At 41.9% G+C, this 141,652-nt stretch overlaps 10 protein-coding genes and 1 pseudogene across 11 annotated transcripts; 5 read left to right on the forward strand and 6 right to left on the reverse strand.

Annotated features, from left to right (window-relative positions):
* Window positions 1–7,362: 7,362 nt before the first annotated feature.
* sema3ga (sema domain, immunoglobulin domain (Ig), short basic domain, secreted, (semaphorin) 3Ga) lies at window positions 7,363–17,774 on the forward strand. Its single transcript, XM_030783799.1, has 17 exons — window positions 7,363–7,465; window positions 12,382–12,542; window positions 12,710–12,772; window positions 12,943–13,062; window positions 13,285–13,378; window positions 13,524–13,643; window positions 13,825–13,970; window positions 14,901–15,015; window positions 15,178–15,247; window positions 15,367–15,511; window positions 15,727–15,949; window positions 16,066–16,154; window positions 16,287–16,328; window positions 16,451–16,608; window positions 16,877–16,944; window positions 17,082–17,209; window positions 17,388–17,774. The coding sequence occupies exons 1-17, from the start codon at window positions 7,363–7,365 to the stop codon at window positions 17,772–17,774; spliced, it is 2,232 nt and encodes a 743-aa protein (XP_030639659.1).
* A 2,123-nt stretch (window positions 17,775–19,897) lies between these two features.
* Window positions 19,898–30,044, reverse strand: wasa (WASP actin nucleation promoting factor a). Its single transcript, XM_030785179.1, has 12 exons — window positions 29,910–30,044; window positions 24,621–24,761; window positions 24,331–24,417; window positions 23,970–24,066; window positions 23,553–23,585; window positions 22,359–22,402; window positions 21,956–22,068; window positions 21,682–21,860; window positions 21,435–21,591; window positions 20,432–21,377; window positions 20,182–20,293; window positions 19,898–19,953 (listed from the first exon to the last, which is right to left on the reverse strand). Exons 1-12 carry the CDS (start codon window positions 30,042–30,044, stop codon window positions 19,898–19,900), a joined length of 2,100 nt encoding a protein of 699 aa, XP_030641039.1.
* A 3,023-nt stretch (window positions 30,045–33,067) lies between these two features.
* On the reverse strand, window positions 33,068–43,194 carry LOC115820488 (sodium-coupled neutral amino acid transporter 5-like). Its single transcript, XM_030784093.1, has 15 exons — window positions 43,127–43,194; window positions 42,456–42,540; window positions 41,397–41,512; window positions 38,749–38,822; window positions 37,885–37,977; window positions 37,630–37,711; window positions 37,380–37,462; window positions 37,124–37,182; window positions 36,862–36,993; window positions 36,394–36,473; window positions 36,175–36,275; window positions 35,907–36,022; window positions 35,313–35,457; window positions 33,494–33,597; window positions 33,068–33,172 (listed from the first exon to the last, which is right to left on the reverse strand). The coding sequence occupies exons 1-15, from the start codon at window positions 43,192–43,194 to the stop codon at window positions 33,068–33,070; spliced, it is 1,443 nt and encodes a 480-aa protein (XP_030639953.1).
* An 8,513-nt stretch (window positions 43,195–51,707) lies between these two features.
* On the reverse strand, window positions 51,708–54,890 carry apex2 (APEX nuclease (apurinic/apyrimidinic endonuclease) 2). The gene is made up of 6 exons (XM_030785068.1): window positions 54,776–54,890; window positions 54,500–54,583; window positions 53,716–53,896; window positions 53,377–53,520; window positions 53,192–53,261; window positions 51,708–52,856 (listed from the first exon to the last, which is right to left on the reverse strand). The coding sequence occupies exons 1-6, from the start codon at window positions 54,888–54,890 to the stop codon at window positions 51,708–51,710; spliced, it is 1,743 nt and encodes a 580-aa protein (XP_030640928.1).
* Window positions 54,891–55,601: 711 nt separating this feature from the next.
* LOC115821354 (protein bicaudal D homolog 2) lies at window positions 55,602–70,788 on the forward strand. Its single transcript, XM_030785181.1, has 9 exons — window positions 55,602–55,651; window positions 57,835–58,104; window positions 60,024–60,236; window positions 60,660–60,812; window positions 61,930–62,403; window positions 63,175–64,044; window positions 64,804–64,983; window positions 66,421–66,572; window positions 69,609–70,788. Exons 2-9 carry the CDS (start codon window positions 57,886–57,888, stop codon window positions 70,786–70,788), a joined length of 3,441 nt encoding a protein of 1,146 aa, XP_030641041.1. The 5' UTR covers window positions 55,602–55,651; window positions 57,835–57,885.
* A 2,887-nt stretch (window positions 70,789–73,675) lies between these two features.
* On the forward strand, window positions 73,676–81,420 carry LOC115820382 (5'-nucleotidase domain-containing protein 2-like). The gene is made up of 14 exons (XM_030783947.1): window positions 73,676–74,122; window positions 75,127–75,311; window positions 75,694–75,768; window positions 75,912–75,967; window positions 76,164–76,257; window positions 76,850–76,978; window positions 78,049–78,109; window positions 78,522–78,624; window positions 78,893–78,994; window positions 79,191–79,272; window positions 79,355–79,441; window positions 79,559–79,699; window positions 79,969–80,033; window positions 80,267–81,420. The coding sequence occupies exons 1-14, from the start codon at window positions 73,780–73,782 to the stop codon at window positions 80,526–80,528; spliced, it is 1,785 nt and encodes a 594-aa protein (XP_030639807.1). The 5' UTR covers window positions 73,676–73,779; the 3' UTR covers window positions 80,529–81,420.
* A 1,773-nt stretch (window positions 81,421–83,193) lies between these two features.
* Window positions 83,194–85,288, forward strand: LOC115821355 (protein FAM107B). The gene is made up of 4 exons (XM_030785182.1): window positions 83,194–83,455; window positions 83,643–83,760; window positions 84,195–84,336; window positions 85,172–85,288. The coding sequence occupies exons 1-4, from the start codon at window positions 83,194–83,196 to the stop codon at window positions 85,286–85,288; spliced, it is 639 nt and encodes a 212-aa protein (XP_030641042.1).
* Window positions 85,289–87,599: 2,311 nt separating this feature from the next.
* On the forward strand, window positions 87,600–91,214 carry renbp (renin binding protein). The gene is made up of 10 exons (XM_030784953.1): window positions 87,600–87,700; window positions 88,388–88,463; window positions 88,586–88,661; window positions 89,054–89,232; window positions 89,471–89,695; window positions 89,824–89,905; window positions 90,173–90,348; window positions 90,471–90,602; window positions 90,918–91,005; window positions 91,138–91,214. Exons 1-10 carry the CDS (start codon window positions 87,600–87,602, stop codon window positions 91,212–91,214), a joined length of 1,212 nt encoding a protein of 403 aa, XP_030640813.1.
* A 1,488-nt stretch (window positions 91,215–92,702) lies between these two features.
* On the reverse strand, window positions 92,703–111,286 carry kdm5c (lysine demethylase 5C). Its single transcript, XM_030784487.1, has 29 exons — window positions 110,958–111,286; window positions 108,143–108,289; window positions 107,891–107,968; window positions 107,501–107,623; window positions 107,185–107,355; window positions 106,931–107,065; window positions 103,424–103,544; window positions 103,051–103,298; window positions 102,633–102,791; window positions 102,286–102,405; window positions 101,408–101,566; window positions 101,135–101,316; window positions 100,473–100,635; window positions 100,244–100,363; window positions 99,931–100,125; window positions 99,605–99,786; window positions 99,386–99,510; window positions 99,068–99,215; window positions 98,858–98,957; window positions 98,227–98,609; window positions 97,759–97,897; window positions 97,391–97,570; window positions 97,113–97,238; window positions 95,556–95,634; window positions 94,867–95,444; window positions 94,611–94,659; window positions 94,184–94,383; window positions 93,800–93,964; window positions 92,703–93,518 (listed from the first exon to the last, which is right to left on the reverse strand). The coding sequence occupies exons 2-29, from the start codon at window positions 108,284–108,286 to the stop codon at window positions 93,510–93,512; spliced, it is 4,581 nt and encodes a 1,526-aa protein (XP_030640347.1). The 5' UTR covers window positions 108,287–108,289; window positions 110,958–111,286; the 3' UTR covers window positions 92,703–93,509.
* Window positions 111,287–116,570: 5,284 nt separating this feature from the next.
* On the reverse strand, window positions 116,571–117,840 carry LOC115821356 (leucine-rich repeat extensin-like protein 5; annotated as a pseudogene).
* iqsec2b (IQ motif and Sec7 domain ArfGEF 2b) lies at window positions 117,758–125,199 on the reverse strand. Of its 2 annotated transcripts, XM_030784490.1 has the most exons (13): window positions 124,305–125,199; window positions 123,085–123,367; window positions 122,470–122,814; window positions 121,243–122,285; window positions 120,900–121,061; window positions 120,630–120,752; window positions 120,358–120,524; window positions 120,064–120,203; window positions 119,801–119,926; window positions 119,579–119,678; window positions 119,314–119,475; window positions 118,926–119,132; window positions 117,758–117,860 (listed from the first exon to the last, which is right to left on the reverse strand). In XM_030784490.1, exons 1-13 carry the CDS (start codon window positions 124,352–124,354, stop codon window positions 117,847–117,849), a joined length of 2,922 nt encoding a protein of 973 aa, XP_030640350.1. In that variant the 5' UTR covers window positions 124,355–125,199; the 3' UTR covers window positions 117,758–117,846. The 2 variants fall into 2 exon arrangements, with proteins under 2 accessions (XP_030640350.1, XP_030640349.1); XM_030784489.1 differs by lacking the exon at window positions 117,758–117,860 and having other exon boundaries at window positions 118,374–119,132.
* Between the last annotated feature and the right edge of the window lie 16,453 nt (window positions 125,200–141,652).

Genomic DNA, 141,652 nt, shown 5'->3' on the forward strand with positions numbered 1-141,652 from the left:
TCTCCTGGGAGCCTGTAATGTTTTCTTTGGCTGAGAGAGAACAGCACATTTATATATCTCACATCTCATCTTTTGTTCTTGCTGTTTCTTGCTAATGATGCTGATAGGCCTAAGGTAAGGAAGAATGATGGGTAAACTTAATTTGTGTGTGTGTATGTGTGTGTGTGTGTGTGTGTGTGTGTGTGTGTGTGCGTGCGTCTGTGTGTCTCTGGATGTGTGTGTCTGTCTGCGTCTGAGAGTGCTGGTGTATTAAAGAGGAACTGGGACAGTAAAAATGTGGCACACTCCTTTGGGAGATGGATATCACCTTTTTAGTGAAATTCAGATCAGCCTACCTTTAAAACACACCCATCCCATACAAGCACAAACCTGAATGAGTACTTGGTTTGCATGTCTCATGTAAATGATGTTTTTATAACTTCAAGTCCTTTGATACTTATCTAAGCGTGAGATTTATAGTTCCTCTCAGCACCTGTTGCAGGCATGCTGAATTATTCTTTACACATTACAAAAGAAAACTGCAGTTTGATGTTTAACATCAAAAGATTGTGAAATGATTTTTCGGCCCAGTTCTTTGAGCTCAAAGGAAAATTATATTATCCCTTATTTTACTGAATTCAGGCCCCTGTTTTTTTTTTTTTTTCAAAAAGGAAAGGAGACATTAATATAACAAATCTTTAATATCAAATATTAAAAACGTTTGAGAAACATTTAAATTGCTGAATGTTTACACTTATGCTTTGTACACTGTGTACTGTCCTTGTGTTTTAGAAACCGTTTGGAGATATAGCTTGCAGATGTCAACTGCAAAGACACTAAGACACTCTCTAACAAAAACCAAGTTATACGGTTACAATGACACAAGACAAGCATACTAAAATAGTAGATTTCAATTTTTAAAAAGTGAGAAATCAACAAAAACAGCAACAACAGCACAAAACGTAACTATTAGCAACGCGTCAATAGTCCAACAACGAAATGTTGGACCATTTAAGGTAAAATGTTAGCATTTGATGAGGGGGCTTTCACGTAATTTTCTATCTAATTTCATATGAATACTAAATTCGTGACGGTGTGTGGTAAATTATGGCAAGCACATCTCAGTTTTAGGAAATCCTCTTAACCAACTCATGATATCCGTCAGACGTAAAAACCACTGGGCTAGCGGTCTGTCCCCGTAATGACGCAAGAAACCCGTGTGAATGGGTGAGGGTCCGGTGCGGAGATGTTCAGTGCCATTTTGAGTGCGCACGGAAACCTGAACTGAGCTCATGCTTACATGAGTCACATCCTAGGGATGCCCCCCGCGGACCAAGTTTAAGAGCAGACACCACCTCCACATCCGCAGAATAGCTACTACAGAGAAAAAGACCAATAAAACACAAAGGAAGCTACACAAAGCGGGATGATGTTGTGTAGAAACATACATCATCAAAAAAGGGCGATGTCTGAAATGCAAGTTATATAAGGAAATTCCCCCATTCTGAATTAAAACAAGAATTAATGGTCTAAAACACATCTACGAATCTGTTAAGAGCGACCTGTTCAGGACCATATGGGTTCAATACACGTCAATAGAGGCCTCAACTTAATCTTAAAATGTACACCTAAATAATCTTCTCACATTAAATGCGTGTCACTTTAAACAACTAAAACAACTGGAAACAACAAATTAAAATAAACAGAATTGCCACGTCGTCGCATTCCGTACCGCAGCTGGGGTTGTTTTCATTGATTTCATCTTTCATTGTTTCGGGCAATGGCAGTTCGGGTCACAGAAAGGAAAGAAACCGCAGGCAGTTTTCAAAAAAACGGCACTGAATGGCCACAGTTTGGTATGAAAGCTGAAGTCCTCTCCCAGACCCTTCCCCTCAATGTTTTTTTGTCTCCGTTGTCGTGAGTCGCGGCTTCGGACAGCCAGGAATTTTCGGAATTTTCGAATACTTTCTTGTATGCCCTTTTGACTGTGCCGTTGTGACAATGCTTTGACTGCAGACAGCTCCAGCTCATTCCCCTGTCAGCTGTCACTCAGGCGAATTCAATGTTCTGTAGGCCGAGCAATGACACCTGCCCAGTTGGAGGCAAAATGCCTAGATACTTTTCCTGAAAGGATGATGGTTAGAAACGTCATAAGAAACATAAGAAACATCGTCAGTGAATAGAACATTTTGAAAGATGGCACCAGGAATAAGATAATTTGCTTGTTTTTGTGATACAGCAAGGCTTATAATTTTTATATTAATTTAATGAAACTGTTCTGAGTTAGTATGTTTTATGCAATTTCTGTAACTGTATTCTTATGTTTTTCTCTATGCAATTTCCGTAACTGTTCATCTCTACCACAATCATCATCATCATGATCATCATCATCATCATCATCATCAACAACAACAACAACCGCAACAACAAGAACAAACACCAAAAACAACAACACTAGCAAAAAGCAATGACAGCCATGATAATGTATTGGACTATGAATTAACTTCTCAAGAATGCTGATGTAAATACACCTCTTTGTGCTCTTTGTCGTTATGTCATCTGGCGTCTAATGGGTTAACCATACTTTGTCGGGAGCTTTACTGGGAGTGTGACAAGGATAGAGGAGGGTGGGAGTGTATTGAAGTACAGATCTCAGCACCTGCCACTACATGAACTCTGGAAATTTTGCTCTGCTCACGTTGTTACCTTGCCAAAGAACTGTGATTTTTCCCCCCACTTTCGACTCAAAACAGACACAAACAAGTGGAGATGCTGTCAACACAACAGGAGAAGACTACTTGCCATTTGTTGCTTTTATCTTTGTAGCTTAATCGATAACAACGAGAATTTTGCGGCACGGGAGATTACGAAGTGGTCTATTGGAGTGGAATCCACCGCTCTGAGTTCGTGATCAGGTGGTTCTCGAATTTTTGGAGCAGTTGAGACTTCAGGAGTTCAAGGAAAACTCTAGATTTTTTGAAGAATTAAAGGAGCTTTAAGGGATTTTTAAATATTGCTGTTTTTCTGTCGAGATCAAGGAAGAGAGAAGAGAACTCTGTGCTGCGTGAAGCCAAGGAATGTGGCGATAATATCTCACCTGCGTCAAAAAGTGAGTGCCGGGTCTTTTTTCTGGTACTAGACACCAGGTAGTAGCCACACACACACACACACAGAGAGAGAGAGAGAAATAGAGAGACAGAGAGGGAGCGAGAGAGACAGAGAGAGAGAGAGGGGGAGAGAGAGAGAGTGAGAGAGTGAGTTGTAAAGTGCTTGTCGGCTTTTTTTCCCCTCACAAACTATAGCCCAGTTATAATTTTAGAATCAAACTTTAGAAAAGGTGAGCAATCAATAAGTTTCATTATATTAATTCTGTTTTTGGTAATGATGTCACAGGCCGTTTATTCTGCATAGAGGCTGACTTTTCGTTGCGCGTTACATAGTCCAACACTCCGCTAACGCTGACACGGAAAATGTGCCCACGAGGTTCTCAGAACCCAAATTTTCTTCACTCTATTAACTGCCTTCATTTTACTACTTTACAAATCTCTATCTGACAAGCCCGAGGGTCGGTTACTGATTTAATTGAATAACACACGAAGAAAGAGTTTCAATGGGTCAATTTTTCAGAAACTAACATGAGTGTTTCGACGAACAAAATATTCTGTAATCATTTGGGACTTAATATTAGGGGGAAATGCAATTTATTCAGTGTTATTTCAGTGTTATTTGATTTATAGTTTGTTTTAGCAAAGTATGAGAGCTGTAACCCAAAATCTACCTTGGAGCTACCACTTAAAAACGTTTTTTTTCCTACGTACTTTTAAATTTTATTTTAAAACATAAGGGCAGAGAATTTTTTTATGAATACCCCGTGAGGAAGGCAATGCAGTGGACGTCATAGATTGGGCTTTTAGTATTCATAATTCATACACCATCCATTCTGCCAGAGTGCTAATGCATAATACATGCTTACATGAAAGTCCAACTGTTTATACCTGCCAATTCCCAATGAACAGTTTAAGCTGCAAATGGACCTCTTACCTCTAACTAAACTCTCTAATTCCCTCTTGAAAAAAAAGTCACACACACATTATACATACAGTTTACTTATTATATACAATGGCATCACTGCAACACGAACAATATTAAAACAGTTAATAGTTACTGGCTGGCATTACTTGATGTAGGTATGTGTGTGTGCGTGCATGTGTGTGTGTGTGCGTGTGTGTGTGTGCATGCGTGTGTGCATGCGTGTGCGCGCGCCCGCGCACACGACTGTTTGTGCATGTGTTTTTGTGTGTGCCTACATACGTGTGAGCAGTGAAAAGTATAAGCCGTCCAGTCAAAATGATTCACTGCAAATCTTTTGAGTAAATCACTTGTGTGGCATTTTACAACATCTCTTATTTGCTTTTTACATGTTCCTTGAGTCAACCAAGTAATAAATCAAATTTTATTTAAAGGGATAAATTCTTTTTAGATATAGATTCTCAATATAAAAAAATGAAACTGGGAGTGTTCCCCGCAGTAGATGCTGGAGTGATAAGTTGGTGTATCTCACTTGCTGCTTGTCAGTCATCCAGCCATGTCGACCAGAGATCATGGAAGGTCTTGCACTGCTTCAGGAAACTGAATTTCAATTTCTCTATTACTTTGCCAGCACACATTTGGCTCTCTGTTGGATTCAGATGTGTGTGTGTGTGTGTGTGTCTTTGCCTGTGTGTGTGTGTGTGTGTGTCTGTGTGCGTGTTGGGGGATGGGGGGGGGTTGTCTGGCCTGGTACATTTAATTGGGGGAATGTATGTCTCCCAGGAAACTTAGGCAAAAATGTTTTTCAGGAGGTAAGGCAAAAATGTTTTTTCAGGAGTTCCAAGGGAAAAGTACCCAGACCGAATCCTTTAACAAGCAGCTATTTTACATTACAAAGGAGACAAGGAACTTAGAAAGACATTGTGTATCCTACAATCGTCTCTTAGAATCATTTCATTACCATGTCATTTATAACCTTGTAAAAACATTCTAATGTTACATCAAAGCAAATTTTTTTTTTTCAGGAACAGGTTTATTTTGAATAATTATCTTTAGGTCTCTTGTTTGATTGGGCTCTTTAGAACTGGGATTTCCTGAGAACTGAGTACTGACTGTGCTGTGCTGACTTTTTGGCTCTGGAGATCAGGTGTTAGGTAAAAAGATGTGGATTGGGACTTCCCCTCAACAGGCGGAAACATGACCCTCTTTGACCTTTATAGTCTTTTTCTTTGCCTCGGGCTAACTTTTCCACACAGATATGCCAATGAGTTCTCACATCCCCAATGACAGCACTCTCTCTTCTCTGTGTGTGTGTGTGTATGTATGTGTTTGTTTGTGTGTGTGTGTGTGTGTGTGTGTGTGTGTGTATGTGTGTGTGTGTGAGTGTGTGTGTGTGTGTGTGTGCGTTTTACCTCTGTTTACCACACCTTCTTGTCAAACTTCTGCCAGGTCCAACAAGTAACAACATCTTGGTATATGGCACGTGTTTATAAATATCCAAATGAGTCATTACTAGAAAATCGTATCATACAGAGATCCTGAATTGTATCAACAAGACATAGAGCATTCGAAAGAGAGTAATTAGTGGGAGAAAGAAAAAAGAAGAAATTTGACATCTCCAGCCTACTATGAATGCATCAATGACCATAAAGAAGAGATAAAAATTAGTTACTGCTTTTTTTCTGTTCCAACCACTTGCTTTATTGGGTGCAGGCCAATAGATGCACGCTCCTGATACTTGTCAGACACTGCTTATTCCTCTACATCCTTTAAGCTCCTGCCAATTTATCTTCTCCTGCTTAAGTTTCCACCTCTCTGCTCTCTATATCCCCGGTCTTTTATATTACCTATAAAACACGTTACAATAAATGTGGGTTATATTCTCTCACCTACTCTAAACATACTCTGTCTTCAACAGTTTAATACTTCAACCAGCTTTCCTTCACTCTCTCTCCTTCACTCACAGTTTTCTTTTTGTTTTTTTTACTGTCTTCACCTGCTCTTTCTCCTCCCTAATGTCATGCAGTTTGGACATGCAGTGCATTCCTCGACAAGCCTCTAGATGTAGTCTGAATGTAAAAACCAAATCAGGTCATTTGGCAGACTTCACATCAGATCTGTACGACTTCAAAAGGATGTCATTAAACATAACTCTGCCTCAGGATCAAATCAGTTAGTTGCACCCGTAGGTTATTTAAACAGAGATCGAATTCATGTCAAATGGTCACACCTATTTAACTCCTTTGCTTAACACTCCATCACGGATATTTTCAGTTAAATAAAACACAGCTAAGAGATGGTTAGTCAAGTTACTTTGATCTGTTGCTTTTTAATACAGATGATAAATCAGTGATAACAATGATAATGGCATCCAGTTAGTGTTGTAAGATGACAAAAATACCAGTGATATGAAATGACCAAATGCTGGATTCGAACAGGTTCATGGCACAGTTAACGGGTCATTTATCTTGCACACACTGAACGAAAACTGCAGCTGTTGAAAGTGAAACCCTGTGGTCTATGTAAAGTTATGATAATCTATCTGTATGCCAGGCCATTGATGTCATAAAACAGGACAAAGAACCAGTAAGTAGATGGAAAAAGTCTAAAAGAGGACCTGTCGCCTTTTGTCTCTGGTGGATTGTGGGGATCCTCCGGTAAAAGTTATGAAGTGGGACAATGTGACAGGGATTTGCTGCAGCTCCCCTGTGATCTGGCAACCTTCTCTTTTCCAAGGCACATACCATTCTAATCTCCTTTTGCTGGGCAGCATTTTGCACAATGCCACCACTGCCCCCTTTTTACTGGCAGCAGTCAGAAAGTAAGGCAAACCGTTGGTGCATGCTCAAACTGAATGGCAATTGGCACTTCTGCTTGCGTGTAATGTGATCAGAACATGACAGAAGCATCTGTTATTCAATAAATAACATCAGGCAGCCAAATATTATGACTATCATTTGCTATGCACACACACACACACACACACACACACACACACACACACACATGCACGCACATATGGACACACGCACACAAACATATATATACAGTATGTACATTGTAAATGTTGTATATCATAGAAGTAAATCCAATTAGGGTCAGTAGTAAGTTCAGATATACACCCAAACATGGGTAACCTGCTATTTAATTGGACCTACCTCTCAGTATATCTCTCTATTCTCTATTTCTCTGTTTACTTCATGTTTCATTTTCTGCCCTGTTGTTTCTTGTCTTTCTTTATATGTCCTGGTTTTGTCATTCTTCCTCCTCCCGCCCTCTCCAATAATAATAATAAAGCCCCCCCCCCCCTCTCTTTTGTGCAGGTATCTATAGGTTGCGTGTGTCAGAATAACCATGACTGCCATGGAAACCCAACTCCTTCTGTTGTTAGGCCTGTCTGTTTGCAGGATGTCCTGCATGCTCCAGTCTGCTCCAAGGGTACACTTGTCCTTCAAAGGTAAAGAATAAACAAACGTTGTCTTTTGTGTCTCTGTTGCTCTTTTTCTCTCCCTGTCATACACAACACACACACACACACACACACACACATACACACTCCAACTGTATAATCACTCAAATGTGGGGGGGTGTATGTATGTTTGTTTAGTTCCTGTCTGCTGTTAGAAGGTTCATGGCTGAGAACAAAAGCTGGATGTTGTGCCTCTTCCACCTCAACCACATTCATACATACAAGCACACATCTGGATGATCGCACCAATACATACTCTTTTGTTTCACACTTTATGTTTACTAAAGACATACTTTTGTTTTCTGTTGTTTTTTTTTGTTTTTGTTTTGTTTTGTTTCTTCATCAAACCCTGAATCACCACCGGACTATGGAAACTCACTAGTAATTCTGTAACTTCAAACACCTGGATGGACTTTGATCAAAGTCATCCTGAGTTATTATGTTCTGTTTCTGTTATTCCCATTCATTCTCTACCTCCATGACACACACCCACACTCCCCTGGCACACACACACACACACACATATACACACACACACACACACACACACACGCACACACTCACACATGCACGTGCACACACACACACACACACACACACACACACACACACACACACACACAGAGTCACAGAGTCACAGACACTCACACTAACACTTATAGAGGCCCTTTATTTGAAAAACATGTTTAAGGATGAGTCACTGAAACACATTGAGCGTAAATAAGAATTAAGAGTCTGAATCAAGTTTGAGGAATCCTACGCACTTCTGACAGATCAAACAATATTAGGTTAGGAATGATGAGTTGTGGGAAGGGATTTGAATACTTTTGTGTCATGACAAATTCACAAAAATACACCTCTACAGCTTGCGGTTTCTCAGATAGCAGACTATGCCAGCCAAAGCAATATGGCAAATTATACGATGTAAAGTCAAGGGGGAATCCAGAATTTGAGTACAAATGCATCATACTCTTGTGGTGGTGAATAATACCTGTTTCCAGATTTACTTATTTACAATGTAGCTAACGGAGGCTTTATGAAGGAGTAGCAAGCGAAAAACAGCTCTTCCTTTAAAATACTTCAAGTTTATGAGTCTCCTTGCATATGTGTGTTGATCTTTTATGCACTTTTCACCAGAGGTATAAAACGTTTCACTCAAACAGGTCACCCTGAAGGCTCTTTCACACATTAGCTTTAGCGCTTTATTGATCCACAGGCTAAAACGGGTCCACACAGAAAAGAGGAGTGTTTGTGGTTAACACTCACTGGTTGTTGAGATTAGTGTTAAATCTTGAGTAAGCTGCTGTAAGCCTTCAGATTGCACATAAGCACAGCAGTATGCCACTTTTTCTTCCACTTTTTCTTCCAGGTCCTGAGGTTTTAAGCAGTAATTTCCCATATATCTTTCAGTGACATGTAACTGTGTTTGTGCCAGTCTGGATAGATCTATACTTGCCCTTTAGCCTCAGGAAGCTCATTTTGATCATATTTTAATCATTTTCATACCAAGAGAATAAATTCCTACTGTTTTAAGAGCATGATTATATTTCCAGCTATAGTTCTTGTTCAGTCTATAGCGTGATAGCTTTTTTCTTGGACAAACTATGGTCTTTATCTGCAATCCTGCCCTGCTACTGGTGAGCTCATTTCCACTTAATTGTGGTGTACATTGGATAACATTGTCAGAGGATGTTGAAAAATGCAATACTCCTGTTGCACTTGATATGATTTCTTAGGTTAAGCCCTAGTCCACAGTAAAGCAACTCAAAACTGAGTGGATGAAAAGTCAACTGAAAAAAACCCCCTTAAAAGTGTGATCTAACAATGAAAACAGATTTGTGGTGATTAAACTTTGTGTGTTCTGTTGGTAGCTTGTGGGAACAAGTCAGTTATCACATTAATCTACCTGCTTAAGCCTGTGTGATGAAGTGTAGTCAGGCCTCCTTCAGAGCCACACAACTGCATAGATGATTCATTGAATTGTGTAGCTACATTTCCACAAACCTGGATGTGTTCCCACACCGAGAGCTGTGTTTTTTTTTTTTTTCCCCCCCACTTCTCACACGTCATCGTAATGTGCAGTGCTCAATTTGTCTAAAACTCATGTCAAGGATCTGTTCTTTTCCTCACATTCATACTCCCCTCAGCTTGTCTGTTTACCTCCCTATGACAGATCTCAACTGATATCGACCCCCCCCCCCCCCACACACACACACAGTTGGACGGAAAATTGCAATTCACTCGGCCTTGTCTGTCTTTTCTGCCATCGTCTGAGATAGATTGTTCATTGTTTGTGACAGGGACAGCTTTTGTCTCACAGGCGCCTGTTCAGGGGGGGAGGGTCTTTTTTTGAGATTCTCGTGAATGTGGTCGATGACTGACGGCTCACCACCAAACGTAGAGCACCAAACTGTAAGAGATCAAGAGATGTGATAAGTCTCACGATAACTTATTCTCACAACTTGTGTTAACCTGAAATCAACAGACTTATCTCACGGGAGCCAGCGTTAACAGAATTAGGATAGAATTCAATGCATGTTTCGAAATCAGCGGGTTTTTCTTCCTTCAGGAATGAAGAGAGAAATCTCAGATCAAAACTTCTACGTGTGGATAGGCGTCTGTCACCTCTGTGTCTGCTTACGTAATCCGTTTGTATCTAAATTTCAATCAGCGGCTGAACTTTCGACAGCGTCCTCCCTGACCCACTTGAAGTTGGGCAGTGACCGGGTGTCCGGTGTTTACCCTAAAGGAAGAGAACGCGGTACTCTTTCCAGGAACCTTCTCCCGCGCCCTGTCCTGTCTCTGCGGGAGGGCCAGTAATGAGACTTATTTTAGTGTCACGGCTTCTGCATCCTGTAAACACATAGACTCTTTTAGAATCTTTAGAATGCTTTTAGAACAAGCGTATCATCAAAACCGGGTACAGTTCCTGAACCCAAACACTTCCAATGGAATACAGCCAACAAAAGGTAAACACTCCCAGTTACGACCTTCAAGGAAAAGCCAGGCTTCATGGATCAAGCAGGAGGTGCTGACACTTCCTTGGGAATGTACACCTAAAGGTTAATACCCGTGTAAACATTTCGCAATATGAAAGGTGTAGTAACTCCCTTTTCTTATCTCCTTATTGTAATTCTTCATTCTGATTTCTTCTTGTGTAATCTGTTCTAACCAGAAATTCAAACAGTTTTCTGTTACAGGGCACAAGGTTATTTATATTTAGATTACATGTACAGAGTATATTTATGTCATATTAAAAAAGAAAGAAAGAAAGAAAGAAAGAAAGAAAGAAAGAAAGAAAGAGAGAGAAAAAAACAGCTGTGTGTATGAGCCCTGAATATATATGTGTGCCATTTGGGAATGGTTCTCTTTTTTTGAATGCATGGGTGTGAGGCTTACTTGGCTTACTGCACATGTACAGTGAAGCATGAACAAAGATGGGCTGTGAAAATGGGTTCCAGTGCATGTGGGCAGCCGTTCTTCAGAGAAAAGCATTAGGGTTGCATTAAGCTCCACAGCATACGCTCAGCTGTAGGTCAAAGTCTGAAAAATTCAGCTCTTAAAAGCTCATCAGTAGCCTGAAAAAGGCCTAAGGTCAACTTCAACTGACTTCTGCATTTATTTCTGTTCATTGTGGAATACGTCAGACTTGAATAAAAATGCTGGTTAGACCCATCTCTGATCTGGATACTGTTCTGTTACAGTGTGGATTTCTACTACTGATTCTGTCTTGTGATTAAATGGCACCTGTAGTAGTAGTTCATTTTGGGATTTCCCGTGATTTGACTCCCATTATTGACCATTAAGACAAACACAAACAATGCATTCTAGTGTATGTCATTCAGTTAATAGTTTATTAGTGGTAGGTATTAGTTGATAGGAAGTATTACTTTGCTATTTAAATTCTTTCCCAATATGTATTTTTAGGAGTCCACTATGATATATATGGAAAAGATTCAGAAAATTCATTCTTTTCCTTTGCTCTTCTGCGTGACTGAAATTACCAGAGGTCTTATGGCCGGCACTGTGACATTTTAAATTGTTCCACGAAGATTTCTGGAGACTGTCACTTTCTAGTTCATCATCACTACCTTGGGTAAAATTTTCTAGAATTAGCTGCAAAGATCAAGGCCTTTTTATAGATGGATGACTGGAGATGTTTTTTAATAGATGGATGATTGGGTCCTATTTGTCTTTTTCAGTGCTGTCTTCCAGGACTTTGTATTATTGTTTACACAACAAGCTTGGCATTTTTTAGCCAAACCCACCTGTACTTCACCCCCACCACAGATTTTGTACATCTTACAACAGAAATTTTCAACCATTTTCGACATATGCCCCCCCCGCCACCCCCCTTTTTCATTGTACTTGCCAGCTTGCGCCTAAAAATCTCCTAATCTTGCGTCCCCTTCTTGAAAGCTGCTCATGCGCTCCTCTCAGTGGAGGGCAGGCCCCACAGGTTGAAAACCCCTGTCCTACAACATGAAGTCAAAATGTTGGTCCAGAGCAGTGGAATTTCCTGAAATGTAATCCTCAGGAGAACCGTTCTTCTTTAAGTCAGTTAATAACTTTGGTCTGTGATTGGCTGTTAAGCTCACTTCTGATTCCTAAGAGGTGAGCACAAAAAACAACAGGAATTCACATCTCCAGGAATGGTTCTGGGCATGCCTCTGATTTTAGAGTATATCAACTGAAGTAAAAGGAGGTTTTGTTACAATACAGGACCCCTAGTGGTCAATATTTAAAGATATCTTTATCATTTTTTTATTGATCATTTTTCTCAATGACCACATATTTGTTCATGGACAGTCCTTCATATTTAAGGACTGCAATATTCTTTGTAGCTTCTAATTAAAAAAAAAAAAAAAAATGACTACATTTCCCACAATCCTCCCGTCCCCTAGAGCTCATGGACACACGAACAGCCCGGCCATTCAGCTTCTCCTTCAACACCAGTGACTACCGAATCCTTCACATGGACCAGGACCAGGGACGGCTATATTTGGGCAGTCGCGAGTACCTGGTGTCTCTGGACATGCAGAATGTCAACAAAGAGCCTCTCATAGTAAGAAAACAAACAAACAAACAAACAAACAAACAAGAAAACCCCAGATACAACAGCACATCTTCTTAAACCTGCATACGCTCATTGCAGCCCTAAAAAGTCTTCTCAGTTTCTTCATACATGTATTTGCTGTCAGTGCATGTGATGGATCTCCTGCTTTCCCACAGATTCATTGGCCTGCCACTGCCCAGAGAAAAGGTGAATGCCAGATGACTGGAAAAGGCAGACATGTGAGTACACTGGAGCTGATAACAAAAGATCTCCCACTGACTTTAAGCTGAATCCCTCACTCCCTCAGAAGCCATTTTCACCATGCCAAGAAATCAAGTAAAAGAAAAGTTTTTACTGACGAGAACACAACATCTGCGTATAATACTGATCTTGATTCCGTGCTTATTAGGGCGAATGCGCCAACTTTGTTCGTCTCATTGAGCCGTGGAACCGGACACACCTTTATGCCTGCGGCACCGGGGCCTACAGACCCATCTGTACATTCATACACAGGGGGTGGAGAGCTGAGGTACAAACGCATCATCTGTCACATGATCTGAGTCAACAACTGTACACTGGGCCATGGTGTTCCAGTGTACACCCCAAAGTTACTTCTAGTTCCAAGATCACGTTCTCAATTTTGATTAGGGAAAATGTGTGAAAGTGAATTAAGTTGATCAGTGGTGAAAGGATGAAATTAATTTTTGACAAGCTATCTCCATCACAACACACTTCTCTCTTATCTTGGTAGGATTACCTGTTTAGGCTGGTTCCTGGATTTGTAGATTCTGGGAAAGGCAAATGCTCTTATGATCCAAATCAGGAGAATGTAGCTGCTCTTATCAGTGAGTCTAAATGTTTTGGAACATTTTTTCACATCTTAAACTTTCACTTTTTGACATCACTTCTGAGATCTGTCTTTGCTTTTTTGGCATGCATTTAGTCAGCTGAAAAGCCCTCGTCAAACCAAAACCTCTCTCCCTTCTATAGATGGGAATCTATATGCTGGCGTCCATGTGGACTTCATGAGCACGGATGCAGCGATCTTTAGGACCATGGGGAGCAGGCCAGCCATTAGGACTGAGCAGTATGACTCAAGGTGGCTAAATGGTGAGTTCATTCTCACAAAAAGTGTTGAAGTCCAATGCCAAATCGATGATCCCTATCAATTTAGGTCAGGGTTAGGATTTTTTTTTTTGATGGTGACTTTGAACTCTTTTTATTCTCATTATCATTTTATAGCATGATAAACTCTTCTATCCGTCTGCCTTTTGCGTCTTTGCTCTTCTAGAGCCTGTATTCATCCAGATCAGGCAGATTCCAGACAGCTCAGAAAGGAATGATGACAAGCTCTACTTCTTTTTCCGGGAGAAGACTTTGGAGGCAGGAGCGGGGGCCAGCCCTACTGTTCTGGCCAGGGTCGGACGTGTTTGTCTGGTGAGAAAAATATGGCCTGCAGATTACAGCTGTTCACTTATCTTCAAACTCTCCTTACAGGACACGTTCATCGTTAACAGAAAATATTTGTGGTGGATAACCTTTCAAACCATCATCAGAGACCGCCACAGAATGAGCATAGAACAGAATTTAGAACGTAGAACAAAGAATAGAATGCCATAATGTGGCATTCTGTCAATGAATTATGTAATTCAATTTATAGATATGGACATTTATAGAAAGGAACGAAAGTCTATTCCTATATTGAGACCGATGAGAGCGAAGACGTGAAGTGACATTGAGTTTAAAGGTCGCAGTAGCAGTATACTCAGTCCCATGGCACTGGCCGCAGTCACCGCAGAATCCAGAGAAGTGTGAAAAGAGTCTGATGGGGATGAAGTGTGATTGAATGTGTAAAAGGTGAAAAGCAGAGAGATTACTGTGTCATGGGGGTAAACTCAAACCGTCTGTGTAAATCAAACTGCTTAAGCAGCGCTATGATGACAGGTTGCACAGTTGGCATAGACTGAAATGGCAGTTCGGATGTACTTGCATAACGCATTTGACCCTCACTGAATGACAGACTGAGTGGTGATATTCTGTTTCGTATGAACACAAAATTTTATATTTCTTTTCCCCCCTAAAAAAAAAGGAAAGAAAATTATTGCCACTTGTAGAAAAGTGATTGAAAGGAGTTGAAATTGAAAAGTTCACGGAACCATAAACTAGCGACAATCACAGATAGCATTCCTTTTCGTGTTATTAATGAAACGTTCAGTCCGCTTGGTTTGTTTAATAGTTGAAACGTGACAGAGCGGAGAGACATCTAAGTTCATGGACATCAAAGACTTTGTTTTCAGAGTAATACAAAATTTTAAAATTGGCACAGTCATTTGGCTGACCACCTATTCATGTGTCTTTTTGTACCAGAATGATGAGGGAGGGCAGAAGTCCCTGGTGAATAAGTGGACGACCTTCCTTAAAGCAAGACTAGTGTGTTCTGTCATTGGGGATGATGGTGTGGAAACATTCTTTGATGAACTGAGTAAGCACTCCCTCCACTAAAACAAATCTTTTAATTTCAAGACAGTTTCAACGGATATAGTATCTGAAATAGTGCCTGTGACACGTTAATGAATTAGTTGAGTGTGTCTGTTTATAGCTCAACATATCTTTTGCTTTGAATCACCTCTTTCTTCCACTATAGGGGATGTTTTTATTCAACCCACTCAAGATGAGCGAAATCCTGTAGTGTATGCGGTTTTCTCTACAGCTGGGTGAGTAGTTTTCTGGGGGTTTTTTCTGTCAGGCCCAGTGTTGGATTAGACAGACTGAGTGGATACTGAAAGTTTAGGAGCCGAAATTTGAAATAAGCAATGCTCTGTTTCTTTTCCAGCTCAGTGTTCAAAGGTTCTGCCGTCTGTGTGTACTCCATGTCAGACATCCGTAATGTATTCAACGGGCCCTTTGCCCACAAACATGGACACAATTATCAGTGGACAACTTACACGGGCAAGATTCCCTATCCTCGACCAGGCACAGTGAGTTTCTGTTAGACAAACTGCACGAACTTCATCAACCAGTTAATTGGCACGTTAATGTGTGGTGGATTTGTATCATTGTTTGTGAGTTATTCAGCCATTTTTAGCACTCCAAACAACACTCTCTCTGTTATCTTTTCAGTTGTTTTTTTCCCTGCACACACAATTTATAGGCTGTTCAGTGAATTTTTTTTCTTGTTTTCTCACTTCCTCAGTGTCCTGGAGGAACTTTCACACCTGGAATACGCTCCACAAAGGAGTTCTCCGATGAGGCTGTAAACTTCATACGAACACACCCACTGATGTTCCACCCGGTATACCCTATACACAAGCGCCCCCTTGTGGTGCGTACTGGGGTGGATTATCGCTTCACTACTATCACCGTCGACCAAGTAGATGCTGTAGATGGCCGCTATGAGGTGCTTTTCTTGGGAACAGGTGAGTCTGTCCAAGCAGATAATCCATAGACGGGCAAGAGGTTTACTGATATGATACTGTGACATCAACTTGCATTTGGTTTTCTAAACCTCTTGGTCTCCCCTCTTGACTTCCAGACCGTGGTACAGTCCAGAAGGTGATAGTTCTTCCCAAAGATCCCAGTACTATGGAAGAACTCACTTTGGAAGAAGTAGAGGTTTTCAGGGTAAGCACACAAAAAAATATATCAAATTGCCTATGATATGAAAAGCTTCAGTACTGGTGAAAACAAACAACAACAAAAAACACAGATCAAAAATGCTGTAATAGAGATATAACACAAGATCATTTTCTGCAGATGCAAGCTCCTGTCAAAACGATGAAGATATCTGCCAAAAGGGTAAGCTGCCTTTCAATAAATAATATTAAATGCAGTAGCTGTGGAATATAACTGACAGTCAATGTTATCTTAATGATTTGTGTACAGTGTGATAACAGTCTAATTGCTTTACGTCACCATAGCAACAGCTGTACGTGTCATCGGATGCGGGACTGACACAGGTGTCCTTGCATCGCTGCGGTGTCTATGGCAAAGCCTGCTCCGACTGTTGCCTGGCCAGAGACCCGTACTGCGCCTGGGATGGAGAAAACTGCTCCCCTTTCACTCAGGCCACCAAAAGGTCAGGCTTATGATGACTATTGTGTTTCAGCGATTTTGGCAAAAAGGTTACATCTTTCAAAATAACAGAGGGTGTACGAAGTAATAGTGACTCCATTAGTGTCTGATTATACTATTATCACAAGAAAGTACATTTCACCATACATGTGTCTCTTAAATGTAAATGATTTTTAAAAATATGAAAATATGCCTTAACCAAATACACTCTAGATACGTAATTCTTGTGGAAAGTACTGTTAATTAAATTCTTGGATGCTGCTATCTTTCAGGAGAAGCAGGAGGCAGGATGTTAAACACGGTGACCCACTTCGTCAGTGCAGAGGTTTCAATGCCAAAGGTAAGACGGCGTTGACCTCATTTAGCCTCTGTCAAGAGCAAGGCTGAACTCACAGCTTTCAATCTGACTTGAATTCATCAAACACTCGTGAAAAATGAGCTCCGACGACAATTGTTTCCCTCTTGTCTCGTCTTTAGTGGAGAAGCGGCTGAAAGAGACGGTGCAGTTTGGGGTGGAGGGAAGCAGCACTTTCCTAGAGTGTCAGCCCCGCTCCCCGCAGGCTACAGTCAAATGGCTCTATCAGAAAGACGGCAGAAGGAAAATAGTACGAAAATTTCGTGATTTTTTTGTTGTTGTTGTTGTTGTTGGTGTTGTTCATTTAACTCTTTTAGTTTCATTTAATTTTGCTTTCCAAGTGTATGTTTTTACTTCTAAAACATCAAGTGCAGCACCATGGCGCTCTGTGTAACGGTAACTAACAGCTGTCTTTCTCCTCTGTGCAGCTCAATCGCGACAGAGAAGTACTGAAGACTCCGCAGGGCATACTGCTTAAGTCTCTGACTAAATCTGATGCTGGTCTCTACCACTGCCTCGCCACAGAGAACAACTTTAAACACACGCTGGCGAGGGTGGCGCTACGCATCCTCGACAGAGACATAGCTGTTGCCCTCACTTCCCCTGACGACGAAGTGGAGGAGGGACGACACCACAGCCGCCAAAAAGCAGCTCCGCCCCTCCAGACCCACGCTGCGCATCCCTCGGATCCGGAAGTGCTTCTCATCCACCAGTACTGCCAGTCTTACTGGGAGCAGCTGACCGCTCAGCAGTCCCAGCTGCCGAAGCGTACAAGTCGCAGACATATCGAGAGCCAAAACCACAGCGCGGGATGAGATTAGTGCACCACACCCACACACTTCATCCACCATTCACTCATCCATCCACCCGTGCATACATTCATTCCTCTTCTGTTTCCATGGCACAGTTGTGATCCATTCCAGCTAGGGGTTTTCAACAACCGTCCTATGATGCTTTCATGAACAGGATGTTTGAATTTAGGTTTTATGACAGCCAGGACAGGTAAAGTGTTTCAGAGCTAAATTTCATCTTTTGTGGGTATTGTTTAGTTAAGATATTTGTTACTTAAAAATATTGCAATCTTTTCTTTCGGTCTGAGTGTACTCAGACAGCAGTGGAAAAAAAAAAAAAAACACACACACACACGCTATTGTGTTCACAAACTGGAGATAAAGCACCTTAATGTTTGATTTAAAAAATGTTCTCTATCACTTTATAAGCTTTGAAACACTATCAGTAATGCACAGTTCTTGTAACAGCATAATACTACAGTTTCGGGGTCAGTGCAATCGGCAGGTTTTCTCCAATAGTGATTTTAGTACACCCCCCCCCCCCCCCCCCCCCCCCAAGTACACACAGGACTAGATGTGGATGTTGAATAAAAGCACTATTTTCTAAATGGGGGGAAATCTGTGGCACACTTTATATTATACATTCACCAATGAGATATGGCCTATGTAAGAAAATGTCACCAAAATCCATTTGGTTTTTTTTTGGAAAGAAATCTTTTTTTATGTTTATATAAACATGTATATGTCACTGTAATATTTTGTGTCTTCATATACATGATTTTCACGCTCGATTTTCGTACGGCATATTTATTTGAAGATGTATGTATTCTTGTGTGACATAATGACCCAACAGAGGCTAGAATACAAGGGTGATGGTCTTTTGTTTTGTTTTTTTTGCATGAGACTTACGTGAGCAATTAAAATATATTTATTAAAATACCGTGCTAATGACTGACGCTTTCTGAAATTAAGTAAACCTGTCTTGGGTTTTGGGACCAGCCCTTGGTTTTATTTATGTAATTATTTGTGAATAGTATGGATTCTAACAGTGAAGTGAGATTTATCATGTAAATAACTCTAGAGATAGTGAACACACAGTAAAATAAGGAGTTGATTAAAACACAAAGCAAATTTCTTTTACTCTCTGTTTTAACACTTGGTCGCGGGTCACATCCTCAAGTTTTTAATACACTTTCTTTTGTCCTTCAGATATACCACTGCAGCTACAATCAGAGATAACAAAAAAAGTGGAATTACTGTGTAATACAGTAAAAAAAAAAACAACAACTGATGCACACAACCACGATCATTTTAAATACACTGTATGCCAAATGAATGCTTTGTACATGCTATGAATACCATAGCACATAAAACAAAAAAAAAGACATCACTGCCTATATGTTGTGGGTTTCTCACAAGCAGTGAGAAGCGTATTTAAAACATGAAATAAAACAGCAGCAGCTAAGCAGAATCGGCATGCGGTACTGTGCAATATGTTCCCCCAACACTGGAGTTAACACCATTGCACTTTTATCTTGAAAAATAATTACACAGCTTTGGCAAGTGAGACTGTGGCGAACCAGTAGTATGAGGTGGTTTTATTTGACACCTACTGAGGCCAAAGTCTCAAGCATTAAGCTATTTTAAGTTTTAGAGCATTAGGGTAATTTCCTATTCCAACAATGCTAAACAAGAAAAGAAGGACATTTGCATGCTGTTACTGTATATACACTGTTACAAATTCTAATTGTAATACAATAAAACACACGTATTTACTAATGTCAAAGTTACACTGTGTTATCAATAAGTGGCATTTTATATTTTAAAATCCTGATATATTTATAATTACATTCTTGATTACAATACCTGACTCACTCAGGTCATCCATATTCAAATATACAATAATGGACCATGCTACTGAATCCATAAAATCCATATTATTATAACTATATAAAATTCCATATTGAATCACAAATAGAAAAAAAAAACAAACAGATTCCAGTCACTCATTAAAGTTTAATCTCTTCTGAGGACTGACTTGTAACAGTACCAAGTATACAGTACAGTTCTTAATGTTTGTAACAAAAAGATACGTAAGACCTTTTCAAACCTTCCTTTCTCATTCCTTTCGTTATTTTGTACACAGCTCAGTCATCCCACTCATCATCCTCATCATCCTCCACATCAAATTCCTCACCCTCATCTGAAAGAGAGAAAACGTTTCCTGTAGATTGACAGTGCTCATAGAGGCAACTCTCATAATCTCAATTGCTAATTACATTTTCAACTCAGTATCTTGTCTTTACACTCCCAAGAGCAACAATGAAAAACAAGCAATGAAACAACACCATAGCTTGTTGTAAAACAAAAAGAAGGCCAGCAAATGCACAACAATATAAAAGGTTCAAATAAAATGTAAAAGTATGTTTACCGGATGAATGAATGACTTTACTCCGTTTCTGCATGACCATCATGAGTGCTCCTACTATGCCCTCCCCTGAGTTCAGTGCGGGAGGCGGTGCAGAGTCGGGATTATTGGTCACCTAGGTAACAAATGGTTAATAACATGATATCGCTATCTAAAAGCACTTGTTATTAGATGTAATGACAAGTGTCTCCAGTAAAAACAAAATCATTTAACAAATATATTCCAAAAAAAGAAAACATTTTTGGGTCTTTACCGTTTTGAGTTTCATCCCCGATCGTATCTGGTCGAGTAAAGCCCCTCTACCCCCACCGCCAGTGGAGGCTGGAGAAGGGCGTGGTGCACCACCACTAGGAGGTGGAGGTGGGTTGACACTAGATACAGGGGCAGGGGGAGGTGGCGGACCTGGAGGTGGAGGAGGAGCAGGTCCTCCCTGGGTAGGCTTTGATGAGGCTGGAGGAGGTGGAGGCATTGCATTCTCAAAGTCGTTAGGTGGAGGAAGAGGAAAGTCACATTCAGGAGGAGGTGGAGGTAAAGATTCATTGTAGTCCTCTGGGAATGGAGGTGGGAAAGCATCAGAGGGCGGTGGAGGTAAATGTTCACTATGTCCACCTGGTGGGGGACGTGGAAAAGAGGCAGAAGGTGGTGGAGGTAAGGGTCCACTGCGACCTGCTGAAGGAGGTGCAGGATGAGATTTTGTGGGTGGTGGAGGCAGAAATCCACTCCGTCCACCTGATGATGGAGGTGGAAAAGAGGCTGATGAAGGTGGAGGCAAAGGTGCACTACGGCCACTTGGTGGTACGGGTGGAAGAGTGGCAGATGGTGGATGAGATAAGGGTCCACTACGACCTGCTGATGGAGGAGGGGGTTGAGATGAAGAAGGCTGTGGAGGCAGAGGTCCACTTCGTCCACCTGCAGGTGGTGGTGGGAAAGAAGCAGAGGGTGGTGGAGGTAGAGGTCCGCTCCGGCCACCTGATGTTGGAGGAGGATAAGATGCAGAAGGAGGTGGAGGTAAAGGTCCGCTCCGGCCACCTGATGTTGGAGGAGGATGAGACGCAGAAGGGGGTGGAGGTAAAGGTCCACTACGCCCACCTGACGTTGGAGGAGGATAAGATGCAGAAGGGGGTGGAGGTAAAGGTCCACCACGCCCACCAGGCGGTGGAGGAAGATGGGACCCAGTAGGTGGAGGCGGTAAAGGGCCACTACGTCCTCGTGAAGATGGTGTGTGGTTATCTCTTCCTGGTAACGATGTGGAAGACTTAGAGGATTGTCCCCTCTGTGGAGTTCCAGGAATAGGTGGCAGGGGTCCTAAACGACCTCGAGAGGATGGTGGAGCAGGAGCAGAAGTTGATGAGGGGTCAGGAGGCAAGGGAGGGAGTGGTCCCTGACGGCCCGCAGAGGGTCGTGGAACCGGGTCTACATTAGAAGAATTAACAGGTTTGTTTACATGTAGCACTGGAGACATCAAACAAAATCCCTCTCTAAAGGGAATAGGTCGACACTTACCCTGTCTGTTCATAGCCTCTTTAACAGCCTCCATGCCACCAGACTCTTCAATGACACCATAAATAAGTCTGGATGTCTCTTCATCCTTTAGATCAGCTTCACTGATGCCAGCACATGACAGCAGTTTCATCAGGTCTGGGTCCAGGTTGTTGGGATCCATGCCGACATGCTGCACATGCCTATGACCACAACATGTGACCATTCAGTGATGACTAAAACACCAAGACAGAGTTCACACAGAATTCACTGAGGTCATTGAGTGTGCTAAACTCACGTGAATCCACTTGGTGTGCCAATCTCTAACTTGGACAATTTTGATCCCTTTTTCTTGCTTTTCTTCTCTTTCTTTCCTCTGGAGGATGTGGGAGCAGTTTGGATTGCGGGGCTCTGTATGTCGATAGTTGCCATGGGAAGGCGCCCAGAATTTGAAACTAGTAGATAAGATATGACAAAATACATTGGATGAATGTTATTCACATATCAGCGAATACTGTACATTTTTTGTAAAATAAAATAAGTGATGTGCTGACTTCTGTATTGCACAAATGTTTCTTATATCTGGTTGTCAAGCTGTCCAGGCCTTGTGTAATCAAGGACTAAGGAAACAATAACATCTGGTAGTTGGGTGACAAGCTTCATAAATGAACGTAATCAAGTTGTAAACCTGACACACAGACTGGCCTACCATTTGGCGGAGGTATTGGTGGCAATGGTCCCTGATCTGTAACAGAATCAATGAAATTAGGCATTTAAATGAGGTAAATTAGGATTACAAACCACCTATTCTGTCCAGTCTACTGAATAACATCCATCATCAACCAAAAATGTGCCTGCATATTTTGTTATATATCAGTATCACAGTGATATTTTCTATTCTTTGATGATAACAGTTTTTTTACCATTTATCTATGGTTTATTGTTGGATTAGTGGTTCTCAGCTCCAGTCCTGGGGGGCCACTGTCCTGCACATCTTTGTTTTAACTCTTCATTATCACGGTTAATTTAGCTAATCAAGGGCTTGGACTACCCGCCTGGACTACTGCGACGTCCTACTGGCTGGCTTACCGACCTGCACCATCAGGCCGCTCCAGCTCGTGCAGAACACTGCTGCACGCCTGGTCTTCAACCTCCCTAAGCACTCTCATGTCACTCCACTGCTTACTGCGCTCCACTGGCTTCCGGTAGCTGCCCGCATCCAATTCAAGACACTGGTACTGGCCTACCAGGCCACAAGAGGCTCCGCCCCATCATACCTTCAGTTCTTAATAACTCTGTATACCACTACTAGAACCCTCCGCTCCACGACCTCTGGTCAGCTGACAGTCCCCTCACTTCGGGAACCCGGCAGCCGCTCCTCCCGACCACGTCTCTTCTCCGCCATTGCCCCTCGGTGGTGGAATGACCTCCCTCATACAGTTAGGACTGCGGAATCCCTCACCATCTTCCGCAAGAAACTGAAAACCCACCTCTTCAGAACCCACCTATCCCCCTAAGCCTAACCCCCCTTCCTTAAAAAAAAACAAAAAAAACAAAAAAAAAAACCTTGTCTTGTATCTATATTTGTCTAAGAATTCCAGGGCGCAATACGAGGGAGTAAATTGACGCTCAGTCTTTTTAGCGATGTATGCTTATGAGGTATTAGGAATCCGACTGATGCACTGATTGTAAGTCGCTTTGGCTAAAAGCGTCTGCTAAATGCTAAATTGTAAATTGTAATAGTAAATTGGCTTGATGATTAACTGATCAGTGGAATAAGGTGTGTCAGTCCTGAGCTCAGGAGAGTTAAAACAAAGACGTACAGGAGAGTGGCCTCCCAGGACCTGAGTTGAGAACCACTGGATTAGAGCATTACGTGTGTTAATAAAATTTACCTCTAAAGGATCCAGAAGACTGTTGCTTCTTCCCTGTAATTTCCAACAATGGAAGGCAGATGAAAATAGTATTATTGACCCATACTATGTTCATTTTCCCCTTTGAACTTACTCACATCAGTCAGCTGTGTAGTCTAAACTCTGTGCTAACTCTCAGTTCTTGTATTGTTCAAAAGAGTTGCTGTACTACCTACAGTAGATCAGAAGACACTCAGAGGTCATGTGTGAACAAAACTTCAGAATGAGTGTGTTTACTCACTACATTCACAAACGAAATCAAAATTTAAACTTTTGATATACAGGAATAATGATCGTCTGACAATTCTCAGAATTATTTACTAAAAACAGCTATTTGCAAAAGTTCATGCAGAAATCTTTACTTTGTACTGAGAGATGAAAACATCGCATTGATCTCACCTTGGCGACTTAGTCTTTGGTTAATTTTTTCCTCCACATTCGCATAGAAATCCTGTGCCTCCTCCTCACTGGCAAAGTTCAAGCCCACCTGACAGTCCTAAATGGTACAACATTTTTAAGCCATTCATTCTCAAAGTGGGAATCAGCAGGGAGTTCACGAATTTCATCAGTTAGATAATATAAAACAATCTACGCTTGCTTGTCATATACAAAAGTGAATGTTGGGCAGTATGTTTTGCAGCCAAATTATCACAGTCACTGTATGAGGCCAATAACTTTGGACTGTTTCTTCTCTTTCTAAAACTCAATTCACATGCCCATTAGGTGGAGGAAAAGCCCAATGAGTGAGAATGCAACTCACATCTGAAGCAAAAGTGTGGAAGAAAGGTTGAGCTCGGTGGTAAACAATCTGGTTGTACAGTTCCTGTTCCCAGACCATCTTCCCCTCCTGTGCATCAAAAACCAGTTTCAAACTCTACCCTCTTCAACCAATAAAATGGTTTCATCATAATTGAATTATAAACCTGTGTTTAATCAGCAATCAAGCTGCCTTAAAGAGCGAAAATGATGCATAAGCATTAATAAAACACAGAAAATTATGCTTCGGGGGTAAAATTTAAAAGTTAAAAGAGGGTACAAAAAAAACCCCACCTTGATGTCAAAGAGGCGAATGAAATAAGAGCGCAGAGGATTGTCCTTCACAAAGCACACCACTCCAGTGTGCTGCAGACTCCAGCTGGTTGGACTGTTAGGCAGTGCCATGTACAGCTGAACAACAGCTGTTGCTAGAGACTAAAAGCAGATGAAAACCAAAAATGTTAACCTCTTCAGACGATGCAAATGATTTATCTTTCGGTAGATACTGAAGTAGCGTTAGTACATACAAATTGTTTTGCTGAAAAAAATAAAAATATATGGAACATACATTTACTCGAGAAAATCACTGAATAATAAATCACTCTTTACTTTATTGAAAGCAGTGTTTTCATCCTCTTAACTTCTAAGCAAATGTTAGATACCAGCATTATAAAGCTACGGGCGACTTTCTTGTTAAAAGGCACAGTGGACACTAAGGAAATATGTTTACACAGAGCTCTACTCTGAACAACAGTCTCTCATCATAGACGTACAGGAAATGGCTTTTCGCCTCTTCCTGTCAGGCCAGCTCAGAATACATAGTAGGTGGGGGTAAAAAGAGTGTGTTTCACACTTCACATGACACATTCTGTCTTAGGGTTTCCAGAATTCACTCAACTGCACAATGACATGCATGACTGTTCTTTCGTAACAGACAACAAAAAAAAATTGGTAGCCAACGTAGTCCAATTCGACAGGTGATAGCATGGGACACCAATAATTATTCTCCATTGCAAACTTGATTGCACATCACAAAAACTATACAATACAGTTTGGTTTGGACTTTAAAATGTTAAAATGTCTATGCCATGGTTAAACTAAAATCAGTACCTTTTTCTGATTCAGCGCCCTGGCTGCAAAGATTAATGGTGGCTTGCTCAGTCATGGCTAAGATTCATGTCACATTAGATCACTTGAGTATTAGTTTGTTACTGAAACCAGGGCTGATACCTTTTTTTTCACGGTCTCCTCAGAGTGACAAGATATGTGAGTTACACAGTTGGTGTGTGTGTTCCACTACAAGCCGGTTTGATTAAACTTCAGTCAAAGTCATACTTAGTGGAGAATATTTACCACATAAACAAACATGAGGTTTTAGATCAACCATAGACTGATGATGGGATATAAAACCCTTACAAATAAAAAGAACATAAAGTAAATGATTCAAGTTCAAAGACTTTTAGAAATAAAATATTCGGTGGACTTCAGTGGAATCAGACCAAAATACTCCTTTCCAAAAATAACTCAGTTTCAGAAATGTGTTGTTGCCCCAAATGTTGCATGCAGAAAAACTTCAGTATTTTGTGAAGCTGTGCGTGAAAGAGAGATTGTGGTGAGTTAAAATATGAATGGGGGGTGTGATGGGGGGGGGGGGGGGGGGGGGGCGGTTCATTGTATACAATCTCCAGCCTATGGTTCATGCATATTGAGTTCCTTCTTTAATTCAAATTTTACCTGAATAATGTGAGCAGGTTGAATGGTGTAGCATAGGCGCATAGTATTTGTTACTGTTCCTGTTTCTGATAATTCTTTTGATTATTCTTCCTGTTTAAATTTTATAATGGAATGGAAATTTGCATATTGTAGAGAAGTAATAAATGCTATTTGTTTGTATTCCAGACCAGTAGATCAGCTATGTTTAACACTGGCTCTACTGAAGGTTATATTTTAGGTTATATTTTTTTGTAACTTTATCCTAACTTGTGAAGGTCATCAACAGCCTTTCCTCTCTAAGTTTCTCTGATGTGTCAACTTGGCTGTTTTAGCTTTTTTTTTTTAGAGTTCATATTGTACAAAGGCTAATGGTCTTGACAAACCATAATTAAATTAGGCTTGTTTTCTTTCTTTGCATGGCTGGCTGTATACCAATGTTTTGACAAGGCGTAGTCAGACATTACGTAGAGATTAGTTAGATCCTTGGTACAGGGATGTTCTGATCTAGGCCATGCGTCAGTCCGTCAGTTTTCCTCTGGTTGTTAGGTTCTCTGCCTTTGCTGGGCAGACCTCACAGCTGCACAATGATGCTTAATGATCAGGATGGTCCGTTTTGTCACGCTATTTCTCACAATATCTCACGCTGGTTTATATATGCACGTATTGTATGAATGGATTTCGTACATTTACATCACATGTACATTTATTCATTTCGCTAACGCTCTTATCCAAAGTGACTCACGTGTGAGGCAAAATACATTCGAAGCGTGTGACTATTAAGGGGCTGGCTGTGGTGGAAGTGCTGCAACTAAGTTCATTGCGAGTGCAAGAATAGTTGAAGGAAGCGAAAGAGTAGACGAGAGAAAAATATAGGTAGGAACAGTGATAATTAACAGGGAGCTACAAAAGTGCAAGAGAAGAGGCTATACCCCCAATGTGGGGGATGAAGCAGTGGAGATGGGTAATAGTTGGGGTGCTGTCAACCATAATCAACAAAACTATAACTATACTATAAAAACCTATAGCTATACTACCACAATGACAACAAAGAGGAGCCATTACACTACAATGTAAAGTTATAATGTGCCATTAGATATAGAGTATCTCAGAGTTGGTGCTGAGTTATACCAATAGAATGTCAATAGAGCTACATCATAAAAAGTAAATAGACACAGGTCAGCATAAGCATCGGCAGAGAGTGCTAAATAATAAACATCATAGAGAGACGAGTGATGTTTTAGAACATAGCTCATTTGAACTATCAGTTAGCCTGCAGACGTGGCGGTAAGATTTTTGCGGAAGAGATTACTCTTAAAGTGCTTCTTGAAAGTTGTGAGGACGACTGCAGATTGGACTGAACTGATTCAACTGTCAAGGAACCACGCATGAGAGGACACCATTTTGGCGTTTGGTCATTCCACCACTGTGTGGCATTTAAATGTCTTAGAAAGTTGTCACAGTTGTCTTAGAAACTTTGGATGAAAGCGTCTGACAAATGATTAAATATAAATGTAAATAACCTTCTTCGTTCAGTGGTCTCTCTCTTTCCTCGTGGAGTGTGATCACTTTCAACCTGTCTCATGTAACATCCTTGCCCGGAACCAGATTGTTGTGGATTTAAATTTGTGTGCCGAACTGTAGGTGCTGATTTAGCACGGAAGCTGAAGTTGCGCTTCCAAAGCCTCTGACCTTCATTTGATCTTCCGCTGCTGTGCTCTACAGTACAGCACTTAACCCCAACCTCCATGTATCCCTTTCTCCACTGTCCAGGCCTGACCGTAGTAAAAAAAAGAACAACTGTGTTCAATTCACTAGCCCTACTGTAGTTAGAGAGAGGTAAAAAAGCAAAAAAAAGTCATGGGAGACTATAAGAGTTCTCTCAACTTGAGAAAAAAAAAGAACTTATTAGAAGAGCATCTTAATGTAGATTCCTTGTTGTTGGATTTTTAACTTTAAAAAGGTTTTAAGAATTAGAGTAATTGTATTACATATTTTTGGAGTAAAATACACTGCTCTCTTTTTTTTACTTGGCAAGTGTTTTAGATTAAATATATTTTCTGGATTTTTGAGCATGGTTATTCGCTAAGTAGCCATGTTATTAAATACACTTCCCTGTTCACTGTGATTGATTGCCGCTACAGACAGGAAGATATGTAGTCATAGCTTATAATGTGAAGCAGACAGACAGGAGTCTGGGGATGCAGTTACTGCTTGACTGAATGTTATAATGGGCAATATAAGCAACCTAAGTGAAAGTAGTGTGACCATTGGTCCCAAGAGTGAAAGTCTTTCTGTCGCAGTAACATCTGCCCTTCTCATTTTTTTATGCATGACAGTGTCTAGGGTTCACTAAGAATGCTGCAACAACAACAACAACAACAACAACATCAAAAACGTCCAGGGAACAACAGGTATACAGGTGAAAACAGATCAGAGTGGTTGAAGCAGAATGGAAAGAATCATGCAGGTAGACCACAGCTGGGCAGATCATGCTGGAGCACCGCACATCATTCAAAACACACACAGACCGTTTGTCATTGTCAATGATGGGTTACGACAGCAGATGTCCACAATGGGTTCCATTCCTGACAGCTAAAAATGAAACAGCATCAGGTGGGGGTGCTATATTAAAACTGTAAAACTGTTGAATTAAGAAACGTTACCTGGCCCTTTTGAACACAGTTGTCTTGTTTTATGTCATGTTAATGAATTTTGAGGAAAAATATTCACAAACGATTGTATACTTATCACCAGTACAGGCTATATTTTCTCAACACACATTCCCGATTGTGTATAGCAGCACATACAGTCGTAAGCTGTAGACAGTCCTTCTGGCAATCAGCATTCTAACAGGAATTTATTACCGCCCTAACAGGACACATTTGGTTCTAATCAGTGGTCGAAAGACTACAGAGAAACTGTTCTCAAGATCTAACATGTTCAAAGTCCAATCACTCTTCTGAGCAACTACTTGAGAAAAAGTTGCAGATTTTCTTTTTTTTTAATGTAATTAAGCGAACATAACCTAATCTTCTAGATTCTAGACAACGAAAGGTAAAAAAATGATTCTGGCCCTGAAACTGAATCTGACTAAGAATCTGATTAAGAACAATATCAAATCACCCAATCAGCCTAACGTTCTACACCGTTGGTTTAACTTTCGTACTATATTGATTATTGGATTTATACGAATTTCAGTCGTTTGGGGCTGGAACACAACTCTGGAGGAGAGCAGATCTTCTAGATGATCTGGAGGTCTACGAATCTCATGGTTGTCAGTATCAGAAGTATGGCGTTGGTCTTACCTCGCATGACCTCGCTAAACAAAAAAAGTCAGTCTCTTTTTCAGTCTTTCTTCCAGTATAACTGGCTTTTTTACACCATTATTTCCCAATTCTGTGGTACTTTCAAAAGGGGTAATACACAGACTGCTTATTTTCATTTTCATGATAAAACTCCCAGGCAGTAATGGGGATCTCCAGTTTCACCAAGGCATCATACTTAGCCCAGAGGAGTTCAGCTATTTTTTAGTTGAGTTTTTCTTTTTTTTTTTTGTTTTGTTTATATTTCAATTCATTTGAGTAACGTGGTTAGACACTGTTCAACATGTGATATACCTGTTATTTGATGTGAGTACCTGTTTACCTGTGTAATAATCCAGATTATTGGGGCTCCGAATGTTTCACAGCGTACAGAGCAAAAGAGCACGTTTAGATGTGCTACTATTCAAATATACTTTAACACTTTAACAACAATGTTAAAATATGAGAACACAAAAAATACGCCAACACGTGGGTATAAACCTTTCAGAGTTTCCCAAGAGTGTCACTACGTGTAACCTCTCTTTATCACACCACTCCATGTACTTACCACACGCTTTCTCCCCAACAGATCCCCAATCTTGTCATTTTCCTTGGGAGTTAGGAGACTACTTTTAGCATTCTCCTTCTCCCTCTCCTTCTCCTTCTCCTTCTCCTTCTCCTTGGCCTTTGATGATCTTCTCATTCTGGCTGTTAATGAAACTCCTGATAACAAGAGAATTTGTGGCACACCCTGTGACTCTGTCTCTCTTTCTCTCTCTGTCTACTTATGACAAACCCCCGAGGATGCAGCAGCCCCTGAAGTTGCGCTGATAATAGTTTCTCTTCCTATTTTTGCGTCGTACGCTCACAAAGGCCGTGAACAGGAAGTGGACAACCGCACTCTCTCTTTTCTATTTTTGTTTTTTTCACTCGACACTTTTCACAGCTATGAGCATTCTCTCTGTTTTTTTCTTCTCTCTTGACCAGAAAACTGCCTGTCTTTCTGTATAATAGGCCTCCTCCATTTCCCCATTGTCACAGACATTACAATGACAGTAAATGACCCACTGTACTGTAACACAACCGACCAAATCACTGTTGGCCCCTTTACAGATGTAATGTTATATTTTGTCAGATGTGTCCTCAGCTCAGGTCAATCACAGGTGGAACTCAGAATTTCTGAATTTTGTTGGTGGCGCATTATGTTTAATGCAGAAACAATGAGGGTCATAGCACTCTTCAAAACATCTCCACAAGTAAAATTTTTAAAGCATTGCTTTTTAGGTAAGCTGAAGTAGTTGAAGTAAAATGTAAATAAGGCAATGCTTCGATCCGTAGGGGACATGTGAGGCTACGGTGATGGTTTTCAAATGATATCTTAGAACGCTACAGAACAAAGCGCTTTACAATATATAACTCCACCATCAAAACCTCTCTTTTTTTTTCTTATGCGGTTGTTATGCTAAAAGGATTTCTTGCTTTAATTTGTTTTGTTTTTTTGTTTTCATATTCATATGCTTTATTCACAGCACTACAGAGCCAGCTAAAATACAGGAAGCTGAAACAGTAGTTAGTTGGTGTCTTTCATTTTAGTATGAAGTGTTCTTCAGAGGCAGAAGGAAAGCCCACTCTACTTTGTCACCTTTGGCATCAAACTTTGTCTCTCTTCTGAGTGATTGCTTTAAAAAGCAGAAGTAACTGAATACTTCATTCAAAAGAACCAGTCAACTTCATCTGTAGTGTTAATATCACAGTGTGACACTTAGTGGTGTAAAAAAGGAAATAAGTTCATAGCTTCAGAAACTTTGTTCTCGAGTTAAACTCTAAATGCTGAAAGTTAAATGACAAAAACACAAATGCTGTAAAAATGCACTCAAATATTTAAGCATTTTACTAAATTAGGCTCTGTCACTTGCTTCTACACTTACAGGCATTAGAGATGCAGATAAGTTGATAGAAGAAACATGGTAATGTGGAGGTCGACTAGTTGATATCACTTGATAACAGATAGCAGGAGAAGGAAATTGCATTATTGCATGTTCAACTGTGACACAGTAGGGAACTGCGTAGGGTAAAATATCAACACTTTATGGTAACATTTCTCAATACCACACAGTAAAAATAAAAACACACGGTCAACGACAGGGTCAAATGAAAGCGACAGGGTCAATATTCTGTTTTAAATGTTTATTGATCATAGACAGAAACAAAACAATTTGAAATATATACACATATGAGAAACTTTAAAAATACAAAGAGGGGGTGGGGGTACATAAACGTGTACAAAACTGATCACAGAATTTATGGACGTGAAGCCAAATTAATTACTTTTTGCGGATTCTCAGGTTCAGGCACTTTGTAACTTAAATACATAAATACGGTTGGTGGGGTGAAATCAGTATTGGAATAAATTTATATACTTTTGTTCAAAAAAGTCATCTAATTCCACAAGAAGCTCGCTATCAAAAAAGATATTTAGTTTGCATCAGCCCAAAATAATTTGAATCATAGTCATTTTACACATATTTGATTGTGCCTCTACACATATATAGCATTTACTGGTATACAACAGTAACCATTATACACCAGTACATCTTGCGCTCCAGTCTAGCAAAAGAGCATTATTATGTTTATGAAACATTTACACTCAATAGAAACGAATCTCTGTACAAAATTGTACATATTTAGCATAAGAACATTTTAAAAACGTGCAGTTTTTTTCATGTTTGTTTCCATCATCCTACACTAAAGACACACAACATAGGAACAACCACTTACTATTGTGAAGTTCATTGTAACAATGTATTTGAAACGGAGTTTTTTCAAAACGCCTTTTTTACAGAGAGGAGTTGGTAATGGAGAATTTGCTGTTCTCGCCACAGTCAGAGTGAAGTAAACACATGAAAACAGGCAAACTAACCAACCAGCTTAGACTTGTTATTGTGTAGTGCTTTATAAGGATGTGGAGAAACATCAACCACAGTTTTCATTTTAAAAAATGACACTTGTTTCATCCTAATACATACTATTTCACATTTTGCAATATGAACGCCATTCTCTTTCCAGATGAGACTAGTGACAAAGAGGCAAGACAGGGAAGTGTTGGTGCATTCTGATGGCTACAATAAAATATATACTTCATCAATCAAAGATACACTTTAAGAATGGTGGAGTGTATGATACTGTATAATTTATAAAGACTTCTCAAGGAGGTAGAAACAATGAGTTGTGGTTCAGACATTTGGCAATTGCTATGGGTGATGTAAATGAATACTGCCCTGCCTCTACTTCCACAAAAGGAGATTGAGTCTTTGGTCTGTTTTTACAGCGTGTGCCTGTAATGGTTATGAAAAAAAATGAAATTGACAAACATTTCTTTTGGTGTCTGTAGTTCCCTCAAGTAAAGGCTATAACCACTCTTCCCCTCTACGAATCAGCCCCAAAGCACTGAGGCCATTAGGATTGCAGCCATTTGGCCCTGAATCAGTCAGTAACAACTTAAACACCATAGCAATGTAACTTTTTTTTTTTTTTCCGCAGCAAAGAATTGGCTGAAGTTCAGTCTTGTGTTGGGAAATGTTCCATAATGTAACAAACTTTTCTGTCAGAAGTAAGCTGCCAAATTCTAGACTGGGCTTGGAAGTGATGGGGTTGTGTATGTTTGTGGGCCATTACTATGTTTGACGTTTGTCTTTGAGTCTTTACTTTATGTCACATGTCAAGGAGTTAGTGCCCGCCTTTCATTTTTCCCTCTCCAGTTGCCCAGTCCAGGGCGATGAGTGACAGACTCATCAGCATGAAGATAAAGCCCAAACCAGCAAATGCAGCCGCCTGAAATAGAAGAAACACATTTAAAGTTAGCAAAAAAAACCAAACAAACAAAAAACAATAGAAGACAGGGCATACGGGGAAAGGCTGTAAAGACTGGAGGAGGAGGAGATAAGCAAATAACAGATGATAAGATCTGTTTACCTTTACAGTGTTCCAGTGCATTAACAGCTAAAGGTTAAAGCTAACTGTAGTTTGTTAATTGTGCAAATTTTTAGTTAAAACTTAGATAATTTAACCCAGTTTTCTTCAAACAAGCAACTGCAACTACTACTGCTACCACCACTAGTATTTCTGTACTTCTGATACATATGACTTGTTTACCTGGATCTTTGGTCGAGATTTGAGACCCTCTTGCTCCTCAGGGACAATTCGGAGGTAGAATGTTCCAGGGAGGATGAAGATGAGACTGGGAGCAGTTGTTGCACCTGAGAGATGAAAGATGTTGATGTTCAACCAAAATCACACGTGTGCTCATTTTTATCACGGTGTTCAACAATTTCTCAATCCATAGGATGTCTTCACACCAAGATTTTAATAGTTTTCCATTTTCAAATTCGTTTTTATTTTGCAAATATGTTTGTAACCAATCTGAATTTCCGTTTAGTTTTCATCAGTTTGATCAGTGGTTTCATTAGTTTCAGTTTGGTTTTTATTTCATGGACTTATTTCTATTTCATTTTAGTTTATTATAGCTTCAGTTTTAGTTTTAGTCATTTTAGTTAAAGACAAAAACTGTCAAGGATTAGTGCAACGTGAAAAATAATCTGCTTATCATTGAGGATATCAACATTTCAGGACTAAACTTAACCAACGTACGTAATACATTTGTTTTAGAATGACAGCCTGTTAATACACATAAAAGGCAAGAACACGATTAAATATTTCAACCATTTACTTCAGGCAAACAATATGACATGGGTTTTCACGGTCAACCTCGTCACTCGTGCTCTGTCTTGCTACATGTTTTTCCGTGAATAATGTCCATTCCCATCGATGGTAACTGTGAACTTTAAGATTTGTGGGATTTTTCCCTTGATTTCTATGCCATAGATGCTGTTACCTGAATTTACCATGCATTTGTTTGTACTGCTTTCACAGTTTAATTCGGAGTAGTCCCGTACAGGGCTCGCACGTTTCCTCCCTAGCATACTGTAAATTCTCAAATGGTGGCCGGGGCCTTTATTTACCTCAACTGAAGAAAGACCCCGGTCTTTATTTGAGACAGGAAATAGGAAATAACGCACAGGAAATAGTGCGTTATATACAGTCCAACAGCGACCACACTATTTAAGGTCAGGTTTGGTATTTCTGTTAGTTTAAAAACTGCTACTAATAGCAGCAGAGTGGTGAATATAATTACAGTATGCTGTTGTAGGCTTACTGATGTAAACAATGCTGTGGAAATATGATGATTTTTTTTAAACCCGGTCTGTATTTGGGACCGGCCTTTATTTGCCCAAACAGGCGGCTATAATTTGAGACCTGGACATTATTTGGCGTTTATTTGAGAATTTACGGTAACTGACTTCTTCACTGGATAATAAAGCCTATCAGTTAGTTAGCCATGGTAGGTCCTAACACGCTATATCACCATCCCATGGTTGTCAGCTATGGCCACACAGAATTTTGGGAGTGTGACACCCGCCGCCTTGAATGGATATGACGTCCACCGTCTTAAAACGATAACGACAATTATTTTTTGTTTTTTCTTAATGTTATTTTTGTTCGTTTTTTAGCCATCATTATTAGTTTCGTTTAGTTTTAGCTTTACATTTTCTTTGGGTAAATTATTTTATTTCAGTTTATGAAAATGTCTCAGAACCATTGGTTTTCGTTTTAGTTTTAGTTTTAGTATACGATAATAACCCTGCTTCACACAATACCTAACAAAGCTTAACGGTTTATTATTATGTGTATCTTAGGATTGGCCTATTTTGAAACACTCTGACCAAGAAACCTCCGAAATACACCTCAGACGCTATATAGTTCAACATTTTTCATTTCATTAAGATTGAATATCTGAGGTATAAATGGAACGTAATTAGCATTTCATATTTTGTAACGGGCCAAACCAAGCAGAGCGGCTAAAAGAACTCTCAGCATTTCACTGAAGTTTAGAGGTTAACATTATGCAGCTCACCAATGACACCGAAGATGTCTTTAATGTTGGGTACAAGGATGACAAGCACATTGACAATGATTAGCAGGCAGACAGCGATGGCGATGTGCCTTGTCCACTGGAAGGGTTTATCAGGAAACAGAAGCTGCTGGACAGCTCTGCGGATCTGAGCAGACAACACAACAAATCTCATTACAAAACTGAAGAAAGAACATTTGTGTTGGGTCAGTGCAGGAACAGTTAAACTGACCTCATGAATGGATATGAAGAGGATATATATATGAATTTGTGTGTGTGTGTGTGTATATATATATATATATATATATATATATATATATATATATATATATATGTGTGTGTGTGTGTGTGTGTGTGTGTATATATATATATATATATATATATGTGTGTGTGTGTGTGTGTGTATGTATATACACACACACACACACACATACTATTATATATATTATTTTTCAGAAACAGTTGATTTGCCATGATTATAAGGATAAAATAAGGCAACTGAAACAAGCATTACAGTCAGTTTCCTACTCAATCGAGATTAAATTCTTGGCATTAACGCTTTGTAAGATGGTGTGATTTACAAAATGGGGACCATACCGGGAAAAGGACCACAGGAACAGTGAGAGTGACAGCCACCAGAACGGCGAAGCGTACACACAAAATCAGTGTGTCAAATTTATCATACGTGTGAAGAAGCTCATCGTTCACGCTGTCTGCAAACATATACATATACATACATATATGTAAAACATAGTGTAAGCATCTGAGGATATTTTTCCACACTTTCTTACTATGTGATCCCTCCCATTCTCTCAATGATAAATACAATGCATTTCCTGCACCAAAGACGAGAATATTTTCTTACCATAAAAGGTGAGGTAGCCAAACAAAGCCGTTAGCAGGTACATGACAAACATGGCCAGAATGGAGATGTTGGCAACGGTCTGCATGCGCTTCTGTGTTGGTCTAGAGTTAAGCCAATACATCGAGAAGTTGAAAAACAGACAAAATGACATGATTTGGATTTGTTTTTAACTGTCTGGTTGTTTAGATTTTTTTTTAAAAAAATCTTAATTGTACTTACCTCCTGAGCTCTGTATAAATAGGAAGCACCTCTGGATGACACACAAAGGCAAAAGCCAGAATTGGTATGGTATACGCCGACTGTATCAAACACAAACGTCCAGTTCATGAAAGGAGCAAACATAACTGACATATTCAAAGACATAAAAAAAAACCCCAAAAAAACAAAACTGAAATGAATACAGTCACTCACCATTACAAATACACAACCATGACCAAGATGTCTACTAATTAATGGTATAGCTTCACTATCTGGGTTAATATTGTATTTTCCACTTATCTATCTATCTATCTATCTATCTATCTATCTATCTATCTATCTATCTATCCTTTCTGTTTTTTCAATTTATCTATTAACTTAGTGTATACCATGCATATTGCTCATTTATTGCACTGTATTTCAATGACTTTCAATGACAGTAAAACACACTGTTGAATTTTAAGGCTTTTAATGGAATGTATGACCCACCTTCTGATTCATGGTGAATAACTTTGCCTCACAGGTCCCATTTGTTATGTTTTCATGCATATGATCAGAATGTGTGATGGCGGAATCCATGTTTTCAAATGGACAACTGGTGACAAATTTCTTGTAGATGACCTGGTACAGCGAGAGAGAAAACAGTCCTGTGAAGTGAACCATCTGCTTGTCTCTTCAATGGACTACTGCTAGATCAGTTGATGGATCGATAGATTAAGTGATTGATTGATGAGTGGATTCAGGGACTTACAGAGATAAGAAAGAACACCATGCATGTGAGAGAGAAACTGCTGGTGTAGCCCAGATAACCTGACAATAAAAGAAAACATCCGGTAAATGTTTAAGTCTATCCAACTTAAGTCAATAAAGAAAAAAAGAAAGAAAGAATGAAACTGTTGATCAAACTTCAAGTCTTAAACATGGTTCTAAGTATGAAAGAGAGCAGAATGTGATGAAGGGAGAGAGAGAGAGAGAAAAGAAAGAGATGGGATCAGGAAGTGACATACCGAGCCGTCTCATGAGTGCGAGAGGAAGGATGATGGCGATGCTAACCATGATAATGAGGTATTCTCCTTTCATATACCACGATCTGCCAGTGACAGATCAAATACGCACTGCTTTATTTTTTAAAATTTATTTATTTCAACTTACAAACAATTAAATCTTAAAAATATAATTGAGCCTCGTTCTGACCGGTTTTGACTGCTTGTCGTGACATATAAGTTGTGTATCACAAAATTCTTGCGTTATACTTACATTGATGTGTCCCCATGTGGTAACAGGCCTTGTATAACAGTTGGCAGCTCAGTCTTCACAATGAACAGGTAGCTCGACATTGCTATTGACAGAGAAACAAAAAGCAAACTCACTTTGTCACGGTATGTCAAGGGTTAACCCCAATTTTTCATACAGATTGTATTGTCAGACGAAATATGCCAGTATTTACTGATCATGTTATACCGTTTAAAAGTGACTATGTAACCATGGTTATTTAAATTGATATCGACCCACCTCCGATGTTGTGTGTGGCTATAATGCAGGCCGCTATGATTTTTCCTGGTGTCCCAAATGCACGAAATCCCAACTGTTCATATGCTCGGATTCCTGAAAAAAAGGACAAAGAAAAAAAAAAAGGGATAAACAAAAAAACACATTTTTTTTTAAGGTCAGGTCAATAAAAGTGCATGAAGACACAAACTCTTCAGAGTCTCCAAAGTCTTCATTAAATTCTGGAGTCACGCTGTCATATATCACGACAGGCGATCTTTACCGCATTAACAACATAGCCAAAATTTCAGAGGACTACAGATATAAATTCAAGGGTTATAAGATCTCTACTCTTTGTAATAAAAGGAATTTGGATGCATCACTAACACTTTACAAGAACTATCTTTAGTGAGCAGCGAAAAACTTATTTAATATATGTAATTAGTTAGTAATGTGTAAATAATAGTTGGTAAGGTGAAGATTTCATCTCAGTGCAGAGGTAGCTGAAACACTATTCTACATTATATCCAAACAGTCAGGGGCTGCATGTATCTTCTACCTGCTGAAATTTCTACCACTGGCACCAGACTGGCTGATAAAACACATCTACAAGCTCATCTATAGCTCAGGTTGAACTGATAGAAATATGAAGTACATATGTTTCACAAATAAATAATTATATATAGTTTGTAAGACACTCAAGTAATCATTTACATGAGGTATGGGGTAAGTGTTTAACTGAAAGAATTTACTTATGATTTGCATAGATTTCATAGTACTAACTGATTTATCTATGGCTTGTAAATTATACTTATTATAAAGTATCACCCGCACTTCAAATCATTATTAACACTTTCACTGCAGTTAAGGAAAAGAAGCATTTCTTACCAACCACTCCTGCACATTTCAAGAGCAAGTGAATGGAGTAGGCTGACAAAATAGCAATGAACACCAGCAGGATTCTAGACAAAAAAAAAATCAAATTAAGTATGTTATGGTCTGCTTGCGATGTAGCTTCAAATCAAAGCTTCAAATCAAAACAGTAGTTAGGGTTACGGTACATGGTAGATGGATTACAGAAATGACATATCCTCAAATGTAACCCATGCAACAAGACTGTATAAAAGTATATATGAATTAAGAGGCTTTTGTTGCGTCTGAGGTCATGGAAGTACAGCGTGTAACCTGAGGAATATGTGCTAGTCATGGACCCTGAGGGATAGAGTCCATTAAGAGCTTCTCTCCAGCTCTGACTGCGACACAATCCCATCCCTTAATCTCATTAACAACATTAGTCATAGACTCATTCCCTTCTCTGGGTAGTACTTCACTCCCTGTCTACCATCACTGCTCTCCTCGCCAGTGTTGCATTGTCAAAGCTTGAGTCCGGTCCAGAATCAAAACTGTGACCGTGAGAAATGTTTTTGGTGGTAGTGAGAGATGTTTTTGATAGGCTCCCCTACCTCACATCATAACAGAGAAAGTCTGACTTGTCTGACCAGGCTGCTTTTGACCTGACCACAGTCTGCTATTTATATCCCCATCACGTCTGATTGGGCAAAGCATTATTAGTGTGTGTGTGTGTTTATGTGCGTGTCCGCGCGCGTGTGTGTGTGTGAGTGTGTGTGCGCGCACGTGCATTTGTGTGTGTGTGTGTGTGTGTAATGTTCCCATGGAAACATACAGATTATAATCAACGGCAAGTCCATAGAATTGCACAAATGCTTACCCCTCATTACCACCACATCTATTTAAAAGCTTGCATTTACACAGAGAAGCTTATATTTTATGTATATAACTTTATGTATTTATACCACAAATACATAAAACGTATAAACTTATATTATCACATATAAATTTAAATACAAACATGTAGTGTAAACCTATCAACAACCCAAAAAAGAGAGGACATGATGATATCCCAGCAACATCTGTTGGACATGTTTTTCTTGGCTAATCCTAGACTCAGTCAAATTTTTTAGTTTTTTTTCCCTCATTTCCTGAAAGGCACAGGCAGACATTACAGAGGTGTAGGTCTCTTATTTGCATGATTCTTTACCCACAGACCTGAGTAGACCTTTGTTTTAATAAGACTGACATTTATGTCTTAACTGTGTAAAAATGCACAGACTCTCACATTTCACTCTAACAGTCACATATTCACATATTAATACTGAAAAACACAGTGAAGAACTGACCCATGTCCACACACACACACACGCACACACACACACACACACACACACACACACACACACACACACAAATACAAACACACCTAACCAGTCAGACTCAGCTCAACATTTCCTGACATTTGCTCATGAATTGGAGGGGAACAAGGAATACCTGTATGACTCCTCTAAGCATGGCCTTCAGTGTAAATATATAAACGGCTCCCCCCCCAAAAAAAACCCCAACAACATACTTTTACACTTTTAAGAAGAGCTCCACCCTCCTTGTCTACGATGTGAATCGTGGAGAATCTGACCGATCTGGCTGTTAACATGACTGACAACATACACATAGCAGGATGTTTTAAAGTTCCAAGCTTCAAAACATTTCACTAAAGTAAACAAACTTGTGTCTGTCCTATCTATCAGGCAGGATGATATTGCTGTTTTCATGCTCCATCTTCCCTCACTTGCCTGATTTAAATGTTGAGATTACTACTTTATTTTCATCAGATATTTTGTACGCTTAAACATAATATATATAGTAATATAATAATTTATATAGTAATTTATTTGTAATATTTTCATATTTTTGGCACATTAAAAATGCCACACCATTTTGTTCAGAAAATAATTCAGTAAGTTAATGTTTTGTATCAGTTAAATTTATAACCATACTCTACTGGAACTTAGATAGGGATAGCCTTAAATTGTTCAGTGTCTTTTATTGTTTAGATGAAGTCGTATAAGCAGAACGACAATTGATAGATATGCCAGGGAGTGAACTAAAAATATAATGTAAACAGTGAAATTATAATCATACAAATACTAATTAGTCTAAACTGGACCTTCCATTTATATGAGTTTTCAACTTTATTTCTGTCTGATATGAGGTGGAGAAAAAGCCAACTGACTCCGTTCCAGTGGATGTGTGCTATAAACATTGTTTCAGGTGGTTGCGTACTTGTCTTTTTGGAATATAGTGAAACTGAAATTGTTTTGGGTTTAAGTTTCCTTTCCTGACGAGTTACTGTAATAAAAACCCTCTGCTCTGTTTGGCTCTGCGTCTGTACAAAGTCAGTGTAGGAGAACTGTATGGGAGTTTCATATATAAGAAGTCTAAATGTTATGCTTGTATTACTGTTGAGTTTTGTATTTCAAACAATCACTCTATATCCTCACACCTTCACTTGCAACATTCACCCCTGTTTGACATTCAAGTGGTTGGGTTTTAATCCCTTTTCATTTGTGAAGTGTTTAGTATGTCAGCTGAGGCTACTGCAGACATAAAACTTAGAAAGCACAGTTGGTACTTCTGTTCCCTCTTGTGTGACAACCTTTAGCATTGTGGAATGTTTGACTTACAGGAAGGTGATGATGCCAGTGTTGGCCATGGCGTACGCCAGTCCCAGAATTCCACTGCCCATGATGGCATTGCTGAGGTTAAAAACGGACATTCCAAATGACGTCTTCCCCTCAAACTGAAAGAAATGATTCATCATTATTACACAATCCTGAGAGACATACCAGTGGAGCAAACTTAGTCTGTAAAAAGAATTTTTTTTTTTTTTGCACTTTTTTTTTTTTTTTTTGCAAACTTGAATCCCTGTTGAATATGTCCATTGAAATTTCAGAATTTTCAAGTTCAAGTTTCAAGTTTAAGTTTATTTAGAGCCCAATATCACTGTTTACAGTCTCAAAGGGCTTTACATGCCCACAGGATTACAACAAAACAAAGCAGGGTGGCACCCCCTGACTTGATCCTCATAGCGGGCAAGAAAAAACTCCTCAAAAAACCCAGACGTTAGGGAAAAATAGGAGAAATCTTGAGAAGGACCACAAAGAGAGGAGACCCCTTCTAGGCCAGCCAGGCGTGCAGTAGGTGCCAGCCCAGAGGACAATTTACAAAACAACAGAGTGATAATAAATGAGAATACAACTAGTAGGTAGTATGAGGAATGACAAGACAGCATGGGGCTCAGTTGGAAAGGTTCCCCTACATCAGAACATAAACGTGCAGGAATAAATAATTCAGTATGAACATGATCAGCACGCTTATTAGATACTTGTTTCTCAGAGTTTCCTATAAAGTATTAATGGCTTTAATTGCCCCAACATTCCACCTTACTTGGTGGTGGAAGAGCTGGTGCAGCATCACAAATGTGTGCTGTAACGTTATCCCAAAATTCAGGCCACTACAGAAAAATGTTTTTAAAATCTCCCTGTCCTGCCAGAATTGCACCTCATATATTTGCCCCTTTTTTTAACCAGCAACCACTCACACTGAGTTCATATCACAGCACTGTACCCACTGACCCTTACACGTCCTTCATGTGGTGTGTGGTGATCTGATCGGGTGGTGAACCATTCATATCTTAAATTTCGCTTGCCATTTTCAACCTCCCTGTGTGTGTATATACTCACGTCCGTAAACTGGGCCTGCGTTTTTCCATCGGTCTTGTGAGGGAGGAATGTATCTCCCTCTGCCATGTTCTCCAGGGCATCAAATCTGCAAGTGAAACAGTTCATTCAGTAAGTGGACTTCAGTGTATGGTGTAAGGCTTGGTTATTTCATAGGATCTCTCTTTCTCTCAGACACAGATAATCACTTCTTCCTAACATACAGAATTTGTATGAGGTAGAGATGTACATCACGTTATTGGTGTATGCTGAGTAAGTTATTACAGCGCTCTTAAGTATATTGACTCAGCACAAAGGACATTTCGCAATGGGTTCCCACAGTGAATATCTTGCCAGCACTTTGACTGTTTCAGTTGCACTCATTTCGAAACGGAAACGAATAGAAACATATGTTTAATGAGTTCATGGCTTTTCCTTGGTACCAGTCAGAGTCATCACTTCATGTCTGTTCCCACTTACGTAAAATTGGGAGTTACATCATGCTGTTGTTGCAAGACAACTACTGGCTTTATGGCCTTTTGGTTTAACTGTCTCTATATCTTGTATTACGGGATGATTACATTATAGAGGCATTGCTGATTGAGTTTATTTTGATCTGGGTATCATTATCTTCTGTATTAAGTATTTAAGGTTTGCTTTAGTGACGCCTGGTTTTAGTAATCATCGACACTCACCCGTCTTCAAGTGCATTTTTTTCGGGGACAAGATCATGGTGACCGTTGGGAATTTTCTGGAGTTCCATTTTTGGGGGTTGTGCAGCGCTCTGCTACTGAGGTTTTCCAGGTGGTTGTGAATAGAAATGTGTTAACGCTGTCTTCACACTAGAACTTTACAAAAAAAAAAGGGGGGGGTAGGGGTTGTAAATAAAAACAATTCTGAGAAGTCTAGCAATTTTCATATTTAAGATCACACAGAGAGAATATAAGATAAATTGAAAGGCTCTGATGATAATACAGTAGCTGTCAATCATATTTAAAAGTAACTGATTGTTCATGAAATCCAGGATCAGGACCCAAGTAAATTAAAACACACCCAGAAAAGAAGGATTAAACAGCGACTATGACAACCTTACACAGGCGGAATCTGAAGAGCAATGACACAGTGTCTACAATCCCTTTGTGACAAGTTTCAGCCTGAAAGTCTGACACGCGTGAGCAGAGACCAACTCTGTTTCATCTTATATCCACGGCAATGCCATCCATACAGATTAAAATCCAACTAGGATTTCAACACACGAGCTAGTCCAGCAGCAGCACATGAACACTACGCACTCCTGAACCTCAATGCACCCACATTCAGTTTTATCTACCCAGTGAATATGAATACAGAAATGATGCCCTTAGTCAAACAAATAGAGTATGAGTATATGTGATACTGCAGGCAAACAAATCTGGATTATGAGTTGGCACACGATACAGTGCCATTTGCTCATGGATGAGTAGTCCAAAGTACGAGAGTGAAACATAGCAAAACTAGATCAAACACAAGGGTGCTGTGGGACTTACTGTAAGTATCTAGGCCTTTAAACCCATCATAGTGGTGCTATGGTACAATAGGTCAAGCAGCAGATGTCATCACAAGATTTCCAGTTTCTCTGAGCCCTTTCCCAATCAGAAATGGAGTTATGTCTTGTTCTACTCTTGTTTCAACTAAGTTGACTGTAGCACGTCAGGTGTGGCCAACTCATTCGTAAAAGCCTTTCATTTACACACAGAATAACCAATCTACCTGTTCAATTGACATCACAACCTCATTTTCACCTTGTCACAGAGAGAGTGAAAAGGAGAAGACCAGCGTCTTTGTCAGGCTTTCATATGAACCTGTACCTGACTCACGTGTGTGAATTTCATCATTTTCAGTTAACAGTATCATCTGAGTAATTCATAGTCATTTCACCTTTTAAGGTGTTCATCATTGTAGCCCAAATGGGATACAAAGCAGTTTTATTTTTGGTTTATTATGATAAATGTGTGCGTGCAGTCCATTTTCGAGTGATAATAAAAAAGCTTAAGAAGAGGTTTTGTAATTTCAATAAGTGGGTGACTTTGCAATTAAATACAAAAATTACAGGTTTCATATGGTCCACAGACAAAACTTGAACGCATACCTTAACTTGGAAGTATGTAAGTGGAGCCATAAAACTGTCTCCCACTCAGTGACATTAATAAAGTCATAACAACTTGAGAAGACAACAGGTGTCCAACCACAGCCATGTCCTGCACCTGCCTCTGTGTTATGTTTACAGAATGACTATGGGGACACAAGAGAATTACTTAAGTGACAATGAACTGTACTGGCGCAGTACACGTCACCAAAAAACAATCAGATTAAACACGATACGTTCACTTGCCAGAACATCAATAAATGAATTCACAGCTATGGCAGATTCAGACGAGTCACCGGTGTGACAGGTAGACACTTTCGTTTTTTTTCTATGATGAACATTATCGCGGAGTGTTATAATTAAGTTGCCGGAGCACACACAAACGCCGTTTTTAGCTTGTAGGTCAGGAAATACTTATAGAATGACACGTTGCTTTAATCTGCTTTTGGCAACACAAAGCCAGAATCACTGACAGGGATGGCAACATCTTTAGGGCGCCACACACTGTGGCTTTGCAGCAGAACTAGTAACCCTTTCTGTCCTGGGTAGCGGTGGGCAGGTCCTGCCATGCAGTATTGTTTTTACAGGGTTTCTGGCCCCCTCTGCCCTGCTTTTTCGCCTCAGCTCTGCACAAGCATACCCAAGTCAGCTGCGAATGATCATCAGCAAATGATCGAGAGGTGAATCACCTGAGCGCGGCGCTCTACTGAAGTGCTGAAACTGAAAGAGTGAAAGCCTGGCCGGTTGAGAGAGTCAGTTGGATTTTTCTGAAATCCCAGATTCCTAAAGATGATAAGATAAACAAACCATTGCAAATTTACAGTTAAAATCAATTTCCAGAAAGGTGTTTTTTAATTTGTTAATGAACTTTGAAGTACAATCTTTTGAGGTCATCTTTGAGTGTTTATTTTGTCAACAATAAAGCAAAATCAGTTTCAGTTTATACAGATTAACACCAAGTTACAGACCTCTGAAAGTTTATGCTTGTGAGAGATTAAAAAAAATTGTTGACCGGTTTTGTAAGCATGCCAATAATTTCACGTTGCTTTTGAGTTACTCCTAAAAGCTGAAGTACAACATTTGAGAAGTGCTGGTTCCACTTATTCCTCCGATGATTTAGACTAAAATGGGTTGTTAGTATTTGCATTATATGTCATAATTTGCTTTTTTTTTTTTTTTTACCTTCTCCAACTGTGAAGTGCAAACATCAACTCCCAAACCTTCCTCCAAAATTGCTAATTTTGGATTTAAGTATGTTTAATACTAAATACTAATACTAATACTAATACTAATACATTTGTTGACTTTTGAGTAGAACAAGATAACAATTTACAGATGACAATAACAAAAGCTACACAATTTATAACTTTTTCCTTACAAAACTCCCCAATTTTTCCTCTATATTTCAGCATTAACCACTGAATTAGTTATGCAGTAAAGTAACTGTATTTTAATTTCATCATCAAAGCCATACTGCTGATCTACCTGTTGCGCACATGGTTAAGTACCTGTCTGATGCAAGACCTGCCGTCTATTGACAGTTGCTCTTCCAGGGAACAGAGAGGAAGCAGTAAAGAAAGGATGGTGCTTGGAATCACTCACCCACATGAAATAAGAGAAGTCCTGTGTCCTTAGAGTATCGTTTAGCTGTAGTGAGGTTTATTTAGTTGAGAACTCTTAGCTAATTCCAATTCTGTCTGTACTGTCTCAGTGTTGACATTCAGACAGTATAATGCTTCCCTTTACCTGATCTCCTTAAGCAGGGAGGAGGGACGCAGACAGAGAGAGAGAGAGAGAGAGGGAGGAACAGAGTGTGTGTGTGTGTTTATGTGTAGGGAACACCCATTTTTAACCCTTTAATCTCTTGTGCATGAAGCTCCCTGCTATATTTTGTTATTGCTGACCACACAGATGGTTTTTTTTTTATTTCTATCAATCCAGCACAGCCAGTTTTGATATAGTAGTGTTTAATAGAGTATTCGCGAAGCCATTAAATTCAATAGCTTACTCATTAAACGGCAACATGTCTCTATCTGAAAACTATTATATTGAAAACTTTCTGACGTGTTTGCACAGGCGTTCTCGTCATATTAATTGGATGTGGTATTAAACACGAAAAATGTGTTGAGTTCTCTGGAAGTTTGCGTGGGTGTCAGAGGGAAAGGATCGCGAGTTAGCATCCCGTTAAGTAGTACAGCATTGCTAATGAGATTAGGAGATCAGGGCTTTTTAAAGGTTATATCCATATGCACTCACATAGTAAGGCCACAAATACTAGACCTATACAAGCCAAGCTTTCGTGTGGAAAGGGGACACAGTCTTTCAGAGGCTTTCACATTTGAAAAACAGGTCTAAATTAATGTGAGCGCATCGCTGAATCCATATTTTTGACACAAGACAAGCACGACAATGATAAGATGCCGGCTGTAATTAAATTTGCTTGATAAAAGTATATATAAACGATGAGGTGTGCTGAGGTGACATGGTTTGAGAAGGTATCTCAGTTTAAGAGGGGGATGATCAACGTGCAAAATGGCAAAAAACCAAAACAAAACATTACCTTCGATTCCACAACAGGAGCTGTGCAGAGGCTGCCATATAATGCTATGTAAGTATAGAAGAAAGGTACTTCCCTGGTCTGTTTTTAAAAACTAGCTATTGCTAATATCAGATGAGGCTTTGGTATAGCATCATAGCATAGATGAGGTAAGGAGCATACTCAGAAACCTACATTTTTCAAGAGTCTGTCTCTATAGACTTTGCCTTTTTATGAAACTCGTAAGAAAGCTGACCTACCTGGCCCAAATAAAACTACGTCATAGGCTTTATCAAATAAATTTGACTTAAATGACTTCCTTTCAAAATAAAGCATTGATTATTTTTTCTTGGAAAATTACCATGAGAACATCATTTGTTATCAAGTTTGACATTTAACAGGATGTAACTTAAGGCTTAGCAAACAAAACGTTCCCTCTCTCTCTCTCTCTCTCTCTCTCCACACCAGGCTCTATGCATATTTACCCAACACTCATTCAGCTGGATGCCAGGAACCAAAGAGAGGTCAACTTTCTCGTGTCAGGGATGGTACTGAATGAGAATGCACAATTTTGGAAGTTTTGGAATTTTTCTTCTTTTTCTCTTTAGATAAAGAGGGGTGACAATTTCCTCTTGAGGAGGAGATTAGCAGGAACAACCGGTCGCAGCCAGATGATCCAGGCAAGAGACAGAGAGTGAATCATTGTTGGCTTAAGAAGCTTGAAACCTCTTCATCTCTGGGGTCATGCGTGTGTGCTTACTTTCCAACTTTTGTAGTAGTAAAAAAGAGGGCAGTGTGCATCTTTCTGTAAACTAGCAAGATAATCAGCCTCCGGTGTTTGGGAGTGAGGCGGGAACTCATTAAACTGTGTACAGAGAACATATGTTGTTCTGCAGTAACCTAGTCATTAGAGTCACTGTCGCTAGATGCTGTAAAACTCTATGTAACCACGAAAATAAACAGTCCATAGAGCTAAAATTCATACGGTAACATTGTATTATCTAGTGGACAAGGATTTTCTTTCATCTGGACCTGTTCATCAGTCAAATCTTGATGATCTTGAAATCTTAACAATGGTCCAGCATGTAAACCAGATGATAAGGAAGTAGAACATATAACAAAAACAGCAACAACAAAAGATTGCTTGCCAAAATCCCCGTATAAAACAAAATGCGTACAACGCTTAGTTCATTATGACCACCATAATTATTTCTGTCCTTGATAAACATACCTGAAGAGGGTTGCATAATATGAACTGCACGGAATATGCCTTCACCCAATGCAGTATTGTACCACTGGTGCATATTCAAATACATTAAAGGGGACATTTTCTTTGTTTTCCTACTCAATTGGGACGCATTTTTGTTAAATCATTCTTGTTAAAGGTGACTGCCAAAAGAATACAACCGTAATTGATACAGTTTTATACACTTAGAATTCAAATTGCCGTAGTACCATTCAGCACACCTTTCCCTGAGCTCCTACTCTTTTGGGTGGTAAATCTTAATGAACAAGCTCAGTGGCACTGTCATAATAAATTCTCTTTAAGGTATTCATTCATGCCGTTTAGTGCTGTGTAAGTTTCATAATAACTTTAGCAGAAGAGGACGCTAGGCAGGAAGCTGTGTAAGAGTATTAGCTAGGGATGATTATTCATACAATTTGATGTTTGACATGGATCTGGGAATAAGTCACAACCTGCTCACAGACCTAGTAATTCTGTAAAATAAGAATTACTTGGTCTGAATATGCGTTAACTTTATAGCCTTGTTTTAAGAGTTCCCTTTTAGAAAACTCCATTGTGGTGTACAATGGTTTCCTGTTTCAGTGTGATGACGTGCTAAACTACAAGTAATATCCATTTGTCATTGATCATCATGGATAAAGAGAGAAAGCACTCAGTATATGATAGCATACCTGTTTCCTAGAAAACCATGGCATCCAGCATGGGAAGCAAATAAATAAATAAAAACCCAAGAGGTTCAGATACTCTCTGCATATGAAACTTCTCTCTGGAACAGTAGCTGGAAGGATTACTGCTTCTAGCCAGGAGGATTTTCAGCAAAAATAAACAACTTGAGTCTATCTAACTGAACTCCACAAAAAAAAACCCTAAACAATGTATTTTGGGGCAGATGAGAGTCACCTCCAACAAGAAAAAACGTATCTTTTCTTGTTGCATCTGAAACTATGGCTTAAATAGCTCTTTCAGTCATACAGTGAGCCCAACCATATCTTAAACTTAAATGAGAAATGGTTCAGGCTGAAACTGAATCATTATTGGGGCATTCTACTTATGTATATAAAATATACATTACATATTTACATCCCAGTCGATTAGGATCTTTTTTGACAGTGTGAACAACTTTGAAATGTGTGGTGTATTTCACACAAAAATGCCTCATCTGACAAATCCAATGTCTGCTCATGATACTTATATTAATTTTCAAAATTCCATGATTCTGTCACCAATCAATGTTTTAACTAAAAAAAACCCCAAACCAAAACAAAAAAAAAACCCACAAAAAAATCCCAAAGAATGCAGTGCTTGTTATACTGCAAATCATTAAATGCCCCCAAAAATTTCTCAGATACACTATGTGTCACATGACTGGAGATGGCCCACATTAACTCCGCAAGCACCCATCTGTTTGTGTGGCGTATGTTGATTCACGTTCACTTCTGAGCAACACAAAGCCTCTGCATCTACACCCACTCAGTATACATTATCTCGCCATGACAGCTGACATTTTGTGAAAGCCAGTCAGCCAATCAGTTAACATGTCTTCTTTCACTAGAAACTGGCGCGCTAGCAGCAGAGCTCTGGTAAAGATTAACTGAATATGACAGCGTAAGTGTGTAACTAAGGGATCTGTCTGTGTCTACCGTTGACTTGGAAAACATTTTACCACTGTCTGTCATAGTAAAAGAAAAGCCTGAGAAGTCTACTTCAACCTGACATAGCAGCTGTTGAGTAGTTACGTGTTTTATGAATGAATGAAAGAACGCTTTGTTTGCATAACTCATTTATTATAATTGCTTGCTCTAAAATTTGATGTTCAATAACAGTTTAAAACAAGTGGATCTGGGAACAGTTGTAGTGTATACCTAGAGGAGGTGGCATGATTGATTTCATACAGAAACAAAATTAATTGATGAATCAATCAACTTTTTTAATCTAACACCTTACCTACAATTCAAATACTAGACCTACAAATGTGCTTTTCTTTCTTTCTCTCTTGTTTAAACATGAGTTTGTGAAATGAGGCCATGTGAAACTTTATGCTACTTCCTTGGGATTACCACAGCACATGGCTGAGACGTGCTGACACAAATGAATGAGTTAATCAGTAAACAAATGAATAAATCTCTCTGTTAAACAAAATAATCACTGTATATTTTTGTCTTCAGTCTCTATACCATCTATTGTGTGGTGGAGACTAAAGACAGGAGAATTGCTAATTATAAGACTACAAGTGACAAAACTGCTTTATGCTTACCTTTGAAGTGTCCCTGATTGGATGTAAAAAAAAATTCTATGGCTTTTGATCAGTTCTGGTGAATATTTACGCCAAATGGATCAGATTTCAAGAAGATATTGGGGAGCAAAGTTAAAGGGAAGTGAGGGCCAAAAGAGACAGAGAGAAAGAGAGAGAGATAGAGAGTGTGTTAGCGTTACCATGTGCGCAGAGGACAGCCCATTCTTTCTTGGCCACGCCTCTCCAGAAAAAGAGCGGGACAAACCGTTTGGGTGGTTCTCTGTATTACGCCACACAGAGGAAGGATGTGAGACTTTCCACTTACATCACCAAGCAGAGATAGTTAACTAGCTTACTAACTTAGTATAAGATTTCACTCCAAATAAGGAGTTTCCTGGGGGACTTCCAAAGGTCACCCTTGAGAGATACCTAAGACAGACTAAATCAGAAACAACAGAGATGCTAGGGCTTAAAGTCTTGCTTTTCTTTGAATTTCGATCAGTTTAGACTTTGCTGTAAACATACATACCAGATTTCAGTCAAATTATACAGCTCCCCAGTCACCAAAACAGAATAGGCCTTTATGGGTTAACTTCCCGTGCTGTACCTGATATATAAGAAATTATAATCACTAATACTGAGGACACAAGACATAACTAAAAATTTTCAAAAAGTACTGGTCACTGGCCAGTATTTTGAACTGAAATGCAAGCAGAACTGTAAGTATGACATATAAATGCAAGTATTTTGTGCTGTCGTGTGATACATGAGTTGGAAAAGATGTATTATTCATGAGTTAGTCTGTAAATTTCATTTGAGGTGGTTTCTGAACAATCAGTAGACAATGGTTTTAAGTACTGTGTGCAAGTTCCACCTTCTGTTCTCATGCAACATTAATATCCACTGCCACCTAGTGACAATGAGTTATAGTGTAAATGTGGGAGACACCAGGCTTGTTTTACTTCTGTGTTATCGTTTTTTATATTCTCAAAATTATCACAGCAACAACTTACGCTCACACAACTTAAACAAACTATACTCTTTATTTACAGCATAAAAAAATTACTCCCTTTACAAAACTGTAACATCTAGAGCCATTTTATATAATGTTTACAGTTGAGTCTTCACAATGAAATTCACTTTCCTTTGTCCACCCAGGCAAAGAAGTTACACCTGGCCTGAGGGTTGGAGGCGTGGCCTTGTGGACGAGCACATACAAAAAACTGTCGGCCCAGGTTCGGCCCTGGTTTTTTAACCGTACGAAGCACACAAGGCTCCTGGTGTGTCTTACACAATGGTGGCGGAGGTGGTCCGTGCAAAACCGTCTTCCAAAAGTCTGGGCGCATCCCCTTTTTGGTATCTCCAACCTCTTCAATTGGAGTAGCGCTGTTTTGACCGTTGCTGTAACCTTCAGTGTGTGATTGCGTGTCATTGGACACAACCCAGTCCTCCCTCATGGCGTGGACACTGACTGTTTCTCTGTCGGGAGCGGAGAAATCTCGACCACCAGCATCTCCATCTCGGTCGACCTGAGCGTCTTCGGCTTTGCTCTCCTGCTCTACTATCGACTGGTCAGGTCTGGAGGGCGCCACAGGGTTTGGTTTAGGTTTGAAAAAGGCAAGGAGACTGCCCTGGGGTTTTGTCACAGCTGTCTTAACCTGTTTGCTCCTTTTACCTTTCGGAGCAGATGACTCAGATGCTCCCTCGGGAGCCCTTTTCTTTCCAGCACCGACAACAGAACCAAGAGGATTCAGGTTCTCCCTGATCTCCCCGCTCTCCTGGGAACCAGGCAGGGCATCTTTAACAGTATTGGACTCGGTCTGTTGTTCACCCACTTTGACCAGGAACCGTGAAAGCTTTTGCTGCCTGCCAACAAACTCTGGCATGTGGCGGGTGCAGAGACGCGGGCATCTCGGACTGGGCAGGAGAGCACATCTGAGCTGTGCCCACACGGGGCAATGATCAGAGCCCTCGACCTCGGGCATGATGTCCACGGCGAGGAAATACTGTAAAACTAGAGAACTGTTGGCAAATATGTAGTCAATACGGGTGCCATAATTGGTCTGCCTGGCACCTGTGAGAGTGGACCAGCACGTGAAGGCGTTGGTACGGGTGGGATGGAAATGCCGGAAGGTGTCGATAAACTGACCGCCTCTAAGTGATTTCTGGAGAATCTCCAAATTCTCGTCCTCATTGTCCTTATCACAGTCTTTATCTTCTACATCTGTGCTACCACACAGGAAGCTGTTAAGCCATGTCCTTGCAGGATTGTCCTCAAAGTTGTCCTTTGCAACAATGACATGGTGAGAATGAGAGACATTCCATATTATCTCTGGTTGGCATACAAAATGATATTACTAAAAGCTAATGTGTAAAAATTACTTATTTCTAATGCTGATGTTTTTGGCCCATGTCAGAGTTTACGAAGTCCAGTCCTATCAACCTACAGTATTTTGCATTTTATGTGCAACTATGCGTAGTCACATCTGGTTCAAACTATCACCAAGTCTTGAATACAAGTATTTAAGTTGTATGCCAAATCCAAAACCATTCATTCCAATTGGTCCTTCAGACTAGTTATGGGAGACAATAAGCTAGGTGACAAGAAAACCTCACTTACAATATCGTCTGGATCACAGTGGTCTATGGGCCGATGTGATGTGTTGATATCTCCCAGGACGATCACGTGACTGCATAAAAGCATGCAACAAAAGCAAAAGAATTATGCATTCAACTCTCACATCTCTAACATCTAACTGACGTCTTCTCTGACTGCAGGTTTCCATGATTGTAACACATACTCACCTTCCAGCTCCCAGAATGGCCTCAGCCCTGTTCTGGAGCAGCTTGTAGAACTGCAGTTTAAACGTCTTCCTCTCTGGCTTCTCTGGGTCTGCCCGAGGACAATAGACATTCAGAATAGCCAGTGTTTCTGGTCCATCTGTTCCCCTAAAAAGAATGCAAGACAAAACAATAAACAGTACGCACCATTTGAGAAGATTACAAAAAAAAAAAACAACCTGCAAATATTATTGCTTTGTCTACCTTCTCCTCTGTGGCACCATTACAGAAGTGAAGAACTCGTACTCCTGTATCTTATAAATGTATCAGAAGCCTTGAATGAAACACATATGGAGAACTCACGTGACTCTGTGTTGAGTGATGACCGCCCTTCCTTCATTGTCTAGTAACTGCAGTTCCTCTGAGGAGAACTCTTTTAGGTCCCCATAGCAGCTGACTGCCTCTCCATGATTGGTCAGGAGTCCCGTCAATCCCTCCTCCGCAGCAAATGGAGTGGCACTATCTTTACAGTAGGTTGCAACTCCTTGACAACAATATTATGATAAAAAAAAAACATAATTAGTCAAATATAAAGCTCTTAAGTCAGTAAGTCAAATATAAAACGCGCTGCAAAATCAGTAATCTGTCATTTACTGAAATATTTACTTTATGACTGAGGAAAAGGTCTGGGCATTTGATAAGAGTATAAATCCCAGTTCTTTATAAGTCCTAGACCTTGCAGAGCCTTCAAGTGATTATTTCTGATTAACTACTCAGAAGCCGACATGTATTTCCCAGAGGTTTATCTAACAAAGGAACAAAATAAAATCTAAACAAGAAAACTGAAGATTGTATGAAAATAACCACTTTTGCTTTAAACATCATAATACTAGTCCCAACATAGAACGTCAGTCAGTCAAATTCATGGAGAAAGCTTCGCGCCATTGCCTAATTTGGAAACTGTGTTGTGAGTAAACTTTTCTTTCATACAAATTGGATTTGTGAATAATAAAGACAATTAACGAAGTGGCAACAGCTCTGAGGCAATTTGGGATAAAATGCTTTGCACCAATATTTTAAACCCCCCAGTCCTCGGAGGCAGCAGGGGATTGATCCTGATGCTTATTGCACTAGCTAGTCCGGTTACCTGAGTAGCCGCTTCTCCCTCGGCTGAAGCTGAAGTAAGAGTTATATCCATCAACAATGGCAGTTCTCTCATCCAGCAGGTCTCCTGCCGAACACAGCGTCAAAGGTTAACATCCGAACTATGCTTCATGTATGTAGTCAGTAACACTCGACGCTGTCGCTGGGTAACCCTACTGGGTGAACTAATATATGTTACTACCAACTGGAATACAACGTTATGTACCCAAAGGGAGAGCACATACTCTCCCTTTCAATTCGAACTCCCGCGTCAACTTACGTGTAACTTTTGTCTCTTGAACACAGATAATATCCGCATCAAACGAATCAAGGGCCTTCTTAATTCCATTCTTAAAAGTCCTGATACCATTTATGTTCCAGGTTACAATCTTCATGTTTTTAATTGACATTTCCAATCTCATAATAACACATGGGAAGTACATAAAAAGGATATCTAGAAACTAAAACTGTAAGATAACGCTAATTTCTGTAATTGTTGCCCTCTATGGTTTGGAGTATTAACTGCAGAAATGCAGTAATGAAAACGCATCTGAACTATGACTGGTGAAAATAATGCCACGAACGTATATCTGCGTCAATTGATTGTTAAAAAAATCTTTCCAGTATGTTATTATACTTTATTCGTTTTTATTAGTTCAGTTATTCTTGGAACTGAGAAAGAGCAGGATACACTCAAGATTGACAGCTAAACAAAAACAAGTCGTGTCCCTTTTTTTGGGGGGTTTATTTATTTAATTTATTTAATGAATTAATTTATTTTTTAGAAAAGACAAAAGCATAAAGTAGTTCAATCCCTGCGATTTACTTCATGGTAATAAGTGGAAGACTTCCGTGAACACACCACTAAGATGCTATATGCAACGCTCTGACGTTTCAAGGAAATGGGAATGGACGTTAGCCGTTCGCCCGCAGTTCGGCGCGCAAGGACTTTCAAAGCAGTGTGTTGTCATTGACTCAGCAGAGGATTTCAAATTACTCCCGATAGCTACATCGCGTTGGTTCTTAGCATCATACCGGCGGTTAACTGATAGTGGACTATCTCAAGGGAGGGACTCGGTTTCATTTGACACTCAAGTGTACACATGAAAGGGCGATCATGAAATACTGTGCATGATCAACCAGGGAAAATACACAGGTGAGTTAAAGATATAATACATCAAATAGCGTACTGGTCAACTTGTGAAGAAGGACGTTGCTAGTTAGTTAGCCAAAGTTAGCAAGGTTGTCGGTTGTCTGGTGAGTACAAAATTTGGCTAGGAGCCCCCGAAACTCTCGCTATGTTAAGCGGGGACATTTAAACTAACTTTTACTGTCTGATCAGTGGTGCCTTCTGCACTTTGCATTTTCATTAAATCCGTGGTGTTAGCACTCAAATGTAACCCACAATTTCTGCTAGCCCAATATGGTCTAGTTAGCTAGTTTAAGTGTGTTAGAACACAGTGAACCACCGGTAACCACCGTTAGCCAATAAAATAACAATATTCTAACCTAACCAGCTTACTTAGATTGCTAACACGCGATTTCAGTTCATCACTAGCTTATAAGAGCTAGCGTTGGTTCGTGTGATTCGGTCAACGTTGCTTCAGTTTACAATGGAATAGAAGTATATTTGTCTTATTTTATTACTAGTCAGGAGCTAGTTCTCTTTGAAATTCCATTTCTTAAGTTCTTCGCGGTTCACTGAAAGCCTGTTACTGGAGACATCTCGTTAGCTAACGTATGACGTTGGAGACAATACTCTCTGCGCTTACTTTTCATTTGTCTTTGGGTGTTACTTCTCTACTTTAATCCCCATGGGTGTCTAGACTTTTGACTAGTTTCGTCTGTGTCTCTTGATCTTCCGCTTCCAAACAGTTGCCCCTCAATTATGATCTTCACCTCTTACAGTCACTGGCCTCTTTGTAGAACTACAGCGTTGGAGTAGTGAGTTCATATTTCATTCGAAAAACATCGTTTCCGGTACATTTCATCATATTTCAAGATCCACTGTAAAATTAAATTTCATGGGATACCACCAACATCGATTGGGCAGGATGCATTGTATGCCAGTATACATTGTTCCTATTATAGCATATTTCCAAGAAAGCATAACCTTATTTATGTAATTCTTTTGATTTGCCTTTGTTTAGAATACACTCAGCAAATTTGATTAATTGACTGAGACAGCTTTTTCGGCTGAAGAGAACTGACTCTTGCACGATGATGCATTGCGACCGTGTCACTTATCTCGTACGACATTAGGAAGTCATGAAAGCAGTTTAAGACAAGAAAGTATGGCAGTTGCCGTAGAGCATATGAAATGGGTTTTTCTTTTTCCTCAAGAATTTGTATACACTCTTGGACCCCATTTGACTGATTGTATGGTGACGTTGCATCTTCACGATGAAGACGCCTTTGTAGTTTATCCCTCCTCCGATGTGCTCACGTTGAACTGATACATGATTATTTATTGCACGCGAGATGGCTGTTTAACCACACTGTTTCATACCCTCTATCCTTACTTTTTATGTGTGAGACAGTTACATGTATTTTAGATAAACAGATTGCAAAGCAGTTTCTTGAAAGTATCCTTAAAGAAAACTGACCATGAAGGTAGCTCTTCACTAAAAGTGAGAGTTACCACGAATCACTTAAGCCGATCAGTTCAATCCTATTTTCGACAGCCCTACGTCTCTTCACTGAGATCACTGCTCCCACCACGTGTAAGCTTAGTGGCCTTGCTATCCCAGTGACAATTACATGGCTTTTCTGCTTGAAAATTGTGTGGGGGGGGGGGGGATCATTGACACCGTGTTCATTTATATGACCCACATATGAATTGCTGAATGTGTTTTTGGGTGCAAGCAGCTGAGGTAACGATACATGTAATGGGGAAAATGTATCTCTATTTGTTGTTACATCTATGAAGGTCTGAGTGATGGTCATTTAGGTGGTAACTCTGAAATTTTGTTAAGTGAGTAAAAATTGTTGTCAATCATTTCTACTGCCAGAAGAGTAAAGCCCCTCTCATGTTTCAGTATATTGTGTCTGTGTATGGCATTATAAAGATTAGAGAGCCGCAGTGGACATCAGATTTACATGGGTAGCTTGTTCAACTCTGTGGATTACTGGTAATCCCACGAGCCAATTATGTAGAGGAAAGAAAAAAAAAACAGTGCAGTTAGGTATCGGCCACATCTATTTATTTTTGCCTATTCTTTGTAAATCCTTCGTAGTCTAAATGGACCCTAAAACACCCTGAATGAAACATCATGCCATGAAAAAAAAAAAAAAAACTTTTATTTTGTGATCTCTTCCTTGTTCTCTCTCCTATGTAAGGAGGTATGAAAGTACAGAAGTGAAGAAGCTGTCCGGTGGTGGAGGTGAAAGATGTTGGAGGAGGAAGAGGAGGTGGAGGCTGGGGCTGTGAACCTCAGGGCGGAGGTGGAGAGGCTGACAGCGGAGCTCCAGGAGGCGAATGAGGAGAAGCTGCAGGCCGCACGTTACGGACTTGCTGTGCTGGAGGAGAGCGCGGCACTCAAAGCAAAACATGGCCAACTGGAGGAGGAGCACGAGGCTCTCAAACAGGAGGTGCAGCAACTCCGAGAGGTCGGTGTGAACTCCTCTACGTACTTCACATTTCATTCATACATTGTTAGTTCATTCATAATGATGTATGTAATGATTTGTGTGAATGTGCATGTGTTTGTGTAAAGCTTAATGACCACATTTTGCTTAGCTTGGAAATCAGAAGTGTGCTGTTTCATGCTCACTGTTGGAATGGTCAGCCTACGACCTCTTTCTTTCTGTAGCTAAACAGTTTAATAGGGACAGATTTCGTTTTTGCAACAGCTCAACTTCATAGACAAGGGGAGGAGACGTGCTTTGATGGTCAAAAATGGTTTTCTGGATATGTTAGGTGTCAGAGTGGAACAAGAGACCTTTCTGTACCAACCCCCCCCCCCCCCCCCCCCCCCCCCCAAATGAATCACATCTGAAGAATGGAAGGCCTTGTGCTAAAGGTGAAAGGAGCAGAGAGGGCAGAAATATCTTCTAAAACTTCTCAATAGCTTGTTTTGTTTTGGAGAAAACAAATGTGAGCTTCAAGATATTTCCCCAACTTACCCAGTTTGCTTACTCTGTAACATTTCCGCCACTTCTGTGGAAACCCGAACTGGTGGATTCCTTCTGTCGGCTGAGTTAGCATTGATATTTATCAGTAATGGACGATGACAACTGTTATCCCAGTTAGAGTGTGTTTTTTTTTCAACTGCGCTCCAGTTTAGCAGACTTAGCCGGGGACGTGCTCTGAATCCCCAATCATTTATAGCATTCCTGTTGATCTCTCAAGATGGTATATAGCCAAGTAGAGATCAGACAGTTTCGGAGGCTTAGTTGTGTGTTTCGCCCGTCGTGCTGTGTTATCCTACCTATTTATTTATTTATAATTTGTGTGTTTCCTTTTGGCCCTTATCCTACCTTATGGGATGAGGTGATGACTACGTGTCTCCTCTGTTGCTACCTGTCCTTTTGATTACATATGCATATGTGAAAGAGAGTCGAAAGGATCCTTACATGGGCAGCAGTTGCAGAGAGAAGAATCATAGGCATGTTCTCACTTCTTTGCACTTTTATGGGGCATAAAATCCAGAAAGTAGGTGAATGGGTTTGTATAAAGTGTGTCCTCAAGAGCTCTGAGTGTACTGTAGCATGAAAGCTCACAGTCCCGGCGATGAAGTGAGCGAATCCCTCTCGGACGGTATGATATTAAAAAAAAAAAAAAGAAAAAATCTCAGTATAACAAATGAGCCATTGACCCAAAAGCGTTTCCTCTCCGCAGGGCCTGAGATCGTTCTCAGACACGCTTCTCTCTCCACTTTCAGTCCCGGTAATAAATTATACAGCCGCCGCTTGAAGCCGTTTTTATTACGTGGCCTCCCGGTGCTACCTCACAATGTCTAGCAGGGAAAAAACTCCAGGCTTTGACTGGTGACCTGTTGGCTCCTGGTCCCCCAGCAGCATTGCATTGCAGATGCAGTACAGTGTTTGGTCGTCTTTCTCAGTGACATGTGTTTTTCGCACAAAAAGGGCTTTGTGACACAGTTAATGGGACTCCTTATGGTGAGGCTGGAGTTCCCTTGGATTCACGGTTGCCTATGGCCAGAATGTGGTGATGTCATGCAGGTCACATTGTTAACGTATGCAAAAGAGGGCCTCTTATCTGTTCGCTCGCCTGGAAGATTCCGGCTTGTTTGTGTTTACTCGGCGGGGAAGTAAACAGATTACTCCATGTCGTCGAGTCTGCTTAGAATTGAATCATTCCTTAAAAAAAATTGACCAAGATTCACTTAACACGTGAAATTCCTGAATTCCGAAAGCGCGACAGAAGCCAGTGGTATTAAACCCTTTGAATCTGAGCGATTTTAAAAGAGCAAGACTCGAAACAAGCTGCCAAGCTGTGTAGAGTTCTAAAATGATGCGCACTGTTTAGTGTCTTAATGGGCTTGTGTTTGTGATTATTTGTGCAGGCGCTGGCGGACTCTGTGAACAGTCACAAGCGAGCAGCGGCCGATGGAGAAAGTCGAGAGGAGAGTCTCCTAGAGGAGACGGCCAATAAAGAGGCTGCCATGGCGACGCGCATAGAGGAACTGCAGTGTGAGCTACGGCAAGCGCGGATTTCATTGGCCAATGCCCAGGCAGAGAGTGAGAGACTGGGCGGGCTCTCCACTCAGCTAAAGAAGGTACTGGTATACCTCCACCTCATAACCCACCACACACAATCTCTACACATCATTGTGCATTTAATAAATCGTATTCGTACTGGAGAGCTGCAGCACCACGTAGCTTTGTGAACATCTGCATGTCCGTTTAACGTCTGTTTCCCACGTGTTCAGTTCTGAATGATCGAGCCTAGGCAGTGGATTTGTAAATGCCAGGTTTTCGATTTGATTTAGAAAATTGTGAAAGAGATGAAAGTTAGAATAGAGGCACTCACCATTTTAACAGAGAATGAGTCATGGCTAACCGACCATTCGCTGAAAGAGCCGCGTTTTTTTTTTTTTTTTTTTGCGGGTTCAGTCAGGCAGAATCCCAAGAAACACGTGTTGTTTGTGCCTTGATTAAAAAGTGCATTGAACGTGTCACTGTGTGTGTGTGTGTTGTAGGAGTGCGAGTGTCTGGAGGCAGAGAAAGGCCATTTGAGAGATGAAATAAAGGAGTATAAAGTGAGGGAGATGCAGCAGCTGCAAGACAACAGCGAGCTGGAGGAAGAGAACATCTCTCTGCAGAAGCAAGTGTCCGTGCTGAAGGAGAACCAGGTACGCGGGCCTGTCTTACTCCTCTACCTCTCTGTTTGCTCCTTACACCTCCTCTCATTTCAAACGGCACCACCACCATCACCTCATACTGGTCGTGTTTACGTTTTTTTTTTTTTCCCCCTCCTTCCCTGTTTTTCTCATGGGAAGCTCTGATAGTTTTATCTCTGTATCTGTCGTGTCACTCATAGTCACGCAGCTCGTCACCGCTCGGGAGTGTTAACGCATGAAGAATGTCCACAGCGTCTGGGTAGTTATGAATATAGTTAAGAATCTGATCATTCTGACGAGTTGGGTTTCGCTGCTCTGGCTGTCAGGCAGTTTTTCTTATTAACTCTCTGCCACGCTCTACCCTGTAAATAAAGGAAGCCTTTGTAATGTGGATTTAGGGAAGTATCTTGTGACTGTGTGTGTGTGTGTGTGTGTGTGTGTGTGTGTGTGTTTTTTCTCAGAGCAGTTTGTTCAGTACAGACACCCCCATTGTAGAGACTTGGTCTCAGCTGCTTGACAACAATGGCTACCCTAAGATAAGAATCAGCAGTAGACAGTGAGATGAGGGTTTATGTCCACCATACACACACACACACAAAGCGTCAAACACAGCTTTTATCACGTCATCACCTCTTTACAAGCCAGGCTGGGTTTTTTTTTTCCTTGTCAGAAATGGTTTCCAGAGAGGAAAAGGACTTTCCTGTTGAGTATAAAACATATATATATACTCATATCCCAAGGTGTGTGAAGAAAATATTTACTGGCCAATGAACCTGTGAAATTCAACTAAATGTGTTGTCACTAGAACATTAAAGTGATCTGAACAGTTCTGAACAGCCCACGGCCCTGAAATGCTCTCGTTCATACACGGAGACTCCCGCAAACACGAGTATGTACACAGACTAACCCAGACTCTGAACTCCTTTATCCCAAGAAATATGTTAGGACTGTAAGTTCATATAAATACCCCTACAGAAACTCCCCCTCTTCTTATTGCGTTCACTCTCACTCTAAAGCCTACGCTAGGGTTTGTGGTAAGTCTTTCACTCCAATGTTCACACACAAAACACACACACACACATTCCTATATTCCCTCACAGTCTCCTGTGCTTGTTGTGCTGATGTTCAGGTGGAGTTCGAGGCTCTGAAGCTGGAGCTTACGCATAAAGAGGAGGAGCAGGAGCTCCTCCGGGCTCAGCTGGAGGAGGCCGGCCGGCTGAGGGAGATAGCGGAGCGGCAGCTGGACGAGGCCCTGGAGGCTCTGAAGGAGGAACGGGAGCAGAAGAACAGCCTGAGGAGAGAGCTCGCCACGCTGGCCCTAAATCCCTTCGACTCGGTCGGCCACCTGGAGCTTCACCTGGACCAGCTGGACGACAGCCAGGACGGAGGCAAAGGAAAAGAGGAGACCGGAGAGGCCAACCTGGAGGAGGATCAGGACAGCGGTTACAATAACTCCAAGGGCTCGGTTCACCCAGAACAACGCTGCTCCACCCCAAGGAACAGGGACATCTACTTGAGGCCTCAGGCCCCCGGCCTGGTGTCGGATCTCCTGAGTGAACTGCACCTCTCCGACACCCAGAAACTCAAACAGCAGCTCATGCAGGTAGGAGCAGCGTGACTAACCTTACTGGCAGGCTTCACCGCAACCAGTAACATCACATAGGTTCTGTTTTAAGACTTGAGGTTTTTGGTACGGTGTGCCTCGCCGGAATGGTAAGAGGTGCTTGTACGAACCACATCCTGCTCAAGACCAACCTGCTCAAAAGACACTCAGGAAGTCGTGCGAATCCACCTCTGTCAGAAAATGCTGATCGTCTGCTTTCGCTACCGTTTGGAAATGTGTCGTAATTTTCCAGATCTCTAGGCTTTGCTTGAGTCTATAATTCAAGGAGGATTTTCATAATTTATAATGCGTCCGTCCTTCTGTTAATGGATTGTGAGCTGTCTAATGTCTGTAATTGGCTCTTGGTTTCGTTTAGCCTTTAGCAGCACGTGCCCTGGTCATGGTGTCATTAATACTGCATGTTCTTGAAAGCTGCAACACAATCCACTGTTTGTTAATCAGCATAACGTGTAGTACCAGTTTTCAGTAGGGTTGTGTATTCCAAAGCGTCACTCACGTTTCTCTAGTTTCTGTTTGCCGATGGCTGATAGCCAGGTTTTTCATTATTAGTTCCTGTTTATGCCATGTGACTCTGTTTGTATGTGCTTTTCATGATAGCATCTGTTATTCCAATTAAACTGTGTTGGAGAAAGTATGACCATTGACAAGCTATGCCCCATGTTTTACCATCTGTATTTAGCTGTATTTGGATGCGCGGTATACACATTAATGTGTGTGTGTGTGTGTGTGTGTGTGTGTGTGTTTTTACAGGCCGAGAGAGACAAAGGCAACCTGACCAACACAATGCAGGAGCTGCAGAAGCAGCTCGTCCAGTCTAAAGAGGCATTAAATGAACAGCAGAGAAAGATGGAGCAGTTGACCCAGAAGTTGGAGGCCCTGCAGAACCATCAGCCGGCGCTCACCCAGAAGAGGGCGGGGCAGCAGGTTGCCTCGGGCCCTCAGGAGAACGGCCTGGGGGAGGACTACTACGAGCTGGACGCTAAAAGCAGGGAGGTGCTGGAGTGCCGCATGCGCGCGGCCAACGAGGGGCTGCTCCGCCTTCAGGCGGAGCTGAAGGAGACGAGCGCGCGCTCGGCCGCCTTGGAGGAGCGGTACCGGCAGGAGAAGGAGCACTGGCGCGGGGAGGCCCAGGAACTGGCCGACAAGATCAGGCAGTGTATCGCCGCCAGTCGGCAGGACCAGGAGCGCATCGGCCAGTTGGAGCGGGAGATCGGGGCCACGAGACAGGTGGCCACTGATTCGGAGGGACACTTGAGCGCAACGCAGGAGGAGCTGCTGGCTTTCTCAGAGGAGCTGGCCAACCTCTATCACCACATCTGCGTGTGCAACAACCTGACACCCAGTCGGGTCACCCTGGACTACTACCGCGAGTGCGCCAGGATGGGCAGGGCACACCACCCACACCCCCACCACCCCCACGGCCCCCTGCGCAAACGCCGCTCCGGGGAACCCTTCAGCAAAGGCCCCCACATGGGGGAGGGAGATGTAGGAGGTGGGAGCAGTGGGGACTCCTCCCCAACCTGTGGAAGCTGCCCTGGCTCCCCAACACTGGACTTCAGGGACCCCACAAACGTACGGAACCTGGTGGCCGTCATCCGCTGTCAGATTAAACACCTCCAGGTAAGTTTTTAGAGTCTTACCGGTGTCACCAAGGCCGTGTGTGTTTCGGCCAAAAAAGTTTATGGACTTGTTGATCATGTGCTGTGGTTGAACTTTGAACTGGTCATATATATATACAGTGATAATGTACTTATCATAGCACCAGCCATATCAACATGTACTGGGAGATGGAGTTCTGCAGACCTTAAGGGAAGTCCACTTTTGGTTTTCTGTAAGGCTCCAGAACATCCTGGCTTCATTGCAGTTTATGTTTTACATTATAGGAGATGCCCTCAAGAGGTAATTAAGGTTTAAACTATTAAAATGTGGTTGGTTAGACTAGTGAACTTGTCATATCAAGATAGAGGTCATTCTCGTGTTTATTACTGTTCAGTAGGAAATGCATGTTTTTGAATGACAGAGAAGAGCCAGATGACAAGCTCTGTAAATGGAGTCTCAGCAGGAAATTGTCTGACGTGAACTAATTCAGAAAGCCTTTAAGCTGATTTTTTTGGGGGGGAGACAGGAAACCTCAGATGCTTTGAAATCTGTTTTTGTAAGTCAAATCCCTAATACTTACAAATTTCCTCCAACCAAAAAAAAAATTAAAAATTTAAGTCTAAAATCTACAAGCCAGAGCACTAATTTTGGTATCAACCATATGGTGTGTCGTCCCTTAACAGTCATATCTGTAATGTCAGCGTGAAGCACAGAGACTGTTTTCGATGATGTTAAACGAGTTGTTATGGAAACTTGATTTGGTGTGTCGGTATTTTCTAGGGGGCGGTGGACTTGTGCAGACAGCGGGGCATGTTACCCTCCCCGTCGAGCGGCGGGGCGGCTGAAGCAGACCGAGATGCAGAGGCGCTCCTGGAGGAGGTGCTGAAGCTCAAATCCCTGCTGAGCACCAAGAGAGAGCAGATAGCCACACTCAGGACTGTTCTCAAGGCCAATAAACAGGTGGGCTACAGTTAGACCACTACTGCAAGTCAAAACCTCAGACATCACTCTCTCAAACTCTAGTCTCTGTCACGGCTCACATACCAGGTTCACATTGTTCAGTCTCTAAAGGTAAGTTACAGGAAAGACTTGCTTGAGTTGTATATCTCTGTAACACGTAGAGTGAAGGAGATATTTTACTGAGCGTCTAACTCCTCGGTGAACGCGTTTTAAAATGTTTATTTGTAAACGAGGAGTTGTGAAAAAAGAGCGTGTCTTGTGAGAGTTCAGGGGAAACACTGCGGAAACACGCCCCGCGACATCCTGAGCCTCACCTGCCACTTCTACTTTCACTCAGCTCCTCAGAGAGTCACTTCCCTCAGCAAAGTCAGTGGAGTGTGAAACAACTCGTCTTCCAAGTCTAAATTGGCCTTTTTCGACCTTTTTATTACTCGTGGTTAACGCTCTGGTTTTATTCCTTATGGTAAAGGCACTTTCTAATTTTATCTATTTATTTGTTTATTTATTTGTTTTTCCCCTTCATGAGTCTGGGTTTTTTTTTTGTTTTGTTTGTTTTTGGTTTTTTTTTTTTTCCCCTTCCCGAAGACTTGTGTGTTAATCGGTTGTTGAAAGACTGAGGCCCGAGGAGATTTCTTCCGGCACTTTCCTGTTTCTTTCACGGAGATGAGTAGCTTGATGTGTAGCCTGGTGACAGCCGCTTGAGTAGATTTTTATCACTGTGGGACAGGCAGCCGTGGAGGGAAAAATTCTGCTGTGGGTTAGAGAAGCTTTTTCGTTGTATTGAACGAGCCCTGGAAGGCTGGCTTTGATTTTGAGGAAATTTGGTGGGACGTGCCATTAAAAGCGAGAAAAAAAAAATCAGGATAAAACTGCCTTCGTAGTCACAGCGATGTGTTCTTTTTTTTTTTTCTCTGCCTTTCATTTGAATGAATATGTGGAGTATGTGAAATCTGTACAACTTAATGTCATGTCAAATCTGGGCTCTGACGGATCCCTTTGGCTCCTGAGTGACCCCTTTCTGTCAGTGCCATCAGGCTCTCTCTCTGTTTCTCTCTCGCTTTCTCCATTTCGTTTTCCGTCTCTGTCTCTCTGCGAGCATGGCTAATCTGTTCCATCACACTTATCACGGTTTAGCTTCTGGGCTTCTCTGTCTAGACTTCCACGTTGAGGTCAGCACAACATACACAGAGAATTGACCAAAAATGCAACGTTAACCAAACACCGTTGCTTATCGTATCACTTACAGAGATCAAAGTAAAATCCTTTTTTTTTTTTTTCCCCCTCGTCAAATGATTTGGTGCCAACTTATCTTCTCAACAGAATATAGAGGACGTGCAAGCCTTTGTTTTGCTGTATTCATTTAATCGTGTGTTTTGTTTTAGCGTGTCTTAATTAAAGCTGTCTCGTTTCGATTTCCTTTCCTCACGGCATTCGCAGACAGCAGAGCTGGCTCTGACCAACCTGAAGACCAAGTACGAGACGGAGAAGAGCATGGTGTCGGAGACCATGGTCAAGCTGCGGAACGAGCTCAAAGCGCTGAAGGAAGACGCCGCCACCTTCTCTTCACTGAGGGTCATGTTTGCCAGCAGGTAAAATCGCTCTCCCGAGACGTCCGTCATCTCACTGACTCTATTCCACCACAACGGTTTTTTTCTCTCACGCTCTCACGTCCTGCCACTCAGACCTTCATAGCTACACGGAACCGTCCAATCAAACGTCTGAAGTTCGGCTCCATGGCAACACTAAAGATTAATGGGTTCGACCTCCGGGGCAGTTTGGTGAAACGCCTGATGTGTTTATGCAGAAACAGAAGTTCTCATAGACATCTGACCTGACATTTAGAACATGTTTTGGAAACTTTGACAGAAATATGGGTTGACTCGCCAGTTGAGTGTTGTCTGCCATTACTGTTGTCTGTCCTTCTGTTATAGGGGATGATTTTGCCTGTAGGCTGCCTTTTTTTTTTTTTTTTTTCTAGAGTAACCTAATTTTGGAAACTTTTGTCCCTGCAGCGCTCTGTTAGTTAGGCCTGTTTCTTGTTTTGTTTTTCACTTTGCATTTGTTATGACAGTCAGAGAGTTCCTTATTAAGTTTCTTCTCTGTACTTCCCGTTAATATCGGCCATGTTTGCTCGTAACGAGTTGTGTGGGGTTTTTTTGGGTTTTTTGTTTTTTTTTTTTAAATACACCGCACTCTCCTGGCACTTCTCTCTTTGTCTCTCTATTACTGTAGAAAAAAAAACTTTGAAAGGAAAAGGAAATTGTCTTGGTCTGAGGAAGAGTAAAGTCATGTACTTCATGTACTTACACCTCAAGGGAGAGGAGAAAAAAAAATAAAAAGGCTGTAAAATGTGGTCACATAGCAACCTGGAGACCAATAGGTTAGCACAGGCAGCGAGAGTAATTTCCATAGGCAAATTGCCAATGTCCACTCCCATCTTTAAGACCGTGAGAGACTGTGTGTGTGTGCGTGTGTGTGTGTGTGTGTGTGTGAGCTGACCCAGGAGATTAAGAGTCAGTGCACCCTAAGAGTTCGTCCAAAATGTAGGATAATCAGATTAGAAACCCAGCCCCCTGCTCTCTTCCTCTCTCGACGCGCAATCTCTCTTCACGTGCAGATTAACGTGCACGCCCACTGGCCTCGTGGCCAGCCTCGAGACATCCGACATGAGAGAGTTCGGAGGTCATACGGCAGGAGAGCGTGGGGGTCTGGTTGTTGTTTATGTGTTCATGTCTTTGCCTTGAATAAGAAGTTATAAGTATATAACGTACTTACAGTATGGGCCTTATGCTGTACCTTACTTGAATCCCATATATTGTATTACAGAGGAATACAAAACCCTAATAATGAGCTTTTAAAATGTAAATTTTACAAGCGCACGCATGAAGCTAGCCACACGTTAACAACAACGCTTAAAAATGGACAATATCCTGTTTGTTTTCTGAAACTGTATACACCATGGTAAAGTATAGGGCTTGAAGTATCTGAGTGGCAGTGACATCCGATGGGTTCTCCCAGGCCGCCTCACAACTAGGCCATTAATTATTTAACATAATGGAATAATAACATTAGGCTGCTTACATGTTTCAGATGATAAGTCTTGTTTGAGGTTGAGAAATGATAGGCGAATCCTTGCATGCGGAGTTTGCATGTCACCTTCTTGGGGTCTTCCTTTACGCTCTTGAAGTGATCCCACACTATGGATGATTTCCTGCCAGACGTAGTTTGATAACTTTTTAACGACAAGGCGCAGCTCCTGAATGGAGTTTGAGGTTTGTTTTTTATTTAGATTTTCCTGTGACTAACTGACCAATGAGAACTTCTCAGCCCTATTTGAGATATATATGTGTGTGTGTGTGTGTATATATGTATATATATATATATATGTGTGTGTGTGTGTGTATATATGTATATATATATGTATGTGTATATATGTATGTATGTATATGTGTGTGTGTGTGTGTGTGTATGTGTGTATATATATATATATATATATATAATGTACCTACATATTTGTGTGTGTGCACTGTGTTTTATTTCCTGTGATCTTTCAATATGGATTTGTGGCTGCCTGTAGCCTGGGATTAAACGTTAACCTGAAAGTAAAGCATTTTAAAAATGTGCTGTAAGGCATAGCAGATAGCTGAAGGCACTGTTTGGAATCTGGCTGTGTTGATCCTGTCATTGCTTCCCTGGCCTGCGCTGTGATGGATTATATGATCATATGAGAGGAGTCCAATATTATATCTCTTAATGACAGACTCATAGGCTGTGTGCTGGATGTCAGTTGGCAATCCCTGCTCCAAGCTTGGTAATCCTCAGGAAACACACTCTAACAAGAGTGTTATTTTGGTTTTTGATCTTTTGATGCTCGCGCACTGTTCGGTTTAGGCAAACTAGACCTCGCATGACCTGTTTGCCAGTAAAGCTCGCCTGAAAGTTTGCGAGTGTGCCGCCACCATGTGGCCAGTCAGAGCAACTACTGTGTTGTATGAAACAGTGCCAAGCAGTCATTCCTCCATTTTCAGTTGAACGTTGATCAGGTCGGGAACTTTCAGTGTAAATGTTCTGTATGTGTGTGTGTTCATTCAGTAGTTTTATTTACAGTGGAAAAGCAGGTAGGTTGTGGCTTTATCTTTATCTAAAGAATAGTTCAGGTTCAGTGTCCAATTATGTTCCTTCTCTCTCTCTTTTTTTCTCTCCGGGCTTCACAGTGGCTCAGTGGTTAGCACTGTTGCCAGGGTTTGGAATCCAGGCCGTCCCAGGTCCTTTCTGTGGGGAGTTTGCATGTTCTCCCCATATTTGGGTTTCCCTCCGGGTGCTCCGGTTTCCTCCCACCACAAAGACATGCATGCTAGGATTAGCACTCCTGTCACCGTCCTTGACCAAGGCACTGGCAAAAAGACCTGGAGATGGTCGCTTGGCGCCGGCGCCAGCGGTTGCCAACTACTCCTAATTCATAGTGTGTGTGCTCACCGGTGTTAGGATGGGTTAAATGCAGAGGCTACATTTCACTGCTCACTGCTCAGTGTGTGTGTGTGTGTGTGTGTGTGTGTGTGTGTGTGTGTGTGTGTGTGTGTGACAAATAAAGTGCTTCTTCTTTTTCTCTCTCTCTCTCTCTTTAGGTGTGATCAGTATGTAACCCAGCTGGACGAGATGCAGAGGCAGCTGGCCGCGGCGGAGGACGAGAAGAAGACTCTGAACTCTTTGCTGCGGATGGCCATCCAGCAGAAGCTAGCGTTGACCCAGCGGCTGGAGGACCTGGAGGCCCCCATCTCCCCACACAGCAACGGAGGCAGCCCCAGACGCTCCCGCGCCAAACAGCTGGGCTCCAAGTCAGGCCGCGCCCCGCGGAGCCCCATGAGGAGCAGCCCGCGCTCCAGCCCCGTGCTGGTGCCCTCCCTGGGCCCTCAGGGCATCACCGGCGGCCACCTGCGTGCCTTCTCCCGCAGTCTGCACAGCAGCCCCGTAAGAGCCACCTCCTCTCGCTCATCCTCCTCTTCCTCCTCTTCCTCTCAGTCCCAGCTCGCCACTTCTACCCAAAGCCTGGCCTCCGTGCCCCTGCCGCGCGGCGCCACGTTCGTGCGCTGTCGCGGCTCCTCGTCCCGTTCCCTGGACGACTCCGCGGGCGGCTTGGGCCCTTTCGCCATCCATTCTCGCCAGGCCCTCGCGCCGGTCAAGTCAACCGCCAAAGGCCGGGCCGCCCCGACCCTGTCTCGTAACGGCACCTTCGTCAAAGTGCGTCGCGCCTCTTTGCCCGTGACCAAACCGCCGCCCTCTTCCTCGCGCTCCGCGGAGAACCTGCTGACCCCGCGGGACGTGACCTTTGACCCCAGGTTAGAACGAAGAAGTCGAGTGAAGCCCGCGCAAAAGTACGATTTCAAATCGCAGGCCAGATCGAACGCCGAATACACGGTTCTGAAAAAACAGTCCAATATTTCCAAATCGAGGTCCATGGAGGCGACCTCTGTAAAACGTGCTTCCAGCTCGTCCGCCTCCACAGACAGGTCCAAGTCCCCGCCCATCCAAAAATGCCTGAGGACGGCCTCCCTTAGCACCCATCCCTCCCGCGCCGGTCCCTCTAGTAAACAGCGTAAGGCCAGCAGCGGGGAGGGGCAGCCACCCAGGTCAGGGACTCAGTCTCGGCACGCTGACGTTGTAGCCGTTTGTTCCAGTCCGGTCCCCGAAGGCCGTAAACATCGAGATGCGCCCACGAAACAGCAGACGAGCGTCAGCAGGTCGAACAGGTCGGCCCCCAGTCGCCAAAGCTCCGAACCCACCCGTCGATCCTCGGCGCGTCGTTAGCGGCCTATTTAAGAGCCGGAACCCGAAAACCAGTTTGACCAGTTCACCACTGATCTCTGTGATGTGTCAGAAGCACAACGAAGCCACAAAATTCACTGCCGACTAGAGCACAAAGTGAGTTCGCCCATCAGCACGGGTGCCTCCGGTCCTCCGTTTAGTTGGATGATGCACAAAAAACAAAAAAATTTGGAAGATCACATATTTGACCATAACACATTTTCTCAGTGAGAGATTATTGATGTGCTCATTTCTAGCTCTCATTATGGTTTACAGCTTCAACTCTCTCTCTCTCTCTCTCTCTCTCTCTCTCTCCCCCTCTCTCCTCCTGAAACCTGTATGTGTCTAATTTTTTTCCCCTCATTTCTTCATGTCTTTTCATGTTTTTGATGGTTTTTCAATTTTTCTGAACATGTTTGTGCATTGATGGCTGTGTGTGATTGACGTCTCTCTCACCCTGTTTTTCAGCGATGAAAAGTCTTGCACCCTCCCTCCTCCCTGCTCCAGTGTGTGGAGTCCAGTATTCATGCTGAGTTCATGAAACGCTCCTCCCCTCCTGGCCTGACCCGAGACATCCCGTTCATCTCAGACACACTACTCATGGGACCCCGAAGCATCTTACTCTCTCTCTCTCTCTCAACTCACTCTCTCTCTCTTTCCCTCAGCTCTCTCTCTCTCCCTTTCTTTCTATTTTCTACTCTCTCTCTGTATCTGTTATCCTTTCACTCAGCCTCTCTCTCACTGTCTACTGTCTCACCATCTCATCTTAAAGTTCTCGTTCTTGCATAGTCTTTATTTCTCTTTCGTGTGTGTGTGTTTCTGGACTTTCCTGGTCTCTGTGAGAGACTGAGATTCGTTGGTGTTTTAGGGAAATGAAAGCAGGGGAGGGACACTGTCATTTCATCTGAGGAGGGAAACAAAAGCATTTCATAACTTGCCTTTGATTCCATGCACACTGTGCTGTACCAATTGACATGATCAACTTTTATATTTCTTTTCAAATCTGACCGGTGTGTGAAGGATTTCTCTTGCAGACTGTTTGCATTTTAGCCAAGCTTTTGAGCGGCGTGCTTCCATTTTAAGAACTCACTCTGGTTTGTGTGTGTGTGTGTGTGTGGTTATTTTTTTTTTTTTAAACTAGCCAAGCACGGTTAATTAAATGAAACTGTGCTTTGCTGTCTGCTGGGACAGTCATCAACCAGTGTTTTTGTGTTTCGTGGAAAACACAGAAATAAAGAGACCGGTAGTATCACGTTCCCTCTCTCGCTCTCATCACAGACTCCTACACACACACACGCTGTAAGCTTTATCCCCAAGTCACTGTATCAAAGCTTTCACGCCATCATCTCCCAAATCCTCTTTCCCCCGGAATAAAGAGCACGCCAGTCATCTTGCCCTTGTACAGGGGTCCTTCTACAAAAACCATTCCAGTTTCTTCAACTCTGACTCACCAACGCTGAAGTCGGTCACCATCCACATTGACCTGAGTAACAGTGTGTAAGCTGCTAGCTAGCCCAGACACAACAAAAACTGAATGAATGAACTGATAGGGGAGGGGGGAGAGGGGTTTAAACGTAGGAGATACTTGTGCTGCACATAACGACAACCTAACTGCCAGTGTCCCAAAGCACAACACGGGATCACCAGACCTGTCAAGACCTACTGTCATCTCAGTGAACGCGCGAAATGGACAAAGCCACGTTTCTTTGGAAGTATTGGACGACGTGACGTCGAACTGTTTAGTGAAATGTGTTATGTGGCTACTGGGCTGTGTTAGGAAAAGAAATATGGATCATGGTAACCTCAGATGATATTTAAATGAAAATAGTGCCTTAACTTCTTGGCCAGATTTTGTTTTTGTCTTTTTGTTGTTTTGGGTTTTTTTTGGTTTTTGTTTTTTTTTTTCAAAACTATCTTTGTTCCAGGTACTTAATTCCAATATAAGATCATTTGAAACTTTAGAATTTCTTTGAAATATTACAAAGAATTGTTTGTTTTGGATTTTTTTTTAAATATAACTTATTGTTCCATCCTTTTTTTCCTTTGGCAATCCTTTGCACCCTCTGCTGTGTAAAACCTGTGAATTAGGTGCATGTTGCATGAATCTTGTCCAGATCGTTTATGCTCATGCTCGTGAAAGCCCTCTGCGTGAACTTTGTTAACTCACTATTCTGCAAGATGGAGAGTAACACATGTACAGTTTTATGACCTGTATATCAGTTGTTACTGTTACTGTAACTGACTGTTACTGTTCCTGGTTGTCTTGAAGTTAAGATTTTGGTATTGTGTTCGTTGTGGCTTTTTATAACGATGGGTGTTCAAATTGTCATGGTAAACGTGTAAAAGCTACAGAATTCTGAGTCCACTCGTCACTTGTGCCCATGTAGAAGCAAAAAAAAAAAGCCCCAAAAAATAAGTAACGCCCGGATAAATTCATCTTTATTCTTTTAATTTGTAATCTTTTTTATGTCCTTTTTTTTGTTTATTTTTGTTAACCCTGGAATTTGTTACCTTTTAATAACACGTATTGTGGAACTCTTTAGATATTTTATTTCATTCCTGAACCTATTTGTGAGATGTATTTAGTATAAATAAAGTTATATAATGTTGATTGACCGAGTCCTATATTTGTGGTGATCATTCTTTATATTATGGTGTAATAAGCAAATAATATGGAGTGCTCTGTGTTGGACAACGTGGTTCATTTTCTTATGCATTTGTCTGCCTCTATCATTAGCATGAGCCATTTTAGGAGAAACAGATGCATTTGTGATTTTTCACGTTCGTATTTTCCAGTGATTGCCATTGACAACATAATAATGGTACCACGAGGGCGTGGTCTTTCAGTACAACAAGCATTGCAGACAAACCGCTTCACAGAGAACGCACACTTCCACGAACCGGGCAAAAGGCATTGGTAATGATTATGACGCACCAGGGAAAATTCGTTTAACATTTTTTCTGCGGCACTTGAACCATTCGTGGACATCAAGAATGGCCTTTCAAAGGGTTGGAGTACTCAGTCGTGCGCTTTGGCAAAGTGGTAGCAGGACGCCGCCACTTCAAAGAAAAGTTGAAAACTTTTCCAGTAAATATGTGGTGCCCCGTGCTTCGTGCAGTTGTGAAGTGCAACGTGAAGATGGACATTGTAAGTCGTGTTTACCGCCAGTGGAGCCTCCTAAAACACGTTCCGCCCCGAAGCTCCAAGTTGGAGGCAAGAAACGCACAGAGGAGTCGTCAACAGTTCCAGGACGATCCTACTCATCCACCGCGCTTAAAGTGAACCATAAAACGTACCTGTGGGCACGTTACAATGAGATGAAGCGACTAGTACACGGTATGTGGAGGTCGTTTTAGTAGTATGTTTTTCCAGCTCGTCCAAAAATGTTTATTCGTATGACAAAACAATGAAAATAGAAAATTTAAGAGGAATGTTAAAAAAAATGGCCGGGTGATTTTTTTTATACATAATGCTCGGATTGGAGAGTTATTTGCCTCTGGAAAATGTGGATGTTTGTGTATTCAAACCCCACCATTCTTTTTTTAGCTTCATACTTTATCCTGCCAAGCAGACTGTCAATATTTCATCTGGCACACGGTTCTCCTCTGCTTATCACCACTCTCTTTGCTCATAGGTTTGATACACTGCAACTTCCAGTGTTTACATATATTAGCAGTCCGCTACGTGCATGTGCACACACAGAAAGTGATCATTTGGGAAAGGAAGTCATGTTTTGAGAAACATTGTTGCACCAATATATATACAAGAATAAGTCTGTTATAATCTTGCAGTCTGAACGAACAAACAAACAAACAGTTATGTAAAGAGAGTGAGAGGATTGGCGACGCCACTGCGTGACACTACAGCGCAGCACTGCTGAGCGGTTTCCACTGAAATGTCCCCAGCCACTGTCCCAATTTGCCTGGTTTTATCCCAAAAGCTTTTGGTGACAGATTGGGACAGCGACCATGACCTTTTTCCTTTTTTTTTTTTAATCTGGGTTTGTTTACTCAACTGCCACAATGTGAATAGTCTGGGTAACAAAGGGACAAATGTCCTGCAATCTTTAAAAAAAAAAAAAGGAACTCTATTGATCTTGTTGCTTCAGTCTAATCGATATTATGAAATGTAACGGAACAAGAAGTAAAGTAGGTCCGTAAACTCCCGCTTAAATTACCCTACATTATCAGATGATAGCGATAAGGAAAAACAAAATAATACAAAATATCTTTGTACAAGGTTATTGAAGTTAACGACTATAAAAAGCATGTGTGCTTTTTTCCCCCCGCTTGTCACCTGTTCCAGCCCTCACTCTTGTTTGTTCTCTTTCCTTTATACAGATCTTATACCTCCGGGTGTCTGCAACCTGCTAAATTCCTCTACCATCTATGCCAACAATGAAGTGAGCCTCGATGAGGTGGACATATACGGCTTTGATTATGACTACACTCTAGCCTTGTATTCCAATGCCCTTGATGCGAAGATCTACACCACTGCACGGGACTTCCTCATCCAGCATTTTAAGGTGGACGTTGGATTATGCACACAATTACGCAGAAGTGATCTATAAAATATGCTAGCATTTCAGCATTTTCACAGTCTCTCTGCCGTGATTTATAGCGTTTATAGCGAAGAAATCTTTTGAATGGATTTTTCAAAAAAGAGCAGATGAATAAACTGCATTTTGCAGCTGAGGATATGACATGACTGTGATTTCATAATGTTTTGTGAAATATGCAGTTGGTAAAAAAAGAAGAAGAAAAAAGGGGAAACAATGAACTACTCCTTACAAATATTCTCATGCTACTCATATTAGTGATTAATTTCGTATTGAATTTTAATAATAATAATAGTCATGAGTCAGTGCATCAGTGTCTCCAGGACTGACAATATTTTTTGTCTGTCAGTACCCAGAGGGCATCAGTAAGTACGACTACATCCCCAACTTTGCAATCCGTGGTCTTCACTATGATATTCAGAAGGTAAAGCAGTAACATATTAACTTTATATCAATACTATAAAAAACACCAATGTTATAAGAACAACCAGTGTTATATATATTATGCAAAATTGATGTTATAAAAACAATGAATCTATGAAACTTGATTTTTGTTTTCTCTTAAAGGGACTTCTGATGAAGATAGATGCTTTCCACTACATTCAGCTGGGAACAGTGTACAGGTCAGTGCTGTTAACAAAGTCAACCCTCGCCTTATGGATTTTACAGTATCACATCCTCTTTACCTTTATCTGTATTGTTATTTCCTCTCATTACCTTTATTAACAAACGTACCAGAATAATTTTGGCACTTTCTCAGGCACTTTCTCAGACTCTTTGCAGATTTTCTCACCGTATTTTTCATAATAATTTCTCTAGGGGTTTGAAAGCTGTTCCTGATGAAGAGGTCTTACAGCTCTACGACGGAACACATCATGTCCCTCTGCACCAAGTCAGCGGCTTCTACGGAAAGGTCTGTCGTTTACGGGGGTTTCGGATAGTAATGCTCGAACTTGTGTGATTAGATAGCTGGAGGATCTTATTTTGCTCATAGTAACGGTAACCAACTTGGGAAGTGGATATAACAACTCATTGTATAAGCACATGTGCAAAAGGGATTTTGGGGGGATTAGAGGAAGCTCAGGAAGGTTTTGTGCTTGACTGCACAGATTTAACATCAGTGGGTTGAAAATTTATTGATGTAACTTCACAGTGGCGTTGTGGCATTGACGTAGATGTTAAGCCAGTTAGTAGTCTGCTACTATGCCTTGCGCACAAATTCTTTCCGTTCTCAGGAGAGCCCCCCCACTAAGGGCTGTCTCACTTCTGCACCCACAGAATGAAGCAAACAATTTGGCCCTCGGGCATCCAGAAATGTGTAAAAGTTTATTAGGATATTTAAGCAAACAAGGTGATACAGTGCCCTGTTACGGAAGATGGGCATGTTTAGAAAAGATTGCTTAAGAGGTTTCAGATAAATCCTGCGCAAAAATGGCAAGAATATTAAGTTCGTCAGGTTTTTATGGAAATATCTTTTATCCAAACATTTTTATTTGTTGCTCTAGGGACCCAGTGTGAAGCAGTTCATGGACGTCTTCTCTCTTGCCGAAATGACCCTCTTGGCAGTCGCCAATGATTTCTTCACCTCGAACGATATCGAGTATGATCCCGTGCACCTCTACAGGGATGTTTCTGTGAGTACAGTTCTGCCCTCACAACACACTGGGCTTCTGCTGCTCCAGTTTCCGTGTTCTCATGGATCAAATGTTCTGTTCCCCTACCGCCTTGTGGGCCATTATGCAAGGGAGACCGCTCTCCTCTCTCTGGGCTCTAATTTCCTGTCTCTAGCAGAGAGAAGGATGACTTACTACTATTCTCACACTATACAAAGGCTTTTCTCATTAGTCTGTCCGAGTAAAAGGATCTCTGAGCTCAGTTTGACTGTCTCTGGTTACTCAGCTTATCAAGTGCCAAAGGAATCCTCCGTTTTTTGTTTTTTTTTAAATCAACTTTCACTTATTGGGGAAACTGAACCACTGTTCGTTGGATTTTGAAAACTGGTTTAATCCAGAGATGCTAAACTAATGCTCTAATTGCTCATTTAGAAAGTTATTAAGCTTGAGAATATCACACTATGTGAAGTGTGATGATGTGTTCATTCAGCCATTAATTGCAAGTGTCATAACAGTATTGAAGAAGTACATCTGCTCTGAAACGTGAAAGCTGATGTATGATTAGGTATTGACTTTAAAGATGTCTTAATGGTCTGAATTCTAGAGACCAAGAGCCTGTGAGGTCATCTCATGACTAGAAAAGAAATTCCAGTGGATGCATTGTTCTGACTGGTTTCTTGCCAAATCACACATTTTACAAAAGGTTCGGCTCACTTGAGCAGTGTTCCCAGCAGTCAGCTTTGCTTGCTCCTGGGAAAGTATGTTAGTTCCAAAGTTAGTGTTGACATGGCAATCAATTTTGTGTGGGTTTTTTTCCATGCCTCTCCTTCTTTTTGAGGGTTTGTGGGCTTGAACCACAATGTTAGTGTTGTCGCCAGTCACTACTCCTAAATATTATTGTGCGTGTGTGCGCGTGTGCGCATGTATGTGTGTGTGTATAGCTTTACAGTTACATGTGTCAAACTGCAAAACTACATATTCCCAACATACCAGAAAACAGAAATGAGAAAAGACAGTAATCTGAGTCCGTAGCAGTCAGAATATCTCTGTTCAGCTGAAAACAAAACTCTTTTTTCTTGTGTCTTCTGCAGGAAGCAATTGGAATGGTTCACATCAAAGGCTACATGTACAAATGGATTATGCAAGACCTAGGTAAGCATGAAATCCACTTAAAACGCACATCCCTGCGGCAGATGACTCTTGCGTAATCATTCGATGGGTTCTGACCCGTCTGGTCCGAATCCTGTCCTGTATGCAGCGCGAAACCCTTCCCGCATTTGTTCTCTGGGTATATTCATCTGGGGTTTTTGAAAACTGCTCTGGTATCAAAGATAGCATTAAGACTTTAGGGTGACTACTCCATGGGATTCAGTACCTCAAATGGTACATTTTTAGAGTGGGTTTTTTCCCCATGGGATAGTTTCTTGTTTAAATAAGCAACTTTAACTATGCTGTTGACACAGCATCTTCTGATTACGATCCTTTAGACGTTTTTCCGTCATCTGTTCATTACTCATAACTTCTTAACGTCATCTCTTCATCGTGCCTTCTCCTTTTTTCTCAGAGAAGTACATCCTCAGTGGGGAGGAGACATATGCCGTTCTTCACCGGCTAGTCAGCCACGGCAAGAAACTTTTCCTCATTACCAACAGTCCCTTCAGCTTTGTGTGAGTGTTTCCTAATCTTATGCCCTCTGCCATTCTGTGACTCATTATGGCTTTGTCTTCAGCTGAAGGGCTGGAAATTTGACCTCATTCCATTTTTCTAGAGAACTAAATTGACTTTTAGACATTCTTGTCTCCTGGGAGCTCATCACACCTGTGTAATGTACACATTAGCTTCATACGCAGTTTTAATGGTTAGATGGAGCGATGAGTGTGGTGTGCTCTTGTTTAGATGTTGAGATAAAATGGCTTTTGAATTCCTATGTTTCAGGGATAAAGGAATGAGGTACATGGTGGGAAAAGACTGGAGAGACTTCTTTGATGTTGTTATTGTTCAAGCAGATAAGCCTCATTTCTTCAATGACTGTGTCAAGTAAGTCACCCCCCCCAACCCACTTCTAACCCAGAATTTTATTGATGAGTAAGATTCTGGCATGAGATTGTAATGTGAATCATTTATTAAATACAGTCGAGCTCTGATTTTCTCCTCTCTCAAAAAAGAAACTTCCTAAGTGGAAACAGCAGAGGAATGCCAGTTCAATGTTATTTTATTGCGTCTCTTCTCGTAGACCGTTCAGACGCTTGGATAACAATGGTGATCTTCAGTGGGACAAGATTACTAGTTTGGACAAAGGGCAAGTCTACAAACAAGTAAGTGTAGTTTTTTTCTCTCTCTCTGTTTCTCTGAAAATGAAAGTGTGCTAACAGTTAGTTTTCCCCTCATTTGTTTTAGGGGAACCTCTACGACTTTCTCAGACTCACAGGCTGGAGGGGATCAAAGGTGCTTTACTTTGGAGATCATCTCTACAGCGACCTGGCGGTAACGCTCCACTCCGATCCTCTCCTCTCGTCCATATTCTTACTGCACGCCTTTGAATTTTAAACACGCACATGCACGACATGACTGGAATATGAAATGGAAATTTTTCTCCTCCAGGACCTGATGCTGCGACACGGATGGCGCACTGGAGCCATCGTGCCTGAACTGGAACTGGAGACCAAAGTGGTGAATACAGAGCAGTACGCACAGAGCCTGACCTGGATGCAGGCCCTCACTGGACTACTGGAGCGCATGCAGGTGGGACGGCTATGTCGCCAAAGAAACGTTAGCTACAGTTTGTGTTCTTGAGGGGAAAGTTTCAGCAAGCTAGTTTTATCAGGGTAGTTTTCCTCGTTCAAAATGCTGACTGTCTCCCTATAATGTGACTGTGTTTCAGTTTCAGATAACCTACTCAAAATATGTATTAGTGCAGTTGTCAGTAAAAGACATATTTTCGGCGAAATTGTAGACCAAGTTAAATTTAATCACTTCCTCTTCTTGTGTGTACTTTACCCATTATCATCCAGATGCACAGAGATGCGGCGTCCAGAGAGGTACTGCAGGACTGGATGAAAGAGAGGGAGGAACTCCGGTGAGACTCACCTAATTGTCTTGAAAATGCAGGCCATTATTAAAGTTATGACTGAGATGTTATGAAGTGGACACCAAGATGCCATATATGATGTGACCTGTTTCACGTACCTTGTTGACAGACCGAATTATTCACAGTGTGCCCCTTTGTCATGCACTATACCTGCACAAACAAACCATTCGGTCTCTCTGTTTACCTTTTTTTTTTTTTTCCCTTCCCTCCTCTTAAAACAGAGCCAAGACTAAGAACCTCTTCAACCCTCACTTCGGCAGTATTTTCCGCACTTGTCACAATCCCACGTATTTCTCTCGCCGCCTGTGTCGCTTCTCGGACCTCTACATGGCGTCTCTCAGCTGCCTGCTGAACTATGACCTCTCCTACACCTTCTACCCACGTCGCACGCCCCTGCAGCATGAGGCTCCGCTGTGGATGGACCAGCTGTGCACGGGGTGCATGAAGACCCCGTTCCTGGAGGAAATGGCTCACATTCGTTAATATATAGTCAATTACTGACCAGTCACAGACTAGACCTGACCCTCTGTTGGGACGCACAAGCACACATACACGTATGTTTGCCAAGTTCCTGTGTTGATGATAAGACTGATGTGTATTAGATAATAAAGACATTACGTTATGTCGATAACCTTGAATGCTCAATTAAAATGAGCATCTTAACCTGTCTCATGCTGGAGGTGGGGCAGATATTAAGAACCATTTAAGTGATCAGATTGCGGTTTTCCCATTTTTTTGATGCCGATTTGATAAAACTAGTCATATTGCTGCTGACTGTTTTGTTAGGGGCAAAGCTAAACTGTGGAGTGAGACTGCAAGGATTAATAATACCTTTTTCATCTCAATCGCCGAAAGAAACAAGACACAATTCTTAGATTTTTAACTAAACTGAGTCATTTTCTACCAAGCCTTGACTAAGGTCAGTGGAAAATCTGGATCTTGAAGACCATGGATTTGTTGTTTTGGATACAAAATAACGTCAACATGCACAAGACTCATCTCTTTCCGTAGAGATTAGTGTGGAAACGCCTTAGTTGGACCAAGATCATTTTAGGTTTTCTCTGTTCCTCCACACTCTAGTTCTATGTCTGACTCCATGAGTTAAAATGGAATTAGAGTTTTATTAGGAAGAAATGGAACTAATATGTTATAGATTCCTAGTTTGTAGCATTCACATTCCCACTGTCCTTGTAAAATAACAGAAACTTGTGTATTGCTATATCAGGTAAACCTTGTTGTTAAATCATTTGTTATACAAGCATACCATGTTTTAATTTAATTAGTGCAGTTCTCTATTAGATCGTGTGTATAGCTAACATTAGTAATTGTCACTGATTGTCTCTCCTGTTGCAGATCAATAAAGACCACTAATGAAGTTATGGGGTTTAATGCTTTTTGATCTTAACGTCACAAGTTTGATAGGCTTTCCTTTCTGATAGTCCTGTTTATTCAGTGAACATTAGTTCTCCAATTTACTGATTGCATAAAAGATTTTTGTGTTGTCCATCCTGATTAGAGTCCTGCCTCTAAAAAGCATCATCAGGTCGGCCTAAGCCTTAAACTGTGCATCCACACTGTCTCAGTATCAAAATGTCCTTTACCAATCCACTTGAGTCTGGAAACACTCAGTAGTCGAGATGTTTTTCTTTGGGGGGGGGGGGGGGGGGGGGTGCCCACTGAAAGTCTTATTTTAAAGGGCAGCGAAGAGCGAGCCGACATTACGCACTTTGAAAGATATCGTCCCTCAGTGAATCATATCACTGCAGAGGCTGAGGGGAAGATACAAAGTGCTAAGAGGAGACGGAGTGCCACATCAAGAGCATGTGATCTGCACGTCTCCTGCAAGTGACATTCATTTTTGTGCCCAGTGCCTCTAGCCAACCCGCTAAAAGCTGAAAAGAGAGAAAACGGAGCCAATTCTCAGGACGCAGTAGAAGGACTTTGTCACAAAGTGCATCTGTGTATTGAGAAAGAACAATGGGAATGCCTCAATATTTTTTTAAGCAGCAGCTGACTAAATGTAATTACAAAATTTTGTTTTGTAAAATCCTGTGTGTGTGTGTGTGTGTCACGAAGACGAGATCAATATGAGCTGTAAGAGCAGTCAAGCTATGCTCGAACAACAACCCTATTAGGAGTCCTGTGTCCTTTGCAAAGTGTAAATATGTAGTAAGGGAGGGAACCCGTCCATCGAGTGAACAGATACTCTACTGCCCTCTTGTGGTCAGTAAAGAAACCCACCCGGTGGTTACTAGGACGAAGAGATAAGCGTTCACCTGTCTCAGGTGTCAGGCAGGTTGTATCATTGTCCGTGTGTCGTAAATGTGATAGCACCACTGCAGAGTCTCCAGAGGGAAGCTTGCTCATGGAGGAGTGACACAGTTTTGGTAAGTCACAGATAAAGATGATTTGTGTTTAGGACAGTTTTTTGTGTGTGTGTGTGTGTGTGAGTGTGTGAAAATAGAGATCTCTTTTTATCTTCTGTCTTTATCACATCAGAGCTGATTCTACTGAAACAGTACAATACATGATTCGTTGTTTCATAGTCTATAGAAGTAACAAAGGAGCGTCATGCATAGCATCTTCAGTTTGTTCTAGAGTTTTCTGACTAGTCTTCCAAACATTTTATATACTTCATGGAGCTGTCATGTACTATGCTTTAGTAATGTTTGTAGAGATTATGTAATCTCATCTATTCATTGTACAAAGTATCTGAGTGTGATGTGTGTGTATGCATTTGAGTGACATTGTGAATAGTAGTTCAGTTCTGTGCACAACTGTGTGTAACTACATAATAAGGAATGGGTTGACTTTTGGATATGTACTAATACTGATAGCTGTTACTTTTATGAACACTGTATATCACATAAATCTCCTTACTGTTCTTCTTTATTCAATTTAGATTATACTGGAATGTTATTTCGCTGTTCTCTGTTCAGTGATACCGTACTTTTACTTTCATACAAATAACAACAAGCAAAATAAATCGTTGGTCGGAACGTGGTATTTGATCAGCAGTTAAATAATAAATTCCCACTTAAGTGAAACTCAATCTCTCTCCTTCTCTCACTCTTTTTGCGCTTTTGATGGCTGCCCCTCCCCCAACCCCCTCCCCCCCCCCCCACCTGGCCTCCCGCAGTCTCCCAGCATGCAGCAGGAGCTGTGGCTGAGGGCCAAATCTCAGGTGCTCTCTTCCCTGAAACCTGTGTGTGCCATGCGGGCCGCTGCCTCTCAGTCTCTCCCCGTACGGTCCTCCGAGCATGACCCGCAGACTGCAGCGTCGAACAGTCATGTCCTTACACAACCTCACTCCCCCAACTCAGTACGTCCATCGCACGTCAGGACAAGAGCATCCAACAAGACGCTTGCCTTTAATAACGGAACTGCTTACCTCCATGGTCACAACAGAGGTTTGTCAGTTATCAAATTATTTCATTTCTAAATATCAAATGCATAATCATAGTTTTTTTTTGTTTATGTCTGTGTTCTACTCAGTGCTTATCAATAACCGTTAAAAAGAGTAAAATGCTATAGAGAGATTACAAGATAATTAGCAAGACTGCGTGAATTCAGTTCTCAAACTTATTTGCATTACAGAACATGTCATTAAACATGATGTCAGCAACAGCACCTTACCAGAGAAAGCACACAATCCCATAAAGGCATCTCGAAGCCACCAGGAACTTCATAAAGAACTTCTTTTGGCTCATAAAAAGTAAGAGGACTATAGGCCTAACTGTCAATGATGATTATGTTTTCCCTTAAACACCTACTTCTTATTGCTTTGGCTTTATGATGTCTTACAACGCGATAACATGAAATAGACCTGATTTTGACGAGGTCAACGGCCAAATCATACCTCATTTCAGAAGAATGTGCCCTTTTATAAATCGCTGGGCCCGTGAAGAGAAGTATGTAAAAGATTAATGAGTCTCTCTCTTTCTCTCCCATCTTTTGTGTCAGTCCAGCGTGCGTAGACACACGCTGACTGAAATTATACACCCTTACGCATTAGCATTACCCTACTTTTAAAGCTATGCTCCATACCACTGTAGAAACCCATACTTGACTGAATGTGCTTACAGTACGGCCAGCAGTGAACTGAGCTCTGATCCTTGTGTCTGCGCTTTCTCTGTTTGGGGAGGGCAGGGGACTGGTGATGTGCTGTAAGCCAGAACTGCAGGTGGTTCTGGAGAGGCGTAAGAGAGAGCAAACGGAGAGAGAGGAAGGAGAGCAGAACAGGAGTCCCCTGGAGCAGGTTTTCCTCAAACGCCAGCAGAAGAACCAGGAGGTGATGGGTGTTGTTTGATCTCGTTTCCAGTGGCGATGTGCGCACGGTGGAGCTTGCAAAGATTTTACTGCTACTTTGGCTGATTTTAGAGAACGTCGCGTCTTATATTTGAAAAAGCCTGAATGACATAAAACTTTACTGTACTGTACTGTACTATACTGTACGTTTGCTAAAATCTGGCAGCAGATTTGAATCAATAGTAGCCATGTTGTCACCTTTGCTCTGTATCAGAAATAGATGAGTGCATGATCAGGTGGTCTGGCAATTCTCTTTACATTTCTTCAATCACAAGATGGTTACATCGACCAATAATTACATAAATGGTTAAATAAGACTTGGATAGCTTATACTTAGATTAATACAAAGCATAAAAAGAAGATGCAGAGTTTACTTGAGCTCCCGTCTTCAAACTCCTCAGGCCTTGAATAAACTACACTCTGAGGGTCAATAAACATGAATGGTGCAATAAAGGGAACAGAACAATAAAGAAAAAACCAAGGTGTCTGCAATTCTGAATGTAGAATAAAAGCATTTATTTGAAGCTGAAGTCTAGTGGCATTAAAACAACAATAAGGCTTTGAACAGGTATAACATATATGCTTTGGTAATTACGTAAGAGCAGTGAGTGTCAGTGGGTTAGCTTTCAGAAAACTCGCAGACATGGGAACAATTTCAGAATTTTAGTTTCAGGAATTGTCAATGTATTCAGAGGAGAACACGAATGACACACAAGTTGGAAAATAAACACTTTGAAATACATATTGAAATACATATTCCTTTGAAATACATATTCCTGTAATTTGAGCAGTAAAACTAAATTTATCATCTTTTCCAGAAGGAAAAGGAGCACGAGGAGAAAGTTCGCGAGGAGGCTCAGCTCCTGGAATTTGTGCGTGTCAGACAGAACCTGAAGAAAGTCCACTCGGCTCTGCACAAGAATGCAAACTCATGATCCCCCAAGGAGGACGGTTTCTTAGTGATTGACGAATGGACGCAAGATCTAAAGCACCGACACAATCAGCTATATGGAACTGAACTCAAAAGAGGCGCATAAGCATACAAAGAGAGGTCGTTTTATATGCCTAACAGTCCTGAAAATTCTGTTAGACCACACAGCATTTTTTGTTGTTGTTGCTATTATTATTATTAATGTAGACTACCATGTTTGAGTCCATTCTATTGATACTCATCAAAACATATCCTTTGAATTCAGACGTAATAACCTGAAACACTCCATACTGCTTAACTAGAAACGTTGCGTACCTTGTCAGTATTGTTGTCTTTCAGTTTTGAACTCAGATTTCGGTGTAAGTGGTGGCAGGCCTTTTTTATAATTGTCGTACTAGTTGAATGACTATTAGAGTAGTAAACATTAGACACCACTTCATGAAGTAGGATGAACGTGGTTTATTTTAACAGATCACGAATGTGCAGTTGTCTTTATGCCTCATGCTTGGTCTTAAAAATCTGTAAGTTTACAGTATTCTGTTACTGAATCCTTTTAAAATGTTTTTAAACATTAGTCTGATTTTATTTATTTGTCTGTTGCATGTGTTACTCATTTCATATTGTTGGTGGAACAGTTTCATAAAGTAAGTGTATAAACTTTTTAAAACGTAATGCATATGTATCTTGTTTTAAGTGGAGAGCATAGCACCATCTCTGATCATACTGGCAGAAATATTACAACGATAGCTTGGTTCGGTAACATAGTTTGTCGTAACAAAAAAACAGAACAAAACACATAATTACCCCTTTGGCTGTGGATTTCATATGGGTAATCTGAGTTGTTAAATGATTTCTCACTGGAATAACAGAAATATATGCCCTAACAACAAGAACCAAATAGGCTGGATTTCAAAACACAGCTAAATTATGACCTCTCATTTGGTACCGTGTGACGATGCAAAATTTGCTACTTTGGTGATATTACAAAAATATCTCGTATTTCACTCGATTTTATTCAACATACTCTGCGACAGACCATGTCTAAATACGTGAAATATAATGTTGTTGAGCTATTTACGGGATAACGTTTGAATAACGGTATCTCACAAAATGCACAACACTGACGCTGTTCCGACATGTACCAACACGCCTATTTTATTCCTCAACCACATCTGATTGGTTAAGATGAGAAACTGTCTGACAAATGACTTAAGGAAACTACAGTAAACACATGACCAGTTAACAGGATGATGGTCATATGATCTACCGTTTTGTTTAGCTCCTGCAAAAATTTTGGAAGTGATAACGGCCGGAAAACAGTGATTTGTGCTGATAAATGTACATTCGTTTTGTTTCGCGCAATATCGAAGCACGAGAAAGCACAAAGAGCCCCTCCTTGGCAGAAAAGTAAGTGTCAGTGAATTGTTACAAAACATCGCAATACTTTTTGAATTGTTGCATGTATGTGTAAATACTAAATATCTGTGTCGCTGGCTTATTGCTTCTGCAGTACTGTCGAAAATGTATTAAAAAGGGCATCTCTTCTTTAAAACAAAACGGAAAATGAGATTTAGGAAATGCAGAAGTAGAGAGAACAGGCATATACAGTATATGTGCACTGGAGCTTATAAGGGTTTGGTACGAATAAGGTTCACTTAGTGTCTGTTAAGCATTAAACCCAAGCAAATTAAACTCCATTATCTAGATGAACCACCAGGTGTCTCCTTCATGTTTACTAAGACTTGACCATCTGTCGCAGACTTCCTCTGTTTTAGACAGGCTGTGAGAAATAGGGAGTATTCCTATGGAGTGTGGTCATTTTGTGTTTGTTAAATATGTACCTTTGGATGGAGTATATTTTGAAGACAGCATAGTTTTGGGTTTTTTTCACTTGCTCTTTATTTTATCCTTGCCTTGTGACTGACATGTTTAAAGCGATGGCATTTCAAGTATAGACATATTGATTTATTGATTTTGTGCAAAATCTAAAATGATTAGATAAACACAGGTTGCTCTTTTTTCTGCTTCATTCAACTGCCTCAGTTGACCTTTCATGCTTTGTCTTGTTTGAAATGGGAACTGCTTGTGTCATTTTAATTTCTCCTGATGTTTTCTTTTCTTTCTTTCTTTTTCTTTCTTGAATAACACTTCACATGTGCTGTTTTTTTGCAGTTAGCTATCTCAGTGTTTTAAAAGCCGATAGTCTTTACTCAAAGCAGGAGATGTCACCAATTTTGTATTCTCAAACTGATGGATTTTTTTCTAAAATAACCGATATGTGTAACCCTGAAATGGCATTGTTGTTTAAAGGCACAATGACGGCAGCGAAGTTGGAGCAGTATCGAGAGAGAATTCGGACTGAGCTGGACAGAGTTGTGGAATTCTGGCTGAAATATTCTCATGACAAACAATATGGGTGAAATAATTTGAACTTAACGTATATCTCCAAAGAACATCCTTCTTAATGCCCTCTTGCTTTCATAACAGTGGTCTCCTGACTTTTTTCAATGCTCAGTTAAGCTTTAACATATTTATGCCAACAAAAGCACCATATAGCTCACTAATACTAATTAAAATGATATTAATCCACGTGCTTTCTTTGGATTTATACTCTGTTTGTTACCTGTGAAATTTTGCATGAACAAGAGGGAAAATGAACTTTTGGAAAGACACCTGGTATTAGAAGCTGTGTCTTGTAGTCATATTGAGTCTTCAGGCAGGCAGACTGAAATCAGAAGTTTAATCTCTCATCTGTAAGATTTAATGTCTGTATTTCCAGAATAGGTCACTGGTGTTAAGAGCCCAGAGTTTCTCTTGACCCAAACAAAGCATTATGACTCCCAAACTTTGGTCTTGTTCACTTGAATATATAAAAAAAGTTCCCCTTCACAGTGATGATTTCAGTTCTATGTGCATGTATGTGTGTGTGTGTGTGTGTGTGTGTGTGTGTGTCTTTGATTTGTCCAAGTTTAATGTATTTTTTTAAAAAATACTCTTCACATGTAAATAATAAGTTATTTCAACACACACCTGTAAAATATAACCATGCATTATCGGTTTAACTTATTAACCAGTTATTGTTTTAATTTCATTCCCTTTGCAGCGGTTTCTTCACTTGCATTGCTGAAGATGGAAAGATCTATGATGAACTCAAATATGTATGGTTGCAAGGGAGGCAGGTAAAAGAAGACTGTGACTTTCTAAAAGAATAAAACTTTCTAAAAGGACTAAAGACCAGCTTTGGTCATTGTGCATAACTGTCTGTGTCTCCGTTTCTGATGAACCGTGTGTAATCCTACAGGTGTGGATGTACTGTCGTCTGTACCGAACAATGGAGAGGTTTCGCAGGCCTGAGATTCTTGATGCTGCTAAATTAGGTCTGAGTCATTTTATCATTTTTCATTAGTCCATGTGATTTTTTTTTTTTACCACGTCTCACAGCAAAGTCTAATCAGATAACTGTAGCATTTCAACACAATGTGTAATCTGTACATTTTAATATCAGAAATTGTTTTGTTATTGAGACTCATTTAATACGATAATGATGTTTCAAAGACAGAGTCTGGAAGAGAAAGTACAGTATCATGTCTCCTGCTTCCAGTTTTTATGTTTTGGCACAACAGGCTCCGTGTCTGGGTTATCTGTCCAAAATTCCTGAGGCGCTGCGAAGACGCTGTATCTGATATTTCATTTTAATTCAAGTGTGACTAATGACTTAATAAGCCAGTTGACTGAAGTCTGTTGGGTATTTCTCGATTTGGCCTGTCAGGCGGAGCTTTCTTACAGAAGTTTGCCCGTGCTCCGACCCCGGGCGGCACAGAGAAATGCGCTTTCTGTTTGACGAGGGACGGCCGGGCGGTGAAGGTCCAGAGAACCATCTTCAGTGAGTGTTTCTACGTCATGGCCATGGACGAACTGGCCAGAGTCACAGGAGACAAAGACATGCAGGTAAGACACAAAAGCCTTTACTATGCTATTTAACTATTCTCACCTACCGGTCACAGCCTATAAAACAAGCTGAATGAACTAATTCATTACTATGGTGAATACGGTCAATTTAATGCATTAATATGTGTTCGTGTTGGTTTATAACGGACACATTTTTTACGATCCCAGCAGGTTAGAGTAAATAAATCTGCATAGCCGATGTCTATGTAAAAACACTTTAACGGTGTGTCCCTGGCAGGCAGATGCTGTGAAGATGATGGATCAGCTGGTGCACTGGGTCAGAGTCGACCCGTCGGGTCTGGGTCGACCGCAGCTGCCTGGCGACTCTCCAGTCAACAGCATGGCTGTACCCATGATGCTCCTGTGCTTGGTGGACCAGCTGATAGAAGGCAGATCAGAAATGATGGAGAAGTACAGTGAAGTGGGTGACTGGTGCGTAAAGCAGATTCTCCAGCATGTTCAGGTGAGCCTGCGCTGTAGTGATGAGGGTATATTGTACTGGTCCAGAGGAGAGGCGAATGTCACTGTGTACTGGCATATGAGGATAGCGGAGGTAAAAATGCGTTTTGTTTGCTTTGTATCATACCTCAGAGAGATGGAGCTGCTATTCTGGAAAATGTCACGCCGGATGGAAAAGAACTACCCGGTTGTCAGGGACGACAGCAAAACCCAGGTTACTGGTTACAATGGCGGTCTTAATCTACCTGACATTTCCACTGGATGTTTTCATTTACGCTGTCTACCGCAAGATTCCCAACATGACATTCTCCCGTGTATCTGTATACCTGTTTAACATTGAAACTACCAAAAAAAGGGGGTTACAGGCCAGAGAACTGGCCAACAAATACCATTTAATATTCAGCAATACCATTTAATATTCAGCATTACACGGCATATGAAGCCGTCCTCTTTCCTGACCTTTGAGGTGTCTTTGTTACAGGCCATGCCTTGGAGGCTGGTTGGTTTCTGCTTCAGTATGCTAAACAGAAAGGAGATGCACAGCTGCAGAAAGAAGCCATTGAAAAATTCATCGAAGTGCCATTCCATGCAGGCTGGGACAAGGAGCACGGAGGACTTTTCTACTTTCTGGATGCGGATGGTTATTGTCCCACCCAGGTTGTGTTTAGTCTCTTATTGCGCATTTGCATTGGTGAGATCCAGATACTTTTTTGATTGTGGTGCCAGAATAGATCACACAGTCTAAAGTTATCTGCCCCCCCTCCCTCACATGGACACAGCTGGAGTGGAGCATGAAGCTGTGGTGGCCACACTGCGAGGCTCTCATAGCCTACCTGATGGCCTACAGTCAGACCAATGAGCCGCTTCTGCTGAGCAGGTTCAGCCAGGTGTACGACTACACCTTCAGTCATGTGAGCTGGATTCACTGTTATTATAATAAATACACAGCTTGTTGGCTATTCACTGTTATTATACCAAAAACACAGAATGTTGGCTATTCATTGTTGATATACTAAAGACAGAATGTTGGCTATTCACTGTTGATATACCAGAGACACAGTGTTGGCAATTCACTGTTGATATACCAAAGACAGAATGTTGGCTATTCACTGTTGATATACCAAAGACAGAATGTTGGCTATTCACTGTTGATATACCAGAATGTTGGCTAGTCACTGTAATGTCCTGTTTTCACATGCTTCCGTTCTCTCTGACTCTACGAGCAGTTCCCTGATCCAGAACATGGCGAGTGGTTTGGTTATCTGAGCCAACAGGGAAATGTGGTGCTGGATTTCAAAGGAGGACCCTTCAAAGGTGAGCTATCTCAAAGATACAGAGCTCCTTCACTGGCAACAGATGAAAGATAAAACGAGTGGACTACTTCAGTCTAACGTCGCGCCTCGAGATGAAAGCAAAAGATCGTTTTGTAAACTGTCTCTCTTCCAGGCTTTTTCCATGTTCCACGCTGCCTGTACATTTGTGAGAAGCTGCTGGACGGCCTTCTTGAAAAACAGGATTCCTGAAAGCCATGGCAACGAGAACTGCAGTATTGTTTCATGTAACTGCCTATGAGGTGGACATCGTTAATGAAAATACATCAGAGAACCCGTCTTTATGGGGAGTGAAATGCCATGTTATGACACTTCATGTTGTGTAAACAAGAAGGGAAAAAACGTCAGATGTTGTCAGTTTTTGACAGTTTCAACACTGCAGTATTGCCAATCTTAAGATGTAAGCCTAATGACTGTAGTTTATCATAATGATTATACGAGGGACCCAACAATAGAAAAGAGGACTATTTTTTCTTTTTTTTGCTCAAAAAGCTAATGTCTGTGGATGCACCTGTTGAACTGACTTTACAGATCAGACATGTACTGTTGTTCAGCAACGTAATTAAATTCCAGTGTTTATTTTCATGATGAATATGAATATACAATCCATTTCATCTCATGTCATCCTGGGAGCATTTTTTCACCTATGTCACTTTACTTGATAAAGTTGTTTACATGTTAATTTTAACAAATTGTGGTCAGTAAATATTTCCATGATCTGTCTCATCTAATAATGTGATGTTAATGTGAGATTTTTATAAACAGCTCTTACATTGCCAATTAAAAAAAATCTTCTTTATTGTCTTATGGCGTCTATAGGTATAACTACTAGTTGTTTACTGCAAGGCCTTTCATATTTGGGACATATTGAATACACATTTAATCCTCTAAATCATAAAAAGACAACAGCTACCTGTTGTATAGTCTGGATATATGTTAACTGCAGGTAAGATGAGCAGGTAGGAGAATCCAAACATTATTTTGATGTTCCTGGGGACAAATGCGACTCGAAAACAACTTCTTTCCCCCCCCCAAATTGGAGATGCGGTGGAAAAACATTTAAAATTTCATGTATGTAGAAAATGGCTACTATCCAAATGTGGTAGAGCATCCATGTTGCATATTCTACATCCCAGGCCAGTCAGGTTGGTTTGTCCCTCACTCCGTGTCAACCAGAGACTGATTACTGCAACAGTGCTTTTCTCTCTCTCTCTTTTCCTTATCCCCTACTACTGATTTATGACAGGAACAAAGGACAAGTACAAATGAGATTCCTAAAACAATTCTAAATTTTTATTTTCTAACAAGAGTGAAAAGAAACAAAGGCAACATTGAAATGAAAATGTTTATACACAAACTCACGACAACTGTGTGTCTGCAATATCAATACCAATAATAATATAATAATATAATTATTAGAACCCAAGGACAAAAAAATAAAATGGAGATAGACAGTGTTACAGTGAGGCGTCTGTACAGTTCAGATCGTGTGGAGGAAGAGGGGGCAGGATGAGGAGAGAGAATAAAAGCACACAGAGATGAAGAAGGAAAAGAAAAGGAAAAAAAAGAACCCAACAGGTCAAAAAAATGAGAAAAACATGTATAAAGGGAGAGACAGACCAGGGGAGGGGGAAGAAAAGAAAAAAAAAGAAGAAAAATAGGGAGGTCTATTTTGGGAAAGTAGCACCAAAAAACTTAAATGCCTGTTTTATTTTTTATTTTATTTTATTTTTTTCACATTTCCCAAAATATTCTACTAGTTTATTCAAAACGCGAGTCCCCTTTGATAGCCTCAACAAACACGAGACTCGATACAAAAAAATACAAGTATAAAGGTGGCGCTTCGGCCATGCCCCTGGTGTATTATCTTGTCCTCCGACGGTGAGCGAAGGTAGGTGGGGTGAGTGAGTGTGGAGTTAACCTGGAGACCTATTCTACAGGAAACTGACCTTGCCTTTTTTTTGTTTTTGTTTTTTTACATCAAGGCTTTGAGCTCTGCGGTACAGACCTGACCGACCGCGGGGAGACAGTCCGCCTTCTGTCCCCCGCGAAAAACCGGAGGAACGACCGGCCCCTCGAACAGACAGAGGTCGGTCGGCCGCACGTGACGAGCGCCGTGGAGGATTTAAGAAAAGCGAGAGAAAAGAGAAGAGTGAAGGAGTGTAATGGTAGGGCTGGAGGGCGAGGATGGATGAGAGAGGAGTGTTGATGTAAGAGCTTAGAAAGAGAGACAGAAAGAGCACACTTTATGAAAGAGGGAATATGTCTTTATGTGTGTGTATGTGTTTGTTTATTTATAGATGGGTGTGTTGGTGTGCATATGTATGTGTTGAGCATCATGGGAGTTTGTTTCAAAAGTGAATGAGGGTGTGCCCTGCATCTTTCCACCATCTCTCCTCTGGTGTGTTTGTGGTTCTCTGGCCCAGAACACAGCTATTCAGCACAGCATTACCCTCCGCGTCTTCTCATGTCCATCCACTGCACTCCTCACAGCACCTGAGACGCGCACACACACACACACACACACACACACACACACACACACACACACACACACACACACACACACACACACGTTCAGGTATTTTCAGGCATGCAGACCTTTCACAAATGCTTACTAATGTTTTTGAAAATACAGTTTAAACCAGTTTTTCCCTCACACACTGTTTGGGTTTTTTTTATGTTTATTGCAGTTCTTGCTGAGTAGCGCGTCTAAACACAGGCACACCATTGTTTCTGTGAGACAGGGTGTGGTAACAGCGCGGTGCCTGTCTCACCTTCGGGTGAATCTGAACGGGGGTGTTATTAAGGGGCCTTGTTTTTTTGGACTCTGAGGCCTCCTGGGACTTGGAGCCACCCTCTGCCTTTTGGCTCTTCCTCTTCCTCTTGGCGTCCTTCGTCCTGCCGCTGCGGCTGGAACTCCGCTGCTCCTGCAGCTCAATCTGACACGAACAAACCGCGGGGTCAGAGGTCAGGTCACAGACGGGTTCTCTCTTACCATCACAACACGCTTTAACATAATCCCATCTATACATCTTGCCACAATTACGCCGTCCAAACTGAATTAAGAGCGTGAGCAGTAAACTATGACGAGCAAATTTTCGAAAAAAAGGTTCTAAATATCTCGCTTGTGCACTGGGAGAACTGGGCTTTCCTCTCACCAGTATGAGTGTGTGCAGAGCTTGTCTGGGTGGTTGGGAGGCAGCCTGAAGGACTCTGTAGATGGTCTGCGTCTGGTCCAGGCTGACCTCCAGCAGGTCTCCCTCCAGCTGGAGATCCTCCAGCTCAGCCCTGGTGCTTTGAGACAGCTCAATCACCGGGCCCTTGAGAAACGGCACCAAGGGCAGCAAGGACTCCACACCTGCGCGACAACACACTCGCGTCAGTACGAGAGCGGCCCGGGTTCCAGTACAAAAACAGGATTATGACACTACACACTCTAGGAGTGAAGTCAAAGTTTAACCAAGCGCTTGAGCTATGTGTTAACAGGCGACAGTTAAATTCAGTCCTCGTAAATGCAAAAACTATTTATTAATAGATACTTAAAAAAAAAAAAAGCATGATCCATTCTCCACACACAGAACTGACCTGTAACTTTTGGAGTACTTGGCTTGTCGATGCCGTTCTCACAGCCAGACTGTGGAGACATGACAACACATTTCTGTGAACCCAGATCATACCATCATCACTTCATTGCAGGCAGTAAAAATAAGCTGTCAAATGCTAGGCAGTGTGAATGACAGCAGGGTCAGGGATACTACATAATCCTGTATGTAACGTTGACTGCACCTCAAAACAGAACCTCCTTAACTCTACTCTAGGATCCTGTGGAGACTGGCCTTACCTTTCTCTCTGGGCTTTTACTGGCCTTTTTCGGAGAGTCCTCCGTCAAGTCAATCACGCCATCCTCTCCTCCGTCGGCTTCCTCCGAGTCGGACACCACTATCACTCCGTCTCGGTTCCCTTTCTTCTCCTTCACGTTCTCCTCCTCTTTCTCCTTCTCCTTCTTATGCTGCACCTCCTCTCTCAGTTCCTGCAGTCTCTGTATTGCTGCCCGTAGCTCGGGCGTGTCCAGCGCCTGCTTGGCGCGGCCTTGCCAGTTAATGGCCCGCTCCGTGAGGCACTGCAAGGCCTCGCCCTCGGGGAGCCGCACCGGGAGTTTCTGGAGCGCTACCAGCAGGGCCAGTATGGTCTCCAGGCGCGGCCGCCGCGAGCGCTGGCACCGCGGGCACAGAAAGCGCGTGTCCCAGTCCCACCAGCACAGCGGGTTGGCTAACGGGGCTTCAGAAGACAGCAGTGAGGGGAAGGGCACGCAGCCCCCGTGAAACCAGTCCCTGCAAAGGTGGCAGCGGTGCAGCAAGGGGCGGGGCGGCTCGCCGCACACGCACGCCGACCGGCCAGAGGTCCGTGAGGAGTCCGCGCCTCCGTTCTGTTGCTGTACGGAGTTCTCAGAGGAGTCCACCTCCATAGGGTTACACCAGTATCTCTCCTCTTTCGTGTCCTGGGGCTCCTCCTTCGTTCCCGCCTCCAGACCGGGCTTGGCCAAGTTGACCTGTCGCAACCTGAGTAATGCTTCTTTCTCCTGCCGCTCACCCTCCTTAAAGGCCATGACCTGAGATCACAAACAGACACTTTCTAAACCATCAACAAAACCCCGTCCTGAGCCAAACAAACTGTTTTACAAGAAAGCATTTTCAGAGCATCTCTTCATAAATAAATATGCACAGATGAAAAGAAAGGAGGAAAAAAAAAATGTCCAGCAGACTTTAATAAAGGTATGTGGAGATACGCACACACAGATTTGTTTAGTTAGTAAAACCCACCTCTATTTAAAGGCTCACAAAAATTTCAAATTTCAGCACTGTTTTCTGTAATTCTGTGTTCATCATGCGTAAGGCTGCATAATGTAGCATATTTTTATCATCGCTGCAACTGGAATTTTGTGGGAAAAGTATCACTTTGCACCATGATTGTAACTTTTCGAAGGAAAATGTGCCTCATCGCTATTTGTCACGACGAAGTATTAATATTACAGGGACTGCTTAATTACTATATGCTGCAACATGTATCTGCGTGTTATATCAATGAGCATTTATTACGTAGCAGACAAGGCCTCTGTGTGTCTGTAACACATGGGAGAAAACACCAAGTATCCTGTGCTCCATGGGGAAAAATGATCTTGTACACCACCACACATGCCCTTGGAAGTTTTGCTTCATTGTATGAAAAGCTCTGCACTCCTTAACCTCAGTGAGAACTACACTTCATCTTTGAGGTGAACTTCTCCCGTGCACATGTAACAAAGGAAAATGATTCATCACATCCGAAGCTCGTTGTCTCTGAGAATTAGCAGTTCCCATTAAAGGGGACTCTAAATTTCCCTTACAATTTGCGCGATAACAACCACACACTTCAAAAGGCTGCGATATCTGAACAATCAGGGTTGATAAAGCTGAAAAACTGACGGAGAGGCAAAGAACACAGGAACAGCCCTACTGTAGTGTTAGCCACACCCAAGGTTACAGTGCAAAGACCTGTGTATGTGGGGACATAGTTAGTGGGACAAGCAGAGTGTCAAAGAAAAACATCACCTGCATAAACAAGCTACTAAAATGAGTGGTCCCGAGGGGGAAGAAAAAAAAAAAAAACCAGGCCGAGAATCGAAGTGGAGCTGCAGAAGCAGTTTTGGTACTGAAAACAGGAAGTACGCTGGCTGTGTGGAAATGCTTTGGTTGTTTATGAGACGACCGGTGGCACGTGTGAGGGTTTTTTTTTGCAGAAAGTGTTGAGCAGTAGTGACGACGAAAAGGGGGAACACGACAAAGCTGCATCATCGTCATTTAGAAAAAAAAAAACCAAAACCCCAAAGATGACCTGTTCATTTTCTGGCTCTGTGCCTTCACCATGCCCAATCTCAGATTATCATCAAAACTGAGCACGCGAATCTTTGTTTTATCGCATCTCGTACTGCTGTTGAAATGTCTAAGGTTGTTGCACAGAGCATTATTATGCAGCCGTAATCATGAGGGGGGGGGGGGGCAACGGAGGCTCGCGGACTTTGACTGAAGGTGTTAAGTACACTTGACTCACAATGGCTCCGGGGTCTCTGAGGTCCTGTGCGGTGAGGCCCAGCACGTTAACGTCGTCAGAGTCTCCGTCCGCGCTGAGCGACTCCTCCTCTCTCTTCTTCCTCTTCTCCACACAGGGGCACAAAACCTAAAAAAAACCCCAAAAACAAACAGCACCTCCTCAGTACACACCGGATCCCACTTCTCTCACCTTCAAACTCCCTCACACCACCTTATACACTGATCTGAGAGATTAACAGCCTCTTTCTGTCTCTGTGTGTGTGTGTCTTGAGCGTGTACCTCCAGTAGACTGTGCTGACTGCTCTTCTTCAGAAAGGTCTTGCTGGCTTTGTCCCTCCAGGAGTGAGCGCTGGCCACCTGCAGCTCCAGCTGCCTCAGCTCCTCCATGAGCACGGGCAGGTCCCTGCCGATGGCCACCAGACCCTCCAGGTCATCCAGACAGGGGTAGTGTTCTCCATTCTGTCAGCGTGAAGAGAGGAACAGGGGACAGGAGCAGGACAAACAACAACAAAAAGGGGGGGGAGGGATGTGTTAAGGTGGACGGCTATGAATATTGAGTGTGAAATAAATGCATATTTTAGAGACAGTTTTTTCCTCTGTCCTGTTTGTCGTGACTGGAGGAGAATATGAAATGCAGACTGGCTTGCCTGTATTTCCTCCAGGTCGGTGACCCAGGCCCGTGCTTGGCTCAGGCAGCCCTGAAGGGACAGAATGTTTGGCAGCTGTACTGGGATCAGCTGAGCTTCATTAACTATGGCCTCCAGTGTGGAGAGAGGATGCTTTTGCCTGTATGCCAAAGACAGAGAGAGAGAGACAGAGAGAGAGAGAGAGAGAGAGAGAGAGAGACCAAGGTCAGAGCAGTGATGAAGACAATGGTTGGAGAAGATGGAGTAGTCTCCTCCAACAGGTATAAGAAAAACAAGAGCAGAGTTGGAATCTTTTGGGTTCGGACCAATCAAAACAAAAAGCAATTTTCAGGAAAAATACAGAGTATTCACCCATAACAGACTGATCATTAAAAGGAAACTCTTCAGACCAAGCAGACAGCATAAACCCAAGTGCCTCTCCAGTCTTAACGTGTGTGTGAGTGTGTGAGAGTGTGTGTGTATTCTAACCTGTGCTCCAGACAGATCTGGGCTTTCTCTTCCCAGCGCTCGGCAATGGTGAGCAGCTCCTGGAGTTCGGCCATGGCCGTTTCCACGGAGACGCTCTGGGGCACGTTGCATCCGGCCTCCATCAGGTTCCTGAGCACTCCGAGCGTGACCTCCCCGCCCTGCGGACCCAGCGTCCGCCTCACCTCGCCCAGCCAGCGCCCTTGCTCCTGCAACCCCCGCAGCAGCTCACACGCCGGGGCCTCCGCGGGCAGCTCCGCGCCCTCCCCCAGCAGGGCCTGCACCTCCTCTGCCGTGGGAGGCGTGTCCTGCTTCCACTCCTCTCCGCTTCCACTCACCAGTGCCTGAGCACGATTCTGGAACTCCTCCACTTTTTGTAACACCGTCTGTGAAGAGAGGAGGAGAGGAAAAGGCTAGGAAGGTTAGAGAGAAATGAACTACGACAGAGCAGTTACTGAAGGTGTGCTAGGCCGTGAAGGTAAAATCGTTTTTTTTTTTGTTTTTTTTCTTACAAGACTTGCTGAATATGTTCTATAGTGCGGCAGATGTCAGAGTAGCGAAATGAAATTCATGAAAAGAAATGAAATGAAATTTAGATTAATTAAAAAAATAAGAAAAAGGAAAAGTTACTTACTTGCACTTCTTCTAGCTGGTCCATAATACAGGGCAGGTTCTGCATTTTCTCCACAAGAGTCCTGAGTTCCTCGAGTGTCATTCTCCTGAGAACAGACAATCTAATCATTATCAGGGCTGGCCTTTGAGAAGTGCTGGATATTCAGTAGATGTCTGTTTGTGTGTGCGGTGTCCGTGTGTGTGTGAGAGTGTCTCTGTGTGTGTGTGTTACCTGCTCTGTGTTCTGCTGAGGAGCTCTGCGCTGGTTGTCTGACACTGCTGAATGTCTTTGAGTACAGTGTTGAGGCGCTGGAGCAGCTCGTTATCCGGAAACTTCCTCTCTGCAGCCTCCTCCTTCAACGCCACCAAATCCTTAATACCTGAAATAGAAAACAAATACCTTACATCTCCATACCTCTCAGTGTGATCTACAACACAATCCAATCTTCACCCAGCGCCAGACGTCCTTTTCAACCACGTTATTAAGTGCCAATGCACTTTCGTTCTTTGGCCTATATTACAGTTACGTAAGAAATACTTTCATTCTCACCTATTTTGCTGCCTTCCTCTTGCTCCAAAGCCTCCTTCACTCTACTGGCCCACGAGTCAAAGGACTCCGCCCGCACCTTGAGTCGATGAAGCATTGCTAACAGTTCGTCGAGAGTATACCGGTACCTGATGAACGGACACGGGGAAAAGAGAGTTGAATGACACGGCACTGACACGGTGACGGGACGAGCGACTTGCGGCCGGGCGGGCGCGTGTATACCTGAGGTAGAGTTTCTCTGTGGGGCAGCTACACAGGTCCTGGGTGTGGTAGAGACACACGAGTCGTTCTGTGCAGTTGGAGCAGGCCAGGGCGGACAGGAAACACGTGGTCTTGCATTTATCGCACTGTCTCTCGTCGTCGGGGAGCAGCTCGAAGGCCTCCCTCTCGGCCTCCGTGATACCCTGACCACACAAACACCTCATCAGCACTCGCCAAGCTACATACAAGTACAAAAAAACTTGCCAGAATAAGCGATCAAATTTCACTTCTAATTGAATGTGAACTCAAATCCAGAGTGCCTGTCTCTCTCTTTCTCACTCTCTTACTCTCTCTAGCAGTCCCTTGCGTAGCTTCCTCTCCTCCTGAACGATGATGAACATCTCGCGGTGGGTCGCGGCCGCCAGGTTGAGGTCCAGCTTCTCTGGGCAGGCGGCCATCTTACAGGTGAGCTCCTCGTGCGAGAAGACGCAGTATCGACGGAGCCGGCGGTAATGCTCTATGCAGGAACGACCCGTGGGTAACTGGGACAGGGAAACAGTAACTCTGTAAGCAACCTCCAAACTGCATATCATGACTAATCTAGCTCTATTTGAGCCCCTCTCCTGATAGGCACTTCTCTATGGGTGCGGGTATACCCACCCAGTCCGCAGTGCAGAAGTTGACGGCTTCAGCAAAGTTGTATCCCTGATTGAAGCCGCTGTGATAGGCCCGTGGGAAAGTGATGACAAACTCTCCAGCGCACTGATTGGTTCGTACCACCTGTCAATAAGAGGCGACAGAAAACTGACTTTCCATCTATCGACGTCATTCATGTTTACACTTCTGCCAGGTAGGTAGGTGTGTGTGTGTGTGTGCATGCGTTACTCACCGGGACTCCGTGAGCCATGAGGATGTTGGGATTCATTATGGTGACGAGCTGGTGAAGCAGGTCTGGCTGGAACTCAAACAGTTCAGGAGTGAGTTTTTTCATCACCTCCTCCAGATGCTCGGCCGCTGACGACGGCACCCCGTACCACGTCTTCGGCTCACCCCTGGGAGGGAGTGAAAGGGAGAGCGTGAGAAAGAGAGTGAAAAGGTGTGAAAGCAAATGAAAAGGAAGAAGAGAGATAGAGAGAGTGACAGAGGGGCCGGGGTGGGGGGGGGGGTAGAAGGGGGGAGAGGCAAACGAGGTGAGTTGGAATGATGTAAACACACATACATTGTTCTCATGATCAGGCACCTCATTAGCGGTACCAAGCTGTACCACCAGAAAACCAAGCCAAGCTTATTTTTAGTCTGTTAGTCACCTCCTTCATCACCTCCATACATATGTACATTAACATACCATTTAGAGACCCCATAGCAGCTGTGGGCGGAGTATGAGTAACAGCACTACAGCCTGGTCTCACTGCACGTCGAGTGCATATCATGACTTAGACCGTCAAGGTCAGTGGCGGTTCAATGAAATCAGTTAATATTTAGTAAACGATTCCATTTAGCAAAGGATGAGGGCAGTGCAGTCAACGTAATTCTTTCATCCGGTCACAGTACCAGTGGAGGTAGTTGATGGAGTAGCTCCAATGGTCCTCAATGTGCCAGCAGAAAGCGGAGAAGACCATGCCCACGTAGAGCCAGGGCACTTTCATGCCAGAGATGTCCGCGTTGATGTGGCATAATACTGACTGCTCTAACACGGGCATCACGTTCAGGTTCCAGCCGCTGCGAGCGTACTCCTGCCAAACACAGACCAGAGACCTTCAGTTTGCACGTACGCAGAGACGTGCTACCAGGAACGAGGAGCGAATCGGGCGCCGCACAACCTACCTCCTCCTCTTTTGACAGGTGCCTCTTCCCGTTATTGACGGGGAAGCCGCTGCCAAACTCCTTGGAATGGATATCAGCTCCGTATTCAACTGTAACATCCTCCTCAATACTGCTTACAAGACGCCAGAACTCTTTCTCCACCAGCTCTGTGGGCACCATCTAAAACGCACACAGGTTATCGTTACGTGAATGGAGAAAACAGAAAACACACAATAGCACAAACACCAAACCCTGTGACAGACGTGATGTGAGCCAGCTGTTCACATTAAACAGACACGCGCTGTAGAGAAAACTGATTCCACTGAACAATAAAAGGTGTGGCTGTTCGCTCATGTTGAGGTTTGAATATAAACCCGTGTGCTGATGTGTGATTGTCCCGGTTTGTGTCTTAAGGCTACCTTCACACCTGAGTGAGGCCCTGCCCAGACGACAACGGAATGTTTTGAAAATGACATTTTCCCTTTGCGTTTTCAAAAAGTTTCACATCCATATGACAAGGTTATGAGAATTCATCCTCGTCCACGCGGATTCGCAAAAATGAGTGAAAACACTGTAGTGTGTACGCCAGGCCTGTAGGTGCGGTGTAACTTTGCCACTCAAATACACAAACACCAGAGAAGAACACCGCGTGAATGTAAATAGCCGCACACGAGGTGGGGCCGTGTCGTCGTCATTTTCAAAAGGTTCCGTATACGGAAACGTTAAGGGTTACGTTTTCAAAAGATTCCACTCTGGAACCCGGGTTCAAAAGTTTTCGTTTTCAGGCCCCAAAAACGCCGTTGTCATGAGGACAAAAGGCCAAACCGCAACACAACATTTCCGTTTTCCCTTGGACGGCCCTTCAGTAGGCTAGTACCCACAGGTAAGGAAACACTCACGTGAACGGGCATGTTGAAGTAGTCGGCTTTAAAAGAGTCCGCCATTTCGCCAAAACTCTGCAGTGTGTACTCCCGCGTGGCTTGCTCAAAACCAAATGCCTCTGCTGGCTTCTTACACTCCTACAGTGACGGAGAAATGCAAGAAAAAGAAGTTAAAAGAAAATATCACAAAATCCCTAAAACAAGAGGGAAAAACGCAATTCAAGTTAATACAATCATTTCCCGCTACGTCATAAAACATTTGTATTGAAAGCGTCAAAAACTCTCAGGTTCCCTTCCTGAAAGACGCGGCTGTTAAAACGCATCATAAAATATTCAGGCCCGTCTTTGTCCCCTCTGACTCTCACCTCCGCCACACATTTGGGGCATCGCCAGTTGCCTTTGGGTGGGTCGGTGAGGGGGGGGATGAGACAAAAGGTGTGGTAGTTGTCATCGCATCCGTCACACAGCAGCAGCTTCTCGTCCTCGTCGCCGCGCCCACACATCCGGCAAACAAACGAGTCCACCTGAGAAACAGACCGGGGCTCTTTTCAGAGATCAGATACAGATCTTCACAACACCCCTCTTCTATCACATCACAGGCCTGCGGCCTCGAGTCGGGTATTTAAACGGCGCTCGTCGTACGAAGCGTGGTTACGTTCGGCTGAAGCAGGTCTATGAGTTATAGTAATGAAGGGTCTTCAGTTTGAATATGATTTATGGTGAATTGTTCTGTGTCAGTATAGGATGAACGATGGAACTGTTCTCTCTCTCATAAACACTCACAAACTGAGGATTGTTGAGGTTGCGTCTCAACCTCATGGTCATTTTTGTGCAAGGCTCGTCTCTGTCCGGGTCATCCGCGTCTTCCCCGCGACCTCTGTCCTGACCCTCCTCCTTCTTCACCTCCTCCTTTACTATGAGGTTAGGGGGAGGCGTGGGGATGTCAGAGTTGTTTTCTGTTACTCGTGACTCGCTGGGCTCGTCCTTGACTGAGGTGCCGTCTCGAACAATCACCGTTTGTGGAAGCTCGTCTGAAGAGAAGGGAGAGAAATGAAACCACGGTTGACCGAAGGCCACCGGTAAACATGATTAAATTCAGCGTTTCTGTTAGGTGGACACACGGAGGTGAGCTGATCTGAAACAGAGGGAGAATTACCTTTCTTCCTGGCTTTGTCTCTGGGTACCAGCCCAAGACCCATCATCTTGGGTCCTGCTCCGTAAATCTGAAGCTTTTTCAGCTCTGGATTCTTCTCAATATCCTCCTCTGTGGGCTCAGGCTAAATGTTAAAGAGTAGCAGTGTTAAGAAGAAAAAAAAAAAACTCTGCAGAAGACAAAGAAAAACCTGTGTCTGTGCTAAGGCTTAGACTTAATCTACTCCTCAACCGAAACTCAACCAAGACTCAGAGCAGTGCCTACTGCCATTTTAACCAGTGTCAACAAGGACGGCTCTCAAAGACCTACTGACCTGAACACGACCTTTCGTTAGGCTTGTAATGAATCTGCCGTCATAAACTGATGACCCCTTCTCCCTAACATTTATATATCCAATATTACAGCTTGAACCTTTTGCTGGCCAGTGCTGTAGTGCCTTGCACTTTCTGGGGCCTTTTCTCATGCCTAGGGCTTGGACAGTATTAACGGAACATCTGAAAGCTAATCTCCTCAGAAAGGTCAACACTTCGGTGGAGCACTGTTGAAACTCTGGATGTCGAAACTCCGCTCTAATGTTTCTCTCTGAGATGAGCAATATTTGAGGGGGAGGTGTAGCTACCTATTAAAGAAAGCATGAATTCAAAAGCAGAGGTGTGTATGGAGTTTTGTTTTAGCCACTGTGTTACAATACAGTCACCGAGTCAGCAATGTAATCTAATTACCTAAGACAACCACTAGCTCCCCACTTCTAATGTATTAAGATCAAAGACATCTGCTTGGTGCCATTTCTCTCGCTCTGATGTGCCAGCCTAACTACACAAATACTGATCAAAACTTCTGAAAGGACTTTGGCAAAACATACAGAAATACATCCAGTGGCACACAGAAATGTTATTAGCCACATTTTATATGCAGACAGCGATACGGATTTATGAATATTGACTTATTGACACAAAATCGAATCCATAGAGATAAACAAAGCGGAACACGTGCGGTTACTGAAGGCTGATATCAGCTGAGGAGTAAATGCATAAAAGCTATAAAGAGAGAGAGAGGAGCAGGAAAGAAAAAAAAAAAAAACCAACCACCATCAAAGCAGATCAAAGCAAACATCAGAAGAACTAGGCAGCCCAAATATAGACCAAGTGTGGGAATTAACGGAAACGCTAGTGTTATGGGGAAAACAGACCAGAACGTCAAGCAAGACTACGGAAATGAAACATTTCGGACGTAGGGGGAGAGAGAGACGACAGACAGATGACGTTAATTCTGGGAGGTACAGACAGATCGTGCTGAACCTATTTAATATGAAGGGGTTATTCGAGACAGATGTTAAGTGAAAGAGAGGTGATGGGTGAAGACACACATTCTGCTCCGCCACAGAGGAAAACTGAGCACAGATACATCAGAGGTGATGACAGACCTTAACACCAAGCTATTCATCACAGAACAGGGCAATGCTAAGTGTGAGAGAGTTAGGGAGAAGAGAGAGAGGAGGAGAGACAAAGAGAGAGAGAGAGAGAGAGAGAGAGAGAGAGGGAGGAGGAGCGCGAGGCAGTACCGAGGAGATGTGTTGAGAGCCAGTGGTGAGAGGATGGTGGGTCAGATCTTCTGGACCCTGCATGGGAAGACAACAACAGTAACAATGGACTGAAGAAAAGAAGGGGGGGGGGGGGGGGGAAGGGGGTCCAGTATAAAGAACGTCTGAAGAAAAATAACATCCATGATATAGACGGGGAGGGAGGGGGGGGGTCGAGAGGTCAAGTGCGGGTACAGTCAAAATTCCAGGTGGTCAGAGGAAGTTGGGGAATTCAAGATTTTTTTTTTCAGAGATCAATTCATTCTTCGTTTATGTCAGTAATGGATCACGTTACCATTTACCCTGACACAACAGCACAATAAAACATACTAGAAAAACTACCTACTTGTGTCCATATTATTAGCCAAAATTATAATCAAATGATTGCTACTTTTTTTATGGTCAAGGTTAAGTGCACTGAAGAGCATTTTAACACCGGGTTTTATTCATGTGTTTAATATTATGTTTATATGAATTGTCAAATACATAGCCTGGAAGTGCTTTTTATACAAAAGTGTCTAAGACGTAACAGGTGTTCAGTGCAACGCAGTTATTGAGAGTGAGAAAGTAGCCATTTGACTTTAATAAAGTGAAATCTCTTTCATTTGTAAGACTTTTTAGGAATGAATCCATTACCAAGCCAATGGAAAGGCAAAACAAACAACCAAAAGAGCTGCAAAAGAAATGGCTACAGTAAAATGGTGATGATGCAATCAGTGTGACTGAGATAGATATGGGTAACATTTACACAGGTACACAAGAACATCGGTGTGATGGTGTGAGAACTACAGAATATACGTGTATATGAACGGAGGGAGAGAGACAGAAAGAGAGAGAGATGGAAGGAAAGGGCAAGAGAGAAAAAGACAGAGAGAGACAGATGGACAGAGAGAAAGAAAAATGACTTGACTGAAGTAAGCAGACTCCAAATGCGTGCTGAAAGCGTGGCGCCGCGTAGAGCAAAGCATGCTGGGAGGCACCCGGAGCGCGTCTTTGCAGCTGCAAAACGAGAAGCGTTTGCCCGTCTCCCAGAACACCAAAAGAGCAGAGCCTCATGGATCCATTTACGTTTGCGTCTGGACGTCGTTACGACGTGCAAAACGGCAAGTTCTTCGACCTGCTTTTCACTTCCATGTTTCAAAATGCACAATGTTCCTTTTCAAAAGGAGGAGGGGACTATGCACTTCCACACAGACAACACTGGTCACTGACCACTGTAACCACAGGTCTTTTTTTTTTTTTTTTCTTTAAGTTTGAGCAGTGTAAACACCTTTTGTAACACAGACTCTGTGTTACAAATAACACGCACTTCATATCTGAACATACCATTTATTCCTATTCGAGTGATATTAACAGATGTATAATTATAATTATGGTGCTGTAATTCATATCGAACAGGCCGGTCAGGAGTCGAGATGTGAATCTAAGCAACGCTAAAAAAATGAAAGTGTTAGTTCTCTCAGCCATGCTGCCTATCTGTTCAGTCGAGCTTTTATGTAATTCTCTCTGTGTTTGTGTTTAAATGATCGCTGGACGTTCACGGTTACTGTTATGAGCTGTATACATTTATTAAATGTCTTCTCTAAAGAGGTGTACACATTTTAAGAGAGAACAGGATTTACATTTTACAATTAATTATCCGTTGAAAAGAAGTGTGTCATGGGTTTTGAAAGAATTCCTCTTTTAATATGATCATCTCCCTTTTTCCACATAAAGTCGTATCCTCTAATTAAATATGATGTAAGTCTCGAGTGGTTTTTTTGCGTTATTTATGTGACACAAATTCAGAAGGAAGGGGAGGCTATTAACCCAAGTAATGACCACCATGTGATCAAAAGTATACCATTCTATAATCCAATCAATGCGTTGTGCTGGTAGGAATGGGGACTGGCATTGTTTAGTTATTAACGCCGGGGGGAGAAGGTACCTACCTCAGGTTGAAGCCGATTGGCTCGCCGTCCGTAACTGCTCATCTTTGACGGCTGAACGGACTGACGGAGAGGGATGGAGTGGGGCTTGTACTCCCTGTCCACCTCCTCGCTCTCGTATGGCCTTGGTTTGCATGGCTGAAACACAAGAGATGTCACGGATTGGTCTCGCAGCCCTTAGAATCTTACACTCTGTCATCTCTTGAGATTCATAACTAGGACTTTGATGCGACTGAGAGACAAGACGACGTCGGTACCGGTAAGCTGGCACCAGACTGAAACATCTCGAAGGGGTAAACGATTCTCTCGTAGTGAGATCTCAGGAGGGAGCCGATGTTCTTCCCTGGGGGGTAGCCCAATTTCTGTGCCACTCGCGCCCATCGCCGTTCCTTACTGACTGTCTCAAATCCACCTTCTTCTGTGACAATCTGAAACAGGAGGGGGGGAGAACCGTCACTGTTTTAGCTGCACTGATGCACGCAGAAGCGCATACTATTTCAAACTGTCTATACTGACATGTAGGCCTATGACGTTTCCAGGGGTTGGGTATTTTGTGTGCATGTGAGCGCTCACCTTAGATAAACTGAAGAGGTCAAGCATACGCCTCTCTATATTTGGAATTTTGAGGGAGGAGCCCTGGATCTCCCAGAACTTGGCAATCCTGTCCAGATAATTCAGCTTCACTCGCGTTTCGGCCTAAAGGTACAGAAGTAAATGGATTTTGCCATTATACACACATATACAACCGCTTTCTCAACACAGCATGCCTCTAAAGCTAAAATTTAGAGATTAAAATGAAAACCCTTTCAAACAAAAAACATCAGGTATGTGCTCCAAGGTCAGGGATAACACACCAGATGCTGCCTCTTTATCCCCAGAAACAGGGGAATCTACTGGCTGGTCGAAAAGAAGATGAAAGGAGGGGGGGGGGCTGAAAAGAGAGAGAGAGAATGCTATACACACCTCCAGTTCATTAAGTCTCTGAATACGTGGCGTAAAGCGAAAATTGTCCACCTCCACAGCAAAAGGTGGCTGCCAATCCTAAAAGAAGGAAAAGGTCAGTTGGAATCTTGTTTTTTTTATTATCAAACACCACAAAGGTGACGAGGTCTGATAAGAATGATGTCACTGCCTCATTCTCTAATGAGCTGAATGCAACCTGGTCTAAAATGCTGCCCTTTTCCAACATCTATGTGTCAAGGAAACGCCGCTTACAGGAGGAGGCCGAATCTTGCATATTCCGGACTTCTCTGCGATTGGACGGATCTTGGCGATATATCCCAGAGGATCTGCAAACTCCTCCCATGTTGGTTCAAACACTGGACACTCAGGTGGTGGCACAAACTCCTCCGGCTCCATTGCCTTGACAACAGACAAAAGGGAACGCATCACTGAATTGGTATACTGCAGTTGGAAGACGCATGAGTACATATACGGTACAAAACAATGAGCATTTACTTCCAAACGTTCAGAGGTTAGAGGTCAGCTAGATAAAAGAGTTAAGCTGCGCTGTTATGTCTGATGTCAATGTGAAACCAGGTTCTACAGCTCTAATAAAGCATAGTTCTGTCAGATAAAACTAAATGAAACAACTAATTTCATTCGTATTACCAACAGAGTAGATCTTATTCTGAATATATTAACCTAATTCCATGTAGGTTTCAGAAAAGTTCTGGCATTAAACTCCTTTTTCACTTCAATGAATCTACAGAGTATTTCAAAAAATGAAAGACCATTCAATTTCTTTACGAAATTTGAACTATTCCACAAATGGTATAAACAACAGAACATTTTCTTAACATCCCAAGTTCTGCATAAGCATCTCTATTAGGTGCCCTGAATATGACTCAAAACATCTCTTGAAACAATCAGTGTATGTACATTCTTAATCTAACTGCAGTCAACATTTTTGTATTATCTTAAACACCACATTAAAAACATTCATTTAGGTAAACACAAGCATTCCATTTTGCCTTCAAGGATCAAGTTACAAGGAATAGGCATGATCATGGCATGCTGAATATCAGCTCCTAATGTTCATGTTCACATGACAAATGGTTCATAATTTTTTTCTTGGAAGAAATGTAGTCTGTAATCCACAATCTCTTCAAGGAATGAGACAGTAGAAATACAGATACCCGAGGAATAAATGTGAACCCTGCCCTGCATAGCCATTACGGGTGTACATCAATGCTGAAAACATACAAATACGTAAGAGAGGGTCACGGCTTCTTCCGTCTCTGCCAAAGCGTGAACACCACGCCAAAATGTACCATAAATAGGTCACAACATCAACAATCAGATGAAACAAGACATGGGCGATAGCACAACTCTGCCTTCGGACATCAACTATTATATAGACACGATCACAAAGCATGAAAACACGGCTAAACAGAATGGGGGAGGGGAAAACATTGTCCATTTCGAATCTTGCCTTAATCATAATATAGAGTTTAAGTAACGTGTCTGAAATAATCACTGGATCGTTGATATTTTGATCCAATGGAGGGCTCGACACCACGTTCCACTGTGTGTCTACCTGTACTGTGTCTGACAAAAATACGGTTAGCTGGCTCACATTGTGTGAGCATCTGGCGATCTTGATATTTATCTACTAGGCAGCTGGTAAACCATATCACATTGATCATTTCCGTCCTTCAAAATATCTAACAATCCACTGGTCTGATAAGCAGTGGCTGGAAGTATGAGGCGAAGATGCCTAATCACAAAATGCAATCCAAAACATCAAAGGAAAACGTTCAAAAGTCGCGAGCCTTCCTTCACAGTGTGGTTGGACGGATATTCCAGAGACGGGCCTTGTTAGAGACCATTAACCATGTGAAACAGGTCACAGTATCACTTTAAAGAGTCTTTACTTTTTAAACTTCTCACAGCTCGCCAGTGTTTGTCTTTATCTGGTCAGGTAACACATTCTACCGTAATTAGTTACTACCAGCTTTGTTTGGACCGTAGCTCAAATATTCCACACCACGGAAATCAAACCAACCTTTTTATCCAGTAGAGGCTACCCAACAAAATTCCGAAAAGCAAAGTACCTTCCGAAGAGACACAAGGCAATCATAAAAAGGTATAATGGATTTTAAAACAAAGCCTTTGCACAGGTCAACGCTTCATAATTAGTTAGATGTGACAAGCAGGGTTGTAGAGCGGACAATGCATTGGATTTTGTTATTCCCTTGGTTCCCGGATGGACGGCTAGTTGGAGTGGCAGATTAGCTGTCCAAGCGAGGTTAGTTTATTGGTCAGTTAGCAAAACAACTTAGATAAAGTTATTTGAGCGAACACATTATCTTGTATTAATTGATCACCAACTCGCGATTGGATGGAAATGTTACAACCCGCTGATGCTTGTTACTTTATTTACATTTGATATAAGCAGACACTGTATGATGACTTGTACTGAAATTCTCTCTACACAGTTCGCCAAGTTTAACCAGCACGAGCGATAGCGTTCCAACCAGTCACATAATACAGCACTAACGCAGGTTAGCTAATCGCAAGAGAAGTAGGCAAGTTCTTAGCTGATGAGTTTAGCTTAGCTAGCTACATCGCAGAACTATATGCTGATCCTTGAGTTCTCTTTTACATATCAATACAATTTTGTCTAAACTAAGACGGGAACTAGTCAAAGCAGTTGGTACATCAGTTTTACGAACTAGTGATATTAATCTGTGTTCGGCAACGTAATTCAACCAACCTATTACCCAAAGCCTTCCCTGTTATCCCAGTCAACATTAAATGGCCAGGCATATCAACTAGCTCGCCGAGTTATGTAAATAACATCGACGAGAAAACGGCTGCTAAGCGGTTAGAAAGGCTACAAGCCACATCTCTCTGAGTTCCAATGACGTAGAGTTGTTTTCATTTCCAAACTATCATTAAAACGTTTCTAGTAAGCAAACTAACAGTACAAGCTTGCGGCACAACAAACAATATATGCCATTAACATGCTAGCAAACTTAGCTTGTCTGATACGTTGTTAAGTTACACGTAGAATTCTGTAAGTTACCTCGTAAACGTATTTCTTCAAACGCTCTGACTCTCGCTCTTGCGTGTATATTGATCCGGTCTATTGCAAATATGTCCGAGCAGTGTCAATGTCTTGGGTGATCACAGTCAGGGTCTATTGTTCGGTACTGGGTCACTCTCTGGGTGGCTGCGGCTCTGCGGCCTCTTCTTTTCAGCCCATCCCAGCACTTCTAGCCTTGAAAGCCTGGGAAACAGTGTGGGTTATTCGATGAGTTACTCCTTTTTCTTGTTATTACCCGTAAAGAGTCCGTTAACACATCGGAAGTTCTGTTTCATTCGTAAATTTACATTAGGATATTTCGTCGGCGTTCTATTATTCGCTAGCTATCCCCCCCAACTCATCCTGTCTAGGCTAATCGCCATCTTGGTTTCATCACTGCCTCAGCACTACCTCAACTTCCATCGTTCATGGTTCATGGAATCCAGGCGTTCAGTGGTCAAGAAAATGTAGTTTCATCCTTCCACATTTGATAGTTACATATAAAGTAGTTCCAAAGCTCACGCTCTTTTCCAAATAAATATTTCATCAATCAGGTAACTTGTGTGAAGTTTTCGAGAGAGGATCTGAACACATACCCACAGTAATGAACATTTTTAGCCATATATGCTAGCTTCTTATTTTGGCTGTACAAAGATGCAGGTACATTGAACGAACGTGACGCGGAATAATACTCCGTAGGATTTCACCTATTTCTGCAAGAAGTAGTTCCAGTCGCGAGTGTTTGCGCAGAAGTAGCTGGTAGGATTTAAAGGTAAATGTGTGAAGATCGCAAATTGAGAGACTGCTTTAAGTGCCTTGTCTATTTTAACGGAATTGTAAAAAACGCAGACAAACGAATCAGATTTGCGAAAAAATTGCTAAAATGAGACACTCAAATCTTCTTAAAAAGCTGAGGTAATTTTCTCGCAGCAAATTACGTATATGTTATGCCAGTAGTTTTCGTACACCTTCTAGGACAGTCATTTAGACAAATATTATACCTAAACAAGATTTACGTAAGAGGTCAGTTTTTGAGAAGCGAGATGTGTAGTGCAGTTCACTGGTAAATGGCTAAAGAAACATGATTACCAAAACTCTGTAAATATTATGTACATGATTTATCTTCATTTATAGACATTGGGCTTTGATGTTTTATAGAAATATGAATACTACTCGAAATAACTGTAAAAGTAAATCACTAAGTAACGAACAAATATGTCAGTTTCATTTTGAAAATCATTTTGAAGCGCGAGCGTGTTAGTGCTAACACAGACCTGTGGAGGGCAGTGTATTACTAACAACCCCGATTTTTTTTTTTTTTGCATTTAGCAGATACAACCTAGCCAGCAAATGTAATGTCAGACATAAAATGAGCAAAAACGTCAGGTGAGTAAAGTATTCGAAGAAGGTGCGCATTACGTTTGCTGTGCCCCGTGTGTTTGTGTGCTCATGCATTGTACACAAATGACCAACACATTAAACACACGAGTTTTCTCCACTGCAAGGACATTTTATAATATTTCAGAAGCAATAGATTTTCACATTCTCGGAATTAATTAAATTCGACATTCTATGTACATTTCTAGAAATAATTTCTTGCTATTTCTTGTATGTTTCAAATAATACTTAGAACTGCTTGACATACACACACTTATACAAGTTTATAATTATACTTTAAACTCTCACTCCCTATACAAAACAAATATTCAATGTTCTTCTCATAGGAATGTTTCACCCTCATACACTCACAGAAACTTACATAACGTACATGGACATGTATGCACACCAACCTCAGTACTACAGACCTCATACAAGGCCCTGTCCATTCCATTTTCAATATAAATATTTCTATAATATCATATTGTATGTACATTTTGTTTATATAACACACTTTATTCAGTAAGTGCAGGTGTACTCATGCAATAAGGTTCACAGAGGGAAGACAGACAATTTCTGTGTGAAACTGGAAAGAAAAAAATATATATATATTCTAACCCAAAAAATCTCACGCCTACCACAACCAAACCCCTCATCCTTCAACCACAACTTCATCCCTCAAATTCACGTCCATAACCCTGCCGTCTCTCCTACATTCCCTCTTTACTTCCTCTTTGTTTGAAATTTCTCCAGTTCTTTTTATTCTCTGTCCTTTTCTCCACCTATTTTTGATTTTTTGATTACACATAAATCAACTGACTTTACATAAGGTGTCCTTTTACTTTTGTGCTGCAAAAAGAACAAAAGAGGAACACAAGTTATCTTGATCTGCTTACCATACTCACCCATTTGCATTATATCTCTACATAAACGTTTGCTAATACTGTAAGGAAACAGGGGGCACTTCTATCATCTTTATATCTTTCTTTGCTTTCTTTGCAAAGGGGGGGGGGGGGGGGGGCAGGTTGTGGGAAATGGAAAATGGGGCACTAGATTTGTGGGTGGGGGGTGGAGCCATGTAATGCCTCCAACTCAACACATGTGCAAAACCACAAAACTGTGATCAAGCAGAGCAGCTCTACAAAGCCCTGTGCCTGAGACCATAAAGAAAAAAAAAAAATAAAATGCTGCACACTGCAGTGGTTCACTATAGCACATCTGTTTTCACAAAAAAAAATAAAACTGTTATACACAGAGAATAACAACTTCGCTGGTAGAAACATGAGATAAAGTGTAAATAGCCTTAATTTGGGACAGATGCTAGGCCATCTAAGCTAGAGAATACAACTTTCAATCCTACATATTCCATGTAATGTTTTCAAAAACAATCTAAATGGTAAACATAGGATTAAAGTGCACTATTCATGTTTTAGCTGTCAACTTGACCTCCATTTGGCTCTTTATATAAACTGATTGTCCAACTTTCAAAACGATTATTAAACAGAGCTCATTTGACACAAAGTGCTCATCATGCATCTGAATAATGGGGCATGGTCTTGTGCATAACATGTAATTAAAAATATAAATAAATATTCATAGTAAAATAGTAACAATGACTTCAACAAACTACAATACCTGTAAAAGCAGGTTTTTCTCTCCAGAAACATCACGAACATCTCATATTCTCTTTATCATTCTCATTTCATTTCAAATCAAGAGAGTAACCGTACACATAACATATATATAATCCTTCTTATAATTTTTATAACATCTGAATAATTTGTAACATTTCAAAACAATAGTAAACAACATTCATCATATTCATGGTAAACATTTATATACCAGCGAAAAAAGATATGTTCAGAAACAATAAGAAAAATATTATCAATGCAAAAGACCTTAATAAGAATGCATGTGGATTGCACAACATCAACTGGTCTCTCAAATATATGAAGCTGAATATGTAGGGGAACAGAGATGTATGGAGTGAAATTCCATGAAATGCTGTCTTCTAGGAATTGTGATTCTAGCCCTAATACGTTGCAACTCCTGGAGAAATTTTAAGATAGCCGTAATAAGATTTGATCATGCTAACCATACACAAAAGCCGGAGAACCCCTGTTGTGTAAACATATGCTGTGAATCTGGTTGAACCAGATGACATCAACAGAGGGTGCACTGGCCTTAATACTTGCTCTTTAAGACATTCGTACTGACAAAATCTTTTGGCTCTTTTATCCTTCAAAAGACAGCCTAAGTACAAAAGTACAGTACTTAAAATAACATTTCATAAAGTTGCAGGCTATGTTAAGATCATCGCACACTACAGGTTTTGGGGTATTGGACATTCATGTGCACCAGACTAGGCTACATCCATATTTGAAAAAAAAAAAAAAAATTTGTGTAATATTTAATGTCCAGGATTAATAATCTTACTAAGATTAAAGCAGCGCTTATCTTTAAGAGAAATGCGATGGAGCGCACCGATAAGTTTTACGTCAGACGTTATGATTGTATTAATGGGTAAAGAAACTGTATATGTCAGACGACTGCCCACATGTGCAAACCTGAATGTCCACAGTGGAATTGCACTTTTCGTTCAGATCCTCAGAATCAGTGACAGGTCCCTATATCTGTAAACGTCTTTTAACATCTTTCTGCCATAAGAAGATAGCCTGCAAGACACTGACGGTTTAATTGATGGTTCCACTTTGTGTTTAATGCAGTCATTTTGTGTGGTGTAGCAAACCTAGGAAAAAATGACTCCCGAGGAACATAGCACATACAGCCTTCAGCTCATAGAGGATTGTTACACAAAGAGACAGCATTGTGAATTTGAAAAGCTGCTGAGCAAGGACTGGATAAACCACTGGCTGACACAAGCAGATTGTGGCGAGATCTACTGTCTACAGGCTATTGTCTGTATTCTTAAGCAGCGAAACTACTTGGTTTGTTTATAATGAAATCAGGACTCCTCTACATCTGACTGGCTTACAGCAAGACTGTAAACTTTCTCCTCTAAATCTTTAATCAGCATCACGGATAACATTGTCACTGAAAACAAATCTGAACTTCCCTGGAACAGTTTGCTAAATTTGAAGTGAACTGTGATTTGAAAAAAACAAAACAAAAACAAATGAAAAAAATATGAAAAAAAAAGATTATTGCATTTTTGCAACTGCTATCAACAACTACTTAACAAACTGTACATTTCATTAGAACTGCCACACTGGATGTATGATACAGAAGCTAGTTCACACACTGCATTGAAAATCTCATTACTGACATGAGATGGTCTTGTTGATCTGCTCTGATCAGTATTCATTTTTTTTCCCGATGGGTGAGTAGGAATTCAAACAGCGCTGAGTGAAACTTTCATTCGAACAGTCTTGCGTTAAAAGTCTATGATGGACTTTTACCAAAGTCTAATATCTGAAATATATGCCATGCAGACATTCTTTTCAGATAGCAAGCATCAACAAAATGGCTATGCGCAATTCACAGACGTTTAACATTGTTCACATTCTATCTGTATTGGAATGTGTGTATGTGCGTGTGTGTGTGCGCGTGTGCATATGTGTGTGTGAGCAGGCATGCATGTGTTTGCGACCATTTTATCTGTGTCATATTTTTCATGTCGAGTTTTACATACTGTATATTTGAAATGTCACATCGGTCTGAAGTCTCTATCAGTTTCTCCTTATGTTTTGCCAAGGCTGGAGAGCATCCTTCATCATTTTTCACAGCTAGAAAACCATTACCAAAATACTGTTTACCATATTACTCAAACAGATATGTAAAATGACATACCAACATGACAAAGGCATTGATTTTATGACAAATAATTTATATTTGAACCCTGACCAGTCCGCCTGGGTGACATCTTTGTGAGAACAGCTTTTCCAGCTGTTATTGTCCATTGCCATTCATCCAGACGATGTCTGACGAAACATCTATTACATCCCAGATTTAGACCACAGTTTACTTAGACCAGAGTGCAACTGCACCGCAAGTTTATAGTCTGGACTGTTTAACACCTGAGAGATATAGCCAGGTCCACTCAAACCATGTGATGTAGTGGTATTGCATGTTTGATGAATACTAAGGGTATATGTGTTTTGTGTCTGTTTGTGTGTGTTGTCACATCTCACACCATGCCTCTTTTTTTTTTCTTTTACACCTGTGGGAATCTCAGGTGGAAGTAGCAGAGACGGAGTAGGCTGCGTTTCTTTTTATTGTTGTTGCTGCTGCTGTCTGCCCTGCCCCTCCCCACCTCCTCCAGCCTGCCGGCTGAGACCGGACCCCTGAGGGCCCAGCCCCGGGCCCGGCTCACACTACCGTGCTGATCCGGTTGATAGGCTTGGATTTGGCCCTGTCCATCGTACCGGACGAGCCACCCCCCGTCGTGGCCTGCGCCGGAGCTTGCTGGCCCCCTGGCTGTTGCTGGCCGGGGTGCTGGGGGGGGTGAGGGGAGAGAGGCGTAAGAGGGGTAAGGGGGGAGGAAGGGGGGGGTAAAGGGGAGTGGGGGGGGGGGGGGGGAGGGGGGATGGAGGACAGCGGAGGATACTGGGGCAGATACTGGGCGGCCGGCGGCACGTGGTGGGCAGTGACGGATGTGGAGGGTTGCTGCTGGGGGAAGGACGGAGGGGGGTTGGTGAAGACGAAGTGAGGCTGATGGGCGGGGTGGGAGGCCGGGTGGGGGGTGTGGGCGTGGCTTGGGTGGGTGTGGGAGGGTACGTGGGGGTGGGAGTGCGACAGTGTCAGGGGCTGCTTGCCTGTGTTGGTGCCTCCTCTGGCCGAGTGTGTGGGCTGTGTGTGGAACAGGGTAAACTGGGGGAGCTGGGAGTGTGGGGAGTGAGGAGAAAGGGGGGGAGGGCAGCCCACTGCTGTGTTGACGTAGTGACCCTGCATAGTATGGTGGGAGTACTGTTGGAGCTGGGTGTGGGAGGAGGGGTTGGGGAGCGGACGTCGCGGCAAGGTGACTCGCTGCAGGGTGTGGTGGGCCTGGCCAGGCGGAGGCAGGGTCTGCACGTGATAGCGATGGTGGTGGTGGTAGGGTGGTGGAGGCTGCCCAGTGGCGTTGGTATGGCAGTACTGGGCGTGCAAGGCCTGGATTTTGGAAGGGCCCCCTCCCTCCGACTGGCACAGGGAGGACGGGGAAAGAGGCGGGGGCCCTCCAGTGGTCGGCGGCGGGACAGGAGCGGGGTAAGGTGGTCCCGGGGGGATAATAGGGGCCGGCACTTTGGCTCGTTTGCCCCCAAACAGGGAGCCCAGGAAGGAGCCGCTGTTGGTTGTTGTCCCAGAGCCATTCCCCATTCCCCCTCTCTCTGTGCTGCTGCTGCTGCTGGAGACTCCCCCACTTCCAGTCGCCGCAGCGGTGTGTTGTTGCCCCGGCCCACCCCCCACCCCCACTCCGGGGCTCAGGATGGGGCGTTGAGGCCGGTAGTCCTCTGTGCCATAGCAGCCGGGGAGAACATTGGTTACTGGGTAACGCTGGTGAGGCTGTGGACTGCTAATGATGGAACCCTAAGACAAAGAGAGGGGGGGAAGTGGAGAGGAACGGAGCGAAGCGCAGAGAGTCAAGGTGTACAGGACCATGGAGAAAGCCAAAGTATTCAAGGAAAGGGGGAGGAAAAACAGGGGTGAGTTGATTAGGGTGATTGTAAGATTCTGTCACGTTCTCTCATAACAAATAGATTATATTTCATTACGGACAGGTTACAAAAAAACACCGACACAACAAATGCTGTTTCCACATGCATAAACACTAAAGAGATCTAGTTCAGGACCAATTCCACAATACATCACTCCAGCAAAAACAGCACAATACAACTAGTTCCGAATCAGCTCCACAATATAATGCTCACTCAGCAAAAGAGCAAAGAGCAACATAAATAGGTTAAAAAAAAACAAAAACATATATATATATATTATATATATTATATATATATACACACACACACACACACACACACACACACACACACACATATATATATATATATATACACACACATATATATATAACTGGGTTCCACTGTGAATCATCATTCCAGTTGCCACACAGAACTGATGTCCAAACACAAACACTGGGAAAGCGCACACAAAAGGTCAAAGGTCGTTCTATTTTCAGTTAGAGAGCATGCATTGGAACTGAGGTAGGCGGGCACAAAAGAAGGAAGGATCTCTCCATGCTCTGCACAATGTCGGGACACATGCGGGATGATGCCAAGTTCTGCTGTGCTCCAGACACACATGCGCATCATTTCAGTTCCGTGTTTTTCAAAGCTAGCTAAGAGATACAGACCTCTGTCCCACTCAGACTTACTTCCATTGTACTGTCAAGGGAACCAACGCTGTTTCTGCGACCACGTTTCCCTGCATCCAACCAGGATATGTCAACTCAAGACCATGTTGACATAGAGTTTGCATTTAGCTCAAGTTTGGCTCTTATCAATACAACAAAACCCTTGGCAAACGTTTGCTTAAGAAAGTCACCACCATTAGAAAGAGATGTCAGTGTGCTATAAAAATGAGAATGCACCTCGAGTTTGCATGTATATTGCTCTACAGTGTATCTGTGTGCGTTACCTGAATCAGACAGGTCTCTGAGAGATGAACTCAGTGCTGTGCGTTTGAGCCCTTCTCCGGGCGAGTAGTTATCATCAAGGCTGGGCCGTCCAATGGTGCCATTCACCATCTCACTCTTCACCCCTCCAACACTACTCACTCCACCTACAACTACACTGCCACTCAGCAGACTTGGACGCATCACTCCTTTCTGCTTCTCCAGCTCAGCTGCATGGAAACACAGGCAAAAAAAAAAAAAAACAGAAGAAATTATTAGTGATTAAAAGGAGACAGACAGGGAGAAGTCACGTTCTTCCATGACTGTGTATTTCCAGTGATTTTACAGTGGGAACCGTGATGAGAAGAGGGGAAAGATGAGTGTGAGTAACCAGCAGACAGCGTTACTCACATTCCACTCTGTACTTCTCCATTTCTTGCACTTCAGCGATGCTCTCTCTCAGGTCACTGACAAAACGCGTTCGATCCTGCTGACTGGGCGCATTAAACACTATCAAAACCTTCCTTTCTCCTCCTGGAATCGCAGATGTCAGTCGGACACCGTGGGGGTAGTCTGTAGGGGAGATGATATACAGTTATTCTAAAAGCCTGTGAGATCTCTTCTGAGTAAAAATAGTCATATGAAAATGTGACAGTTACTAAAAAGAGGAACTTACAGGAGTTCTGAAACATGTGAACCTGCATCTCAATAAGAGGAAAAGACTGTCTGAAACTGTATGTCACAGATGTTTTCTTCTTCTGAAATATCTTTGTTACCTGGAAGAGGAATAGCGAGAGAAGAAGATGAATGAGTTCTCAGTGAAGTATCTACAGCTTTGTAATTGTCAAATATCAGGCAGGCCCTTGTAAAGATAATTCAGTAATGGAGAGAGCTGTACCACTAGCAGGTCGTTAAAGAGGAAGACCTCCCGCTGATGAACACCGGTTCTCTGGGGTCGATTTGGGTCAGGCACCTCATAGAGCTGACAACAACAGACCAGCCTGCGGTGCGGCAGAGAGAGCACCTACAAGCGAAAGAGATTAGACAGAAACAGGACAAGGTCATTCAGTTAGACACTAAATGTCACATCACTCCATGTTAGATTCTGACAAAACTTTTACACGGTTAAAATGTCCATGTCTTAGAGAAAAGAGAACTCACAGGCTTTTTGCCCACTATAACTCTCTCCACAGCCTGCACTTGTGAGACATGATCATCGTTGGTCCTCAGTTCCCACTTCTGAATCCGCTGATAGATGCCAACCAGCAGGTCTCGAGGAATGTCCTGACCATTATCCACTCCTGAGAGGCAGACAGGGAGGACAACTTAAATGTTAAATGGGGTTATCTTCATGTTACAGTCAAGTCTTTTGAAGTGAACGGGTCCTTTGTCAAGAGTTGGTGTGTTCTATAGCAGTTTTGGCAAGGGTGCGGTGCTTGTGAATTTGAATGGTACCTCGCAAATTTTTGATGAAATCATCTAGTTTCATTTTTCTCTCTGCTTTGACGCTGGGACTGTACATGTCAGTGTTGAGGAGGATGATGGCAAAGGCTAGGATGAAGATGGTGTCAGGGTTCTGGAACTGTCGCACTAGAGCTGGGTTACACACACAGTACCTCTGACTGAAAAAAAAGAGAGAAACAAATGATACCCGGTTGTGTAGAGAGCGCAACAGAGCTTATTTTCACAGAGAACTTCTTTTCATTAAATCCGTTTTGCACACACACCTGAAAGCCTCAATTAGTCTCTCCACTTTCTGGGCCTCTCCTTGTACTCTGATCTGGGCTTGAAATTTTCTTAGTGCATCATCCAGATCCATTCCTGAGAAATCCATCTCATCAACGACACAACTGGGAAAAGAAAAGAAACCAAGTTAGTGCTACTAAATTTACTAAAGCGCCTGTTCCCTGTCAGGCTTATCAGTTTTTTCTTTTTTTCATTTCCCCTCTTAGTCCATTTAAGAATTATTGACTTCCTCCTATCCTTCTCTGACTCACTCCAATACATCCTTGTTGAATTGCTTCTGCCTGTTGCCCAGGAACTCTCCAATCATCTGTCGGCTCAGGCCCTTCCTCTCGAGGATGAAACGGGCGACGCCCACGGGGGTGTCTGACACAAAGCCCCTCTCAATCAGATACTGAATGCCCTTCTCTGGTTTCCTAGTTATCAGAGATATATAAAGAGTGGTTGTCAATAGAAAGCAGCGATAAATTGATGCAAAGATAAACACAAAGGAGCTCAGTCCATCGACAGTTCCATAATGTTTGTTTAAGAAATCCCTTACCGGCCCCGCCTCCCTTGTTTCATTTTTTTCATGTGTTCCGCTTAAAATATTCTTACTTGTTGAAAAGGTTGAGGCCGATGCGATACTGCCTCCTCTGCACGATGTCGTTGTTGAAGGCCGGTGAGTCCCAGCTGTGACGGCTCTCTCTCTGGTAGGTCTGCTTGCCCAGCGGGGGCAGCGGTTCACGCAGGCTGTCCCTCGACGAGGAGCCAGAGCTGCAGTTGATGGTTTCGTTGGAGTTGGTGGTGGAGTTGAGCGAGTCGTTGTCTCCGTCCGAGCAACAGGGCTGCTCAAGGCCACCAGGTGGCAGCGGCGCTGAGGACGATGACGAGAGAGGCGTGGTGGGCGGCTGCTGCGGGGAGGAGGAGGACGAGGGCGTGTCGGGATACTGGTGATGATGGTGGTGATGGTGGTGGTGGTGATGGTGGTGTGCCATGTGGTGTGGGATGTGGGTAGGAAGCGGGTGGCTGCCTGGGCGCGTCTGACCCTGTGCGACCGTAGAGGACGTGGACCTGGCGCCGGCGTTGTGTTTAAGGGTTCCCTGCGGCGAGCCTCCTCCAGGCTCCTGCTCATACACCATCTGTCGAGTGAGGGAGCCGCGGTCCGAGCGGTCGCTCATATCCACCGAGCTGTCGCTGGGGGGCTCGATGGTCAGCAGAGGGAGATGGGATCCCCTTAACCTATAGTCTCGGCACTCTGTACAAGGGGTACTGCGTCGACTGTTGCTGCTGCCGCCGCCCTCTGTGTCGCGGCTGTCTTCCCTCCCCCCCACGCCACTTCCTCCTGCTCCCCAGAACTCTGTGTCCGTGCTGCTGGGGGCTCTGTCCAAGGAGAGGGGTGAGGAGGGAAGGCCATCGTCCATATAAAGAGTGACGTCACTGTAAGAGGTGGCTGTGCTGTCTTCGTGCATGCTTAAGCCCCCTCCGCCGCCACCTCGCTCCCGGTTGCCAAGGGCCCTACGAAGGGAGGGGTTACTGCTATTGCTCCAGATACATTCACCAAAGTCGTCAACTACCCCTTCCCCAATGCCGTCCTGGGAGTCATCCCGGCTCGGGCGACAAGAAAGGGCATCGTCTATAGAATCAGCCAGGGACTTCACCTAAGATAAAAAAAAATTAAATAAATAAAAATTAAGCAAAGGGCCCAAACACCACTGCAAGAAGTACTGAAAGTGAAATTCTATGAAAAGGGCCATTTTTGTGTTGTCCCATTTTCCTGATTAGACTGTATTTCCTGATTCCTAAGTCTCGTATCGGGAATTAGCGAACTGTGTTTATGCAAACCTGCTTGGAGAACGAATCCTCCAGGTGAGTGTAGTCTCCGGGCCGTGCAGGAGAGCTCGGCTCTAGCTCTGTGGGGCAGGCTGAACTGTGTGGAGGGGCCATACCGGGGCTGTGGCTATAGTGCGTTTGTGTGGGTGTCTGTACCTGGGGCTGTCTGTCGTCAAACGAGCACTGCATCCGCATGTTAGACAGGATGATACGGCGTGTCATGCGGCTCTCAGATGCTGAGCTGCGCAGGCGCTCAAAGTTCTTATTCATGCGATACTGGCGAAAAGCCGTTTGGATTGTGCGTGCAGCGCGTCTGCTTAGGAAGTAGCCGCCATACTTCCTCTCCAGCATCTCCACCTTTCAGAAAAACAAGAGCCAGCCAAACATGAGACCGATATCACAAATACTACTTACAGTAAATCAGACGTCATAAGTCAAAGATGTGTTTTACGTTATGGTGTCAAATCTGCTTCTGTAAGTATCATTGAGTTTCACGTCGATTTTTGCTAAAATTGATGATTTCATTTATGGCACAGTAACCAACCAAACATATGCAATATACCAAATGTCGGGTCAGTCAGAAAGCAGACACATTACATAGCACAGTGCCACGTTTCGGTGCAGTACCTTTTTGTCTTGTAGATCAGTGGAGAGCTCATAGCTGTCAGATAGGGCTTTGCATTTCTTGTTTTCCTCTTCCTCTTGCTTGCGCAATGCTAAGCTAGCGGGCTGGTTCCGAGTACGCTGGGCCCAGGCTAGGCTGGCTGGACTTGGGGGGGCCACACAAGGCCCCCGAGGGCCAGGTGGGCCACAGCTACTGTCAATGTATCGATCTGAAGTGTATGGGGCCTGACTGCACGGCCTGTCTGCATAAGGCCCTGACTCTGTGCTCTGGTGCTCACCTTCAACCCTACATAGAAAGAGAGATAGAGAAAAAAAACAGAGAGAGAGAGAGAGAGAGAGAGTGGTGTCAGAGAGATATGTTGAACATTTTGGCATTGTAAGGTCATTCTTATCCAGGCAGGGGACGTTACCGTCAAAAACAAGTTAGAAATCCAATTTACACACCAAAGAGCTTTTAACACAGTGGCAATGAAAATTACTTCAAGCATAAAACATCTGACACTCTGAACAATGGCAGTGATGAGATAATAATCTCCAACTCAAGCAAAACGCAACTCTCTTCAGTTCACACTGAGTTGGCACTTTATATCACAGGATTTTCTACTTCAGACGGCAGCCGTTAATGAAGCATAAGGATAATCATGACTGCGATAACAGAGCAATTCCAGTTTTGTAACTGTTGCAGGTTAAATTGGCTAAAAATATTCAAGAACACTGTGAACAGTTTTCAGTGGTTTTGTGACATCCAAGATTTAGGTGTAAAAAATAAACAGTGACTTTACATCTTTCACAGTCGTGTTATCTTCCTGAATAACAATCCCACTTGAAAATGACCTCAATATAATTTATGTACTGAAGACATTACCTAACAAGTTGCTTCGTTATATTACACTTCAGATAAAGTAACAAGTGAAGCTGTAATACAAAGGTTGAAATGAAAGTGAAAATGGAAGAAAACAGTACATTTTTTCCTCACGAATATTCTTCAGAGAAGCGTTTTTCGTGTACACTTGTTTCAAGAAAACAATGTAATAATCAAGATTAGTCTTGTTTCTACAGCTGCCGAGCGATTCGTATATTCTCTGTAACCAATGTAAACAATGTAAACCACGGTCTTAGTTTTATGTTCGTCATCTTTATAACGAAATCCTAAAAGAGCAAATAGGCATAATGTCCCCCCAGCTGGATACACTTCTGCTGCTCCCCTCATGGTTTTTACTCACTTGCCGTCATGAGCTTCCTGGGGTAGCTCGTTTAGACCGCTGGACTGCATAAGGCAGAGCTTCTGGGCACACACACACACACACACACAATTACAGACAGAGACTTCCCACAGTCTAGATCAATACCTCAAACACGCAGAACTGCAGGACAATCTAAATGTAGCCTGCCACAAAATGCAAATGACAAACTTTGATATTGGCTAAAAAGTAAATAGTCAGAATATGATCCCTAAATGTGTCTATCGGCGTAGTGCCTCGACGGTCACATAAAGACATGTCTTACGTGCATAGGTCAATGCACTAACCCTTTCAGTCCTGGCACAGGATATCCAACAGCATGTGACTGGGATGCAGCTGTATGACACAGCCCTCAAGCGGAACAAAACAGCCTGGAGTTCTCTGAATCTCGCTAACTAAAAGCTAACCTGGAAAACCTCACTCACAACACTGTTTAAGCAAGTCATAAGCTAACAGCTTACATTTCTATCTCTCTCTCTCTCTCTCCCCGTAACCCCCTCACTTTTTTGCTATTGTACAGTGTCTTTTCACACTATGACAACAAGTAACCATTACAAAAACCAAACAGCCAGTCCACACTTAACTGGAAAACCAGGTTTGTACAATAGGACAGTTCTGTCCAGTCACATGCACAGACACAAAGGAAACTCATGTAGAAAAAAAACAACAACAACAATCACATACAGACTATTACAACATGTCCATAATGAAATGAAAACTGTGACACTTAAACTTTAACAGACATGCTCAAGCTGAATCCAGACAGACAGACACAAACACACACACACATGCGCATGCAACAGATATTGTCCTTGTCTTCCTCTATTTCCGAGAACTCAAGAAAGACATTAATAAATCCAGATTAGAAAGGTCTTCAAATCTGTGGTTTTAGAAATGTTAAAGCAGATAAGACACAGGAGTCAGGCGGTAACCTCCTCATGGTCACATGTTACTGTTACAACTCCTCCCCTCTCCTGTTCTATTCTATTTACCGTAGTCAACACACACTGGCACAGTGAGCAAAGCCAACTGTAACTTATGTGAAAAAGTGACAGAATATAAAGTGAGAATGTGTTTGTTTTTTCTTCCATAGTTCTAGGCCAGTCTCCTTTTAATAGTGTCTCTACATTAAACAATACAAATGCGTGTTTACAAATAGGACTACTTTGAAGCACTGCGAACAATACAAACTAGCATATCTAAAACACATTTGTGACCATTCAAAATGACTTACTACAAACAGAAACTGTATAAACAATATATATCAAATATAAAAGGCACTAGCACTTTAATGTATACGACTCTAAATGTTTTGTGACCCCCCCCCCCCCCCCCCCCCCCCCCCCCCCCCACACACACACACACACACACACACACACCTCATCCCCTCATTATTTTCCTCTTTTTTCTATTTGAGCAGTGGAGCTACCATGGTTTCCTGTATTTGTGTGGTGTTGACCGACAGCTAAGGGAAAGGAAGAGTAGCAGAACAGCTGTTCCTGTTGACTGACATCTGGTGGTCATGTAGGGAGTCAGGGAGGTTTAGTGCACACTTTATGGTAAGAACAGATTTAAGGACACCATTTTGCTTTTTGCTTTGACCTCAGTAAAAGAGCAGTAAAGCGTGGTTAAAAAATAACAGAACCGATTTTTTTTTAACTAGCAGTACAAAGATCTCAGACTTTCCATGCTTTACTGTGATGGAATTACATGTTGTGAGCATCATGTATTTATTGGACTGGGTGTACTCTGCAGCTAAAGTTTCACTCATGACGACGGTGACCTTACATTGTGGACATTTCAAAATTAAAACATAATGCAGGACAAGAATAAGTACTTTCCTGGTGGAGGCGTCATTATTTTCTTACATTACAGCTTCTTTTGGGGAATAACGCTGTTGAACCATTAGCCATTAGTTGAACCCCTGAACCCTACCTCTCCAAACCCCCGTCCTCTCATGGGTGAACGACACATACAAATTACTATTGCAGTACCGTGTCAGTTGAAAAATGCGTCCTTTTATTAGTTCTAAAAGTACTGACTCATAATCATACAGTACAAGTTAGGATGGAACAAATTAATTTCCCCCACTTGAAGGCCAAAATTACACTTCAGCCATTACAATAATGTGTCACAATCCACAGTTGACTATGCTTCGTATGTTAAGTGTAACGTTAGTAATAACTCGCCTACTGGATACCTTTAGCAAGTCAAAAGACCAAAATTCAGTGTTCAAAGGGGACATTTTTATGCATTTAACGAGATCAGCTAAGTTCCCTTCAAACCGCTATGTTAATTTAGAGCCAAGTTATCCAAAAAATTTTACCATTTGTTTACACTTGTACGACAACCTTGATGAGTAATCGCTAGTTTCCAAATTATTCCAAACGAATACTGGGGCTCCCGTGAAACCAGTAAAATGAGTAATGTGATTGAACGTTAAATCATGAATGAAGACATCCAGAAAAACTAGTTTTTAAAGCTTACCATACGTCTCAGTGACGACTCTTCAGCGGTCGATGTCCAAGTTAAGTTAGCAAGGTTAAACTAGTTGAAAATAAGCTGAACAGATGCTCCGATCAACGGCTTTAGCACGCGTGCTTGTTAGTTTATGCTGACCGTGAGAGTGACTCCGATAATTACCAGTACTAATCATGTTCATTTCGCTTACCGTCCCCCAAAAACGCAAATTAAGCTTCTCTCTGTTGGAAAAATACGCAGCTAAAATAACAGTAGGCTAAAGATAAATGAGAAGATTCCAGTAGAATGAATGAGATAACATACAGTTCCATTAATTATTTGGTAGTTAAATTGCTGATTAAACAAAATAAATACAAAATCAATCGCATCTAATATATGTAGCCCACGAAGGAGACTATTTGCAATCATGAGACAAATGAGGAGAGAGTTTTCCCAAAAAAGTGATAATTACTGCCTTTGTAAATTATGACACAAATGTTATTACCATAAAATGTCAGGCACAGTGACATATTATTTAATAAAGCGAAGTAAAATTGAGTTTTTAATATGCCAGAATTATAAACAGTGGTAAAGTGAATGAACTGAACTTCACGGTCAGTCTACTCGATCGAATAACATAATGCACAAATAAGGTTATGTTTTTTGCTCTTCTTCCAGTCAGACAGCTACATCACACATGCATTTACAAGAAACGAGAGAGAGTTGTGGTTGCATGGTGACAGTTGCCATGAAACCAGCTTGGGAATCAAGGCATTCTCCAGTGTAAGAATCTTTGTTGCTATGGTTACAGTGGGGTGACAGGGTCTGTGGGTGTAGATAGCCAGGCTGTGGGTTGATTTGCAATATAGCAAATCATATTTAATATACGAGTGTCTTCCATCTACTAAAATACTCTCTCTCTCTCTCTCTCTCTCTCTCTCTCTCTCTCTCTCTCTCAGTTAGCTACTGATGACAGATTGCTAGTGTTGTACAACATACTGCCGATTCCAAACTCTCCTGTTTCAAATATGTATACCTACACACGCATTTCCACATGACACACTATCTCTGCTGTATTGCCTCAGGTAGAGGACAGGTGAGATAAAAATGAAGACAACAGATGAAAATGTGGAAAACATGTCAGTGCTAGACAGTAGAATCATTCCTATATACAGTACATATATAAGGAAGTTTCTGAATGAATAAGTCAATATCATTACGCACAGTGATCTCTCTCTCTCTCTCTCTCTCTCTCTCTCTCTCTCTCACACCCACACACACGTCTACACACACACAAATATTGTTTCCTTCTCACTGTGGCACATACAGTGCGTACAATGGCATTAAGTGGTACGTCCAAAAAAAGCTACGAAAATGTTTACAGAACACCCATTGTATTATCTGGGAATTTTATGACTCCCATGAAAATTCAACAAACTCTCAAAACCCCCATCATGTGGTGAAGAGGAGGCCTATACTTACAGGGCAAACTTTAGCTTAAACAAATAAGCATGGAAGAGAGAGTGGCACTTGACAGCGTTTACATGAAGCACCACTGTATTTTCAAAATGCTAATGGAGTTTAAGTGGTTTACTTTTTTTTTTTTTAAATAGGTAACGAATGGCTATGGCTATAGAAGAGTCACTGATCAAAGGTAAGGCTCAGACACACTTCTGTTTAAGATGCAACTTCCTTTTTGAGAGACCTACCAGGGAGTGGCATGTGAGGGAGAGTTTCACACTGGGAAGGAAAGTAAAGAAGATTGTTAAGAGATAAAGAGGAAATGCTTTTAACGGGTGCAAAAAAAACCCCCACTTCAAACCATAGCATTTCTAAGCATTCTTGCTTTTACTCTGATGCGACAGTTACAAATTTGTACTGTGAAAGTTCTATTTTCTTTATGATGGAGCAAGAAGCACAGTTATTTATGTGTTAGTATACAATGAAATAGATGTATTTTTTTTTTTTACAAGTCCCTGCACCTTTCCTCTCTCTTTACACATCTGACCTTTTTTCTGTTTTACTTTCAATTTCTCATTACGAAATGTCAGATTAGTTTTTTTTTTACTTCTTCCAGGAAGGAATGAAGTTTCAACCTGTTAAACTAGTTGTTATGCTGAAATGCAATCTAAAGTCCTCTGTCATAACTGAATTTGAGAACAGAGCAGTTGATAGACAATAAATTACTCTCAAGTATCTTTTGAAAGATGATACAAAGTTTGTTCATTCTAAAAAACAAACAAACAACCCCCCCCTCTCTGTTTTTAGTAATGAAAAAAGCCCCTGTTTATTCTATACTAAATTTACCTCTTCCACCTGAACCACCAAAAACATCAAAGGATTGTAAATGACAGTTGTAAATAACAGTCACAACCATCTAACACAGACTTGGCTCTCATAAAAAAAAAAAAGAAGTTGAAAAACCACGCAGAATATAATTGACACACAAAGCATTCATCTCGATGTATACACGTTGACGTGATCCGTTTAAATGCAAGCACGTGGCACCAGAATGTATCTGTTAATGTAAACCCCTCACACAGCTCGCTGTGGAACAGCACTGGGGACTGATTGCGCAAGAAGCGGTGTGAAGATTACAGACATCTAAGCGTGGGAATAAAGGATAGAGTTAGGTAAGACGTGACAGAGCAGGGAAAGAGCAGACAACAAAAAGAATAGGATAAAGAACGAACAGTTGTGGAATAATGAGGGTACGAGATGTTTGAGGCTTGTTCTGGCAGCAGACACAGGAGCCGAGAGACAGAGAGAGAGAGAGCAATGAGAGAGAGAGAGAGAGAGAGCGAGTGAGAGAGAGAGAGAGAGAGAGAGAGAGAGAATTTGACAGGTGTATGCTGAAGCGTGTTGGTTTACCCCTCCACCATGCCTCATTCTGCTCCCTGCCTGCCTTGACTTCTTATTCATTATTGATTACCTGCTAGCATCTGTTGACTGGCAGGAAAAAACTCAGCAACCAGGAGGCCAACCACATGTGTTGTCACTGTCGGGAAGTGGCAATACAAAATTGATCCACAAAGCCACCGAAAAAGACTAATCATATCAAAACCCTAGCTTTTGGCCACACTCTTAACCTCTGAAACCAACTAATCAACATAGCTGTAATATTTAATGTCTGTTTCATAAAAGGAGTCTTGCTGTGAGACGCCCTAAGCAGTAATGTTAATTATCCCAGTGACATAAAAAGACAAATCCCTCTATACATCTCACTGCACTGATGGCATGCTCATATCTGTCAAAATGTCACTGGTGAAAAAAAATTAGACAAGAATCATTGCTAAAAATACATTGAAGAAAGAAACTAAAACTATGACAAAGCATGAGGATTTTTTTTTTTAACATCTTAGCTATTATTGTCACAGACTTGGAGATTTGTGCATGTATCAGGGCTTATAATGAAAAGGTTAATACTTGAGACATGTTATTCATCCCTTTCAAGCAGGATATGAAATCTTTCTAGCACTTCAGTTGACAAGTTTCAGAAGGGAACTAAAGTGGTAAGCCACAAGTAAAAATGTATTAACAGCACAGAGAATCACATTATAGGCTATATCACCTGAACTCACTCTCCTCCACATGAACCCATCCATTTCCTCCATTCTCTCTCTCTCTTTCTCTCTCTCTCTCTCTCCCTCTTTCTCTCTCTCTCTCTCTCTCTCCCTCCTCAAAGAGGACACTTACCTCTTCTCTCTCTCTATATGTATATATCTCGTTCTCTCCTCTCTTCTGTGAGGTGAAGTTTTACCACAAGCTCGCTAATTTCCCTTCTTTTTCAGAACGAATGCTTCTTCCAACATCTCTTCAGCATCTGTCCACACACATTCCCAAAACCTCAAACATCTCTAGGTCTGAGAGGCGCCCCCCTTGTCCAACAGCTTCTTGATCTGTCCCCGTCATAAATTCGGTTTTATAGGATAGCGCATGCACGTGGTAGAGTGACGAGTGGCATGTCGCTCAACTGTGTCTGTGTATAGCCCACCTCTCCCCCTCCCCCCAAAAACACACACGCACGCTCACGCTCTCTCTCTCTCTCTCTCTCACTGAAGTAACACCCATTCATTATCTCCGTGCACTCACTTCACCCTTTCCTCGTAATTCTATCTATTCTCAGCACAAAGCAAGGACAGGAGTCAAAGCCAACATAGGTTTTTATACAACTCAAAATTGAACTCAGGAAAACACAAGCAAGTGCACGCACGCACGCACAGACACACACACGCACACACACACGCGTGTGCGCACACACACACGCACACACACACACACACACACACGCACACACACACACAGAGCAGGTACTGGCACGCATACATACACCAATGGGACGTTATCCTGTTTTTTATTATCATTTTTATTTGTAAAACACACAAATAGAACTACACACACCTCTGTTTCTAAATGGTACAGGGTTAGGCAGTTCAGTGTACTACTGGTTGACTTCTAGGCAGAGCATTCACACGGTAAGGAGCTCCAATGCCTTAAGGAGAAAACCATCAAACCCAAAAATTACCATAGTGTGTCTCCCTTAAGGGTAAATGTTAACATGTCAATTGAATGGTAGAAATCACAGTTTTTATATACAAACAGAAGCAGACAACGTGTAGAACACTTACCGTGGTTCTGTTGACGAAGACAAGTCATATACTGACTGGTTAATGGTGATAACAACCACACCCTCTTACATGCACGCTTACTGTTACCAACACACTCACACTCACTCTTTTGCCCTATGCATGGTTGCAAGGTTACATTCTTGACAATTTTCTGACAGCTTTGAGATGACTCAACCCTCAGTAGGCATTTCGTAGAGGAACTTGCTATATTTAAATGTGACTGACGCATGCAAACACACACACACACACACACACACACACCATGTCTATGACTGATTAACTCAAGAGAGAGTTTCCAAAGATAGATTGGTTTCTTTTATGTCTTCATAGTTGAGGTAAGTGTCCATCATTAAGGTGTGAGAAAAGTTTTTTTTTTTTTTAAGAACCTCCATCATAGATTAAATAGCTTGGCCACATGACAGGAAACACTAACACTGATAACACAGGGTAAAAACATACACAGCACATTCATATGACCATGGTTTTCTGTGTCTGATTGTGTCTATGTATAAGAGAGACATACAGAAAGAGAGACATAGAGAAAGAGAGAGAGAGAGAGAGACAGAGAGAGAGAGAGAGGGACAGAGAAAGATGGGGGAGTGAGAGAAAGAGACAGAAAAAGAGAGGGAGAGAAGGAAGGAGATGAAAAAAAATGATAAGAAGAGAGGCAGAGTAATGCATCAGACAGATTGACCAGAATCATAGATCAAACTACTGGTTTATTTGTGTCCACATGATGGTCTCATACGTGTGCATTTTTGCTTGAGCGTTTTTATAGAGGGCTATTATATATGGATCATTCATAAGCTCAAAACAGATATCCACTTCTGGACAATCAGTTATGGAAAAAAAAAATGAGATGGATCATTACACCTTCTTAGACCTTTCCTCTCTGGCAACAGACAGTCTTGCCTTCAGTCATTTTTTTATTATTAAAAATGGTCTCATTAGTTCTTAGTTTCTGCAATGAACAAAATTCTGAAATGTCAAATATATTCCTCACAACACGAGTTTCTTTCAGAATTGAAGGCATGCTTAATAACTAAGATTAGAAACACTGATAAAATGTTTGCAACTGTTCATTCGTAGTAATTTAATAATCTCTCTTTTTTTTAAATATGTAATAGTATCCTCCATATACTCTGAAAAATGATTAAATGTAACAATAAGTCCGTTCTAACATGCCATGAAACTATGTGAACAAGGAACAACATTCAAAATGTAGTATTTTATGTACATCACAAGTCTCTTTGTCTCTATGGCATTTAAACTGAGGATTTATGTCTGACTTACTACCTTTGTTGTCCCAGATGTCCGCATTACCCCGTCAGTCATGTAAACCACACATTGTTTCAGATTACATGCTTTGATCTATTTACACCTCATAAATGCATCAATGTATCAATGTTCAACTACTCGACATTCAATTAATCCAAAATGTAAAACAAAGTAATATTCAGGGATATTCAGTAGTCCTCTATTTATTGATAATGCAGTCATTGTTGCGTTTACCACTAGTAACAGTGTAATTTTGAAAATCACTGCACAGACATAAAAACGATAGCAACTTATCACGAAATTAGACTCTGATACGCAGGTACAAAGTGAAAGAATGATTAAAAAAAAATCACTTGAAATGACAAACTACACTTTACTGAGTCCCTGGTCACATTTGGCTAATAACATCCACATTTTCTTCAAGAAAATGAAAAGAATATAAATCTTCAATTGCCAGACATTGCATTTTGCCTTCTGGTGATACTAAAATGGTACTGTAGTAGGTCACAGTTTGTTTGAGATTTTACAAGAACAAAGCTACTCATGGCTGTGAATAATTAAATGTCTATCATAGTGTTCCACTTATGCTGATTGGTAGACTGGCTGGTTGGAAGTGACCAATCAGTTTGCAGGCTATCTAGATGAGGGGCTACTGGACCCTGAGCCAGAGCAACAGAACTGATGGACAGAGTCATTTTCCTCCTCCTCTCTGACAGACAAGGGTTAGAGACAGACAGACAGACAGACATACAGACAGATAGGCAGAGAACGACATGATGGATGAGACAGGGAAAGAGAAAGAAAAATGATGAGACTCTGTTATTAAGCAAATAAAACAAACAGAGAAAGGACATTTTCAGACTTTGGTTAAAATAATGGAAATAAGGAAAACTAGCTGTTGCATGTTTATGTAAACATCTGGCAGTAAAAATATCAGTTACAAAGAAAATACTTTATGAAATATAAAAATATTGGGAAAAATACTGAAAAAAAATATGGAGCTCATTGTTTTCTTTGTGGTCTTTGAAGTAAAATGCTTGTAAAAGATATTCCTACATGCATTTACAGCATGTATAATGTTCTCCATCAGGGAATGTTCAATAAACAGTCATAAACAATCTGATATTATGACCATTGTCCACCAGGTGGCAGACCATGGTCATGAAATTACAATTCAGTGCCATGCTGTTTCACTTACAGTAAATTACATGCTAGATCATGCACGACATGCTCCATGTAGCATAGTTCTCTCCGAATGAGTCACGTAACTGAATTCATTCTGACATATTAATGTTTGACATTAGAGTCATACTGAATAACACACAAAACAACTGAGAGATGGGAATAGATTATTAAAAGAGAAAGTGGCATCAGCTCATAAAAAACAAACCAAAAAAATTAAGATTTAACACAACCATTTGGGTTGGTATTGACCGTATAACTGTTCCGGAAAGACACTTTTTCTTCACCGTGTTCAGATGGTTTGTAATGATATTTTTCGCCTAATGAGAATGCATGAGGTAGTTTCATATTTCTCCTCTTCTAAACAGCTTGCTCTCTCTAATCAAGCCTGCTATTCTTCTTTATGGCATTATGTTAAACAGGAGGAAAACCTGAGGCAGCTGAGCAATTGTCAGGCTTCCTGTGAGTTCTAAGAAAGAGAGGAGGAGAGAGAGAGAGGGGGGGGGGGGTGTCATTTAACTGGAGGAACGTGGAGAGGCAGAATGGATGTAGTTTCACTCGATGCAGATGCCTCTTTTCAAAGCTCCTCAATCCATCTTTCTCTCTTGTGTCTACCTTTTAAATTGCATTCTCATCACTACAGTCTCCTGTGCCACTTTCTCTCTCTCTGTGTAAAGTGATGAATTAGGGATGATGGGACAAAAAGATGGAGAGACAGTCAGGGGAAAGAGTCATGGGTCCAGCGTTTATGAAAAGGGCCTCTGCAGTAGACGAATACTGTCAGCGAGAGGTCGAGAAAGGTGACGGGAAGACGCAGTATCCTCTGTGACAGGGACTTGCAAAGGGTGGGTACATGATAGTAAAGTTCAGGGGTCAAGTGTTGGGCTGGGAAAGTAAAAGGATCTGAAAAATCACTGGGATTATGGTGCAGAACATGGAACTGTAGAGAATTGAGGATCATCTAGGATCTAGGATCCTCAGAGGTGCAGGGAGGGGGTAAAGGGGTTTGGTGCTGGTCCTTGGCGACCCTACACGGGCCCTTACCTCTCCTGCTCTGGGGGCTTGTCAGTGGGCAGAGTGCCCGGTGGCTTTGGTCTGCACAGCCTTGGAGGGCAACAGAACTGATGCTTCTCAGAGAGACTATGAGCAGAATGATGGGAGGTGAAGTAGGAAGCAGAGAAGGCTGTTGGAGGATGCGTGAGAGTAGAGCAGCTAGAATGTAGCTTGACACTGAGAGCAAAAGAAATGGACAGAGAGAGAGAGATAGAGATAGAAGAGCAAAGGTAAGACAAACAGCAGAATCAAAGAAGACAGCAGGTGACCAAAGCAGCACACATACAAGAAGAGAAGCAATAATGATAACCACCGAACAAATGTTGAGAGGCACTGATGAGACACAGCAGATAAGTCATTTTAGAAAGACAAAAAAAAATGGTTAATTATGATCAGCAGAGTATTGCAAAGCAGTAAATGACTGTTAATTCATGACTTCAGAATAAAGTACAACATTTTTCAGCATTGAAGCTTGTCTAAAAGCAAAGGCATTATCAAAGTGAAGCTGAGACAGCAGATGTGCGATGGCTAAGATCTTTTGAGAAGATTTGAGAAAAATCTTTGCACACAGCAAGGCAAGGTCCTGAATATTTTTTGAGTTACAGCGCCATGGCAAGCTCAAAGTCAGAGAGAGAGAGAGACAGACAGAGAGACAGACAGACAGAGAGAGAGAGAGAGAGAGAGGACATAGGACAGAGCACTCTGCAATTCTGAGAGGATTATAACTGAAAACTCCTACCACTATAGCAGCTTACATAAGCTTGTGAGAATTGTGTAAGACTTCTTACTGTGCATGAAGGAATTTTAAAATGTCATTTTTGAACACTTATTTTGGCTCACCTGATCACTAAGAGAATCTGAAACAGAGAATTTTTTTTTTTATTAATTTCAAGTATACTTGATGAATAATTTATTCTTGCTCTGTGAGCAGCACCAGTATTTCTGGTATTATGACAACACTGCAGTATTTAGAAGAAACAAAACACTGCAGTCTAAAATGAATACACTAAAAAGATTTTCTATCCATCCAGCTCAATTACACCAAGCCATTTCAAAAAGTATCCTGATTATTCACTCTCTAGGAACGTCTCAGAGTCACTTAATCTGAAACATTTCAGAGTTTATGAATGGTCTCTGATTTTGATTAGCATCTAAATGCCACTTATCTCAGGAGGACCAGCTGCTGTCAAACCAGGAGATGTAAACTCTCTCATTTCACCATGGAGACCTGCTGTGTGGGACTAAGGCACGGAGCCAGCGTGAAATACTATTAGTTTAGCTGACACACAAGGGTCAACAGGTCAGGAGCAGAGAGATGAATCCGTTTGAGGAGTCTTAGCTGTTTATGAACGGGTCAGTGAGCCAAACGAATGAATGAACTGGCAAAATTTTTTTAACAATCCGTCACATTTAGTGAATTCCGCCAACTTAAAACCCCTCGGAAAGGCTTCCTGATTCCGGAGCTTTCCGAGGGGCTGGAGGAAAGGAGCGAAAAGTCAGCATCTTTGTGATTAGAGCAACTTTACAGAAAGTCGTTATGGAGCTGACTGCTCAGGCTTGGGGGTATCTTAACTGAGCCTCGTGTGTCGAAGAGTGACGACAAAAGAAACGTGTAAAAAAACGGAGTTCCGTAAAGATCAGCATGTCAGTATGGGCTTATTAGACAGGAAACTACATTAGCTGCAGCGCATTAACCTGTGACAGGGCTGTGAGAAGTCTCAGAAAGGGGAGGCGGCAGTAGGTCGTAGGTCAGTAGGTCACTGCCTTATGAACTTCACTGGAGTGTCATTATACATGTTAACCAGCAGACTCAGGTATAGGTCAATACTAACAAAAACCCCTTTCTCATTCATTGACCTGGTCATAGTATCTCCGTCCAGCAGGCCAGACAGTGTTGTCTTGGTTGGCTAGCTATTTTTGGTCAGTGACAAACAAGCCAAGTGAGCCTGTGAGACCAAACAGACTTGTTTTGTTCATCCTGCCTCCGTTTATTATTACTTACGATCTGAACAGGACACACAGGGAGCTAAAAATGCTCTCTAAATCTTATTATTATCCTGAAGCTGCTCTCTCTCTCTCTCTCTCTCTCTGAGTGATTTTAAAGGCTCCCAATTAAATGAGAATAACCTGTCAGACACAGAGCTATTGCAGCTTAATTGTACTCGTAATATCCTAACGCAGATCACAACTCTTTATCTTCATTAAACACAGTTAGGCAATTTGGTTCAAATAGAAATGTTCATGTTCTTGATAAAAATATTAAAAAAGAAACCTCTAGGCAGATGAAGATCTAACGGCACTTACGCAGGTTGTCAGTAAACAAAAACAAAGAGGGTTGGTGGTTTCTAGTCTGTGTGTCTCGTATATTTGTGATTATTGCGGATCATATCGTGGATCTTTCCTCAGGCACTACCAGTATGAATAAAAGAAAAATAAACATTAAAAAAAAAAAGAACAAACATGATCCAAGTGCGCACTCTAGATGTTTGATTTATGAATCATTGAACATGATGGTTTTTAATGTATTTATGGGACCAGTAGGTGTATTAAAGCTCTGTAAAATGTCAATATTGAGAGGCATTCGTGATTTATTTTATGTAACTGCCCACTTTGAGGGTTTGTGAAAGTGCCAAATGTAGACTTAAAGCATGAGCAGCAATTTCACCAAATGGCCTTTTAATTCTTACTCTCCGAAAAACTGTTTGCATGGAAAGTTGATGAATAAGAGCCATGGAGAGTCCCTGAAGTGATAGCACCGAGAGTGCATCCGGCAAAAGAGTGAGACTAATGGAAGACTAACCAAGGATGTCCTGGATTAGGGTTCCTTAGGTATTTACCTCTTCTCTTCAGTCGGCAACTCTCTTTTTGGGTGAATAATATGTTGATCCGAAGGATCACGAAGGCAGTGTCTGTGTGCCGTAGAATCTTTCTTTCATGAGCATGAAACTGTTCACATCTCACCTACCATGTCACACTCAGCTATAATTACAGATACTCTCTCTCTCTCTCTCTTCCCTCCATTGGTTCTTACTATTTATATCCGCTTGCTTCCACACCTCCGTCCACCCACTCCATCCATCCTCCTATCCTTTTTTTTTGGGCACTCTGAAGGAACAGACTGCAGGAGAGTTCAATGAGTATGAGTAGTGAAGAAGGAGGCAGAGAGAGAGGGAGAGAGAGATGACATCAGAAAAAGAGAATGGTACAGCGCGCCCACACATATAAAATGGTTGATATTTGGGGGGGGGGGTCACAAAATGGTTGCTCAGAGGGCCACGCAGGAAGAGGAAGAGCCAGAGGTGGGAGACGGACATTTCTGGGGATACACGTGGAGAGAAACGCACTGTGAGAGGAGGAGAAGAGTAGGAGAGGAGGGGGGAAAAAGTGCAGAGGAGACTCTGTATGGGGGCGGCCAAGGGCAAAAGGAAAGAGTGTGTGTGTGTGTGTGTGTGTGTGAGTGAGTGTGTGTGACAGAAAGAGAGAGAAAGAGAGAGAGGGACTGAGAGAGAGAGAGAGAGAGGGAGAGAGAGAGAGAAAGAGGGAGAGGGAGAGAGGGAGAGAGAGAAAGAGAGGGACTGAGAGAGAGAGAGAGGGAGAGAGGGACTGAGAGAGAGAGAGAGAGAGAGGGAGAGAGGGAGAGAGAGAGAGAGAGAGAGTGAGAGAGAGGGAGAGGGAGAGAGAGAGAGAAAGAGAGGGAGAGGGAGAGAGAGAGAGAGAGAGAGAGGGAGGGAGAGAGAGAGGGAGAGAGAGAGACAGAGAGGATGTGTAAAATGTCCAATCTGCACAAAGAAATGAGTTCCACCAACTCATAGTGAGGTAGATGGGTTGGTGAGCTATGTCAGTGTGTGGGTGAATTTGTATTTATAGAAGAGTGAGAAGAAGAGAGAGAGTAGAGAAAAAATGGGGGGAGAGAAAGACACAGAAGAGAGTGTGTGTGTGTGTGTGTGTGTGTGTGTGTGTGTGGGTAAATGTGTATATGTGGGTGTGTATGAACGTCTGTGTGATGAAAAGACAGACAGGGTACTGCACTCTGTGGAGAAATCAGCCAGCCGAAAATAAGAAACCATTAAAAGTAGAAGCACTTCGCTCAAATGGCTCTACGATAGTGTGCCAGGTCTGAAGAAATCGTCCAGATTATGTATTAATAACGTCAGTCCTCTATGGCGTTGAAGCAGGGAGGGGACAGCTGAACCGCTAAGAGGTTTTTCAGACAAAAATCACATCAGTAGTACTCGTTCCTCGTTCTCAAAGCTCTTTGTTTTTGTCTCATCGTCAGAATGAACGTGAGCTTTGTGTCATCTAGGCGGTGGGGGGGTGGGGGGGTGGGTATCCTATGCCACTTTGTTATGAAGACTGACTCAAAATACCGCAGGCAACAGAATCAATGAAAGCTTCATGGGTGACTCCCACACGCATGACCCTACCTTGCAAATCCAAAACCTCTGACCGAGTTAAAAAGACTCAAATTTAAATAAGAGCCTCGTTACATAATACCTCTCAACCACTCTATGTTTAGACTCATTTCCATGACAATGCTGCTTGACACCATGAAAACACTGTTTGCATCAACCTTACTTGATGAAACAAATGACATACCATGAATATTAAAATTAAAATATACCATAAATGTATGCATAGTTTATATACTGGCACCTGGAACGTGTAAATGTTCAGTGTAGCATGACGGTAACCCTGTCTGACCTTTGACTTGTGAGGTAGCAATCGACGCTTTCTAGTTTTCGTGCCTGCATTAATCCGTGTCGGAGCTGAATTCCGTGATTTTTCCCTGCTGCTTGGCAACGCTGCAGGCTGTATGTGTGGGCGTCCTATGCTGGATGCCAGGCAAAATCTTTGGATTTGCGCGAGGAGATAAATGTGGAGTGGCATAAGAGCAGTTTTGCATCTGCAGTCTTAAAATTGGTTGAAATCTCAGAGAAAAAACTAGCCTACTATACGTTAGCGCTTCACACTTAAACAAACTATTTCTTTCCATACTTTCAGAATTTCACTACGGTAATCACAAACCTCAGGAAATCGAGACATACGGTTTTGGAAGATGCTATTAATGAATTATTTATTTCCTATATTTAGTATATATGTTCTGTTTTCTTTCGCTTCCTTCAGCTTGATTGCCGTCTGTACAAATTCTATTACCTGCTGCCCAAGTCCTTCACAAAGTAAGAAAAATGTTCTGACAAAATGTCAACTAAATCTCCTTGGAGTTGAGAGCCCAGCACTGCATTTCAGCTCGATTTGTTAAATGTAACCTTAGGGAGAAGGGGGAAAAAAACTTTAATTACTACCTTGAAAGAAGATGAGAGTTAACTGATGCAGAGAGCTGCAGGTGAACTTTATGCCCTGAAATTTCCCTGGGTATCCGATAAGCAGGATATTAACAAAAGAAATATGATATGATTAATTTAAGATAAAACAAGAGGGAAATTGCTTTTTAGTTCATGTATTATTGTCTAAAATCAGTTGTAAGCCTTCTAAGCTGAACAAAATAACGGGGAAACGCCATGAGGTCATAATGACAACGCCTATAACACAAATAACTCAAACTGATTGTTTAAATAAAAAAAAAAAACAACAAACGCTTAGTCATCTCCCTCAAACACAAAATCTCTCTTCTCCCCCCCATCCCCCTCCCCCCCCCCCAACCCCATCTCACCAATCTCCCATGCTCCATCCCTCCTTCCCTGCTGTCTCTATCTCTCCCTATCCTCCCACCCAAGCTCTCTCTCTCTCTCTCTCTCTCTTCACTGTCTCTCGCCCACTGGGTCCCTGTGAGCTCACAGCGTTCCCACAGCAACCATTCTCCTCAGCGCTGACTGGATGTGCATGAGCCCGTGTTTATTCATCTGTCCTGAGAGAGTGCCACTTATGCCCTATTAAACAGCACATATTTCACCTCCCAAGCGAACACAGCATCATGAAAGAGAATACAAATAGAGCAATCCTCTGTCACTCATGACAGTTCATTAGAAAACATGTACAGCCAGATGACGCCGAACAGTACAGGCTATACAACCGTGTCGTTTGTGAAGCATCATCATCCTAATAAAGCTTTGTATTTTGATGGGGCTTATTCAATCTTATGAAATATTATGATGTTCTTTTTTATGCGCTATTATGGCAAAAAAATTGCATCATGACATACCATGACAATTACTCTATATTGTGCCAAAATAAGGCAGTTGTTTTATATTATTCCATGTAATGACCAAAATTCTGTGATACGATTCATGATATGACATAATTCTTAATTACATCATATCATGAATATTTTGTTTGGAACAACATACTTGGCTGTGATATTTTATGATATTATGATGATTATTCAGTTCTATGACATATTGTTTCCACTGTTCTATGTTATGTCATTTTATGACCATTATTCTGTTTAATGACATACTGTGTGCTCAACTGTATATTATGACATAATATCAGTATTATTCTGTTGTATAGCAGATCATGGCCACTATTCAATATTATGTCATATTATGAATACTATTCTATTTCATGATATATGATAACCACTATTCATTATTATGTCATATTATTGCCATTATTATTATTATTATCTTAAGACATATAATGATCACTGTTCTAAATTATGTCATTATATGACTGTTATTGTGCCTTGAGAAATATTATGAGCACTTTCCTATTTTATGTCATAATATGATTACAATTTTGTTCCATGAAACATTATAACCACTGTTCAAT

The sequence above is a fragment of the Chanos chanos genome, chromosome 9 (assembly GCF_902362185.1).
Source record: "Chanos chanos chromosome 9, fChaCha1.1, whole genome shotgun sequence".
Lineage (NCBI taxonomy): Eukaryota > Metazoa > Chordata > Actinopteri > Gonorynchiformes > Chanidae > Chanos > Chanos chanos.

Bases quoted from the DNA above. Each gene is read 5' to 3' on its own strand.
- sema3ga (XM_030783799.1), top strand. From the start codon at position 7,363: ATGACTGCCATGGAAACCCAACTCCTTCTGTTGTTAGGCCTGTCTGTT. The intron at 15,512-15,726 runs GTGAGTTTCTGT...TCACTTCCTCAG, and splicing joins CCTATCCTCGACCAGGCACA to TGTCCTGGAGGAACTTTCAC. The intron at 16,609-16,876 runs GTCAGGCTTATG...GCTATCTTTCAG, and splicing joins TTCACTCAGGCCACCAAAAG to GAGAAGCAGGAGGCAGGATG.
- wasa (XM_030785179.1), bottom strand. From the start codon at position 30,044: ATGAGAAGATCATCAAAGGCCAAGGAGAAGGAGAAGGAGAAGGAGAAG. The intron at 24,067-24,330 runs GTGAGTTGCATT...TGTACCATTTAG, and splicing joins TCCACACTTTTGCTTCAGAT to GACTGTCAGGTGGGCTTGAA. The intron at 22,069-22,358 runs GTCTGTGTGTCA...ATCGACATACAG, and splicing joins CTCCGCCAAATGGTAGGCCA to AGCCCCGCAATCCAAACTGC.
- LOC115820488 (XM_030784093.1), bottom strand. From the start codon at position 43,194: ATGGAACTCCAGAAAATTCCCAACGGTCACCATGATCTTGTCCCCGAA. The intron at 42,541-43,126 runs GTGAGTGTCGAT...TTTCACTTGCAG, and splicing joins AAAAATGCACTTGAAGACGG to ATTTGATGCCCTGGAGAACA. The intron at 38,823-41,396 runs GTAAGTCAAACA...TTTTTTGTCTAG, and splicing joins ACTGGCATCATCACCTTCCT to AATCCTGCTGGTGTTCATTG.
- apex2 (XM_030785068.1), bottom strand. From the start codon at position 54,890: ATGAAGATTGTAACCTGGAACATAAATGGTATCAGGACTTTTAAGAAT. The intron at 53,897-54,499 runs GTAACCGGACTA...ATTGTTGTCAAG, and splicing joins AGGGAGAAGCGGCTACTCAG to GAGTTGCAACCTACTGTAAA. The intron at 52,857-53,191 runs GTAAGTGAGGTT...ATTGTTGCAAAG, and splicing joins ACTGTGATCCAGACGATATT to GACAACTTTGAGGACAATCC.
- LOC115821354 (XM_030785181.1), top strand. From the start codon at position 57,886: ATGTTGGAGGAGGAAGAGGAGGTGGAGGCTGGGGCTGTGAACCTCAGG. The intron at 64,045-64,803 runs GTAAGTTTTTAG...GGTATTTTCTAG, and splicing joins GTCAGATTAAACACCTCCAG to GGGGCGGTGGACTTGTGCAG. The intron at 66,573-69,608 runs GTAAAATCGCTC...CTCTCTCTTTAG, and splicing joins AGGGTCATGTTTGCCAGCAG to GTGTGATCAGTATGTAACCC.
- LOC115820382 (XM_030783947.1), top strand. From the start codon at position 73,780: ATGGCCTTTCAAAGGGTTGGAGTACTCAGTCGTGCGCTTTGGCAAAGT. The intron at 75,769-75,911 runs GTAAAGCAGTAA...TTTCTCTTAAAG, and splicing joins TTCACTATGATATTCAGAAG to GGACTTCTGATGAAGATAGA. The intron at 80,034-80,266 runs GTGAGACTCACC...CTCTTAAAACAG, and splicing joins AAAGAGAGGGAGGAACTCCG to AGCCAAGACTAAGAACCTCT.
- LOC115821355 (XM_030785182.1), top strand. From the start codon at position 83,194: ATGCAGCAGGAGCTGTGGCTGAGGGCCAAATCTCAGGTGCTCTCTTCC. The intron at 83,456-83,642 runs GTTTGTCAGTTA...TTTGCATTACAG, and splicing joins CCTCCATGGTCACAACAGAG to AACATGTCATTAAACATGAT. The intron at 84,337-85,171 runs GTGATGGGTGTT...CATCTTTTCCAG, and splicing joins GCCAGCAGAAGAACCAGGAG to AAGGAAAAGGAGCACGAGGA.
- renbp (XM_030784953.1), top strand. From the start codon at position 87,600: ATGACGGCAGCGAAGTTGGAGCAGTATCGAGAGAGAATTCGGACTGAG. The intron at 90,349-90,470 runs GTTGTGTTTAGT...ACATGGACACAG, and splicing joins ATGGTTATTGTCCCACCCAG to CTGGAGTGGAGCATGAAGCT. The intron at 91,006-91,137 runs GTGAGCTATCTC...TCTCTCTTCCAG, and splicing joins CAAAGGAGGACCCTTCAAAG to GCTTTTTCCATGTTCCACGC.
- kdm5c (XM_030784487.1), bottom strand. From the start codon at position 108,286: ATGGAGCCGGAGGAGTTTGTGCCACCACCTGAGTGTCCAGTGTTTGAA. The intron at 103,545-106,930 runs GTAGGTACCTTC...TTTAACATTTAG, and splicing joins CCAATCGGCTTCAACCTGAG to CCTGAGCCCACAGAGGAGGA. The intron at 102,792-103,050 runs GTGAGTGTTTAT...TCTGTTTCTCAG, and splicing joins ACCTCAACAATCCTCAGTTT to GTGGACTCGTTTGTTTGCCG.
- iqsec2b (XM_030784489.1), bottom strand. From the start codon at position 124,354: ATGCAGTCCAGCGGTCTAAACGAGCTACCCCAGGAAGCTCATGACGGC. The intron at 123,368-124,304 runs GTGAGTAAAAAC...CTTTCTATGTAG, and splicing joins CAGGAAGCTCATGACGGCAA to GGTTGAAGGTGAGCACCAGA. The intron at 122,815-123,084 runs GTACTGCACCGA...TTTTTCTGAAAG, and splicing joins CTGATCTACAAGACAAAAAG to GTGGAGATGCTGGAGAGGAA.